General features: G+C 40.9%; 1 protein-coding gene and 1 long non-coding RNA gene across 19 annotated transcripts; both read left to right on the top strand.

Annotated features, from left to right (window-relative positions):
* The first annotated feature begins 14397 nt into the window (after window positions 1-14397).
* LOC104917182 (maestro heat-like repeat-containing protein family member 2B) lies at window positions 14398-34897 on the top strand. The gene is made up of 31 exons (XM_085224493.1): window positions 14398-14422; window positions 14710-14831; window positions 14972-15094; window positions 15229-15394; window positions 15550-15648; window positions 15797-15948; window positions 16287-16430; window positions 16960-17052; window positions 17338-17407; window positions 17523-17636; window positions 17722-17795; window positions 18128-18247; window positions 18393-18500; window positions 18685-18844; window positions 18972-19012; window positions 19189-19330; window positions 19735-19787; window positions 20119-20226; window positions 20507-20626; window positions 20787-20909; window positions 21023-21178; window positions 21400-21522; window positions 21831-21910; window positions 22318-22453; window positions 22568-22660; window positions 23052-23147; window positions 23322-23445; window positions 23635-23744; window positions 24198-24350; window positions 24597-24751; window positions 34852-34897. The coding sequence occupies exons 1-31, from the start codon at window positions 14398-14400 to the stop codon at window positions 34895-34897; spliced, it is 3429 nt and encodes a 1142-aa protein (XP_085080619.1).
* A 27851-nt stretch (window positions 34898-62748) lies between these two features.
* On the top strand, window positions 62749-122629 carry LOC104915444 (uncharacterized). 18 transcript variants are annotated; one of them, XR_014880172.1, is made up of 9 exons: window positions 62749-62916; window positions 85435-85540; window positions 85862-85909; window positions 90853-90895; window positions 92333-92422; window positions 101042-104426; window positions 104704-104890; window positions 118946-119089; window positions 120468-122629. It is a non-coding gene; the product is annotated as an uncharacterized LOC104915444 (long non-coding RNA). The 18 variants fall into 18 exon arrangements; XR_014880171.1 differs by lacking the exon at window positions 120468-122629 and adding an exon at window positions 119636-120457 and having other exon boundaries at window positions 118999-119089; XR_014880169.1 differs by lacking the exon at window positions 120468-122629 and adding an exon at window positions 119636-120457.
* The last annotated feature ends 18241 nt before the right edge of the window (window positions 122630-140870 follow it).

The raw sequence follows: 140870 nt of genomic DNA, 5'->3' as shown, positions 1-140870 counted from the left end.
GGGCCTATAACTGAAGGACAAGGGGAAATGGTTTTAAGTTGAGGGAGGGGAGATTCATATTGGATGTCAGGGGGAAGTTCTTTACAGAGAGAGTGGTGAGGTGCTGGAACAGGCTGCCCAGGGAGGTTGTGGATGCCCTGTCCCTGGAGTTGTTCAAGGCCAGATTGGACAGGGCCCTGAGCAGCCTGATCTAGTATTAAATGTGCAGGTTGGTGGCCCTGCCTGTGGCAGGGGGGTTGGAGATTCATGATCCTTGAGATCCCTTCCAACCCTGCCATTCTGTGATTCTGTGTAATGCTGTGATGTATGGTTTAAAGCTAGTCACCCTTAGAAAAAAAGCCAGTATCCCTTAGAAGGACTGATGTGGAGATCAAAGATTTAGAATATATGGAAATTCTTTTTTGCCCTGAACTCCAGAGGCTTAATGCTCTGCACATAACTCTGTATACAGTGAACAGATGGTGCTTTGGGATGCAAGATTCTCATACGAACGTGCCAGACATAGGAAAGAAATTTGAAAGCATAATATTACTAATGCCAGTGTGTGAGTAATATCCATGACTCTGCAAAGTAACACAAGGAAATAATCTGTTTGTAAAAAAGCTAAGGTAGTCCATAAAAGTGAATGCAGTCCTAGTCAACCAACTTCTCCAGTTTTCTAAATATCAGATTCAAATTCTTCTTAAGGAGATTAATGATCTTGAGGGAAATAAAAATGGCTCTAAAGCCTGGATGCATGTCTTCATGGCAACCATTGGGATTACTGATAGAAAAGTTTCAAAGCCCTCTGGTAACACAGATATATGACTGCACACCTAGATCATATGAAACACACATCTGATAGCAAAAAGAGTATGTGACCAAAGAAAAAATGTCCAGCATCTGCAGAAGTATATTTACTTTTTCTATTCACTCAGTGGAATGTGTGTGTATTTATGCATATTTATATATTAAAAAAACCCTCTCATCTTAAACTGCTTCTTTACTAAAATATCTTGGAATGAATAATGCAGTTTTGACTTCTTAAGTTTAAACAATCAACCTAGGGTGATTCAGCTGGAAAAATACACATAGCTCTTTTGATCTAAAATATAGTGAGACACCAATCACAGACTGCTTGCTGCAATGTATGTCATCACAGTAGGTTCACTCCTTCAACTGTAAAAAGGCTTTTTTTTTTTTTTCTTTTTTTTTTTCAAGAAAAGCATCTGGTTGTGGAAATGGTTATTGGTTTTAGTGAAAACCTAAAAACCTAAAGCCTTTTCACAGAAAGTCTTTCAGCAGCTGATTTCGTTGTATACCAAACATAATGCTATGTTCCTTTGCACCTTTCTATACTGATGACAGTCAGAAGAAGTCATACTTACTATACAGACATTTCAAGTGGCCCTGAAATTTATTTTGGGCTAAGAAATGCAGGTGCAGCTCTCCACATCAGCTCCCTGAAACCAAGAAGAACCACTGAACCTGGTGGCCATTGATATGTCTGTACCAAAATCAGTGGTGGCTTATTGGCGTTGCCCATCACATGCGGTGAACTGGGAAAATGCTCAGTAAGAGGTATATGTCCAATTAAGAAGTAAAGCCTCCAGAAGCCATGGATTTGGGGAGAAAAGCTATGTGATTTGCACTGTTCTTGAGTACTGCAAAGGGAGCTGAGTCAATGTGCAGTGTCTATTAACAGTGAAAAAGGAACATATTCCAACAAGAGTGCTGTGAGAGCTATAGAAGAAGGCATCTTGCATCCAGCAGCTACTGCTTTTAAAGTTTTAATTTTAATATTATTTCATGTAATGACATATGCTATTAAGTTATTTTAGGATATAGGTTGTGACTGCAGCTGGCATTGTATGTCACATTATATCACATCAAGTGGTAACATAAGGTAAATTCTTGGTTTGAGCTTTTGTTTTTCATTTCAGCCATTAGGGCTATTCAGGTAAATGAAGTGAAAAGGGTAAGAAATGAACAAACCACAAAGTGCCTATCAAAAACACAGCAAACAGCCTTTGAGGGTTAGATGTCTCCCCAGGGCCTCCTGGCAATGTCTCAGCACTTTCACCACATTCCCTCGGAGCTCTTGGCTTTGTTCCAGTTGAATATAATTCTAACTGTCTCACAAAATCAAACCAATTTTTCTCTCTTCTGGGAAGCTTTTCTGGACATTGGAGCTTTTCTGCTTTGGAGAAGAAAAGTCAGGTTGTGCTTTGAGCTTTAAAGGCTGAAAACTCAGGATAGCCCTTTCCTCTCCCCTACTTCTGGGCAGTGCATCTCACTTGGATGGGGTCAGCAATTTTTGGCACCCATGTCTGCAAGTGTGAGCTTGCTCGGAAGCCTGGGACAGAACGAGAAAGACATCCCTTCCTTACTCATATTCTGGTTAGAGAATGGCAAAAGAGTGAACTTGGGCTTATAATCTTTGATACCAAAGTATTATTGTAGAATCACAAAATGGCTTAGGTGGGACTTCAAAGCCCATCCAGCCCCAACCCCTGCCATGGGCAGGGCTGTCCCCACCAGCTCAGGCTGCCCAGGGGCCCATCCAACCTGGCACTTCCAGGGATGAAACATCACAGCTTCTCTGGGTAGCTGTGCCAATGCTTCACTGCCCTCTGAGTAAAGAATTACCACATAACATCTAACCTAAATCTCCCCTCCTTTAGTTTAGAACAGTTCGCCCTCGTCTATTTCACCATCTGCTCATGTAAAAAGTTGGTCTCCCTGGTGTTTATATAAGCTCCCCTCAAGTACTGGAAGGCCATAATGAGGTCTCCACAGAGCCTTCTCTTCTCTAGGCTGAACAAGCGCAGCTCCCTCAGCCTTTCTTCATAGGAGAGGTGTTCCAGCCCTTTGACCATTTTTGTGGCCCTCCTCTGGACCCACTCCAACAGCTCCAGGTCTTCCTTGTGCTGGGGATGCCAGAGATGATCTAATGACTAAACAGGCACAAAGTGGGAAGTAGATTTGGGACTGCAGTTTAGCCTCTTCACAGGTCAGGTTCTTACTTGTCTTGAATAATTTGTTGCTCCTGACTTTTGCATTCCTGTCTGCACAGTTGCCTTCTTCCAGAGACTGGGTGAGCAACTACTTACCTTTTTTGCTTTCCTTCCTGATCAGGCACTGACAGCCTGACTACAAAGGTACTTTTCTGGAATAATTGCTTAAGCTCAAACCATGCTTGACATAACTTAAATTTAAAAAATAAAAAATTCATTCCCTTTGTGGCCAAATGCTCTAGGCTCTATCCTGTCATGCAGGAGTGACAAAAACTCCACCTTTTTGATAAAAAACAGCCTCAAAGCTATTCAGCTGGTTTAATCTTTAAGAGGTACAGGAATTTTGCTTCTCTCATTGGGTTCCTATACCCTTTACCAAGAGGAGCAGACTATCACTTGAGTAGCCTGAGTTACCTTCTGTAGGTCTTCACAGGCACCTAAAGCTCTTTGTTGCCTTTAAAGGAAGCTAAGTATTTGTTATGGTTTTTTTTCCCCATGTTTTTTATTTATTAAATAATCCTTTAACTGCTTGAAATGCCTAATTTGAATGCAGTAGATGAGAAGGTTTTGAATGGATAGGTAGTGAAACAGTGGTAGGAGGTGAAGTATCTCTCTTTTTCCAGGTCATCAGCTGAGTAAGAAATAGATCCTTCTTTCTCACTGCCTTCTCAGTTTCCTAACTTGCCTTCTCCGCAGCACTTGGTGACTTGTATTAATCAGAACATGCCATTCTTGCCTATCTATCAGATAACCCATGTATATTTCAGTCAACCATATAGAAGAAATGATATTCAGATCAAATGAGTGACAATTAGACAACTAATCCACCAGCACTAGCTGAGAGACAAAACTGGAACCTCTGCAATCCCTCGGTTTCTGCAGCCTCCTGCATTTTTCCAATTCTGTAATCCTTATGTGCCAGGCCAGCTGAAGTGAGAATTGTCACACTGTTGTGCAGGCAGATGAATTTCTGATAATGCAAAAGAGCTGAAGGAGAGACAGCGCCTGAGCAAGTGATCAGATTTATTAAATCTGTGAGAAAATATGCTCTGGATTTCAGCTGCAGTTAAACGCTTCTACCAAGACTCCTCAGCTCATGCACTTTTCAGTTTATATCTCTATGCAGTTCTCTAGAGATCAGGCACAAGGTGTATCACTGACATCACCATCGATGCTATATGTGAAATGTTTGGCTTGCAGATGATGATGTGGATCTGCCAATGGCTCCCCAGATAGAAGCAAAAGACCTTTTGTTTCCAAGCTGCTAGCAGTCACAACTCTCTCTGCTGACATTTTCATTCCTGTGTATACAGGACCTATGAGTAAATGTAGGCTTGAAATTAGACAGCAATCAGAGGTAGAGGCCCTATAACAGCATTGCAGTAAGAAAGATGGGAGTGAGTGAGCTAATTGCTTTTCAGATGGATCGCAGCAGAAAAAGGGTTTGGTTACTGTGATCCACACGTTTCCTTCTAGTGCTGTTTCCTGCTCTGAGGGGGAAAGAGATTCTCTCCAGTTCCATTTTTCAAACTATTAGCGTCTCATGAGCTCTCAGTGCAATGTTTAAGTAATAGACTGTCAAAATCCTGCCATCATTAGCTTTCACCTAAGCGTGCTGATGCTTCATATTTAGTTTAATCTGCCCAGTTGAGCTCAGATGCCACTTTCATTTATATTGGCTAAGTTGCTCTCAAGAGCAAATGGTCCACTAATGCCATCCTATAATTTCCTCTGTGAGTCCAGAAAGACAAATGAGGTCCCAAACTGTCCTGACTGAAAGATCAGAGTAGCTCAGCATAATATGGCATTAAGAACTACAGGAGCTGTCCACAGATCTAGAAAGATACATGAACAAGCAGAGTACCAGAAAAGATCCATTAAATTAATTGTGACTTTGTAGTGTGATTAAAATCTCTTGGACAAGGATAATCCATCTGTGCTGATGCAAGATAACTATTCCTGTGAGTTAATGGTGTGTTAAAGAACATGTAGCATTTTCCTCTACTAAGAACATAAGAACATTTCGTTAAGACAAAAAGGCTGTCTGGTTCTGTACGTTGCCTTTGACAGCAACCAGCAGTGGTTATTTAGGGCGGGGTTAGAGAAGGATCATGGGCTTGCCCCAGGGGTAAGAATTTTAGCTGTTGTAATAGCAAGTGTGGACATCTCTGGTGAACCAAAGATAGAAAGAGCTGAGATGAGTTCCAGTATTCAAGTTAATGGGGAAAGCAGATTTCTGTGGGGCTGGGATTTCAAAATAAATTTTCACCCTTTGAATTTTTCACAGCATACATGTCTGTTTCTATTAGTTCTCTGAGAATCAAAAGCTACTTATTTTCATCCTGCTAGGCTCTGCTCTCCTATTAAGAAAAGCACTAGTGCCAGTAGTGCCAAGACTGTACAGATTTATGGGCTCAATTTGTCAGTATATAAAAACAGCCTGAAGCTATTAGTACCATTGTGGTGCACTGACCTGCTGATCACCAACTGCTCACTGAGTTGCTCTCTCTCTACCCCTACTCAGAAGTAGAAATACTGTGAGAAAGCTCATGAGTTAACATAAGGACAGACAGATTGCTCACCATCACAGGAAAAACAGACTTAGCATAAGGGAGATAATAACATTTATTGCCTATTGATAGCAGAATAGGGCAGTGAGAATTAAAAGTAAACTAAAACCACCTTCCTCTCCCATCTGCTTTCTTCTATGACTTCCCCATGAGCAGCACAGGGAAATGGGCAATGAGGGATGTGGTCAGTCCATAATACTCTGTCTCTGGTGACAGAGTGGCTTGTCTATGGACACTCTCAGCCCCCACTCCACGTGGGTTCATCCCTTAAAGCCATCCTTCCCTAACTGATCCCCGTGGGCTTCCCCACTGGGAGGCTGCAGCTCTCCCAGCACCACCCCAAAATGGCTCTGTACCACGGGGCCCACCTTTCAGGCACTGCCCCACACGGTCCTCACAGGTGCAGCTCCTCTCCCCAGCCCTCCTACCCCACCGCTGCCCTTCTCCATGGTCTGCAGCTCCGGCCTGGGCTGCAGGGGTACCCACAGGCTGTGCTCGTACACTGCTGCCCCGTGGGCTTTTCTGTGGCCAAATCTGTGTCCATTTAGACCTGAAGACAGCGAGTGTTCAGCGATGCCCGCTTGTGTACCTTGTGCCCAGGTATTGGTGCACTGTACGAAGCCTAGCTCTTAGGAAAAACTGGAGAATCTGGCTCTCTGGTAGGCAGGAACCAGGAGGGGCTGGTAAGCCTGCAAGAGAATGTACCATTCTACTGCAGCAACTAAAATGCAAAGAAGGATGAACAATGCTGGAGCCTACTGTTCTTTACTTCCTTATTTTAAATGGATTTAACTGGGACTTGTGGTCTGAAATGCCTATCAAGTGTTTCAAGATGTAGCTGGGTTAACATTTGTAATCATGTCTGTGGCTTCAGTTCCTTCTGAAATGAGTGACAGCCTTCACTACCAAACTAGCCCTAGGTCATAATCAGGCTTTTGACCTGATTCTGCAGTGGCTGACACATATGTTTATGGTTGAAACATACATCAGTCTTTACATATCAAAATGCAATAGGGTGGTGATGGGCTGCATTCACAGCACATGGAACAGTTTATTTATTTATTTTATTTAACAAAATATTTTATTAATTTTATTAATAAAACTGTTTTGTATAAGGTGTGTTCACATGATGGATAGGCAGTTCAACCATGCTATACCTTTTGCAGACAGTAATAGCGTAAGTTACAGGTAAAGATGAGAAATGAATGAGTACATCTAAGAGACAATATACCTAACTCAGCTGACAAATGGAACGATTCTGTAGCTCTGCAGCACAACACGTGCTGAGTGAAGGAACAGAAAAAATGTATGTTCTGTAATCCGTACTTCGTGCCCAGTACCTGTAAGATCAACACTGCAGAAGGGTGAAATATGAACAAAGATGGTTGTGTTTTTTCTGTACCACTGAATACAAACTTTGTCTTTTACCATCTGTATGCCAACGTATTAGCTACTCATGTAAAGAGTGACTCAGAAGCAGATTTTAAGGATTTTTCCCCGTTTCATATTTAGAGGAGGGATATTTAGACCTAGCAGAGGAGGAGGCAGTCTTTTATCGAGCTGTGAAAAAGATCTTTGGATCCATATCTTTTTCTTTGGGCACATCAGAACTATTGGTGATTGATGCAGGTCATGCTTTCAGATCATGTCTTTAATAGAATTTCCTACCAGAGAGATCTTCAAGCAAGAAAGAAGAAGAGGGTGGTTCATTACAGGTTGTTACACAAGTGTTCCTGGGGAAGGGAGTTTGTACTGACTTTCCAGCACAGAGGCAGTCACAGAGCTCTCATTATAAGTTCTAAAATTGTCAAGGTCTTTCCAGACTTCCTGCATTGCTTATAACTAGCATAAACAAGAAACAAGCTGAGGGTTGTTGTAATGTATGATGTGATAAGATCTTGCTGGCATAGGCTGAGACCATCAGTCTCCGGTATTTCTTAAATAGTAAAACAAAACAAAATCTAGTCTGTGAAGGAGAAGAGGAATGCTTTGAGTTGGAAAGGCAGCTTTTTGCCTTGGTTTGTCTTCCATGGCTTCATCAATAAATACAGCTTGTTAATTTGGGCAACAATGTAGTTAAAACACTTGAATTGAAAAGCGAGATCTGAAATGCAACCACTGGGCGCACGCTGAACCATTCTGAAACTAGCAAGTTTTTCCAAACAAAGAGCTGCATGTATGCAGCAGAATTTAAATTCTGGAATCACCTGAACCTGCACTTTGGGGCCTGAGAGAGATCCTGAGACACCTGCGTGTCCAAGGTGACAACAACAAAAGCAGTAGGCAAGAGAAACAGAGTTTGAGAAGTGGCAGCCAGAGTGGAAATGTCGAATGGAAGAAAATGGTTGTGTTTTTGAGGACCAACCTTCAGGTTAAATGCAGAGCAACTGCCTTTAGGTTGAAGAAGACAAGTTGGATTTTGTTCTCTGTAGCGTAAGATCTTTTAGAACCGTGGGTTACACTTGTACCTTCTGAAGAGCAGTGGGCCAATCCAGCCCTGGTGAGACAGAATACACAACTCTGACTTGGGTGGTAGTTTCATTCTTGTTCCCCAACAAATATTTGAAACTGTTTCATATGTCTTCCGACGTTTTAGACTCTTCTGTCCTGTAGGAGCAAGAGGATCCACACATGGGAGAGCGTTCCCAGCCCTGGCATACCCCAGTGATCTCTTTATACTAAGTTCACTCAGTGGTATCTGGGGAACAGTCTGTCTTTGTGGAGTAGGCAGATGTAATTTTCCAAGATAAAACCTTACAGGTTCAGATGTGGGAAGAAATAAAGTGGCATTTATTATTGATGCCTTTTTGAAAAGACTGATGAAGAGTCCTAACTTTGGCTGGTAGAGTAAGTATAGTACTCAGAGATTTAATTATCTTTCCCCTCTTTTGGAGTATTAACAAGATGTACTTTCGTGGGCTTTGAGTTAGCTGTCTTCGCTCCACGCTAGCATCAATTGCATTCCTCCAGAGAAGGCTTTGGGGCTAGATTCAGCTGGACATTTCTATCATTTTGTAGCACGATGCGTTGTTCTGGTGAGATCCAGTGAGCCTCTGGGTATTACACATTTCCAACTGGTCTAGGTCAAGGCTTCCCAAAGATACAGTTCCCCTTTGCCAAACAAACGTAATGGGAATACCAAGTAATAAAAGGCAATGCAGTAGAGTTTCAAATCCTGTTAAGCAGTCTCCTTTATTCCACTGTCCCCATTGGCCTGTACAAGCAGTGCAGTCTGTGGAGTCCGTGAGATATTTAGCTATCCAGAGACAGGAGGAGCTGAACTACTCTTCAGGCTCCAGCTGTTTCGATTACGTCTCTGCAGACCGTAACGGGGGCTTAGCTCACGTATAGAAAGTATACATTGCAAGCCAAGCCCCACTCCAAATGTTCAGTGTTATCTTTCAGAACTGGATTGGGTACTCACACATAGGTGTCAGGTCTGATGTGCAGTTTGACATAAGCCACATCACGGTATAGAGGAACAGCAGCCATTCCAGAAAGGTGAAATACTTGTAGAGATCCTGTTCTGTATCATTCAGCCATGGGTTTTATGGCATTGTATTCCTGTACTCAGATAGATGAATTCTGCTTTCAAACTCTATGCTGATTATGCAGCTCTGGCAGCACATCTCCATGAAGCAGATGCGGCTCTTCAATTACTCAGCACAGAATAAATATGTACCTTATATTTGGCAGCACTTGCTTAATAAATACCTTCCTGCTGAAGCATATCTGATTTGTCATCGTTTTTCTTCTTGGTCATTTAATAATGTATTCCCTTTGAACCTGTTGCTGCCTTGTTTGTTTGGTGTTTTCCTTCACTTTATGTATGTTGCAGCTATTTGTTTTGTAACTAGTAACAGGAGCTCATTTCTAAAAGCAGTCACAAGGTATGTTCATTTCATTTTATTTTTTATGAACATTTATCCTTGGACTGTGTTTGGGTTTTGTGCCAGTCTTATCATAGCTGTTTACTTAGCATGATGCATTTCATTCCAGTAATAACCACTCTCTAACAAGATGAACTAATGTTGCATAAATGAGTGTGTAATTATGGATTCTTGTCAAAAGTAGTGAAAATCCCTTCTCTCTTAGAAAAGTTATTAAACTCGGTTGATTGCTTACATTGTATGCATAAGAGCGACTCTGAACACTGGATTCCCATCTGCTTTGGACCTTTCCAACTGGCTCCGCCCAAGACCAAATCTCTGTAGGCGCTGGCAGTGTGGCTGTGAGCTATCCACTGCTATTTGCTGTTGGTGGCTGCAATTGCTCCTCAACCTTTTCTCCTGGCAGCAGGGACATGGTTAGTTTGCCTAGCTGGAACTCAGGCTTACCAACAGAGAAATAGAATTTTCACGCCAGTAGCATGTTCTTGCTTCACTGTCATAGCAGTGTAAGTAAAGGGCAACAGTGGCTTTTTGAGTAACGAGCTTTAGGGCTAAACTTATAGTCTGTGTATGCAGATCTGCTCAGTCATTGCTGGGAACTTGCTGATGTTTCTAGTTTCATTGGCCTAAAGGCTGTTTGCCTATTATTATGTAATATATGATATATATGATATATAATATATGATATATAATATATAATATATAATAATTTTTAAGAGGAATGCATGTTACTCTATGTTGGTGATTTTCTAGACTTTAAATGCATTGTTTTCTATTTTTCCCTTAAGCTTTGTGTAAAAAATCCTCTAGAATTAGCCTTTAGAAGGAAGCTTGTATTGTACTGCATTGAAGGGCTCTGAAAGGCAACTACTGTATTCCTTTCTGAAGTGTACAAACAGCTTTTATTTTCTGTAATTCCTGCAAGACAAGCTGTCTATAATGACTCAAGTAATCTTATTTAGGCAGCCAAAGAATCATGCTTTGAATAACTGTATTGCAAGAGAAATCTAATCTGTTCCTGATGATGAATGCTAGTAAATTTTCCACCATTTATTTGTACGTGTGTCAAGTGCCTTCTTTTGTCGGGCTTTCCACTTCAGCTCTTATCTGTGGCTTTATAGGTCCCTGATGGTTTTACACCTTTGATCAAGTCTTTCCTACATCCATTTCAGTTCAGCTGCAAAAATCTCAAGCAAACTTCCAATGCAATATTTTTTCTCGTAACTTACTCAGAAACCTGTTCAGCCACTGTTTGGATAACAGAACCTTCACATTTTTTGTTGCAGTGCTACAGCCAAGGTTAGACCAATGACTTGGTAATTATACAACTGAATTTTTAAGATTATACTTCGTTGGATCAGTTTGGTAAGCTCACCTTAGCAGAAGCAAAACAAAGTGGTTGTGTCAGTGAACAAGAGAGAACTTACTTTTTTCACAGTTTTTACACCAATAGTGACAAACCGTAGCCTACTGAAGCCTCTTGTTATTCCTGTTGTTACTGTAAGCTCCAAGAACTCACGTGCACGACTGCAATGCCAGTTACAAAATAGGCGAGGCAGATGCCCGCCTCTTCATTTCTTTTTGAGATGTGAAATCTAGTTAGGTTTCTTTGTTAGCGGTTTTTGGGAAATTAGTGCAATTTAAAGTCAGATGGTCAGTATTATTTGTCAGACATCTGGAGTTTCCGCTTAAAGAAATGAAAAAAACAACCTCACAAAACAAGGCCTAGCATTCAAAACGCGTGTGCTGTGGTTTCTACAGTGAGACAGTAAATTTCGACAGTAACCGTGGTATCCATTAGGATGGTGCCAATCTGCTGGTGCACCAATACTGCTAAGCTGCTGGTGTTTGGTGACTGAGGGCTGGTTCCTCCTTCATGTCTTGTGAAGTGCCAAATATACTCTTTTTATCCTTACAGGGACTGCAATCCCTTTGCATTTTTTGACTTGCTCTTCTTCATTGTACCGGTCTCCTTTTTCCTGTTTGCCACCAGCCTGTGCCACTGTGCCACACAGCGTGCCACCGTGTGACAACGAACTCAGTCAAAGACGTGGCCTCGTTCTCAAAGAGTGTTTCATTTTACATTTCAACTTCACATTTTAAGCTCCTTCTGAGACTTCTGCCTTAAAATTAAGCCCTCGTGAAGTATTTAACAGCTCAGGTCCCATTTATTAACCCAATACAATGTCTACAATGACTACAACTTCATAAAATGAAGACTGCAATGACAGTTAACTCTGGGACCACATATTGTTACTGTGCTATGATTCAAACAACAACTCCTCTTAGAACTTCAGAGGTGTCTCAAACACGGACATGAGTACACATGAGATTGAATTAGAGACAAAGTTGTTATCAGAAGACTGAACATTCCTTTCTTAATGTTAAATAGCTTCTTGATGCCCTGTGTTTGAAGTTATAGGGCCACATTCTGGAACCCAAGGTAATAAATATAGTTGCCCTCCTCGTGAACAGAGGCAATGCAAATGAAGTGTAAACTAAACAAATAAAGAAATAGGGGAAGAGATAACAGAGAAAGATGTCAAATTTTTTATGCCTTTCTGCACTGAAATTACTTCACATGTTGCTCCTGCCATGCTGATGCTGTTATTGTCCTTACAATACAAAGCATGTAGAAAGCAGTTTGCCTTGTCCACAAAAATCTATTGCTATAGGATGTGCATGCCTTGGAGCATACAGTGTGTGGGCATGAACTGTGGCAGGAAAGAGATTTTTCTCTTTTTGTTCCCTCAACAATATGAGGAATGTGAAATGCTCCAGGGGATGCTGTACTCAGTCAAGTGTTTGTCTTTCAGTTGTATATAAATCTCTTTTCAGCTATCTATCACAGAACTCTGAAGCAACTTATTCAGCCCTTCCTCCAGCTCTTTCACCCAGAAAATACAATAAAAAAACAACTCATAACCTTTTAACATTACAAAACAGCCCACCTCTAGCACTGTTCTACTGCCCTCTCTACAAAAAAATGTGAGGAGTTCACAAGCTTACATGGGAAAATAGATCCTATATACTTGTACGAAAAGGCAGGTAAGGTGGTTTGTGTGAAGGGCATAGCCAAGGAGCAGCACCAGTGAGAGATCTGATCCCAGGTAGAGGAGAGCAGGGTGATGGGAATCTGCATGGGCACAGGAGACTGACCTGGTTGCCCAGCAGGAGCTACTGGGGATACTATCTGGAGCTAGGTGGTCAGCCCTGAGCCCAGCTAGCCTAGGAAAACTCAGACTCAGTCAGGTTTGTAGTACTCTTATAGCAAGCATATTCCTTTATCTTGTTCTATAGAAGTTTACCCACGAAGTCCAAAATAGATTGAAAAAGATCTTCATTTCCTTTCTGCAGCTTTTTATATCCCTAGCCTTCTCAACCTTATCCCAAAATGTATTTTCCTATCATGCCCTGAATGGCTTGATGTGAGGAATCAAAGTCTACAACCACAGAGCAGTCATAAAGCAGGCATGTTCACTCAGCGCTGCGCACCTATGCTGGATGCAGGGGGGTATTCCCTCCTAGCCTGCTTACCGGAGGTCAAGAAAGGCACGTGCTTAAAGAGCAAGCTGCTTACATATGCACTGGATGTCCAAGAAAAGGTTGTTTTATTACAGTGAGTCCCCAGAACGATTGACATTTTTCCCAGCCCCGAGTCTCAGTTCATTTACGCATGTGTGGCATTTCTCCCTGGTCATATGGTGGTCTTTCTGATGAAGGAGCTGTCATCTTCCTGGCTGTGTACTCTTTGACCTGGGTCAAGTTGGAGGATGTTTGCCTGGCTCTGGTCGGTCCTCTTATCAGCATCAACTCTGTCCACCAATCCGCTGCTTCTTTGTTAATTTGTGGCCCAGCCTGCTGTCTTGGATTCCAGAGATAAGATAACTAACAATGTTATTTGGAGAAACAGGAGACTCACTGTCTGTATTAACTCTCTAGGTCTGTAGAAAAGCATCTGTTACCAGGACTGAAAACCTGGCTTAGAAAGGTCAGAACCATAGCTGCCAATTCAGCACCTCATGAAGGCATATAGCTTTTAACCTAAATTATTTTCCTCATTTCACAAGGAACTCCTTGCCCTTCTTCCATCAAATCTGGTTTAACACTCTGGTAATCAATCCAGCCAGCTTGCTCCCCAGAACACTTTGGCCACAACTGCACAGTTGCATTCCATCTCATGCCCACACACCTGTTCTCTCAAATGCGTGCCCAAGATCCAGGTACACAAAACCTCAATCCCAACACCGTCCCAGTAATCAGCCAGTAATTTACAACCTCTACTCTCCCTTCTTCCTTTTGGGACCCAGCCTCCAGTCAGAAAGACAGAGGAGAACACTCCTGGTGCTCCCGATCCCTTTAGCGTCTTTCCAAGGGATGCAAAGTCCCTTTCTGACGTTCTGCCGTTTCCTTGTGGCAGCCTCCCATAACCCTACTTGAATGACAGCAAGCAGATGGTGATGTTCTTGTTTGATCAGCTGCAGTGGAGTCTCCTTAACATCTCTGACACGTGCCCCCAGAAGACAGCAAAGCTCTCTGGAGAGGTTGTCTGGGCAGCAGATGGGGGCCTCAGTGCCTCCCAGCATGGAGTCCCCAGCACTAAGACAATGCCGGGCAACGGTGCCCAGCAGCTGCTCCCTGGCAGGGGCTCTCCCTCACCCACTGAGGTGATTCCGTGCGTCAGCATGGAACTGGAACTTCAAAGCCAATTGCGTCACAAAATGTGCTGCGTTTTGTGGCCTGCGAGGTTGCCCTGCATGCTGCCTGGTCCCCAGCCCGGGGCGCGTCATTCTCTGTGAGGTGACACTGCGGTGTGATGTCACAGTGGTACCTCATACACCCTTGTGGCAGCGGTGGGAGCGGTGGCTCAGTCCGCTTGTGGGACCTGCAGGAAGTGGAACCAGAGAGAGCGTTGTGTCTGTCTGGAGATATCCTGCTGTGATGGAGCGTCTGAGAGCCCTTCGAGGTGAGGTCCCTCCACCTCTCTGGACACCGTGACGCTGCCCGAGCACATGTGTGCCTCCAGTGTCTGTTTAGGACGTGCCAGCAGCACTGTCCTTGCTCTGCTGAGTGCAGCTGCCCACCATGGTTTCCCCAGTACCCCAGCAAAGGGAAAGCTCCCTCCCCTGTCCCCGCCAACCACATGCAGGCCCGTGCTGTGGGGCTGGAGGAGCGTTCCTCCCAGAGCTGGCCAGATGCTCGGCCCTGGCTCCAAGCAACACCAGCAGCAGCTGCTCTGCTCTTTCCTTCCAGGTCTCTTTGCTTGTGTGGGCTGCATGCCCAGGCGTACGCGTCGCAGGGAGAGAAGCAGGGTGTCAAGCCCTGTCCCTACCTGCGCCGTGACTTTGCTGCTGCAGTGCCTGCAAGATCGGGAGGTGAGTTGGGGACATCCAACCATCAATCCTTGCCCTCCTGGCCCAGTGCCACGGTCCCGTGGGTGCCAGGCCCCGGCAGCACATCCACACAGCGATGGGTGGCAGAGGGCAAAGCGAGCGTGACTGATCCTTGTCCCCAGGGTGACCGAGCGCAGGCGTACTGTGAGCTGGAGAGCGCCCTGTGGGAAGACGACAGCCGCCTGCCGTGCGGAGTGGTGAACCGGCTGCTGGCAGAGGTGTCCCAGGACCTGACGGCAGCCCAGGTGAGGGTCACTGCCAAAGGCAAAAGGAGCCGCCTGCCCACGCTAGTGTTCTACTGGTGGATGGTGGTGGCTTAGCCCTTCCAAGGGCCTCAGGCAATCTCCTGTGCCGCGTGTCACCAGAGACTCTTTTTCAGGGCGTAACCAGCAATGTGAGGACAGCTGCCAGCAATGTCCTGGTGGCTCTGGCCCGGACACACTTCACCTTGGTGATGGCCGAGCTCCAGAGCCACCTGAAGGCCACGGGGGACATGTCCAAGGAGTTTGTTCTCATCACCCTGAGCAAACTCTTCAGCACCTATGGTAGAGTGCCCTCAGCCTCCTGACATCTCTAACAACTGGGAAAGGGGTCTCTCCCCTCCACGCGTGATCTGCGTTGAGCTGGGGGATGCAGGGCTGTAGCCCCTCCTCCCTCACTGCCGGGACTCTGACTGTGGCCCTCTGCTTCCTCTCTGCAGCTCCACAGTGCATCCCCTTTGTGTGGCTGACGCTGGCCGGCCTGCGCAGTGTGGTGGGCCAGGTGAGGAGTGGCCAGATCCTGCGCATCGCTTGTGCTGGTGAGTGCCGGCCCCAGAGCAGGGGGCCTCGGGACAGCCCTTGCACCTCGCCCTGCTGCAGACTCTCACAGGCTCCCTTTTCTCTCACTCTCTTTTATTTAAAAAATATATATATATTATTTTTTTATTATTATTTTGTTTTTTTCAGTTGTGAAACAGTGGCTGGACGGAGTCAAGATGAACTTGTCCACTGGAACCCAGTGCCCCTGGCCTGCCATGGAGAAAGAGCGAATTTATGAGAACATTCACGAGCTGCTCTTCTGTGTGGTGTGGAACTGGCAGGACTGCCAGGAGGAGGAGGTGAGCATTGCTGCACTCCCAGCCCAAGATGGCAGCAGGGGCACCCATGTCGGCAGCTCTGTCTGTGCCCAGCAGGCTGAGAGCCGAGGGGTGATGAGAGGGAGTGGGCTGGCCCTGCAAAGGGCCCTGAACTGGCTCTGTGCCGGGAAGCAGCCGCATGTCGCAGCACTGTGGCAGGAAGAGCTGGGGATGAGGCTATGGGGAAAACCTGCCTGCCCTCCAGAGCGAGCCCATCTCCTGCTGAGCGTGAGGGTGTGGGGAAGGGAAAGAGAAAGCCCTCTCTGTAGAAAGGGCAGACCTTCAGTCTTTGATGCCCGGTCTCTGCCATTCCTTTCCAGGACAAACAGGCCATCCTTGGGGCTATGGCTGCCATGCTGGATGTTCTCCTGCAAGAGGAGCTGCACCGAGAGCACGTCTGGGAGCAGCTCCTCTGGCTTGTGCACCCATGTCAGGAGATCCAAGACACCTGCAGGGTGGCCAAGGTGAGACGTTGTGCATGGCTCAGGGTGGACATGGGGCCTGTGCAAGTGCCACGAGGGGTCAGGGGGATGCAGGGAGGAAGTGGGGAGCTCTTGGAGAAAGATGAAACAGGTGTTCAAGGGAGGTCTGAGGCTTCCTGAGCTCTTCAGTCAAAGAAGGAAAAACCCGGACAGGAGCCAGAGGGGAGCCAAGAGTCACTGGGGCTCATCTCCTGGGGATGGGAGGCCCCAGCACTACCACTGTGGGGCTCTGAGTGCCTGAGGAGCTCTGTGCTAACAACTGGGAGGACCACATCCAGTTGCATCTGATGGGGGAGAAGTGGGCTGCTGGGTGGGAAATGCCTGCAAATGGTGCCCAAACACGGCTCGATTGAGAGCAGAGACTCTCTTGGTGCTGCTGGGAGGTGGGGGGATAAACAAGAATGCCTAGCAGGAGCTTTTCCCTGCAGAGAAACAATTGGGAAACAGTTTCTCCACTCCCAAGTGGCTAGATGTGGCTTCATCCCTTTCTTCCTCTCCTGGTCTCTCACAGAGCCTCACTCTCTTCCTGGAGGCCTTAGAGGGCACTGAGTCTGTCATCCCAAGGGACAAGTTTCTGGACATCACCAGTGCTGTGTTCTACCAGGTAGGGGAGCCTATCCTTGTGCCCACAGCAGTTTCCCTCTTGGCTAAGTCTCAGAAGGACTGCAAAGCTCTGAGCCCCTAGATAAGGCAGCTCAGCCTTAGTTCCTTGCATGCTCAAGGCTGCTCCAGAACTGTGCGTGTACCCCCGGGGATGCTGCAGGGTGGGCTGGGTTTTGTCTGCCTGTCCTCTTCCTGAGATTGCCCAGGGAGATGAGAGCAGGCAGCACAGTGTCTTTTCTGTCCTCAGTGCTGATGTGATTTTCTCAAATGGACCTTGTTCCCACAGCTCTATGACGACAGCAAGCAGCACAGCGAGGCTGATCGTGCACAGCTGACCCACTGCATCATGCTGCAGGGTAAGGAGAGGAGCTTTGGCAATGCTTGGCGGTGCCCTGGCCAAAACCTCTCTCACAAACCTCAGGAATGGGCGTGAGTTTCTTGCTAACACAGCGTGGGATTTCCTCCCTGCAGCCCGGATCTGCCCAGAAGAAATGATCCTGTTTTTGCAGTCACAGCTGGGAGATGACTGGGAGGCTGGATGCGTGGCAGCCCTGGGTCTGCTGGGTACTCTGGCTCGCTCTGATGGTCAGTACCACTGGTTGGGACTTCCAGGGATCCCTTCTGCCATCTGGGTTGTGGCTCCGCTCATGTTTCTGCGCATCTCTTGCAGAGCCCATGATGACAGAGAAGCTGCCCCAAGTTGTCAAGGCTGTGCAGCGTCTGTGCAGCGACCCCAGGATCCGGGTGAGCTGGTTTGGGAAAAGAAAGCGTTGTCGGGGTGGTGATGCTGCTGTCAGCGTGGGCAGGGCTGAGGTGATCAGGGAGGTGCTGGGGCATTGACCACACGGTCACGATGTCTCCTGTGGGGAGAGCAGGCAGAGTGGAGTGGGCAGGTCCCTGTGTTGTGCATGGAAAGCGCACAGTCTGGTGCTAAGGCCTGGCCCTCACCTCAGGAGCCAGGGCTCCTCCTCTGCCCTTGTTGTCTCTGCTCGTGCCCAAAAGGCTGCCCCAACAAGCAGGTGGCTTTCCTTTGCCTTCTGACCAGGAAAATCACACCCACAATTGACCCCTTGCAGGTGAGGATGGCTATTCTGTACTTCATCAAGGATCTGCTCAGTTCCAACACCCGGAGCTGCTCAGCTTGGGATGTGGTGGGGCACATCTTCAGTGAGTTCAGCCGCACCACGGAAAGAAGGGTAAGGACAGTGGGCAACATCTTCTTTGGGAAGACCTGTGCTGCTCAGAGGGTGGCACAGAAGCACCACTGGGGCCACACCTGAGCCTCCCGAGAGGCTCCTGAGAACTGAGCGTAACCAGCGTTTCCACACCACTGTTGTGCAGGCAGCCGGAGACCTTTCTGCTGAGGAAGCCCAGGAAGAAGGAGCTCTCCAGGCACTGTGCATGGACATCCTGGGGTCACTGGACTTCTCTGTGAGAGGGATGTCCAAAGTAAGTCACACTCTGCCCTGCTGCTGCTCCTTGCCTTCGCACCCGGTGTTCCTCGTCCCACCACCCCAGGTCTCTCCTCCAACGTGCTCTGAAGCACACAAGACTCGGGGAAGTTCACAGAATCCTCTTCATCTCTGAGCGGAGGCAGGAATGCTGACATGCTCAACTGCCTCGTTCCCTACAGCTCCTGTGGCCACGGCTGCTGTTGTTCGTGGTGCCAGCCCAATACACCGGCATGCTGATCCCGGTCTCCCGCTGTGTCCGAGCCCTGTCCCAGAGAGAGGATCTGACAGGACGGCAAATAGAAGATCTGGATCCCCATTTTGTCAGCACCATGTTTCAAGGTAGGAGCACGAAGTCCCCCAGTGAGCTTTGTTGACCTGTGGTAGCACCCAGAAGGGACAGTGGAGGTGCGTGTGGCTGGGCACAGAGTGTCTTGGAGTCTTACTCAGCACTTTTGTCTCCTCGCAGGCCCACTGCTGACTCCCCAGACACTGCTGGTGCGCTTATTGGTGAGTAGATGCTCCAGAGACCAGTGTCACAAGCCCTCAGGAGGAAGCAGCATGGCCATGGGCAAAGCTGTTGGCTGCTCCTTGACTGCTAGGGCAGAGCCAAGCTGCTTCCATCCTGGGGAGAAGCCGCTGCTCTTGCTGCAGAAGTGACCCTGCTTCTCCTTGCTCTCCTTCAGGTGGTGGCAGGCAGCCCTGTTGCAGGCAGCGAACTCCAAGCCGCTGCCTTACTGCTGATGCAAAACCTGCACAGCAGGTTCCACAGAGCTGTGGGGGCCATGTGGGCTACTGAGATCCCCCTGCTGCTGCAGTGTCTTGAAGGTAAAGTGCTGGCGGGTAGGGAGAGGCGGAGGCAGGGAAGGGGGGAAGCGAAAATGCATCTCTGCAGTGTGGCAGAGGGAAAGCATTTCCTGCAGCCCAGTGCTTGCTCTGCTGCTGTTCCCATTCCAGGGAGACAGCACTGAGGCATGGGGACCTTTTCCCCTGGGGATCTGCCCATTCCAGGACACAGATGGGCCCTTCACGTGCCCTCAGAAAGCAGTCTTGGAGCAGTTAGTTCCGTGTTCCTGCAGGGACAGTGTTTGTGGGGAGGGACAGGTCATTGTGGAGGGGGTGTGGGTCCCAGCTTGGCAGTGTCAAGTGCCAAGGCCAAGCCAGGTTTGCAGCAGCTGTTCTTCTGTGCCTTGATCCCAAGTAAGGGTCTTTTTCTTCCTGTTGCTGTGCAGGGAAAGGGGAGAGCTTCCTGGACTCTGCAGAGTTTGAGTGCCGTCTGCTAAAGGTACAGCATTGCCAAGAGGCGCGGTGCAGAGAAGTGCTTGCCTGCCCCAAGTAGCCCCGCTCCCATATGAGCCACCGCGGGACAGAAACAGCTTCTCAAACGCTGCTGTGGAGTGGCTGCACGCCTTTATGGCGCTGCCTCTTCCGCTCTGTCCCAAGTCCAAGGGGTGCCTTAGGAGAAGAGCGGCAGGCGGCTTTAATGGAGGGAATGCTGGGGGAGCTGGGAGAGGGACTGTTCTTCCAGGCACCACTCCCCAGAAGGCTGCAGCAACTTGCGAGTGAGGGAACAGGCAAAGGGCAAGGGAACATTGTCTTCTCCTGTTCTCCAACAGTTCCTGAGGGCGTCAGTAGACACCACAGAGGATGAGGCCTGGACCGAGGCCCTGAGCTGCGAGCTGAGCCGGTGGCTGAGCAGCTCTGCCAGCAGCTCTGGAGAAAAAGTGAGTTCCCCCGGCTCTACCCAGCGGTGCAGCTGCAGGTGTCCAACTGGGGCTGGGCTGCGGCTGGTGCTCTGCCCACGCGGGATGCTGATGCTGCTTCCCCAGTCTGTGCCCCCCAGAGGACCTTTCCCTGCAATCTGCTCAGGGATGGCTAAAGCTTGGCCCTGCAGCTGCTCTCAGAGACTCCCAGGGAGCGTGAGTCCTTCCCTCCTGGCCCTTCACCAGCAGGTCAGGCTGCTGCCACATCTCAGCTTCTTCCTTTCCTTCCTTTCCCATGCAGTCTTTCCTGTACAAGGCTCTGGGGACAGTGCTGGGAGCCTGTAGGAGAGTCCTCCACATCCAGGAGAAGCTGCTGCAGCACCTGGAGGAAGCAAATGCAGAGGAGCCATGTGAGGCCCAGGTGAGCTCTCCTCTCCTCCAGCTCTCCGCTCTGTCCCTGGGGCAGAGGGCTTCTCTTGGCCCTGCTCCGGGCCTTTCCATCTCCTCACTGCTGCCATTTTCCTCAGGAGAGGACCTGTAGGTTCAGGCCTGTGCCAACTGCGCCTTGTTCTTTTGTGCAGGGAATCATCTCTCTTCTCAGCCATGCTGCTGAGAGCAACTTCCAGACAGTCCTGGCCACGCTCACCATGTTTGCGTCCAGGCTGTGCAAAGGCCATAATGCAAGGATTTCCAGGCGCAAGAAGGTAAAGCGTTATGGGTTTCCATCTTGGCATTCTTCTGCCTTATTTTCACAGCAGCTCCTGCCTTGGGAGCTCAGGTGCATCACGAGTGTCTCAAGGCATTTCTTCCCACACAGATGGAGCTGGACAGCACGAGAGCTCACGCCACACGCAGCGCTCTCATGCTTGCCCACGGCAGCTTGGCACTGCGTGCCTCCAAGGAACAGCTGCTCGCCCACCTGGAGGGAGACATCGTGGGCAACATCCTGATGCTCTACAGCTGCAGCTGCCGGGTGAGAGCTCAAAGCGTGCCAGGGTGTCTGAGCGCCCAGATGCAGCCCCTCCACATGGGGGGATGCTGAGATGGGCCTTCCCTTTCCAAAGGTCCCTTGGGGAATGCTTTGTGCCCAGATGCAGATCCAAGCCCTTCCCTTAGCATTGCTGCCACATGTCCCCCTTGCAGCCCTTGGCCCTTCCCACAGTTCAAAGACTGTTCTTCTCTCTTGGGCCTCAGGACTTGCAGAACAACCTTGCGCTGGTGCAGAGCATCACCGACATCAGTTCTGCCTTCCAAGGTGCGGGTGATTCTGCGTGCTTTAACCCCACCTTGAAGGGAAAGCTTCTGGAGATCCTGATGGTGAGTGTCTAGAGACAGGACTGTGTGCAGATGAGTTCTGAGCTGTGCCACGAGGCTCACTTCCCTCGGGGCATACAGGTCTCCATCAGCCACACGTCTCCAGCTGGAGGGGACCTTGGGTGCTGGCAGGCAGTGGCTGGGCAGTGGGCTAGGTGCCATCTCAACCAGCTGTTGAGCTGCTGCATCCTGCAGCACTTCCATGGGAATTGTGGGAGTGATGGTACCGGTGTGGCAGTTGTGTCTGCCTCCGGGTCAGGCGGAACAGCTCTCATGTACCCACCTTGACAGTGTCTCTCTGGGATTTGCAGGACCTGCTGAAGAAGTATTATTCGGGCATCCCTGTCTCTCCAGTGCCTCTCAAGGTGGTTCTGGCCCTGGAGCAGTTGAGGTAAGGACTGAGGTTACAAGGCAGGATGGTGGTCCCCATTTTGGGTAGCTCCTGAAGGCCTGGAGGGGGCAGGGGGTGAGGAGCCTCATCTACAGCAGAGATGACTGGGCTGTTGTGCCTGGCAAAGCTGAGGTTCTGGGCAGGGAGAAAGGCCTTGGTGCTATTGTATCCTGGCAGGGAAGAGAAGGGAGAGTTGATGTCTCCTTCCTTTCAGAGCGGGAGGTGGTTCACTGCTGCCAGGGAGGAGGTGGGCACTGCTGGAACTGAAGACAGTGCTCAGCAGTATGAGCTGGGGGTATTGGCTTTGTAGCTGTCAATTAGGAGAAACTCACTTGTTGTCTGAACCCGTCTGGAGAGTACTGGTAAAGGCCCTTTCTGATTTCTCTTCCTTTTTTTCCTCCTGTCAGCAAGCTGAAGCCCTCTTTTGAAAGCAAGGACATGGATGAGATGTTGGTCCTGTGCTGCAAAAACATTGTGACACACCCTTCAGCAGAGGTGATGCTGAAGATCAGGAAGTCACAGCAAGCAGCTCAGTACCTGCAGGTAACCTGCCGTAACTTTCCCGGCCTCCTCTCGGTCAAACCCTACCTCAGCACACACAACCTATGCTCTGGCAGCAGCCGTCATGCTATACCTCACTTCCCTCTTCTGTTTCAGCTTCAGCAAACATCACTGAAAGCTCTGGGCCGGCTCATGGCAGTTCTGCTGGAGACAGAGCCCACCGGCGGCTTCTTTCAGAACATAGTCCATGTGAGTATGTGTGGGGCAAGGGAGAAAGCATGGTGCCTGTCAGTAGTGGAGGCAGAGATCTGGGGACTGAGAGGATGACCAGAGGGGGAGAAATCTCCTGCTAACGTGCCAGCTCACTGCGAGCTCAGAAATGGGCAGAGAAATGGGCCCTGCAGGGGGAAAGGCAAGAGGCAGCCCCTGGCAGGCCACAGCCGAGGAAAGGCTCCTGGGTTAGGAGGCAGGAGTGACTGCAGAGAGTGGGAGCAGCAGTGCCGGTGCTCAAGGAGGGGGGAGGCCACATGGAGCAACAGGACAGACCTTGAGGGAAAGTGCTGGGAAAGGAGGAATAGGAAGAGGGGTGGCAGGAAGGGAAAGAAAAGATGTCCTCATTGAGACAGATGCTCTCCCCCAGGTCCTGCGGAGATCAATGATATCTAAGAATGTGTGGGAGCGCAAGAGGGCCCTGCAGACCTGCTCCCAGCTTCTATCTGTTTGTGAAGAGCTTCAAGTGAGTAAAGAGCCCCACCGCATGCCCCCTGCTCCCTCCCCAGTGCCCCTGAGCTGGAAGGCAAGCTCCACCCAGCTGTGCATGCTGTGTCATGGCATGGGGAAGGCACAGGCAGGAAAAGCTAGGGAGAGCTGGGGCCGTCTACAGCTTTGTTCCTGCCTCTCACCCCTGCAGAGAGGAGATGTCTGCGAGCACTTTGGCTCCTTGGTGGGATTGCTTGCGCCTCTGACGTGCGACCCCATGCCTGCATCCCGCCAGTTGGCTGTCACCTGTCTGAGCTCCCTTCTCCGAATCCAAGGTGAGTAGAGCAGGTGTGCTCCTGCCCTCTTCCCTCCTTTATAGCACTACCATGGGCCCTGTTTACAGGAGGGAGAGGCACCGTGCACAGCTCTCTTCTTGTCCCCACCCTGTCCTCTGTCTCTCCCCCGTGGAAAGCAGTTCCATTTCCAGAAGCATGACTTCCCTTTTCTCTCTGTGCTCTTTCCAGACAAAGCAGCCAACAGAGTCATTGAGACAAGAGACCTTGGGAGCCTGTGTGAGGGGCTGCATGCCTGCAGCACTGTCTCTCAGCTCCAGACCACATCCAAAATGGCAAGAGTAAGTGGACCCAAAAATGGGTGGTGAGATCTCACTGTGTAGGCTTCTGCACGACCCTATACTGCTCTCAGCCTTTCACACTTCTTCCAAAATGAGCTGTCACCCTGAGACTGCTTTTCTCAGCAAGTAGCAGGAGGCTCTGAGCTATGTCTGGCCTTCAGTGCAAGGAGCTGACGCCATGATGTGCATTTGTGTGTGTGTGTGTGTGCATGTGTGACTGTGGCTGCTGGGAGGTAAGCTTTGCATGTAAGCAAACACCATGGATGCAGAAGCTGAGAGAAGGCTCAACCGCCTTCCATATAAATAGCAGGGTACAGACAGCAGGAGCGTTGTGATTGCCGCCTGGATGACCAGCAAGCCACTGAACTAAGAATGCCCTCAAGACTGCTTTCTGTTTTGAAGAGCTGCCGCAGAGCAGTGATGGGATCTCTCCTGCTTCTCATTTCTCTGCAGATCGTGTGCAGAAACTTCCCCGTCGAACGCATCGTCGACTTCATGATGGCCATCAAGGAGACCATCCGGACAGCCAAAGGAGTGCGCGTGCGTGCTGCTGGGAAGTGGATGACCACCTTTCTGCAGATGATCAGGAAGGACATCTGTTGGAACGTAAGAGACTTTCTTCTACGTGTCTTGTTTTTTTTCCTGGCTGTTGCACTATGCCTTGTGCCGTTTGCCTCTTGTGCTAAAGAAGCACAGCCTGAGCGCAGAGCCAGGGCTTGGACAGGATGGCTGGTTTGAAATTTAGGCTTAGGCCTTGGCAGCATGTCAAGGGAGCAGGCAGTGAATGGCCATGGTTAGGCCCTGCAGAGTCCAGGATGCAGCAAGTCGTTCTTTCTCCCCTTCTTCTTTCAGGTGCCACCGATCCTCTACATCCTGCGCAGCTGCACGTCATCCCCGCAGCAGAGCATGTTCATGCCCTTCCTGTGCCAGGCGGTGGCCATCCTCACCCGCTGTCAGAAGGAGTTTGTGATTGACAACATCTCCCGGCGGCTTGAGCCCACAGACAGGTACTGGCACTCCTGCCTTTGCTGTTGCTGAGGTCACAGTTGTAGCTTGCCTCTGCCAGAGGGATCCAGGGAGGAGGCAGCTTTTGTTTTCCTCTCAAAGTCTGTTGGAGGTGAAAATTACTCAGTCACAACTTGAGACTCTCCTTTTTCTAGTGAGACATGGAGGAGAATAAGAGAGTTTTGCCTTCAACGGTGGAGCCAGTAGAAGAAAAGAAAGGGAAAGAAAGGAAAAGACAAGACAAGACAAGACAAGACGAGAGCAGAAGGAAGAGAAGAGAAGAGAAGAGAAGAGAAGAGAAGAGAAGAGAAGAGAAGAGAAGAGAAGAGAAGAGAAGAGAAGAGAAGAGAAGAGAAGAGAAGAGAAGAGAAGGAGGAAAAGAGAAGAGAAAGAGAAAGAGAAGAGAAGAGAAAGAGAAAGAGAAAGAGAAAGAGAAAGAGAAAGAGAAAGAGAAAGAGAAAGAGAAAGAGAAAGAGAAAGAGAAGAGAAAGGAAAGAGGAAGAGAAAGGAAAGAGGAAGAGAAAGGAAAGAGGAAGAGAAAGGAGAGGAGAAAGAAGGAGAGGAGAGAAGAGGAGAAGAGGAGAGGAGAGGAGAGGAAGAGAAGGAAGAGGAGAGGAGAGGAGAGGAGAGGAGAGGAGAGGAGAGGAGAGGAGAGGAGAGGGAGGAGGGGAAGGAGAAGAGGGGAAGGGGAAGGAAAAGGGGAAGGGGAAGGAAAAGGGGAAGGGGAAGGGGAAGAGAAATGATGAGCTAAAAAGAAATTGTAATATTTATTAAAAATAAATAAAAGAGTGTTTTTTTACCACGGCTTCCATTTTTATAGCTGCTGTCTCTTCTCCATACAAATTACAGAATCCCAGAATCACCGAATGACAGGGATTGGAAGGAACCTGGGAAGCTCATCTAGTCCAATACCTTGCCTTAGCAGGAACTCCTAGATTAGGCCACATGGGAACACATCCAGGCAGGTTTTGAATAATGTCTCCAGAGAAGGAGACCTCACAACCTCTCTGGGCAACCTGTTCCAGTGCTCCATCACCCTTACCATAAACAAGTTCTTCTGCATGTTAGTATGAAACTTCCTATTTACAAGTTCTAGGCCATTACTCCTTGTGCTATTGCTACACACCATCAAGAAGAGCCTGGCCTCACCCATTTGCCTCCCACCTTCCTTTAGATATTTATAAGTATTTACCAGATCCCCTCTCAGTCTCCTTTTCCCCAGGCTGAGCAGAGCGCGGTTACTCAGCCTTTCCTCACATGGGAGGCCCCCAAGCATCCTTGTGGTCGTCCTCTGCTGGACTCCTTCTAGGAGGTCCCTGTCTTTTAACTTAATTGAGGTGCCCAGAACTGGACACAGTAGTGTAAATGTGGCCTCACCAGTGCAGAGTAGAGCGGGAGGATCACCTCCCTCGACGTGCTGGCCATGCTGTTTTGATGCCAACATGCAGTTGGGCGATCCCACATGGGCCATTTTAACTTTCTGTCAGTTTACAAGAAAACTGTTTCAGAGACTGAGATTTTCAGGAACTGCTATATGCTTGCATCCTGTGCAAGAAGGTGGCATTAGTGCCTAATTCACCTAAGTGCGATTTTGGCTTCCTTGAGTATCTTGCTACTACTGCTTTTTAGTTGTTTAGAATAATCTTAGTGTTTGAGGAGATAATGGGTTTTTGGTTGTTATTGTTGTTTAGGAGTTTATTGTTCCCGTGCATCTTATGGCATTTTATGGTATTTCTCAAAGCTTTTAGTCATTATTTTACCATTTTATTTATCGTCATTTATTAATCACTTTGTCATAATTTGATCATACCTATAACTTTTGCTTTTTTATATTATTCTGTAATTGTGAACGTAGTCAGTTTTTCAAGAGAGAAGCAAATTCCTGATGCAGTACACAAAAATGTCCTCTCCCTATCTATCACACATGGCAAGGAAATAATAAATGAGTGAATCAGAACATAGAAGCTGAAGGTTATACTATGACAGGCCTCACATCAAAGTCTAGATTCTGACCACCTGCTTTAGTCACCAAAGTCACGGTTAGTGACTTCACTCCAGAGGTGTCAACAGAGTTTGGGCATCCAAGTTAAGCACCAGCATTCCCTATACAGCCAGTAGAAAGCAGGAGAGTCAGAAAATCAGTTTTGGAAGATTTGAAGTGCTTGAAGAAGTTGCCAGCTTTGCTATTGTCTGTGTACAGAGTGAACAGCAGCAAATTAAATGTATTGCCTCCTTTGTGACATGAAAAATGACGTTTCCATCTGCAAACTGCCTCCTGCCAGTGGCTCCTGCAACACTGTGACTCCTAAGATCTGCCTGGGAATCACTTGAGAGATCTGGGCCATGACAAAGTATGTCTGTGGAGCTGCTCAGCACTCCTGCTCACTATTTGGGCTGTGGGAGAAGCACCATCTTTGCATGGAAGTAAAGAGAAGCATACGAAGAAGAAAGAATGAAATGATATTTTAAGGGTGGGTTAGGGAAATGTTATTTCCTTTAACACGCACCAGTATTTCCATGGGCATCACCAATATTTTCTGGCTGTTAATTTTCCATAAATATATTTTGTGCATTTCTTTGCATCCAGTACAAGCAGATTTATATTTCTATCCAAAACATTCAAGCAATTACAAATTAAATATGAGTGATAGTCACTGAAAGTATCTCTCCGCTATCTTCATCTTTATGATCTTAAAGATTGCAGTGGGGAATTCTTATTTAACGAATGAAAACAACGTCTGAGAGCTGCAGAATGTGAAGTTCTTCTCAATTGCAAGCAGTAAGATAATCGTTGTGCATGAACATGCCTTGGCCCTTCCATACATTCAGGGTTGACAAAATGAATCATCTCCTTTAATTCTTTTGGCTGTTGAAGAAAAGGGATTGAAACATTTTGTTATGTAACATTCAGGAGTAAATGATCACATTTGTAGAGTAGTTTTTGAAGGATGTAGTGTAGGTTAAGGAAATCAGCTAGGTTTTTTTCCTACTAACCTGCAGGCAGAGGGCTACATCCAAATTCTAACATCAGATTCAGGATCAGCAAAAGATACCACCAGTGTTTGCTGCTGCACTAGTGGGATTTTTATGAATGTCGATAATGCGATGCATTCTGTTGCTTCTGCAGAAGCCATCTTCAAATTCATTCACAGAAAAAAAAGTTTCAGTTTTGCTTTTCAGATTTTGTGCTAGAATTATTATCTGCTGTAATGCAAGCTAGCTTGTGTCTGACAAACCATTGCTTTACAGCAGTTAGTGCAGACTTCATTCATTCATGCAAATTGTTTTCTAGCTTTCTAGTAGTTCCATGAAATGCAGATTCTTTTTATATCTTTTCTTCTGGGTGGAATGCAGTTGTGACAGTTATAATTCATACTAACCAACAGCAAATAAATGTTGGCTCATCTGGCTCCATATCATTGTGTTTGCTTTCTATTCTTTGTGTATTGAAGAAATAGTCTCAAGATATTATGCTTACACAGGCAGATTTTATCCCAAAGCAAATGTGGAGGATGAAACCATTTTTACATGCCAAAGAACTGCACACGTAAGAAATACCTAGCTGCGCTGTTTTGTTTTTTCAGTTAGATTTTGTTTGCTCTAAATACATATTTAAGTGTATTGCTTGTGCAATGGTTCTCATGTTTGTACAGAAGCACAGAATTATTTGACTTTAGGGGCACTGTGCACATATAAACTATTGCAGGTTGAAGCGAGATGCAGAATTTGATTTTAATAAAAGAGACCTTTAATCTTCTCAGTTTCAGGCATCCTGGTATGCTTGAAGTACGGATGTCACGTATTCTCAGAAGAGATCACAAGGGAGAAAACGGTCTTTTGTCCACGCTTCAGTCGTTCAGCTTCTTTTCAGAACAAGTAGAACCTGGATTCCAGACCCTCCTTACATCCATATGAATATACATGTATGTGCATAGGCATGTGTGGCAGAGAGTGGCAAGATATCAGCTTCTACTTTGTGGGAGAAGAGTCTGCTTCCTTCTTCATTCCTGGGGACGGTGGGCAGCCTGTATCCATGTTGCTGAAGTCTGAAGAACATGAAGGGACTTGCAAAAAAGATATATATTTCTTGATTGTGTAAGAATGAGCCTTACTGTGAGGCCACTAAACCATCCTGTCTGCTGGAAAATGAAAATGGTTACTGTGTGCAGTAAAGAAGGTCTGTAAGCTTCCTCCTAATATCTAAACTAAATCTCCTTTGTCTTAGTTGAAAACTATCCCCCCTTGTCCTATCACTATCCACCCATGTGAACAGTCCTTCCCCCTCCTTTTTATATGCTCCCTTCTGGAAGAAATGGAAGGGCACAGTGAGGTCTCCTCAGAGCCTTCTCTTCTCCAGCTAAACAATCCCATAGGATTTTCCTCATAGGAGAGGTGTTTGAGCGCTCTGATTGTCTTAGCAGCCCTCCTCTGGACCCAATCCAAGAGCTCTGCATCTTTCTTGTGCTGGGGGCCCCAGGCCTGGATGCAGTACTCCAGATGGGGCCTCAGAAGAGCTGAGTAGGAGGACTACCACCTCTCTTCCCTTGCTGACCTCCCCTTTTGTAATGCAGCCCAGGATATAGTTGGCCTTCCGGGCTGCAAGCGCACGCTGCTGGCTCATGTCCAGCTTCTCATCCACCAGGATCTCCAGAATATTCATAAACATTTATGTGATCCCCCCTCAGCCCTCTTTTCCCCAGGATCACCAGACTCAGGTCCCACCATGTCTCATGTGTGATTGCAATGACATCACACTCCTTTAAGCACACACAGATCCCTAGTTCTCCCTGTTTATTCCCCACATGGCGTGCATTGCTATACAGGCACCGTAGGGAAGCAGAGGGTGCAGGATTCTCTAGAGGGATGTGGGAAGGTTTAAGCCAGGCTTTTGGCAATGTCGTCTTCTCTGAGGAGTCCTCACAAGATCCTACTGGACAACTGGGAGGTTTCTCTCTGCAGTTGACTAAGCAGACAGCATTCCCAGGCCCTTCTCTGTCGCAAGTGACATGCGGAATCAAAGTCTACAACCACAGAGCAGTCAGAAAGCAGGCATGTTCACTCAGTGCTGCGCACCTATGCTGGATGCAGGGGCACATTCCCTCCTAGCCTGCTTACCAGAGGTCAAGAAAGGCACGTGCTTAAAGAGCAAGCTGCTCACACGTGCACTGGATGTCCAAGAAAAGGTTGTTTTATTACAATGAGTCCCCAGAATGATTGACATTTTTCCCCGCCCTGAGTCTCAGTTCTTTTATGCATGCGTGGCATTTCTCCTTGGTCATCTGGTGGTCTTTCTGATGAAGGCTGTCATCTTCCTGGCTGTGTACTCTTTGACCTGGGTCAAGTTGGAGGACGCTTGCCTGGCTCTGGCCAGTCCTCTTATCAGCATCAACTCTGTCCACCAATCCGCTGCTTCTTTGTTAATTCTGTTAACAGAAATACTGTTCTAGCCTGCTGCCTTACATTCCAGAAATAGGGTAGAAACAGGAGACTCGCTGTCCGTACTAACTCTCTAGGTCTGTAGAAAAGCATCTGTTTTTAGCAGTGAAAACCTGGCTTAGCAAAGACAGATCTGTTTTAACCTAACTTATTTACCTCATTTCAGACTGTAAGCCCAAATGACCCCTAACTGATGAATCCCATGCGTTAGGTTTGATGGGTGGAATGGTTAACCTCCTATGGCCATTTCTGAAATGCCACAAATGGCAGAAATCCACAAACTCAAGGTGACTGTACGAGTAATGCTGCCCATGTGGACAGAGAACTAGTGCTAACGTAAAAGAGGTCACCAGAGAGACAGCTCAATCTTATTCTGTACTTTGTTTTAAGAAATGTGCAGTGTGCACTTAAAATGAACGTTGTGGAGACAAAAGTTGGGATCAAAATAGTTGGACATACAATGGGATAAAAATAAAGCACAGATCTTTTGCTGGGTTTGGTTCTCAACTTCCCAAAAAATAAGAATCACATTGCAGAGTCACTAGATCCTCAGAAACTACATAGTTCATTTCAGACCTGCAAAGGTCCTTGGGCTTACCCCAGTAGGCTGCACTGGTTGTTGTTCATCTACAGGAAGAGTGGTATCCAGCTCCTGTGGTTTTAGGGTCCTTTTGTTCCCTTCTTATCTTTGCTTGAATTACTGTGGGTTGACTAGAACTGAGGTCCATAACTGATTTCAAAACAACGAGTTAGTTCTCTTTTTTCAAAAAATGCTATTACACAGCTGCTAAATTATTACAAGAATGTTGACAAAAGTGTTTGAACAGTATTTGTTTTTCCTAGTTACGTAGCGTAGATCAATAGGAGAAGAGATTAATAAAATCATTGATAAATTATTTCACTTACGTAGCAATCAATGTTAATTCTCTTATGGCTGTGTGATACTTGCATCTAAACGAGTGCCAGTGGCCAGACATATCCTTGTCAAGCCATGCCATTCAACTATCATTGGAGTTTCCAAAATTTTCACCACCTTCCTGGCACCTTTATGAGCTTGTCTTCTCCATTACCTGCCAGTATTAGCATTCATTGCATTAAAACATCATTTTATCCCTCCATAAGCAACAGTAGGCAGAAGTATCATTTCTATTACTGATGGTAGTTGACAATCTGCTAGAGCCCTGAAATCACATCAGTTTTGGTTTTTACTGTCTAACTGAAGTAACATGATTTCTTTTTTATTCTCAACCGGAGGAGAAAGTACACCATCAAATGCTGTCTTTCAACAACAAAAAATAAGAGCTCTGCGCATTTTAATTTCTACCCTTAAAGCCTGAGAGTTTGAAATTATCTTTTAGCAGAAGTCAGGTTCTCATTTAGCCAATTACACTTTGAATCAGACTTTTCCTGGGACAAGATCTGGAATATAAAAAGGGATGGCATTGTTTCAGGCTCAGCTGTTTCTGGAATATCCATTTTATGGCAATCCATTCTTTTTCTTGAGCAGTTCTGTGCCTATGGAAGTTAGTTGCTTGTGGCCAGATTGTGAAACCTAGTTCAGTGAAGAGTATTACTAATCTTTTTGACCACTACACAACATGATGAATTTCCTGAAAAATGAAAAAGTTTCTCCAGGAACCACTGAGTAGCTCATAGACTGGGCTGGCTTGCTGCTGTACAATCAGAATTTGTCCTTTATAAATTATAAATTCTCAAACTCTTCACTCACTGCATAAATTGACCATAATTTTTATTTGACTTACAAAGATGTATTATCCAAACTTCTCAAGTATATCATATTTATCAACTCTTTCAGGTGATTTGATTTTTACCAGATAAACAACAATAGGCCATTCTTGTCTTTAAAGGTGTACTGACTTTTTTTTCCTCAGCATGACGCTGACTTTTACAGGATAGAAGTTAATTACCTTCTTGATAAACAGAATTAGTGAAATCACACTCAGACAAGCACAGAATTACCATGCTGAATATGTGGTCTACAAGTGGAGATGCAAATGCCTTTGTTGTCAGGAAAGTCTTTGCTTTGCTGGCTCAGCTTGCAAATGAAATCTCACATCACAAAGTAGTGTTTAGAGTGATTTCTTCTAGCATCTGCTGGGACTTTGTCAGCCACGGTACACACTTGTGAATTTCTTCTAACTTTCCACAGGAAAATGCTCAGTTTGAACAGGAGTTGTTTAGAAATGGCAGTCACACAAGCAGAGGTAGAAAGGTAGGTGCCAATATCAATTCCATTATTTTTGCAACTGGAATGGCATGTCAGTGGCACTTGTAAATCTCTCATATTCAGAGACTGTAGATGAGTTTGAATGGCTGAGTCAAGGAACACGGTTTTCACAGTTCATGCCATCAGTTGAAAAAAGCAGCACTTCTTTTATCAGCTTTCAAAATCTTGTTTTTTAATGTGTGCTGCCAACAAGAAGTGAATACTCTTCAATTTTTCTTCCAACAACTGTCTCTTTTACAAATATACATATACATATATATTTTACAAATATACCATATACAAATTCTCCAGAATTTGTATATGGTGGAATACATTTTGTAGGTTATACAGTCAGTAGACAAGTGAGCATGTCCACCCCTTTTAATTCTCCTTGGTCACCTAGCAGAGAACAATCTTTACAAACCAGTCTTCTGTGTTTTATTGTCAGCAGTTGTGCTGTTACTAAAAATGTATACACACTGCTTTTCAGATCTGTAATTTGGGAGTTCATGCAGTGTGAAGTGTTAACTACAGTGAGTGAGATCTTCATTTTCTAACCCCGTACACAGCCAAGTTAGATTCTATTGCGTAGACAATAGGAAGGATGTTAGGTCTTAATGGTCAAAATAATGCAGATTTTATTTTCCTAGTCGATAGAATTACACAAGAAATAGCCTCACCCGATGCTTTTGGCGGTCCCAGTGGCTTTATATAGGGGTATTTTTACCTATGTTCAGAAGCGTAGATGTGTATGGAGGACTCACAGCATTATGTATGTGAGGGCCTGGACCTGTTTCCAAGCTAGTGCTTGGCAGATCCATGAGATAACAAGAAAGCTGTAGCATGTAGTTCTTATCTGGGGAATATATGGTAGTGGATGTATGTGGATGGCAAGTCTTAAGGCAAAAGTCATTATCTGACCCCTGCATGTCTCTGATCAACATTGGTACTGAAAAAATTGGTACATGTGCTCCTTGCACTTGTAGAGCAGAGAAGTCTGATAATGAGTGAGCGGGAAAACAGCGCAGGCAGAGGGAAAGGGGTGTCTCTAATAAAGGATGAAACTTGCTGGAGGCAGTTTTGGAAACCAGGAATATATCTAATAGTATTCTGGAGGGGGTTAGGATTACTTCCAGCTCATCTGTGACTACAGCTAAGGAGATTATGGAAGCTACCTGTTTTCTACTTTCCGAGTTAATCCCTTTCAGTCAGTCCTGGTATTTCAGTTGGATGTTTACATTGCTGCTGCTTCAACCCTACTTTGTATGTGGGAAAAGTTTCTATATCTACTCTGGATCTAATATATGAATGGCAGGACCTCTCCAAATGACAGTGCACCCCGAGGACAGGGAGGAGCTCAGTGGCTCTGTTTATACTGATAAATAAAGGAAACAGAGACCAACCATGATGTCATAAAATAACTTGCATTCACACTGCTTAGAGTTTGTTCCTCATGAATGAAGTGGCTGTAAACATGCACACCCCGGGTTTCCTTTGGGAAACAGTAAATGCCTATGAGATATTATAAATGTTCTGTATCTGGAGAGGTGGGTTTCAGTTCAAAATGTCTGAAATAGCCTGAAGTCTGGGTTGCAGTTGGATAGAATGGTAATTTTTCAGCATGAAACTGAGGATGTGTCCGGCATGATTTGAAGTATGGCATAAGCTGTGTATTGCAAGGTGAAGGACTTGCTGAAAAAATATTGGAGGATCGTGGAGGAGCCCACACATGGAAAGACTGGAAGAAGGTTCAGGAGTGACAGAGATAAATGACCCCTCAATACTCTCATACCCTCCTCTTGATTTTCCAGACCGTGATTGTCCTTCGTTATGTCCCTTCCCTTTCCCACTGCTAGAGGCATCTTGTACATCCAGTACACATTCATAGGTATTATTCAATTTCTTCTACAGAAGAATTTGAGCTCCATCTGAATTTTCAGCTATGTACTTTTTTTTTTTTTAAAGCCTTTCCTCCAAAGCCCTTGGTAGAGAAGATTGCATCAAAACATTTGTCTTTCTTCCTTCAGCTTTCAAACACTGGCTGTGAATTGATGATAGCAGGATAAGAGGTAGTTGCACTGAATGCTGAACTGACTCACATTCAACACAGTTCCTATTAAAGACCTCAAAGTCAAATGTTTGAATGACCTTTCATCTTCACAAAATGCGAAAATGCGTATAAAGTGTGATCCCCTCCATTAGTGAGCACTGATGAGAACTGTGTTTTCTTTTTTCCCTCTGGGTGTTACTGACATAAAAGCCACACAATTCTAACAAAAAAAAAAAAAAAAAAAAAAAAAAAAAGTTAAAATTGCTTTGGAGACAATGTGACCCCTGGGTTAATCTCAGATGCAAGCAAAACAAATGGGTAAAACTTGCCAGTTTAAAGAAAAGCATTTTGGCTTTCCTCAAATTTGTTATTTTTCTTTTTTCCTGCAGAGGAGTGTTTGCCAAGTTTACTGTGCTCAGATACACCCAGATCTGAAACACTGATCCTAGTCACACATTCATGTAAATTTTAAAACACTTAGATGAGGAGGGAGAGTGAGTGCACTTTTAATCCCAGTACAATCAGCTCTCAGCTGTAAAATTAAGCAGGAAAGAGAGTTATTGGAAGTATATCTTACTTTTAGTACAAGCGTTCTTTTCAATCCAGGACACTTCTAAACAGATTTTAATAGATTTCTTATCAAAATTGTGACAACATTTTAATTAAGCAACATTTGTTTAATCAGTCTCTGAGATTTTTAAACAGATAAAAACCTCTTCAATGAGTATTTTTTTTCTGTCTCAGAAGATCCTTGTTGGTTTCTTTCAAAGATGCAGACCTGACCAGTATGAAGGTAGGAGGCCAGACCTCCCAGCATCTGCAGAGGTGCAGCTTCTTACAGCTGGGGCAGGTCCTGAACCTGCTGTGGGGAACTGCCTGTCACAGCCACATCTCCTCTTTCTATCTCCCTCTGTCTGCTACGGTATTTATGTGTGCAGCATGCTCTCACCTTGAATTTCATACCTATGTAAAGAAAGTCGAAGGAAGCTGCTACCATCCATGGCAGCATTAACACTTGAGACTTTTGATGTGGTGGCAGAGCACCTCGTTTTATACCATTCAGAGAGATGCCCAGTGACTCTAAGAACTACTTCGTAAGCAGAAGAGATACAGCACTGCTATTCCTCCCATATGCAGCCACAGAGAAAAGAAATCATCCAGTTGATAACCAACTAACCCCAGGTACTTCTGCAGTAACGTAAAGCAGTGATGGTGTTGGAAATGGATATATTCACATTAAATACCGGTTCTGGTCTGTTCTCTTTACTTCTCTCTTTTACGGGGAGAAGTGACATTTGATTGTAACATGGTGACACGCTTTGGCTGAAATATCCTGGTTAGTGATTGCTGAAAAAGGGCTGCATGCATTATATTTATCCAGGGACTTTGCTACCCGATACACATAATTAAGAGTTGCAGCGCCAGGCCTTTGGGAGGAAAGTTGGGAGACAAGATGGGAATGCATTTAATAAAGAAGATAAGCTACCAGAAATAGGTTTTTCATCTTGCATAGTACATGAGATTTTTTCCAGAGCGGGCAGTGAAGGACATCATCTCACAGCTCCCTTAGTATTTTTCCCATGTATTGCTTTATATTACACTGAAATAGATTACATTATTTTACATTCTTGTAGGAAATGACATGTTGGATTTCATTTGGCATGGTCCACTGAAAACTGTATCTGATGGATAGCAGATTGCACATTTTCAAAAGGCCTCGAGGTTTTAAGAGGACTGTCGGTATATTCAGATTCAGAAAACAAACTTCTCTTAGTATAATTACAAACACATTAGGATGTCCTGGATCACCTGTTTCCCTTCAATTCTTTGTTTATGTACCATACCTTCTTATTATCATGTTAAAGTTTATATTCCTGCCATGTTTGAAAGGGCTTTAAAGAGATACCATACCAATTAGGACAGTCCAAGATTTCAGCTACCTGGAGTTCTGCTTCAAAGCCCGTCTCCAGACATCATATAACTGGGTTAATAAAACATATTTTCTTCAGCTGCTTGCGTATTTCTTCACAACTAAATCTATGCTATTGCATAGAAAAAGGATTTTTAGACTTTCTTTCCATTTTCCCAGGAAACGCTAGACAAAATCAGATGCAGCTCTTATAAAGTTCTGAAAGAAGAGAAGCACTACAGAACAATTAACGTTCAAACATTGATTACTGGTGTAACAAATCACAGAAAGCAAAGGATTCTTTTCTAAGTTACCTTACGAAAAAAGAAAGCAGAGGTATTGTTTTGAGAACTCTTTCCACAGTGATACAGTGTTTGGATGAACCATACAGAAATAACAACACCTGCATGGCTAATGCGACTTTTCAGTGGGATTTTTCACTTCCTTTATTGTGTCTCTAATTTCTCAAGTGATCATTCCTTGGGTGTGAGCTGACCTAATGGACAATATAAATCACATGATTCTTTGAAAGTAACAACGTGATGCCTTGCAGCCTGTACCAAGTTTTGCCATACGAATATCTATCTGCACACCTGACTCCTGTTACCCAGATGATCTGAATCTACCTCCTCCTCGTGGCTTGCTTTCCTCCTCTCATCTTTTCTTCTGCTTCTGTTTTCTCTCATGAAGCAAAACCCAACGGGAACTTCCATCTTGACCACAGACAGACTACAAACCGGCAGCCTACAGGACAAAAGATTTACAGGAAGACTATGATTACCCATCTATTTTCAGATTAAATTAAGCTAATTCTGAAAAACAGCTGACTTTAAGCTTGACTTCTGAAGGAAATAAAGCCTTTAAGGTTACATGCCATACCTACACATGTACATATATTCATGTGCCTGTCAGTACCCCTATTAGCTTCTGAACGACATTTCGCCAACTTCAACCAGATTGAAAAAGAAATGGAAAACGCAACGTACTGAATTACTGCAAGTGCCATACAATTCTGTAATGTCTAGAAGGGTACAGACCCTCTCAGTATTATTGCAGAGATAGAGCCACTCATCTTTCATTAGACAGTAGAGAACCACAGAGTGGCTTCATTGTAAGGTGCAAATCAGTTAGAAACCAGACAGACTGATCCAGTCTACTGCTTCTGCTGCCTGAAAAAGCATTTTTTTCTTACTTCCCCCCCCCTTATATATCAATGGGCTTGTTGGAAATTATTTAGGTAGATTAATCTGCAGTCTTTTGTTTATTTAAGATGTCATTCTACAGCTCATCCTGGAGGAAACCAGCTGGAGGAGAGTGCAGCATTTGGCTGCAACTCCTGGTTACTACTATGAACAGCATGAGTATGCTCTCCTTCTCTAGTAATTTCCCCTTGTTTTTTTTGTTATGTATATAACATTTTTTTTTTTTTTATGTTTCTAATTGGATGTTATTGGCTCTCAGGTTAATTAATCATCAAAAATTTTCTTTGTTTAGCATAGGCTGAAGGCAAATTCGTTGGTACCTTCTGAGAACTGCCTTCTCTAAGGTATCTGCCACCTCTTCTACTCAGAGATTTTGATACACTCCTTGTTTAAAAAAAAAAAAAAAAAAAAAAAGGATGAAAATGACATTTTTTAAAATGGAAAGTATCCTTGCAGTTCTGGAAATTGTCGTGTTGTTCATTGACCTCAACTGTAAAAGACACTTTGTGCTATGTGGCATAATATAATGGGCAAAAATACATGCAGCCATAGAGGCAGGTGACCTCAGAACGCTCTGACCTCAGAGAAAGGACAGGTAACCAAGGGGGTAGGAGTCTGCTCCTGCTTGAAAGCAGTCAACTCTGTGGAAACCAGCAGAGAAATACTAGGGAAATAATCCCTTTGTGAAAAGCAAATTACTTTGTGGACTGTTGTGATAAAATCCTACATCTGCTGCATTATCAGGAAGAAAATCTTGAGAGACTGTATAAAACTGTTAAAATAAGAGAAAACTTTACTGCTTCTGAATAGGCTCAGTTGCCACTACTATGGTCCTCAAGGATTCAGTTTGGCGTTTTAGCTGGAAATGAGTAGTAAAGCAGGTGGAAAGGTAGGAACATTATCTTCTCTACACCACACAGAAGGGATGTAACTTTTCTTTTGATTTTTTTTTTCTTCTCTCCCTTTGATTGGATTAGTGATTCTTTTCTTACATTAAATAATGATGAAAGTAGCAGGCCATCCCAGGGACAGAAAGCAGACAAGGACTTAAGTAGCTTTGAGACATTCTCAATATTCAAATTAAACCAGAACACGTTAGGCAACTGTCTAATTCTGTGCCTTTGAATCAACGTTGCTCAGGTGTTACTTCTCTTCCCACACAAGGCTTAGCAAACCAAAATATGGCTCCCTCTCCCTCAGTCCCCCATTGCTAAAATGGAGGAAACTCTGTCCCTGGATGCAGGCAACCCCCATTGGTTTCAGTAAGAACTGCCTACGTGTGTTTCTGGGAAGTATCTGGCTCCTAATGAGAACACAGCGAAACAGATCATGTCTGTTCTTCTCTTTGACTCAGTGGCTAAAATACAGAGTATTCTAATTTGCTATGCATCTTACCAAGTGATTTTCTCAGAATATGAACCAGAAACTCTCAAAAATAATCGTGTCTGCTTCTGTGAGCTGTTGCAATGAATGGATGAAGGTATTTCGGTCATCGTGAGTGGAGAAGTACTTGCCATTATTTCCAAATCTGATTGGGTGGAAAATCCACAGAGCAAATTGACGTACATTTAATTCTAACGTGAGTTTATCAAAGAAGAAACAGTCTGTGTGTGTTGGAAGAATGCAAACGACCATTTGCCATGTCTGACTTTTTGCTTAATCACATCCAGTTTTACTGCTGCCGATGCTCAAGCAGTGCCATCTGTCAGAGCAGCGATGAGGCATGTGTTTATATCACAACAGAGATCTCATTATAGTTTTTCTTTCTTAAACAAAATGGAGAGAAAAAAATAGCTTACCATTTGGCTTATCATCATGTCTAAGCCATACAGTGGCCTATCATTTCTGCCTAACTGTCCCTTCCCAGGTGCCAGACCTTGGTTTGGGGATTCTGTCCTAAAGCATCATCATTTCCACCTGTTTCTCCAGAAATTATGGAACTCAAAGAAAACTTTGCAGCTTCATTATCATCCTCCAGAACAAGCAGGTGTCCTAAACAGTCACTATTTTGAGTAACAACTTCTGAGCTCTCCTTTCCTTTGTGTGATGAGAGCTCGGATCTGATGCGTGCAGTGGGACCAGCCTTCCCGGTAGCTTCTGCCACTGCTTGGGATGTGGTGGGCAATCAAATTATGATATATAACACTGAGATCTCAGAGCTGTAACTGAAGTAATTTCTGCATTTTTTGCATCCCTGTTATTTGGACCTAAGATTACTTCCCACTTGACTCGCATAGTTTGAGTTTAATTTAATTATTTGTTTCCAAATATATATTTTCTATATCTGTCACGATATTTTCCTTCTTCCCCCTTTAGCCTTCTGGAAAAAGATTGTTTATGCCATAAGAAGCTGAAAAATTTTCTTCCCAAGGGTTTTCCCTGGCAGATAAGGAGTTCTAAGTTAGAGCTGGACGAATACAATTTGTTAAATTCATCACTAGGCTCACACTCTGGAAATAATAGAACTGTATGTTGCAGTATCTTGTTAGGATCATAAGCTTACAAAAGCATTTTATTGCCTAGCCTTCAAGACCTTTTCCATGGCTGCTTCTAAAACTAGATTGCTGCAGAACAAAAGGATAGCTGCCTCTGCTCATATGCAGAGAAATGGCTCCTGCAGAGTGGCTGGAGGAATGAGGCATGTGTAAGGGCACTGAAATAAGTAAGATATTACATTGTATTTAGAATCATGGGGTCTTTCTGTGTCTGTGAATTTGCAGCTGAGGTAAGAACATTTTCACATCTTATTATTCAGTGAAATGCTACAAAGTATTTTGGAGAATGGTGAAGCACAAATGTTTTCTGCAAGGAAATGATCATCAATTAAACATCAAATCCTACAGTAAATCCTTTTGGCTACACTGAAACTGTTCAGTTAAAATGTCTTTTAGCTCATAATGTACAATATGAAAAGCTTGTCCGGGGCACGTGAGACAGCTGCCCATGACACAGTGTGCCAGACAGAGCATCGTCTTCTCCCTGGTCCTTTGCTTCCCTCTGGTCTTTGCCTTCAGTGAGTCCAACCGGCTGATGTAGAGGCAGATAGCGTGGCTCTTTCCCCCGACAGCAATGGGTCACTGCAGCTGTGCCCAAGGTCACCACAGAGCTGGTGGAGACCCCCCCTCTCCCAAGTACCTCCTGCAACCATCTGTACAATCACCGCCCCGTGGGAACAACGGAGTGTTCAGCAGGCCTCTAGTGCTCCCAGGAGGGTCACCAGTAACTGTGGAATGACTGTGTCAAATGGACTGCGAAATGACACCAGTTAGCAGCCTTCTCTGTGATAACGCTGAGCACACAGGCTAATCACCCCCCCAAGACTCCCTGCTTCTGCAACTGCTCCTGTTTCCCTTTAACAACATGGTTCCTACTCACTCCAGCAGGCAACTTCCTTCTCAAGCCTTTTGAAGACGTTTTATGTTTCACTTGCATTGCTTTGTAAAAAGCAGATTGGACAAGCTAGCCTTTAACAACATTTTATCAACCTGTGTTCTTTCATAATTACATAAGCCAGGCACATTCCAGCTACAGATTTTGAGTCACCTCTTAACATCGTAGTAAGGAACTATTGAGACCTACAGCCCTTTAAAATTGCAGAAACATTTTGCAAAACTATTTTCTGTGTTGACCGAGTTGTGGCTACCTTGGGAAAAATCTCTGAGACCTTGAAAAGAAACAATTTCTTGTCAGCTCAACAGGACACTATGAAAAGACTGAGTATTAGGAAATTATTTCATTGATCTTTCACTTAGCAGAAATGAGGTAAATGAAAACATAAATCTCATATTAGGTAAGAAACTAAACTGATAGAGTGAGTTTGATGAGTCAAAGGACCCACTGGGAAAAGAAGAACATCTTTTCAATGGGCTGAAGAAATGAAGAACATTCTTCAAATGGATGTTTTACCAGAATGTTAAAAGGCTGGGCCTTTATTCTGCTGTAATTTATGGATATCTCCTGTTAGTAGGACAAAGTCACATAGAAAAACTTAGTTATGTTTTGCTGGAGGAATAGAAGACTCAGCCTCTTATGTGTAAGAACTCAAACTAATTTTACCCTGACTGCCTACTGAAATGTTACCAAATATGAATAAGTAAACAGAGGTGCACAGTTTAGATTTGGAAGCATCCTTACCAAATAGCAATAGCAGTAGAAACTCAAAAATCCCATCTAAAATTAGCACATGGCCTTGTGTTTTTCAGCATTCTATAAAGCGAAAAGCTAAGTCTGAAATTTTGAAGATCTTCCCTCCTGTGGAGGATCTGAAGTAATTTGAATCTAGTCTCTTCAGCTTTTCTTTCCATTTTGGTTATCATGCACGTAGTTTCATCATGATTAATGAAGACATCATCATGCACTAGAAATGTTATATTTGACAAGTGCTCCAATTAATGCATCAAATGCTATGCTCAGTTCAAATTCCCTGAACCTACCAAGTTTACTTGAAAGCAAAATCCTTCTTCTGAGTAATACTCCCAGCTTTCATAGGATTCTCATGCTTGCTTCAATGGAGAGGAGAATTAATCACTCCACAGCTGCCATTTATGGAAATAAAAAAACATACTTCCAGATTTACTGAGCAATACTGGTGACTTCTGATTGGTGTCTAATCTAATCCTAAACTGTTTAAAGGCCATACTCAAAATTTTCTTGGAGGACCAAGTTGCTGTTGGGCTGCAGTACAAGTTCAGCTTTCCTGTTGGTACTGAGTTTTAAACAATGACTCCATGTGTTAGAAATAGAAACTGTGACTACTTTTGATTGCAAAGCACCGGTGTGAAACTTAAAGCACATAATCTTGTCATTTGCTTTATTGCTTTTTACTAGGTTTTGAAATATGTAGGAAAAGATGAAGGATGAGCTTGGGCAATGTTAGCGTTCAGCCAAAACTTTTACAATCTTTTTTCTTCTGTATTCTTATAAATGTGTGCCGATTTTGTCCTTAGCTTACTGCCAGCTACTCACACAGCTGCTCTCTCATAACCTCCCTCAACAGGACAGGGAGAGAAAAAGCCTGTGGTCAAGGTAGGGACGAGGAGATTGCTCACCAGTTACCACAAAGGGCAAAACAGTCTTAAATTGGGGAAGATTACTTAAATTTATTGCTGGTTAAAAAAAATAATAGAGTAGGATGGTGAGAAACAAAAACTAAAAATACCCTCTTCCTACCCCTTCACCAACTTCTTCCCAGGATCAACTTAATTCACGCAGTTCTACATTTGCTATCTCTTCCCCTCTGTGTGGCTTGAGGAATGGGGAATGATGGTTGGGGTCAGTTCATAATACTTTGTCTCTTCTGCTCCTTCCTCATTCTTCCTCATACTTCAGTTTAGGACTGCTCCCATGACATACAGCTCTTCATGAGCAGTTCCAAGATGCGTCTTTCTCCATAGGCTTCATTTCTTCAGGAGTGAGCCCTCTCCATGAGGCCCACTCTACTGGCACTGCTCCATACGGGTCTCCTCCAGCCCTCTTACACCACTGTGGGCCTCCCTTCATGGGCTGCAGCTCCAGCCCAGGGCCACTCCTGTGTGGGGATCCACGGCTGCCTCATGGGCTCCTCTATTGCCTCAAGGGGAGATCTGTTCCATGCAGTGCCTGTGGGCTGCAGGGGGATGGCCAGCTCCTCCATGGGCCTCTGCTGGGCTGCAGGGAGCTGCTGCTCTGTGCCTGGAGCACCTCCTGTACTGACTTTAATGACTGCACGGCTGCTTCTCTCTCATTTTTTCTCACTTTTTTCCTTAAAAGTTTTCCCAGTGATGTCACAGTCAACTTAATTGTCTTTTGTGATTGGTCCCTTTTGGAGCCAGCTAGAACTGGCTCTGTCCAACACAAGGGTAGCCCCGTTTCTTCTCACAGAGACTATCCATGCAGATACTTCTTTGCTGCTAACAAAACCTTGACACAGAAACCCAATACAACATGTAAAATGTCACGGAAGGGGTCTGAAAATCTTACTGGATGTGCTATATTGAAAACATGATGATGTCAATCCAAGCTTCTCCTTAATGTTAGTAGAACACGTGGCTAATTTTCCCTTCACTTATTCAAATTCTTTATGTATTGTTTTGTTATTAAGAACCATATTATTGTCTCCGTGTTCTTAATGCATGCAGTCACTTTTGTTTTGAATCATACCTCAAACCATGCTTAATTACAATCCCATCAGTAGTAACAGTGGGGAGCTGGAATATGCCTCCTTCTAGGAGATACCTACAGCTAATAATGGCGATAAATGTAAGCACATTTGTGCCTGTGGCCTGTGATGATTTGTGGTCTTTTTTCCTGAAGATTCTGGCAATTTAGATAGGCCTTGCTCAGTTGTATCTGGATGTAGGTCAGAAAAATGTATTCTGGTTCTGATGGTTATTGAGAGTGTTTAATTCTGGAGATTCTCAATGTTATGGTGCTCTTCAAGTCTGTGTTGGCTATCATCTGCCAAAAGGGCTCTCTCCTGACGCATGACTATGAACATTCCTAGCTCCAAACAGGGCTTAGTAAAGGAATATGAAAAGCATGCTCCAATTCTCCAGGCTTTCCCAGCGCTCTCTGTTCAACTCACTGCTTACAAAAATGTAGGACCTTTTTGCCTCTCATCTCATTCAGAGAGGGTTTTTTAACAGATGATATGTAGGGATACAAGGAATCACTTGGCTTTACTCTGTTGAAGTGAAAAGATTTTGCAATTCTGAAAACAAAACACAGGACAATGAAATTAATTATTAATAGTGCTCTTGTATTTTGACTCATACTTCAGTCAAGTTCTGGAGACGTAATTTGCTGGTTGCTCTGAAGTGAACTTCTTTGCATCCTGTCTATTTGTGTAAGCCTTTGAAAATCTTTTTATTTAGTCTATAATCTTTGTTTATTTCTTCATTTCCTTATTGGATTTTTATTCCTATCCCTTCTCTCCTACCCCAATGTTTAATCAATAGGAATACTTTTTTTTTTCTTCTTTTTTTCTTTTTTTTTTCTTTTAATAAAAACTGGGATGTAGGGAATCCATCCCTTGGTACCTAAACTCAGCTGCTCTGCCTGGCTCATTCTGAACATATAAACTAAAACATAGAAACTAAAACTGATGAGTCTGTGGATGAGTTTCAGTGATTAAACTTTCCCATTCTCTTCTCAAACGAATGCATTTATCCATTCCATCATACCAGCCTCACTGTGAGCTAGTGCAATGTGTTTTTGCTGCCCAGCTAGTCAGAGTCACTTCTGCTCAATCCAGGTAGCATGCTAAGCCATGTGCTAACGCAGCAAGGCTTTCTGTTGCCTAGCTGCACTAATATTATGCTTTACAATCCTTTCTGAATAATAGAAATAATAAGAAAAATAACTACACAGTGACATCTGTACACTGTCCTCCATATTTTCACTTAGCATACACAACAACACAGAACAATTTGTCAGAAGGATTGATTTCAATCCCTTATTTTTCCGTACTAGAAGTGGCAGGCTAGATATTTTTGCTATTAGACTGCAAGCCTCCGATTAGAAATAACATTTATTTATTTTCCAATTATGATCAAAGAAGCACAGCAGAGTCTCCTCCAGTGTTGCTTCTAACATAGCTGTATAGATTGTCACTAAAGACAGCATTTCAGCAGTTATCAGACAAATTACTTCATATTCTTATGAATTTGTTTTACAAGTAAAAATTATGTGAAAATAGAATTGCATATGCTGAGGAGAGCAGTAGACATGCTCTGCTTGAGAATAAATTGGGTTCAGGTCTAACTTCTGTGTGTTTTCAGCAGCCATGAAGTAGTGAGTGAGGGTGGAGGTCAAGATGTTTCTGTTGCTTCTCTATCTGATGCAGGGCTCACATTCTATATAGACACTGACGGTTCTTGTGTCTACAGTAAGAAATGTAAGGGGGCTTGGCTTCCCTTAGCCTCTGGGGCCAATGGCTGAGCTTGTGCTCATGTGCTAAAGTCTCCACCAAAATGCAGTCGCCTCACCCATATGATTTGCTAGCTACGATGTGAATATGAGCTCTCTTATGTCCTTGCTTTCCTATGGAAAGTGCTTGGGTACTTTATGTGGGTGGGAGATAGCTGATGCAGGCCAAATCTTTGTCAGCACATGACTGTGCTGATAATTAAGTGGGATGCATTTTCAAGGTCCTTCAGTGGGCAGAGCCCCCAGGACTTGCAATGACTCTGAGACTTTTTGTGGATGTTGGCAAGGGAGGAAGGACGGGGAGCACCAGCTACTCCAAGAATAGCCTGGCAAGCATGGAGGTCTTTGTACTGTATGTGCTGGATAAGCAGCACTGAATGAATTACCATGGCCCTCTCTTGAATACAGGTTGAAGATGATTGAAAAGCTTTCCTTGCCCAATTCAATTAATTTTGAATATTCTCTTACCAGAGAGAACACTAAGAAATACAAGCATTGCAGGAAACCTCAACAATTCGTGTATGCACTGGCCAAGCCAGGATGCAGCAATGTAGCCTCACAGTGAGGGTGCAAAGGGTAATGAAGTAGTTGGCCATGAGAAGACAGGCTACACTTTGCCACTTAATCAGTCTTTTTCCTTCCTGTTGTTCTGACTGGCACCAGGCTGTGGGCCTCGTTTGTTTACTCTGGGGAGATGGCTCATTTAATGCAGAAAGATCAGCAGAGCCTGTTCTCTAGCAGAGCTGTGTGAGCAAATGTTTAATTTTCTTTGTTTCGAAATATGAATTTGTATCCCCAGCCACCTTGGTGGTTAGCTTCCTCTATAATTAACAAGTGTTTATATTTTCCCCATGGGGTATAAGTACAAGTCAATCTTGACTGCCTTTCCAGTACATGGAGTATATTTTTGCCGAGGCTGAAATGTTTTCTAATGCAGTACATTCCATCTCTTTCCTAAAATCAATGTTTCAAAACACAATTAGCAGTACTGTAATAGATCACAGAATATCACAAAGGAGCTGTGAGCTAGAGGGCTCCAAGAAACCACTAATAGCTTAGATAAGAATATGTCAGCTCTACCGTTGGAGAAAGAAGATGAATTCTGAGCTTTTCCTCATTCAGGCAGATAGTCTCAAATACTATATACTATATGAATTATTTACTAGTAATTACTACCACCATGGACCTAAGCTGCTTTTTCACACTGTTGAAAGAAAATATATTGACCTTGAAGATATAAAATCATTTTTCTTTCCCTTCTAAAAGGAATATTTGTCTGTTTTATTTGAATGCAAGTAATTTAAAATATTTCAGAAATCTTAGTTCTATCTTCTAAACTTTTATGACCTTTAGTAAGTAAAAGAGCCACACAAAAATAGGTACTACTGATTGCAGAAAAGGTTTCTGTCATCTGTCAAAAAGATTCTAGTACACTTAATCTGATGACATTATAGGCTATCTGCTTTCCAGTTTCTTCCATGAGCCCTACATCACAGGTTTGGCAATAAGTCTAATAAAACGTTAGTACAATCGAGATGGCAAGGGAACTGCAAGTCTCCTCCTGTGTCCTGTGGAAATGCCTATCATCCGTCACTTATTTCTTACACAAAGGGGTGTAGAGCTTCTTAGGAGTCACATAGTGAAGGACCTATCCAGGTTCATGAGCTGCTGAAAAGAGGACTGGAACTCTGCAGTTTTAAATGGCAGATGTGTATGCTGTTAATGAAACAAGTCTGCCTTCTTCTGCTAATCTCTTTAGCTCCTAAATCCATATTCCTGATAATAGGCTACCTTGACTTAAAAAAAAAAATTGAACAGAAATGAAACCCCAAAATACTTAGTACCTCTCTATTTATTTCACAGTAGTTGCAGCATATGCAGTCCTTTCATTAACAATGTTATGCATCACGATATGGCTGTAAGAGCAGAAATATGGCATCCATTTGAAAAAAAAATAGAAAAAAAATGTGATGTGAAAGCTTTGTGCATATTTTTGCTAGATTTGCTAAACAATCCTGCCAATGTAATAAAACACCAAAATAATCCTGACAATTCACTGAAGAGGCCAAGAGTCTAAGTCACTATTGATTTTCTCCTTTAAATAACATTCATAAAAATATTTCTAATTTGCTGTGAGCAATGAAATGGAATCACCACACTGCAAAAGCAGAAACCTCTCTTCTAAAGCTGGGGTACTGCTGAAAGCAAAAGAAGAATTGCAATCCATTGATTTCAGGGAGCTGTTAGAAAAACTTGTGAATGCTATGGTCAGATAAATTAATGCCAGACGGTTCATACATTTTCTCACCTTCCCTGCATCTATACCTTAAATGTAAGCCTCTGTCCTTGTGCTGAAAGAATCATGAAGTTAACTAATTCAGGAACTTGCACATGCGTGTGTAAATATTTGCAAATTCAATTTAGGAACATTGTATGTAATTTGTACATGTGAGAAGGAAAGACCCTATAGTAATAGCTTACAGCTCAGAAGCTGAGCTTTCAATAACAGCTATGGAATTAAATGTATGGCTTTCCCTTTGTGCTTGATAAGCTTGTATATTTTAGTCTTGTTCAATACATATGATAAGGAGTTCTGATCTGGCTAAGAAGCCCCCGTGTGCTGCTGTCATCCAAATGAATCACTGTAACTTGGTTTACATCTGCAGTCAGCCATAGGAAAAGCAAGTGAGTAGTTCAAAAGTCACACATCAGTCACATCAAGTAGTGATGCGAATAAAGCATACTCAGTTCCAACAAATGTCCCTGTAAGGTTCCCCAGATACTGCTGTAGACTTCTAAAAGATGTGTCCTTTTCTGAGCATTAGGCCATTTTCTTCTTCCTGAACGATTTAAACTGCTGTGGATTTCCTCAGTGCCTGAACCTTTGCAGTGCTTAGGGGCTTCGCTTTGCAACTCTGCAGCCCTTCTTTCATACTACTGCTGGCTGCCTTTCACTTGTTGCTGTGTGAGCTGTTGTGCCAAGGCTGTGACAACAGTGCTTTTCCTGCTCTCTTCTCGAGCTAATATTTGTCATCTTGGACCTGAAGATCCTGAAGTGCTGTTATGTGAAAGTAACTTTAACCACTGCAGGACTCTACACACATCATCTGCTATGCAAATGAATCTTTAAGTCCGTTTTTTAAACAACATAAATCAAATCAAAATTGATATTTTCCTGAGCCAGCAGTGTGCTCTTGCAGCTCGAAAAGCAAATGGTATCCTGGGCTCCATCAGAAGAGGGGTGGCCAGCAGGGACAGGGAGGTGATTGTCTCCCTCTACTCTGCTCTTGTGAGGCCCCATCCGCAGTACTGAGTCCAGGTCTGGAACCTCCCAGTACCAGAAAGACAGAGAGCTGTTGGAGAGGGTCCAGAGGATGATCAGGGGACTGGAGCACCTCCCCTATGAAGACAGGCTGAAGGAGCTGGGCTTGTTCAGCCTGGAGAAAAGAAGGCTGGGGCGGGGTGATCTAATTGCAGCCTTTCAGTACCTAAAGGGAGCCTACAAACAGGAGGGGGATCGACTTTTTGAAAGGGTAGATACCAGCAGGACAAGGGAAATGGTTTTAATTTGAGGGAGGGAAGAGTTATATTGGGTGTCAGGGGGAAGTTCTCTACTATAAGAATGGTGAGGTGGTGCTGGAACAGGCTGCCCAGAGAGGTGGTGGATGCCCTGCCCCTAGAGGTGCTCAAGGTTAAATTGTATTAGGCCATATGCAGCCTGGTCTTGTATTAAATGTGGAGGTTGGTGGCCCTGCATGTGGCAGGGAGGTTGGAGATTCATGATCCTTGAGGTCCCTTCCAACCCTGGCCGTTCTGTGATTCTGTGAATTAACTGATGGAGTTTTTAGACAAAGTGTTGTTTGGGTCAAGTGTTTGAAAGTCTATACAGAAGATAGATGAAAAATAACGCTGTCCACACAGCTTCAAAACAAGATTTCTGAAAGAGAATGAAAGAGAACATGAATATGAACATGAAACAATAATTACCAGTATTGGCTTAGACAGTGGTTTCCTTTGCAGTTTTGAGGTTGGTGATGCACTGCAACAGGTTGCCCAGAGAAGTTGTGGATGCCCCATCCCTGGAGGCATTCAAGGTCAGGCTGGATGTGTCTCTGGGCAGACTGGTCTCATGGTTGTTGACCCTGCACATAGCAGGGGAATTGAAACTAGATGATCATTGTGGCTGTTTTCAACCCAGGCCATTCTATGATTCTATTATTCTATGATTTTTTTTATTATTGTTCATTATGGAGTTTCTCTGAAGATTTTGCTCCTGGCAAGTACATGAAAGAAAATACCAAAGCATTAATTTCATAGAGAATATTTCTATAGAAAACAATAATGAGAGTGAATTGCAAAATTCAAAATGGGATCAAAACTTGGAGAACATAGCTGTTTATGTGGTCTTCATTAAACAGTAATTGCATTTACCCTAATAGCAGAGGTGAATGTTCTAATAAGCAAGTGAAGTTGTCATGGTCTCTTGGATCCAAAGAATCTTGAAGCACTTTTACAGAGAGAATTAACTTTGCCAGTTGTCAAGAGAAAACTCCTTCGTAACAGCAATTAAAAGAAGCCATTTATAAACCTTTATAAGTAATGTGAGACTGATTTAAAATCTCTGCTCCAGGAGGGCCTTTAACCTGGGCCTCACACTGATAGGCAAAGTGTTGACAGTATAATGAGAATTATAAGGGTATAATTGGATATTAAAACATCAAGGAAGGAGGGATGCTTCTCACTTGTTTTTGACTGGACTGGGTCCTACAATGCTGAAAGTTCTTGTTATAGATTCCCACTACAAAGTAACTGAGCTTATTTATGAGCTTATTTATGACATAGCCACCTCCTTCTGTTTTGAAGTCTTCCAAGTGAACATAGTCCGGAAGGCTTCTGTGATTTATGGAATGTTTTCAATTACCCATGACTTTAGTAGGGCTTGATAGTATTGAACATCTCACAGGAGCTGTTTCTATTGCATCAGTTCTCAAATTTACATAGTGCAGAAAGTGGTAACAGAGCACCACAAAATTCTGACAACTGGGTCAATCATATACCTGTGTTTGAGTGTGCAATAGATTATGCCCGCTTGTTTTCACTAAATTTTTAAAAAAGAACTATATAAAAAGCACTGCTTCTACAAAGTGACTCGTTTATTTTTCAAGGACAAGTTGCCTCGCTTTGGGTTAATTAATATACATTTATGTAGCATTTTGCATACCAACAAAAGCAGAATAGTTATGAGTGGTATTCTGTAAAGCCTGTGGGAATCCAGAATAAGAGGTATAAACAAACAAACAAAAAAATCTATTCATGGTTGAAATATAAAAGCAATTAGATGAGCAAAATGTAAACCAAAGTTGAATTTTAAACAGACAAGTTGGAATTTGTCACATTACTAGGGTGAAAATAGCATAGCCAATTATTTCTGAAGAAGTTATATCTTCAGTGGTTATAATAGTTAATAAAAGGTAATTTGGCTCCATCACACTGTGAAGCTTTAACAGTAATGTGGGCTTTCCAGTAATAAAGCACAGCCGATAATAAGCATTGGTTTACAGCTGTGGTCATTCATTTCTATCCAATTCTTCTGTCTTAGTGCCTGAAGCTGTTCAGCTACACCAAGAGACACATTAGCCTCTTTATTATTTATAACTTTTTTTCTTTTCTGATAACACCACAATACTGTAAATGCTGTTTCCATGGAAACTCAAACAGGAACTAATTACCATGGGTATTTGTGATTTATACCCCTAGGAATATAGGTATCTAAAGTTTCAACCTGTCTCTGATAACAAGAAAATACAGGAGTGAATGATATTTTTAATTACTGGATAATATTGGCTAAGTTGGAGAATTTCTTGACTTGTAGTATAGCGTGTCATAATCATGCTATCCGATTGAATGTCATGCTTTTCATTGAATTCATTTCCTCTGAAAACTGTTCTTTAGAAAATATTTAGAAAATTAAAAGGAGTTCCTTTTTTCTCTAGACTTTGGTAATGCTAAATTTGCATTACATTTATGTGCTGTAGAGTAATAGCCTTTAAGGACTCAGTAAGTAAAAAGGTCTGTCGGTTTTGTAACGCAGATGGATAAACCTGAGGCTGTATGAGAAATAGAAAAAAAAAAGAAGTGATGTGAGCTGTAGAAGTCATCCACTGGTTACCTAAGGCATAACTGAAAAGGAAAATATTTCCTTTGAGTTAATAGCTGGCTGGAAGTGTGAAGAACTTTATAGGAATTTTGACATCCCTTTGCTCCTTTTTTTAATTACTTGATCAAACCATGGGGTCTATAATTCTATAGTCTAATATACAAATATAAAAAAGACCAAAAGAACAGTTGTGGCAATACCAGAGAGTAGTAGTAAAGACTTCTGCTCTTATTTCATGAAGTATATCTGTGATAAGGTCAAAAAATCTATGTATGATAGATAAAAACTGCACCACTTCTAAGTTTTGGGAATAAGCGCTAGAAATACATATGTAATCCTCATACTGGAATTGCTCTATTGCTACTAAACAAATATGCCCAGGACTCTCCTCCAGCACTGGGGCTAACCAATGTGTAAAAATTCCTGTTCAAGCTGATGAAGGCATTCAGTTGCCTGCAAAAGGTAGCCACACACCAAATGTTCATTGACAATGTGTACAGGTGCGTGCTGTCTTCCCAGATGAACAGAACAAAAAACTCTCCCAAGCCTTTCTGCTTCCTTCCTGTATCCTTTTTTTTCTTCCTTTTTTTTTTTTTTTTTTTTTTTAGCTTGTGGCCATTTGCATTGCATACCTTTGGCATTTTTTCATGGCTTCTCAGGCATGGGGAGAGAAATTTGCTAAATTTTCTTAGTCTGGGAAAGAAATAACCTGAAACAAATAACGTGACAAACTAGTGAAGGAGAGTGGATGGAAGTCTCTCTTTTTTTCATACTACAGCCACGTTAAGGAGAGCAGTCTTGAGATCTACCATTTTGTGGTTAGCTGACAAGTTGTGGCAGGTTATTCCAGCAAGCCTTAAATTCTTCGTTTTTTAATTCTCATTTTTAATCATGGGTGCTTTAATGTCATCTTGCTACCTAATCATGAGCTGCATACCACAAAAGAGGATTTCTTCCCTTACCTTCTGTGAAAACATGACATTTCAAGTCATTACTTCCTTAACAAATGTCAGCTTGGCTTCAGTTATTTCTTATAGAGGAAGAAATTTCATAAACACGACGTGCAATAAGCTGGACTGCACTGTTTCCAGCAAACAGAGACAGAAGATTTTAATCACTTACTCATTTAATTACATTAGAAAAAAGACTAACAAAGGAGATCTCAGTCCAGCCTTATCATTTCAGCTTCTTATCCTTCATACTTATCATCCATCCCTGAATCAGCAGCCCCACGAAGGCCCCAGGAGTGGCAGGGAGGAGGCCATGTTGAAGTGGAGCCAGGCATGGGGCCTGGATCCGGTCATGACTCTGGACTTGGGCAGGACCCAGGCTCAGGAAAGCGCCAGAACACGTTCCTTGGTGGTGGCAGGGGAATCCTGAAGTGGCTGTCCCCACAGTGCTGCTCCAGCCTTGCGGCCCTGGGCAGACCCCACAGTGCCATTGGGCCTTGTGTGGCCTTGGAGTGCAGCTGTTTATGTGCTGCCTTCTCTGGTGCTCTCCGTTCTCTGCCCTAGGTCTCCTCACAAGCGCACGTAGTACCAACTCCCCTCCAAAAAAGCAGCAATGTTCACAGAAACAAACAAACAAAAAAGAATAACTCTGACACAAAAAATGTGCATTTGTGAAAGAGCAGTTTGCCTTTACTTTCTTCGGAATGCATCACGTTCTCACTCTTTAAGATTTTCTTTTAGTACAAGCAGTGGTTTCTTTGGTTTCATGTTAACGTGGTTTAAAATATCTCTGTGGAAATGATTTAAATACTTTTCCATCTATAAAGAAGGTCAAAGAGTAGCTTCACTGCCTGTTTTTTTTTTGTTTGTTTGTTTTTGTTTTTGTTTTGTTTTGTTTTGTTTTGTTTCATTTTTAGGCTGCTCAGTAAAGCTTTATGTTACAAAATTAAATCATACTGGAGATTATGATACCTCATTGGGTTAGCCTTCATTATTCATATTAAATAAAATATTATGTGACTAGGGATTGCTATGTTTTCCACAAATTGATTTTCATTTATACTGTGTATCCTCTAGCTTGTTGTATTTCAGTACTTTTGTATTTATATATGGTGAATAATGTGTTATGTCCTAAGGGAGAATGGAGTTGGAGGTGGGAAAGTAAAAACTTTTAAATAATATTTTGAGATATTCAAAGTTATAATCACAGGAAAAAAAAAAAAAAAGTTCTTTCTCATAACATAACTTAAAATTTGAAATCCTCAAAATTTTATGGAATTTTGGGACAATTATGACCAATCATTTTGATATACAAATTATCATTTTCTTATTGTCATCATGTTCCCTTATTACAGACAAAACAAGACACAATTTTCAATGAAAAGGCACCTGATGGATATAGTACACATCTTAAGAATGTTACATATAGTATTATTTCATTGAAGTCACTAAATTTTTTCATAGCTTTCATAACCTTTTCAGAATCGACAACTATAAATATTCCTGAATAGATAGCATGGCTCTTCCAAAAAGTTATAATTCAACTGTCAAATATTTAAAGAATCAGAGATCTGGTCGAAATTACGGTATGTCTTCCACATAAAGATTGTCTTAGCGTTCTAGATCTTTCCAGCAAGCAAAGTAGGTTATTGTTCTATGTTTTTAATTGCAAAACATAGAAGGCCTCAAGTCAAGGTAGGAGAAACATTATCCAAAATAAATCAAGTAAGGTGTCTCTTTGGTCAACAGATAAGACTTGGAGAACTCCTTGCCAAGGCATTCTACAATTTTGAACAGTTTGCAAAGGAAACTGAGGATAAATGAATGAATACATAGCTAAGGAAATGCCAGGGATGAACATATTTGCAAGCTGATACATTAGGAGGAATTCTGGTACATACTTGACCTTACTCTCCGGGTTCTTACTCTCCAACAGCTACTTGTTAGACCTACTGCAGAAGACAGTATTTACAGTCAGATAAATCTTGGGTCTATTCAGTACAGGCATTTTTATCTTCTCAGTTACAGATCTTACAAAAAATTGTTCATTTTTTATTTTCTCAAGTGTCCTTGTATGGCAGTATGAATGACAGGGCTACTTTGTACACAATATCTCAAGATTACTAAATACACAGTTCTATTGATTTCTGCACATAATTGAAAATTATATTTTCTTTACCCTGACTAAATTTTGTCACACTTGTCTTTTGCCTCTTCTACTGGTACGTTTATGAGACTTGGAATTAATTTTTGAAATGCTTTTTCTGTGACAAAGAAGGAAGCTTTATAATCTGGGCAGCATTACTGACAGGAAAAAGCTGTCATGATATTTTTTTCCATAATTGCCTTTTTCCTTGTTGTTTTTACACGGCTTTCCTCCCAGCTCCTCCTTATTCAGGATTCTCAAGGTGTATAAAAGTCATTTAATAACGTGCACAGAGTGCACCCCTCTTTATTCCATCCTACTGCACTGTGAATACTTTGAGTCTTTGAAGGTCATCCTAGCTGCCTTGCATGGAATTGTGCATGCTGCTACAGTAGACTTGTATGTTCAGTGTGAGATGATTCAGAGGCTGAGCAGTGCTGCCACTGCTGCTGTATAGGTTCTAGATAGTTAGCATGCATGATGAATGGGAAGTCTTCCTGTTTCAGTGACCTCTAATACACATAGGGCAAAAATAGGCCTCATATGAGCTGTGTAAAAGGCAGTGATTTTTCCACCTGTGATCTGTGGGTCCCTGGAGGTGAGTGAAAAATTGCAGAAGTGTGAATTCATAGCACAGAATAATACCCCTTCCAGAAAAAACAAGGCTACACAATTTCCAGACAAGTTGAGAATCACTGTAATGGTCAGACTTTAGTTGGAAGAGTTTCCCACAGCCCTTCCAGGCAGTTGCACTTCTAGGTCTCTTTCACAGCAGTTCATTGTCCTTTCATAGCCTCTGAGAACTACTGTGCAGGAAAATGAGAAAAGGACCAGAAAAAAATGAAAAAAATTAGTGTACATTAAAGAAATAGCAGAAGCAGAGATCTTTGTTAAAATGTGAAATATACATCTTGTTGATTCAGATTATGTTTAATGACATCTGGTTATTCAAAATTCAAGAGAGTAGAATTTTGAATAAAATATGTTCTATATTCATTATCATGACATCTGTCCTCCCCTCTCTGCTCCCCCTTTGAGGCTGTATGCACTTTGTTTAATAATAGAAATTTTGATAAGTTTTCCAGGAGAGCAAAACCACTGAGAGCACAGTTCATTCATAGCTATAACTGTTTTCTGAGTGCAGTGCTTTTTATTAATTCTTTGAAGCAGCAATCAATTATTGAGTCTTCATATGTCTTTCCTCTTTGTCAAAGGGCCACTGGAAGGCAGTGTATAAAGCATGCCCTCTAACAATAAAGATATCTGAGTCGCTCTGTCAGAAGGGTTCTGTATCCAATTATTTGCAACCTCCTTGCAGATATGATTCTATGGAGTAAATGGAAACATACTTCACTCATTCTCTGCACTGATAGTAATTTAATAAAAATAAAAAGCGATTGATTTTTTTGTTAACTCTGCTAAAAAGCCACTGTAATATTGGCTTCACTCTGCTGTTGGCAGAGCATACACCTAGTAGATTTTTTACTTTTCCTGGAGCACCATATATTAAATGCTGTCTTAATGTGTACAGATGATTAGTTTAGCTGAAGCAGGCTAAGATTTATAATACCTTTCTGTTATTTAACTTCTCTTAGTCAATTCAGATATTTCAGCATATTCAGCATTTGCAGACATTTATCTCCCGTACTTTGCAATTATTTTCTTCCGTTTCTTAAGCCAAATGATTCACTGAGATTCTTCAGCCAGGACTTTGGGAGCAGTATCTACTTTTGACATAAAAAATAGTATCCTACTTGTTGACTATTACTGTAGTAACCACCCTGGGATGCTAATATCTATCTTAGGTGAAAGAGGAATATCACTTAGACTATATTTTAAATTTCAATGTGAATAAGAGGTTAAATCAGTAAAGATGGACTCAGGTAAAATGATTTGTTTAAATGTGTGGCTGTACTACCCAAGTAACTACTACCAGTACAGAGACACATCTTCTATAATTACTTGAAAGATTTTGAGCTCAAGATCAGAGGGTCCATCTTTATTTCCATCCAAGATTTATTTTCCAAAGATAAAATTAGAGAGGAAGTCCATGGGTGATCTAGGTGTCTAGTCAGCTGCTAAAATCAGTGGAGAGCAAATCTGAAACTGTTTACTTCAGAGTGGGTTAAATTCTTCTTCAGGCTCCACTGACTAGACCTGCATGACTATACTGAAAACTTAGATACACAACTCTCTTTTAAGTAGATGCAGTGTGATTCTGTTCTGTATCTAGCAATCTTTAACACGTTACTCACACTCACATGGAGATGGCAGAAAACACAGAACATGCATTATTTATGCAGAACACAGAATCGCAGAATCACTAGGATGAAAAAAAAAAAGACCTCCATGATCCAGTCCAACTGCTCACCTGTCACCAACACTGCCCACCAAACATGTCCACAAACACCACATCCACCCATTCCTTAAACACCTCCAGGGATGGTGACTACACCACTTTCCTGAGCAGCCTGTTCCAGTGCCTAGCCACTTCTTCTGAGAAGAAATTCCTCCCAATATCCAGCCTGAACCTCCCCTGGCACAACCTGAGGCCACTCCCTCCTATCCTATAGCTGTTACTTGGGAGAAGAGGCTGACCCCCACCTCATCACAACCTCCTTTCAGGGAATTGCAGAGAGCAGTAAGGTCTCCTTGTGCAGGACCATGCACTCTGTCCCACCAGAATTCATCCCACTAGCCTCAGCCCATTGACCCAGATCATTCAGATCCCTCTGCTGGACCTTCCACCCTCAAGCAGATTGACATTCCCCAAGCTTGGTGTCATCTGCAAATTTTCTAAGGGTACACTCAATTCCCTCATCCAAATCTTCAATAAAGATATTAAACAGGATGGGCCCCAATACTGACTCCTTGTGGACACAACTCACGACCAGTCACCAGCTGGACTTAAGTCAGTTCACCACCACACTGGGCCTGGCCCTCCAGCCAGTTCTTTACCCAGAAAAGAGTGTGTATCGTTCCAGGCCATGGGCTGCCAGCTTCTCCAGGGGAATACTAAGGGAGATAGAGTCAAAGGCTTTGCTGAAGTCTAGGCAGCCTTTCCCTTATCTTCCAGGCAGGTCACGCAATCATAGAAGGAGATGAGGTTGGTCAGGCAGGACCATGTGAAACCTTGCTGGCTGGGCATGATCCCCCAGTTGTCCCACACATGCCATGTGATTGCACTCAAGATGATCTGTACCACAACTTTCCCCAGCACCAAGGTCACGTTTACAGGCCTGCGATTCCCCAGATCCTCCTTACAACTCTTCACAGAGATTCGTGTCACATTAGCAAGTCTCCAGTCATCTAGGACCCCTCTGACTGACCAGGACCACTGTTGCACTGTGGAAAGCTGCTTGGCAACCACCTCCGCCAGCTCTCTCAGTACCCTGAGGTGGATCCTGTCTGGCCCTATCTGTTTCTGTAGCCTTTCAAAATTTCTACCTGCATATGCTAGCAAATTCCGGGTACTTTTCCCCAGTTTCCCATTCCTTTTTGCACAGGAGGTAAACTCTTTTTCTCCTGGAGTCTCAGAAGAAATTCACTGTTCAGCTATGCCCTTCTTCACTGTGACACTGCCTACCTCATGGTACGTGGAGACAGCCTACTCTTATGCCTCTAAGGCTTCCTTCTTGAGGAATGTCCAGCCTTCTTGGACCCCTTTGTCCTTCAAGACTGACTCCCAAGGGACCCTTCTCACCAGTGTCCTGAATAATTCAAAGTCCACCCTCTAAAAATCCAAAATAGCAGTTTTGCTGACTCCCCTCCTGACTTCACCAGGAATTAAGACTGTGCCATTTTGCGGTCACTCTGTCCAAGACAACTCCAAACACATCTCCCACCAGTCCTTCTCTATTCACAAACAGCAGGTTAGATGGGGCACCTCCCTGCTAGACTCACTTATCAGCTGTGCCAGGAATTTATCTTCCATGCACTCCAGGAACCTCCTATCCTGCTTCCTCTGCCAGTTGCTCATAGAATGCCTTGTCTGTCTCTTCATCCCGATTTGGTGATCTATATCAGACTGCCACCAGGATGTCTGACTTGTTGGCCTTCCAACCATTTTGTTAAATGCAGTAGGAGAGCAGGTGGATGTCCCAGGGTACCACAAACAACATCTATGTATGGTTAGGCAGCTGAGCTGTGCCTACATTACAACTCTTAAACTGAACAATTTTCAGGCCAGAGCTGAATCAAACTCCTGATTGTCTTGAAAGAAAGGAATTTTTCAATGGGTATATGATTAAGTTATATAAACATAGCTGTGCACTCATATGGGAGATTGATATCCAAAGAATATCATTCTTTGTTTTTTTCTGCATTCTGTACCTGCAGAAGGTACAGGTCTGTCAGCCTGTAAGGTAAGTGTCCAAAGTGGCTTTGGACATCTTAAATGCCATGACAATGTTCATGTAACTGAATAATATTCTGAATTGAGATGGATTTAAGTAGAAAAAAATATTCAAATTAGGAAATATCTTGTTTATGTATTTTGAGAACTACTAGTTTGTGTGGTTTTACTGGCAGTGATTGATCCAAAGTTTTCTGAGCCACCAGTACACTAGAAATTTAGTGTATTTAGAAATAAAAAACTTGTTACCAAAGCAACACAGTAAGGCAGATTATAATTATCTGATGCACTTTGCTGGTCCTTATCAGATGAATTTTGGCTGTGAAGATCTGGTGGCAAAGGTAGAGACATTTGGAGTAAACTCTTGGCTTCCAAATGCCCATCTATTTCAGCGGAACTAGAAATGTAGCTTTTTCTGCAAGGGAAGTAGATGATATAATCTGGTGTCTTAGTGAGATCCTGTCCAGGGGTATGGTAAAATAATGCAGATGCAATAAATATGCAGAAGTGATAGTAAAACTAGATCACACCTAAAGATTAAGAGAATAACAGTCCTACTATAAATGAGGAAGTAAGGAAGATGATAAGAGCATGTAACTGAATTTCTTGATACACAAAATTGGGAATAGTGACTACTCTGCACAGCTCCTACAGAGGTAGGATACATAGTTGCTTTTGCTGCTCAGAAAGTGAAGAAATAGCTCTAGTTATAATAGCTGATTCACAGTTGACATTTCTATCTGTCTTCTTGCACATGTTTAAGGAAGTATATATACTAAGTTGACGGGAAACTGCATTGTTCACTGAGGCAGAAAGAAGTCTCTCAACTGTGACTAAAAATGTGCCAGTAAATCCTGGAGTAGCTATAAAATTATTTTGTGTGGATACTGAAGCCAGCAGCAAATGGCAAGCCAGCAGTGAATGGCAAAGGTCACATCTAGAGTGTCACATGACAGATCTGAAGCCAGACCTTCCAAATTGAGTCTACTTCAGTGCAGCCACTGCCCTCACAGGGGAGTCTGACACATCTCATCACTCAGTGGTCCATAGAGTTTCAGAAAAGGGAGAGGTACATCTAGTAAGATTAATGTAAGATACCCGTCATCCTATCATATCAGGAAGCATCTGGTCATCTCTGTATGGAAGCTGGCTCCACTGTTTCTTTGTCCAGCTGTGGCATAGCAGTTTGGTACTAAAAAGCCTACTGTGATAACTGCTGTGATGAGTTATGCAAATTCCTACATATTGCTAGACCTGAACTGACTCCACCAATGTGGCCACTCGTATGTTCCTCTTTCCAGAAATGTGACGTGCCCAACATCATATGGTCATCAAAAACTCCATCCAGTGTTCTCTGAAAGAAGCCAAGACTATTGTAATCATAAAGAGTACCTTTGTGTCTGCCTTTGGGACATCAGCATTCACAACAGAATTTATGCACACAGAAAACGGACTTGCATATCATGTCTGTACATTTTGGAAGCTGGACATTTTCCTCCAGAAATTTATGAGCACCCATTTCCAACCACATTATTGATATATTTGGAGCAAAGTTGTACATAAATTTCTGCCAGGGCACACATATCCTATGATGACTGCATCCCCAACAAAAAGTTCAGTTATAGCTCAGTTCCAGGCAGTTATCCATAAGTACATCCCATGAGTTCACCCCTCTTACACAAATGAGGATACTGTTACGACACATGGAAAGCAGTCCAAGGGCTAGTTGCTATGGGTGTTGCTAGAGAACAGTAGGATCTGATGGACAGTCAAAAAGATCAAAACAGATGAGAATCATTTGATCTGACAGTAAAATGATAAGAACACCATTCTCAATGTTTCTGGAGAAAAACAAAACCAAAAAAACCATCAGCACACCGGACGAATTTTGTACCAGAAAGAGAGATAGTACAATATTTTGCAGATATGGTGATTCAATATCAAATTTTGTTCTGCCCCTTCTACTGTCATATAGATATAAGTATGGATCACAATTGCTATTTTTTACTTCCTCTAACATTGTTGGTTTGAAGGAAGAAAAACAGTGAAGGTTTTCATAAATAATATGCCAGTGGTAAAATTATGAACTTTATACTTACTTCAGTCAAAAACCTAACAGCTTTTGTAAAAAGCTGCATTCATCCCTAAAAGTACAGTAAAAAGAAGTAAGAAGTGGTTAGAACCTTTCTGTAGGTATTTTAAATAGAAAGCAGAATTTTCTTTAACTCATCTATTTCTGCTGGCTGTTTACTTCATTGAGGCAGAGTACAGTTTTTATGAATGACGTATAAACAAGTGTCTGTGATCACTACTGATCAGTAGAAATGATGTGACAGCCTTTTTTTGCCTTCTTACTGTGAGAGAAGCTGTGAGAACCGCTGCGCTGATAATGAATGATGTACTTTTCAGCAGCCTGTAACTGTGAAAAGAAAGCCTTTCCAATTACTGCTCAAATTCACTGCTTTCCTTTGCTTTAACTTAATTTTCTTATTACTTTAGTCCCTGTTACTCTGGTTCTTGTTGCACAGTGCATTTTTATAGCCTAGCTGGGAGAGAGTGCTTGTGTCTTACCCTGACCCTCCTTATTGTTCAATGTTTTTCTCAGCAATTTTCCTTTGATTGCATCCAGTAATCTGCCAGCAGCACTCTGCTTTGGTCTATTCTCCTTTCATTGCGTACACCTATTATGTAGCCAGAGGGCTTTTAAAATAAAAAAGTTAGTTATTGTTCAAACTTAGGCCAAGTTCTACTTAGTAGCTTTTAGCTGTCAGTAAGATAGATCACTTCTGCAATACTTCTGACCCAAAAGCAAATGCTGTATTTTGGTAACCAGTCACTGAAGGCAAGTCATGCCCCTTTAAAGAATGTATTAAGAATGTTTGCTTTGTTTAGAGGATCTCATTTATATTTAAAAATGTATCATGTGGAGAACATTATTTTTTCACTATTATTGAAACAGTTTATGCTACTTTCACAGCCTTCTTCCCAGAATGAGAAGGCAGCACTATAGACACATCTGACAAGATTCAGCTCACCTAACTATACCTCAGAAATGCAATTAACTAAATCAAAAGTATTCCCCTTCATCTCCCATCAAACTCTATGGTGAGAAAGGGGCATGACTCATCTGACTTATTTTAGACTTCCCCTTTGGGATGAAGTGAATCACACCGAAGCGGCTCTTTCTCCACGTCGGTTACAAAAGATACTTTGGGTGACTTGCTCAGTCAAGTTCTATTTTCCTGCCACCCTTCCTTCCTGCTTTATGGGTGGTCGGCATAATTACACTTTACCACTAACTCAACATCTGAACTTGACATTTGACTGCCAGTGTCCAAAATAGAAGAGTGGAGGAAAGTTTAGCTTTTTTTTTATTATTATTATTTTTATTTCCGAATACACAGACAAGATGATTAGGCTAATTATATCTTTAAACATAAATTATATGTTCTTTTGGATGCACTAGGCAGTTATACATCCTTCAGAAATCACAGAGGCAAATGCCTTGATCGCCGAGCTTCGCTGCTTCGGAGCTGTTCCAGCCAGAAGCGTAGCGATTGACCGCGACGTGCAGCGGGGTTTCGGTCGCTTCCCTCATTCAGGGATCCCCGAGATAACGGAGCGGCCAGGCAGCTCTCAGCCGGGCAGTTCTCGCGAGAGCGGCTGACGCGGCGGGGCGTTGCCAGGGCAACGGCTCTGCATCCACCCCCTCGCCTAGAAAAAGCCTCGGGGACGGAGAGGAGGAGTCAGGGTGTGAGAATTTATCGAAGAGAAACTGTAAGCCACTCATACACGGGACTGCACAGCGAGGAGGGTTGTTAACACTGTCAAGTGAGTGTTAAGCGCGCGGGTCCTGTTAACGACCCGGCAACGGGGCGAGGGCAGAGCCAGCACTACCGGCAGCAGGGCGGGGCTGATCAGTCACACCTCATTAAGGCTTCCAGAAGTATTAGTGTGCCTGTTGGTTGGCGGTGGCTGCACCCCGGCGGAAGGCTATCGCCACAAAAACTGTGGAGACCCAGATGCTGCCTAGGCGCTGACATACTGTCCAGTTTATTTAGAAACTCATTGCTAAACACAGGCGGGTTATAGACATGGAAAATTAATTTGGGATTGTGACAGTGAAAGTGCCTGCAGTTGTCACACACAGGCATAATTTGTTGTTCAGTCGTTGCCATGCTCAGTGGCCACTGTATGAAATGGCAACGCTTCATGTGAACCTAATTTCTGTTTCAGTTAGTTGTGTTTCTTTTGTGGATAGTTCTACTTGGAAAATTATTATACTAAGGGTTCATCTCTATAGGGTGACTGTTCTCCTGCTTTCATATTGCTTCTCCTGCTTCCACATCCCTTTCTACACAGAGTTTTAGTTGTTTCTTTGAGAAGAAGTCTGGATGAAGAACTGTTTGCAGGATTGTGTCCAGAGGTTGGTGGTCACTGGCTCAATGTCTTACTGGAGATCAGAGACAAGTGGTGTCACATATTGCTGGGACTGATATTCTTCTTTATGAATGAATGAAATTGACAGTGGGGTTGAATGTGCCCTCAGGAAGTTTGTAGATGACACCAAGCTGTGGGATGTGGTCAACACACTGGAGGGATGGGGTGTCACCAAAATGGACCTAGACAGGCTTGAACACTCAACCTGGGAGAGCCTCATGAGCTTTAACAAATTCAAGCCCAAGGTCTTGCACCTGGGTTGAGGCAACATCCACTATCAATACAGACTGAGGGATGAAAGGATTGAGCACAGCCCTGCTGAAAAAGACCTGGGAGTACTGGTGGATGGGAAGCTGAACATGAGTCAACCCAGAAAGCCAAGTGTATGCTGGGCTGCATCAAAAGCAGTGTGGCCAGCAGGGTGAGGGAGGTGATCCTTCCTGTCTACTCTGTACTGGTGAGACCTTACCTGGAGTAGTCCAGATGCGGTGTTGTCAGTATAGGAGAGACATAGACCCGTTGGATTGTATTCAGTGGAGGGCCATAAAAATTATCCAAGGGGTGAAACACTTCTCCTATGAGTACAGATGAAAGAGCTGGGACTGCTAAACCTGGAGAAGAGAAGGCTCTGAGGTGACCCGATAGCGGCATTTCAGTATCTAAATGGGAGCTACAGGAACAAAGGTGATAGACTCTTTATTAGGGCCTATTGTGATAAGACAAGGGGAAATGGTTTCAAGCTTAAAAAGGATGGATTTAGTTAGATATAAGGAAGAAGTTTTTTACAGTAAAGGTGGTAAGGCAATGGAACAGATTGCCCAGAGATGTGATGGATGCCCTGTCCCTAGTGACTTTCAAGGCAATGTGCTGAATCAAGCCCTGGGGAACCTGATGTAGATGTAGATGTCCCTGTTCATTGCAGAGGAGTTGTACTAGATGATTTTTAAAGATCTGTTCCAACTCTAAGGATTCTATGATTCTATGATAAAAGACACTATACACACTCTCTTGGCTTTGATTTCTATCTCTTGCCACTAATCCTTCCTTTCCTCCTGTCACTAATATAAACATCTCCTTTGCTTTTCTCTATTTTGTTTCCATGTAATCTTCTAGTGTCTTCGGATGCCTTTCTAGCACTCAGTTTCTAGCACTTTGTTTCCTACGCATAGGAAACCCACCCATGACCTCTCCCTCCCCCCACCCTTCTAACTTCTTTCAAGGTATTCCATTCCTAAACTTATTGGTATTCTAAACTCTCCTCTGATTTCATCATGGCTACAATCCATCCTCCAACCTTGACATATCTCTAAAATTTCTCTCACTAAAGCCTTTGATGACTGCAGCTGAATCTCAGATCCACATCAGTAAGCTTATCTTTTTCAAATTATCAGACACCTGCCTCACATTTAACCAGGCTTTTCTTACTGAATTCTTGCCTTTCCTTAGGGACTTTATCCTCTCTGAGCTTCTCTCATTATTCTCTTTTTTTTTCTTCAGTTTTTTTGGGGGGGAGTGGGGTAAGAGCAAGACAATTCCTTTAACTGGGAATCCTATGGGTTTGGAGTAAATATTTTATGTCTATCTCCGCACACACTGTCTTTGGGTAATTTTGTCAGAAAACAAAGTCAGTTCCAAATTCTAAGACAGAGAAGCAGATTAAAAACTGGTGTTCTCTCTTTGCGCTCTCTTCCAAACATTCAGCAATCCACTCTATTTAGCTGTAACTAAAGGTAAACTCATTTTCTCTTGGCCACCTGGCAGCTTTGTGTCCTGTTTGTTCAGTCCTTAGTCACTGAGGTTATGGCCTGTGACTAGAGTGCTGCAGCAGTGTGCCAGCTAGAATAACAAATAGCCACAGATTGAATTAGATAGAAACAAGTCAGTTTTGAAATGAATGTCACATTACCTTGAAGAACACTTACATGAAGATTTATTGTCATTAAAAACTAAGTGTTTGACTCAGTTGTTCAACATTTGCGTGCATGGTGCATGGTCTGAATTCAGCGCTCTACAAAAGTTTCTGCTCTTTGGCATAAAAGAGGTCTGGATCCTGTACTTTGCTACCCTAGTAATTCCTGGTTCTGCTGGTACATCTCTTGTGCCTGGAGCTGGCTCTCCACCTAGCTGAGACATCATCTTTAACTCTTAAAAAAAAAAGCTTAAGAAGAAAAGGTTTTGATGATGTGACATGAAGATAAATGGCACAAATATAGACCAGCAGTAACAGAAGATATACATGCTAGGTGTTGAATATAATTTGGAAACCAAACCACAGAGGAGAATTCTTATTTTATTTGGTTTATTTTTGCTAATCTCCTGGAGAATCAGAAAGTCAGTAGATGTAAACTAGAGATGCATCACAGGGGGGATATTCAATCAAGGTGATGCAACATGTATCTAATTGTTTTTTCATAATTACAATGATTAATAGATATTTATGTGATAATGACTCTCTTCATAGCTTAATATATGTTAACTCTAAATTTGAAAATGGCATACTAATAAATAAGGCTTCTAAGAGAGGCGTGTTGGTAAAACCACGCTTCTATCTACTTGTTTTTCATTGTAATATCAGTATATTGAAAACATTTGCACAGGGTCAAGTAATTGTGAGGGGATAAAACAGCATATGAGGTTATAATTACTATGTTAGGTAAAACAGAGCATTATCAGTCTTCATGGCTATTGCTGTTTTTTTCCTTCCAATTACTTGATAGTCCAGGAAATTTTTCACAGCTGAGCCATTGTGTTTTCTTCAGACGTTAGAAATAAGATTGGCAGATTTATGTCCGTATTCAGCCATGCAGCAAAGTACTGGAAGAACGGCATTATTTCATCCTACTCTTCTGTGAGTTTCTGTTATTTACCATGTAAGAACAACTTCTTTGTAATGTCTCCTCTGTAGAAAAATGACATGTTTATCTTCATTGCCAACCCTTGATTTCCAGTGTATGTTCAAAATAGTTGATGGGTGGAGGAATGCTGGCTGGTTTTATGCTAAGAAAAAAAGCCTCCACAAGTTCACATTTAGTAAAGTACACGTTTCTTAAGTTTTCTGTAACATGAGGGAATATTTTGTTGTTTGAATTTCTATAACAGCCTATTTTCTGTATTCAGAGGAACAGATTCCCTTACATATGGAGTATTTTTAACTCATGGGATAATGTAACTCAGTGTAATAACATATAAAAACAATCTTCTGTGTTTGTTGTTTGAATTAAAATTGTTTATTCATTACAAATATTAGAAACGTAATAATCCCTTTTGGTAGTTAGTTTTTCATCAGAATATTAAATTCTGAGTAGAAAAGACAATAGCACTTAAGTTTACTTGCATGTTTTAAACAAGTTTTAATAACATATACACCTTTTTAAATATCCCTCAATAATGTATGCTATTATTGTCCTTACAATCATGGATGTCCTTGTTTTAATGGTTCAAAGCATGTGAAAAATCTTTATCTGGAAGAATATACCAACTGAGATTTTTTATTTGTACATGATAACACATTAAATTCTATCACCTTGAATTAACTTGATGCCATAATTCACTGCTGAGATCTTAATATAAAGATTGCTGGGGCAATGCTTTCAGGGCCAAAACTTCAGCTAGACTGTTATGTGTTTTGAAGGAATTATGCAGATACTTACTATTTGAGGGTCTAGCTTTTGGCTGTCATCTTATGAAATCATTGCTTTCTGTGGACTTCCTGGCATTCACCTTAATCAAGAGTTGGTGAGGGATAAAAGCCCTTGGCTGATCTCATATCTGCACTTTTCGCATAATCTCTGTACTAAGTATCATCTTTAATCTAACATTGTGAAATAGTTTAATTTATAATGATTAAAAAGATGCAAAAAGATGTCAACCTTTACATACCTTTGGAAGATCACAGAATCATATAATGGCTTAGATTGGAAAGGGCCTTACAGGCCCCCCAGCAGCTCAGCTGCCCAGGGCCCCATCCAACCTGGCCTTGAGCGCCTCCAGGGATGGGGCACCACAGCTTGGCCTTCTTGTTGTAGCTCATTAGATTTGGATGGGCTTGCTTTCTGGGCATGTCCAGTCCCTCTGGATAGCATCCTTCTCTTCTTCTGTATCAACTGCACCACTCAGTTTCGTGTCATCAGAAAACCTGCTGAGGGTACACCTGATCCCAATGCCTATGGCATTGACAAAGATGTTGAAGAACACTAATCCCAATATGGACCCCGGGGGATGTCACTTGATCTTTAGATGATGTTGCTCACATTGTCCTCACTAATGTTAAAGAACTGTGTCCTATCAGAAGAGGCGAATAATATTAAAGATATTAAAAAAAAAAAAAAAAAAAAAGGAATCTGCTACAAATAACAATTCTGAGCATCACCATTTTTGTGTTCCAATCAGTTTTTCAGAGAGTAACATAACAAAACAAAGCTGCAAAGCACAGAGGAAATGTTCTTTCAATGTTTTTCTGTTGACTTATACCACACTTTAGCTCCCATTGATCTAAATCTAGAATGATTTTTTTTTATTTTATTTTATTTCTTTTTTTTTGTGATATCAGCCAAGAATCAGGTAGAATTGGGTAGTATCATCAGACCTCATGTGTTTTTGTTTTGTTTTGTTTTTTTTATTTCTCGTTTTTAATCTGGTAGAAGTATTTTGAAGAGCTCGTAGCCATAGCAACCAAAGTTGTTTTAAAGGCTGCAAAAGGTTAAGCTGTCTGTAGAACTGATAAAATGGCACACTACAGACAGCGGCAAAATGAATTGTATGCCTTTTGGGGCTACTACATGGAAGGACAGACTGTTTTTGTTTGAGCCACTTTTCAGCATAAATATGGGAATATTTTCTTCTTCCAGATGTGAGTATGAAATAAAGGGTCTCTAATAGTAAAAATAAATGACTGCTGCTGCGAATTACATTGTAGACGGTATTGTGAGCCTTAGTTTTGTGTTACTGCAATCTTTACTGTGGTTGTGTTTGAGCCGTGAGGGAAAGTGAGCCCAAGTAGGGTGCGGAGGGGACCCTGAAGACAGCTTTCTCTCCCTCTAGTAACACTGCAGTTGAGTCTCAAAGGTTGTACAGGTGAGTTCAGTCCATGAATGCACACAGTGCTCCTTGCACTCACTGATTGTACCCAGCTCCTCCAGTAGCAGCCAGTATAAATTGTCTTTCTTTTTGTTCTACTTACAACATACTTAGATATGTTATGAATGTAAGTGATCAGTAGGCCCTAGCTCCTTGAGTGATTGTGATCTTGAGAGTTTCTGGTCTGCAAATTTCTGTGATTGCTTTTTTTTTTACTTGAATGGGAGTATTTCAGGGAGAGTCTGAAGTCTCATTAGGCTTCTTTCCCTTTTCCTGCTAATATTTATATTTTTTTCTAATCTCCTAACTAAAATCCAGTATTTCCACCATATTTTTCCTTTTCTTTATAAAGTTGGATTAACTCCCTCTTTCTGATTCTAGTTCACCAATGAAAATTGTCCTGGAAGCACAGAGGAGGGTTTAAGTGCTGGACCACCGAGTCCACTTTGTTTCCAGAGAAATAGTATGTGGTAAATGTAGTGTTGCAATCAAAAGATGCTCAGTAAAAATCTGTTTGGTCATTGTTTTCTTGCCCACAGGGAATTTCATCCTCATTTTATTTTATTTTATTTTATTGTGTATCTTGGCATAAAGATCAAATCCTCTTCTTGCTAGCAGAAACTATAAGGGGAGTGGAGGTGCAAGAAAATTAATATTATACCTACATTGTCAATTAATCCTCCTTAGCTTTTTCTGAAGTCCACTCTTACCCCCAAGTAACAATGTGTATAGGGTAATATGTTCTCAAGTGTGAGATGTTGAGCGTCCCACTAGATTTGTGTTTATATGCTGTGTGTAGATGGGACTTGGTGAGGGTTGAACATGCAGCAATTTAGGTTCCCAGCAGCATTCTGAGCTCAGCCCTTCTCTAGACTGTTAGGGTTGCAGTGATGCAGTGACCCGAGTTCAGGTTGGATAAAACCCAGCTCCTGGCTGAGAAGTGTCCAGGCCATGAAAGCAGTGTGCTTACATGTATTTCTGAAGCTGTAGTTTGATTTTTATGGTATATATAACTAAGATTTTCCAGCACATGTTTACTGTATTTGGGAATTATCTGGGGCAAACATGAAAGCCTGGGAAACTAATATTGTGGAATAAAGAGAAATCCTGCAGTAGAACAACTTGAAAGCAGAGGCATCTAGGCAAATAACTGATCACTTTATTGTACTTTTCTATCATTTGTTTTCTTGAAAATAAGAAGGAAGAACTGAAGACAAAAAGTAAGAATGAACGCCATTAAAATATCACTAAGAATTTCTGTTCTAAAAGTAAGCTAGAGAAGGAGTCTATAAATACTTACGATTAGAGGACTTGGTGCTCATCTGAAAAAAAATGTAAGCTGGAATATTGACTTAAGACCCAAGCTAACATAACATAGTAGGTCCAGCAAATACAGTCTATGCAAATACATTCCCCCTGTATTCTCAGAATTGTTAGTCTTTTATTCTTGTCTACTTTTGCTTCAATCCTGTCTGCAAAGGCTTTGTACCAGCTATTTGCCAATCAACCGGCTCTTTGCAAAACACTTTAGTGTCCTGATTGTGCTGATGAAATTAAGACTGTTCTCGGAAGATAGATCAATTGCCTGCCTCCCATTCATAATATTCTTGAGACCACAACAACTGCCTGCAAGTATAAGGAGAGCACAAGTGGACATTTAAAGAAGCGGATTTTAAAGGCCAAAGCCAGAGCAATACATTTCTCTGCTCTGGTGTCAACAGATGGGTCATTCATTACAAGATGAAGAAAATCCTGCAAAACTGTGTGGAGCAAACTGAGGGCACAGCAAAAATAAATGGATAGTACCAGTTGGATGTATGTATTTCTCACAATTCCCATCTTTTTATATAGCAATATAGATGGCTTTACTTATCTTGTCCTTAGTACACTTCAAATAATTTGATTCCAACCTGTTCTGACTTACTTGTCAGTACCAACTGGAAATACAAATCACCTCACTTGACATCAAACTCGTAACAGTTAGGTGTGAAGTTAAGCTGGCTGAAGATCAGATTTGGCTGCTATGGACATTCTAAGTGCATCTACAGAGGAAGCTTAATCTTTCCCATCCCAGATAGCTGTCTTAAAAAGCAACGGATTGCTATCCTTAATCACTCCTTTCCCTTTGCTGAATATATAGGGAATCTAAATATTGATTTAAGATGATATGTCTAATTTTTAGATGGCTGATTGTAGAGAGCAGAAATTCTATTTTAAGGAGGCACGCAAATCCTTCCGTGCAGTACTGTTCTCATAGATAGCTTGTAGTTAACAGAGTGTAGCTCTTATAGGCCTGGCATGTAGGTATCCTATGTATTTTGAGGAAGATAACGATTTAGCTGCTGTGTCCTGTACTCTTGGTGTATTTGTTTGGTGCTGGGGGAGTACTGGTCCATTAGGATCCCAGTATGAAAGGCACTCAGTGTCTGTAAGATATCATTTGAACTGCTGTTTATTAGATCTAATGCTATAAAGACAGAATTAAAAATAACTAATATCCCTTTAGGTGCTAAGAACCCCAAGTTATGCAGCACCGAAGAAGCATCTGATCCATACACAACACTGTGCAGACCCCTATATTTGAAGGGGTACTCCCATTTTGGTAATTTCCCAACGTGCCAGCTTCCAGCTTTTTGCTGTACTTCTAGACAAAAGCAAGGTAGCCCAAGTGGCATAATCACTGGTACTAAATGGGAGCTGCCAGCAGGTGCAGTGAGGCAGCTGAGCTCATCCTATGGCCAAGGATTTGCGCAGAACAACACAGACTGAAGGCCAGGGGGGATATGCACTGCAGGAATGTCCTGTGTAAGTTAACTGTTGAGTAAATCACTAACTGCTCATGCGTAATGATCTTCCAGTCAGGATTGTGACTGTATCTTCAGAGCATTTTTTTTAACAGATAGCCCCATCTGCTTTTTGTGGAAGCTCTGCAGAGTTCATTAGCTACAAACATGCATTATTCAAGAGCACTTCTGTACCTCATTCATCTGCTGTATGTCCTAGGTTCCTTACTTAACAGTTGCTTTCCTGCAGCAAGTGAGTGCACGCTAAACTGAGACATTAAAGAAGCTCCGCAAATGGAGTTTTTGTGAAGGAAACTTAAAGCATTGCAGTACTGAATCAACAGGTGAGAACGATGCATAGAGCAGAGAGCCACAACAGTTCTAGCCTAGCGTAGTAAAGTTGTGTTCACTTGTAACCTTTAAGGTCAGGAAAGGAGTTCAGTGCTGAGCTGTGTATGCTCTGTTTTTCTGAGAGTCTCAGCGTGACTTATTGAGTCAAACTGACATCTCTTCCTGGAAGGCAGGTTCCATTTAAGACTCTTTTGTGGCTCACACACTTCAGATTACACACGTGCACATTTAAAGGTTGTGAATGAATGGCTCTGGGTCTCTTGAAATGCTCTTTTCCCACCTATCTACTTCAACAAGTAAATAGTTTTGTGTCAAGTTAAGGACCAGAGTGCATTATTCAACATGATCGTATTTGTGGCTTGGAGACAATCATTATGGCAGATTTCCTGCTCTGAAGAGTACTGCTATGGCATTTAGCTAGGACACAGAAATTCTATTGAAAAGACAGACCTCTTTTGTTACTGAGGCTTACTGTCTAGAAGTGCTTTTTTGGGAGAGCAATTTGAAGGAAATCATCCTGAGAGCTTGAGACATTTCTAACTGTAGACAGAGCTGTTTAGATCTGTTTCTGACCACCACAGAGCCAACAAGAAAGCTACTCCAACTCCTCTGAAGGGGTCTTATTGACTGATGATGGGGCAAGGCTGGGAGCCTCCTCCTGTTACCTATCCCCCTGTCAAGGAAGAAGCATTGCTGCACTTGTGTTTTCCGGAAGAGGTGACAGGCCTTGACAGTGTGACGTCTGGGATGCCAGCAAGGAAGACAGGCTGGCCCTAAGTAAAAGTGAAAAAAATCATCTGGATGTAAACATTGCTTTCATAACCTGGGGTTCCCTTATTGCATCTGTTTACAGAGGGACTGGGCTTTTTCTGGACTAGAATGGACTGAATTAATGAAGAAGATTCAGTATGGATCAGATAGATAGAATTGGAGCTGAAGGTCTCAGCAGCAGTGTGACAGGCCTAAACAGTGTCATCCTATGAACTCAGAAGGCTCAGGGTACATTACAGTCATACATGAATTCATGGAGTTCTGTAAAAGACTCACAGTAGCGGTTGCATGGTCAAGGCATTTGGCTTTTGATCTGAAGTGTTTAACATTTTTAACATTTAGCTAAACATAAATGTTTAGCATTTAACACACTACTCAAACTTATGGTATGGGGCCAGAGCAATGGAAATCAGTGCCCTAATATGCAATTAAGTCATATTATGTGTCTTGCAGACAAATTTAATGTCAACGGAAAGATCAGAATTTCCCTTCTCCTATTAGAAGCTTTTAGTAGAAAAGAAAATAAGGCTTAAAATCATACTTTCTTCTTAATTATTATTATTTGGAAGAGAATATCAGCATGCAGCATGGCAAACACAGCTGAATGAAAGGATTTTAATTTGTAATTGGTTTGAAGCTAATTTCTTTTCTATTAGGATCTCCTCTACCAAGATTTAATAGTAATCAGGGGGCTGAGGAGCTAAGGAGGCTGCCCATGCTTTTTAGTTGCAGTAGCATCTGCAGCGTCAATTTACTAGATCTGTAGGTGAAGTCTGTGCCCTGTATCTCAAATCCCTGGGCACTGCCTGCCTTTTAACTAAATTTCTGGCTTTTCATCTGATATTCCTACTCTTGTTTACGGATTCTTGATTTTACCTTGGTAATCTGTTTTGGCTTGAAACATTATTCTGGACTATGAACTTTGATCTTTTACTAGGTTAACAAGAAAGAAAGCATGATTTTAGGTTTGCTCAAAGAAAGCTTGGCAGTGATTATGTGGGAACATTTTAGAACTCAAAGTTCTAGTTTCGTTTGATTCTGTTTTCTGTATAGTTTACCATTCTCTATCGTAATGTTTGGTGGCATAGCTAACTTCATCTTCCCAGAGTCACTTATTTATTCATAAATTTATTGCTTGAATGAATCTCAGCTGTATTCACTCCTCTCTATGCCTTATTCTCAGATTTGGTCGTTTCCTCTTTTTTTTTTTCTTTTTCTTTTTTTTCCCCCATGCATTTATTAAAGTGCAAACTTTTCTACGTAGTACTTTTTTTCCTTTGGTGTCCAGACAGTACTACCTCTCTTCATACTGAGCTGATGAGATTTATTGCCACCCTGATTCAATCTGATCAGGCAGTCAAGAACTTTCTTGTTGTTTTTTAAAACTTTCCCAGCTATGCTTTGTAAGCGTTTCCAGTCTCTTGAGTTTACTTTTGCAAGATCAAGGTTCTCAGAATTCTTTTATGCCTGTTCATTATGAATAAGAAATAGTATTTTTCATCTGTAAACTGAATACATGCTCAGATTGCTAAGTAAACATACTACAACAAACGGCAAGAAGGCTAAGCCTTTAAAATTCCCTTCATTTGCTGTGATTTGTGACATTTGTCTTTTATTTTTTGAGTTCTGTAGGACTTGTATCTATCCCATTTTATGTCATTCATTCAGATGTTGTACAGGTCAGAGCAGAAGTCTGCATTTGTACATTTGAGATTTGCTGTAGTTTGAGTCTAGTTTTAATATATTGATTCATTGTATGAAGTACTGATTCAACCTCGACGTGACTGTTAAACTCTGGTAGATAGAGACCTTGACTACAGCTTGCCCAGCCTTGAACTTGGCCGTCATGATCACTTAGGCATTACTCCGGGAAAGGTGCTGAATATAAACTTAGCCTGGGAAGATGAATCTGTTAAATTATCTAATTTTTAACAGATGGACTTGCTTAAACCCAGAAGTCTTTGTTATTCTATGGAAAATGCCTTTCAAAATTGAGGAAGAATGTACGAAAGGGAAATATATGTAAAATTTGCGTTTTCTTTGGCTATGGGATACTCAGAACAATTTAGCAATTACAGTTGGTATGTAAGTAATGTGAAATAAGATGAATTTTCTTTGTGAATCTGACGTTTCCAAAACTTCAGAGATGACACAGATGCTGTTGGAAAATAGCATAGTGGTTACAAGTGACATGCTTTTTTACCCATATAAGAAGCAGAAAAAATTCTTTATTATTTAGAATATTTCGAATAGAATTAGAAAAAAATGCTTTATGTAAGCAAGAATGAATTTGGTATTCCAAGCACTATCATTATGGAAAATTCTTGGTACTCATGTACCATAGATATCTACTAAGGTACTTACAAATACATGCACTTAGCTACAAGACATAATATTTGCAAACTAATGAAGATCATTTAGTTCAGACACTGAAACCTAGCAAAAAGCTATTAAATAAACCTTAATAAAATAAAATAACCCCACAATTATCAACTGTTAGGATTCTAATAGGCTTTTATAACAAGTCTTTGTCTTGGATACTAAAAATACCTTTGGAAAAGACAGACGAGAGGCTATCTGACTGATTTTGTGAGAACAGTCAAAATGTGCTATGAAAAGGAATTTCCTCCTGTATGACCTGATGTATGGATGTCCAAGCTGCAGCTCATTTCAGAAGTGTTGCTGAGCTTCTTAATGGTGCTTTGAGACAGCTTTTCCTTATCTGAAACCACTCACTAATGATACAGAGAGTTTAAATAACTTTCATTGCTTTCAAATACCTGTGTACTGAACAAACTCAATTACATAAATTCGATTTCTCTTCATCCTTTAGAGATAATTTGATCAGAAAATCTTCAAGTTAGCTAAAATGATCCCATTCACCCCTGCTAGTGTAGATGTTGCTATCCACATTTCTTAGATAATCACAGATTTGTGTAAATTGGATGATTATTCAGAATAAGACAGCTATTACATTCCCAAACTGGCTCATATCGCATTGTATACCTCAGTGTTCTTGAAACACTGCGTATACCTCTGCTGACAGCACTTTCGTATCTTCAAGATTAACTTTCTATTGAGTACAGTGATACCATGGTTTTCATATTGCTTTACCTCAGTCTATGCACATCTGATTGCTATTGTGGGTCCTTCCTTGTATAGGTTTGATTTCACACATCTGTATCTACCTGTATTAAACTGTATAAAACTTTTTGCTTGGAAAGTAATAAATGACTTACCTTGGAAAGAACAGAAATATTCCTTCCTTCCTTCCTCCCTCCCTCCCTTCCTCCCTCACTTACTGCTTTGGCTTATTAGGAAATGCAAAACTGCTAGAGATCTTATTTCAAGTGTTTCAAATATTCTCTACAATACTTGTCATTAATTTATGTTATTACTTTTTTGCCCACATTCTATTTATTATATGGAGCTGGCCTCAGTATGAACCTTGAGAGATTGCCATCCAGAAGCATTAAAGAGATTTAAATCCCTTAATGTTCAATGCTTTAAAAACTATTTTATGATATGGCAATTAAAAATGCCATGCTGCGGAAAGTAACAGGATCCCACAGAGTATGTTACAGGTATGGCTCAGCAGAAAATGAGCAGTATGTCCAATTTCTTCCCTTGGCCTCTCCTTATCCCATAAAAACTGTAACTTTCAACAAATAAAGGAAACAATACAGATCTCTGCTGGGTTGAAGGATGATGTTTTGTTGCAGGATGGAAAGTTACAAGTTATTAGAAAACAATGACCATTGAAAGTGGTCAATTTATGGTACAGGAAATCTGATTTCTGGAACTGTGTGTGCATGTATGTTCTCACTTCATAACTGTTTCCAGATACTGGGACTATGAACTCAGGCAGTAATGGTAGAGCTGTCATCATTAGTCTCAAACTTCAGATCTTCTTTCTTTTTATAGTTCATTCGAGATGTTTCTAGCAATGGTCATGGCATTCTCTGGCTACAAGTCTGACTAAATGGAATAGAATTATGAAGGAAAATATAAAACCTGATGTTGTCTGGGCAAACCTGCATGCCAAATCCCCCTTTAGCAGAAAAAGATGTAATTTTTCAGAACTCTGGAAAGGTGTACCCACACATACTACAGGCATGTTTGATGAGCTTGCATTCCCCTTCTGTTTGATCAAAAACCTGGGCTAAGAAGGAACTTTACGTGTAGGAAAAAGAAGAGGATAGAACATGTTCCTTTCAAGGCTCAATTGAGAAATGTTAGGTCTTTTTAAGGGCACCATTCAGCCACGGGCCTTTTTTGCCAAAAAAAAAATAACAAGACAGCACTGCAGAACTGAGTATACTCCATGTATTTATTCATAGCCTGAAATAGACTATGGCAATTTTCTTTAAGATCATCAATATACAGTTAAGAAGTGAGCAGCTGACAAAGGTAAGGGCATACCAATGAGTCTTTCCATTTTGAAAGATTTTCATATATTCCTTGCTCATCTCTAAGTGTTAAAGATTTATCACAGTCACAAATTCCATCTGTCTTTCATCATCATTGTGGGATATTATTCCAAAAGCTATTAAGCTATTGCAAATTGACCTTATCTGAGCCTTGTTCTTTTTTCTTTTTTAACTTGAACTGCTTATTATGTATTCATTTTATGTATCTCTTATTTTTGCCTTGCCTCAAGCTGGAAGTCACTTTAAGAAAGCCATCTAAAAAACTCTCTGTATCTCTATTTAGTATGTACGTACATCTCAGTGTGAATTGTAGTGTATGTGTATCTTTGGTTCATCTCCTGTACTACATAATGTGGCAGTATGGCTTTACTCTTTCCAAAACAGTATGCCTTTTCAGAAAGCACCTCACTGACAGCTGAAGTTGTTCCTGTTTTTTTGAAATGTAAGGGGGATAAGAAATGCCACGTGGAAGAAGCAGCCGTGCTGGCTGCATCTCCTCTGTTGTTTGGTGGAACATCTGATAAGGTGCCCATCTTGCACCTTATCTGTGGCTCCAGTGGAATGTGTAGCAAGGCAGAAGCAAAAGACTTGAACTTTGCAGCTGGGAAAAAAACCTACAAAATAAGACAATTACTAACAGATTGAGATAAAAGTGACAGATGTGAATAATAAAGAAATCCACGTAAGATCTAACCTTCTTCCTCAAAGCAGAGATTCACTGTCAGACAGGCTGCTTCAAGCACTGATCTCATCACATAACTGAAGCAATGACAATGTTTGCTTACTGCTTAAAGGGAGACCTCTAGGGCAAACGCATACACAAGTGTACAAGAAGAGTTAGCAGTTGTCACTCTTCCCAAATGCACTGTGATATGGGATGTGTTCAAGGTAACAGACTTGCTGGAGGGGCAGATTTATTTGCAGCTTTTTTGGAAATCTGAGATCTCAGTGCAGAACTCTATGATAAAACACCTTGAGTAAAATCTATTTAAGAGGTGAATCCTCCTAGTTTCTGATTTCCATGAAGTTTGTGACTCCCTAAAAATGAAATTAAAATTTGTATTATTGAAAATCATATGTTTGGTTATTTTGATCCAACTGGACTTTAGTTTTAATATTTGCCTTCCTGCCTATTGGGGTACTTGAGTAATTTTAATCTGCTACAATATTATGCAGCTCCTCCCTTTAACAGAGTGATGTAGGCTGTTATCAGCTTGGCTGAGGGAGCTGGGATTGTTCAATCTGCTGAAGAGGAGGCTCAGGGGAGACCTTGTAGCTCTCTCTAACTACCTGAAAGGAAGTTGTAGTGAGCTGGTCTCCACCTCTTCTCCCATGTAACTAGTGACACGACTAGAGGAAATGGCCTCAAGTTGCACCAGGGCAGATTCACGTTGGAAGTTAGGAAATACTACTTCTCTGAAAGAGTGGACAGGCACTGGAATGGGCTGCCCAGGGTAGGTGGTGGAGTCACCAACCCTGGAGGCATTCAAGGAATGTTTAGATATTGTGTTGAGGGATGTGGTTTAGTGAGAACTATTGGTGATAGGCAGAGGGTTGGAATGGAAGATCTTGCAGGTCTTTTCCAACATCGGTGAATCTATGATAGCAGGAGAAATAGTCACTGCATATACTTTTTTTTCTATTCTACGTCACTTCATATTTGGGCTGCTGCTTGGGATCTGCTGAGGAACACAGATTATCTTAGATACTTTTGATCTATAGAGATGAAAATAAGAATGAAGATGGGGTGGATTTTAATATTAGCTATTGGGTGAATACCAAGGATGTAAAAAGGGATTTGAAATATTTCGATGAAGAGTGATAAAAAAGACCTAGTGGCGGTTGTAGTGATTGAATTGTCTTCCCTTCTTCATGCATCAAATTTGTTAATAGAGAAAGTGCTCTTTAATATCAAGCAAAGGTGACAACTTTTAATTAAATCATATCCTTACAGATTTTTTTTCTGTTCTCATGAAGTCGTCTAAAAATGTTATACAGAAGACTGCAACATTTAAGAGGAAGAGTGAGATTCAATTTCCAGTTAATTACTTTCCTGAACATAGGTGTCCTTAAGTAGGTGTCCACATGGGAGCTAGGAACTTGACTCAGTTCCCCACATAAAGGCACCTGATAACAGTTGAGGTTCTCTAGGGTGCTCCTTGCTTCCTGCTGCTGGTACAGACGAGTCTGGGTGTCTCTGAAGCTGCCTGTCACGTTCAGCAGTCCTGTATGTCTTGAACTGCAGCACAGTTCTATGCCATGCTGTTGGATAAGGTGATTAGAGCACTTGACCACTATAGGACAATACAGGAATTCAGTACTGTCTTGAGACTTTGGAGAGCAGAAATAAAATTCAGCTACAAATAGGCCCAGAACTGGGAAAGGGTCTTCCATCCCAGACAGATCCTGCTGATGAACTGCTCAGCACAGAGTTGTCTCATGCTCACCAGTGAGGAAACATCAACAGGAGCAAAGCTGAAAGCCTCATGGTCAGGGACTTTGCCTGAAAGAGAGTTAAATGTGGCTCTAATTCTTAGTCTGAAAACCATATCAACAATTTATTCAATTATTATTTATAGTAGAAGTAGCTACACAGGCTTACAATCCATACAGGCTCCAGGAATGCCTTCTATTTATGTGCATTTTTTTGTTTGTTTGTTTGTTTTCCCCTTGATCTCCAGATGGGTTCTTCATTTGCTCACATAAGAAAAAAATAAACAGAAGTAGAGAGTGTGACTTGAGTGTGTGTATATTCTTTTACATCCCTTTCTTCCCAATATCAAAGCCCTGTGCTTTGCATGCTCTATAGGAATGTAGGTGACCTGGATGCAAAGGCTATGGGGGAAACTTAAATATATCCCTGCTCCCTGGGAACTACTCTATCTGTAGATTTTGCAGTAAGAATGAGAATCATAAACATTGTCTTCAGGAATACTAGTTCAAATATTTCTTAACATTGTTCTGTTTCCTGGTTGTAAGTGAGACTGGGAAAAAGAAGTCTTTTTTTGGTAAAACGTAAATGCAATGATTTGAATGAAATCAAATGAAAGAGCTTTCTGCATTGGAATAATGCTCTATGAATCTTTTTGCTAAAGACTGTTTAAAATACCTTGAGCTGGCAATATTCTTTTATCTGCTTAGTTTTACACAAATTAATTTGCTCCAAGTCCCCAGACAATGCAAGATCCTGGCCAAAATGGAGTGCAAGGAACAGCTATGCACTGCAGTAGATCCTATTTGATAATAAATCTGGATTTCTCACCTATAAGACTAGAACAGACAGATGCTCATAAAAGAAAGCACTTCAGAAATGTTTAGAATGTATATATCATGAATGTGAAGTCAGAGAGCCCCATGACAACCAATTCTCCAAATTTAATATTTGCATAATTAGTTTCTAGACTAATGTTACTAGAATGCCAACGATAATAATTACAGATCTGTTCTAATACCAATGAGGCAACTAGGTGTATCAATTCATCAGCTACTCTTCTGTCAGAGGTGGATTGTATCCTGTCTACAAGAAAAGAATATTTATTAAGCTGGCTAGTTTAATCAGAATATCAGTGATTAAACAGATGCTCTTCAAAGTTTTTTTGAATAGATCTATGAATGGGAGATATATATGAACACAGAAATCTTTAAGGATACAAAGAATATACTAAAATTCCACATGTACAAAGCTAAGGATAACTAAATTGTTGCATCTAGTATTTTCTGTTCTCATATCAGGAGAAACTGAAAGTAGAGCTCAGTATTTCACTGCTAACTGTAATATCAGAACCTTGAGAAACGTATAAGGACTCAACAAATCGATCAACAGAATTATGCTCTCCTTTTAATATAGTTGTCCCTCCTCCTTGACGATAGCAGAGAAGGGACAGTTTGTATTAGTGTTTAATCAGTAGGTTCTCTGACTTGGTCTTGAAATGTCAGTTCTTAATCTCCCTTGCCTTGAAAAACGAAGATATTGGAATTTGATGCAATACCTTTGTATGAGAGGTATAGTCCTCCTCTCAGTGTTCACCTCATGGAAGGGCTTGCTCATAAACCATAGTGTAGTGTATTTACATTATCCTGACAGAAGAATCAATGGTAAATTCAGAAGTTTTGTCTGCTTATTTTCTTCAACTTTAAACACATTAAGTTTTAGTCATTTAACTTAAACCTTGGTTTCAAGAAAATGTAACCAACAAAACCTAGTTAGGAAAAACGCATGATTAAATTATTCACGATGTCTCCTAAAAGTTTTCAAATTATAAAAGTGAATGAAATCTCTTATTTTTGAAGTTCCATTAGAAATACCCAACCATTTTCCTTCCTACCCCAATATACCTTAACTTAGAGGTGGCAATTAAATATTTGGTATCATACAAAAAGAGGTTGTATATGAACTGAGAGATCTGTCAATTTCTAATGACATTTCTGTAAGCCTTGTGGTGAAAGTGGTGAAGACAGATGAAAGGCAAGTAGGTTGGTATATTAAATGATCATTCTTCACATTGAATAGCAATTTCATACACTTTGGATCCAAGTATTAGAGCCTCTTGTTGTTTCGTAACTTGATCACAGCACAGTAACTCCTAAGCTAATTTCTTAAAGGCTCATCTGTAGTCTTAGCTGATTATCCTCCTACAGTGAAATGTTTGGGATGGAAAACAGCAGCAAATATAGATCTCTGATTTATTTTATTGCAGCCATTATGTCTACCCTAGGAGGACTTACAAGCAAATTCTGTTTTCCATGTATTCAAGGTAGAGTAAACCTTTGCTCCAACTGTACTAAATGTAACTAACTGAAATGTTTTTTAGTGTATCAGTAGTTAAGAGTGAGCGCTCTATTCAGAGCCACTGAAGTCAAAGACTTACAGGTAGTTGTCAGACTTCAAGACGAGTGGCTCTGTGGGCATGTTGAATAGCCACGGCCCCTCATGCATCCATACTGGTGGACTGCCAAAATGCCCTGTGGTTCCCTTTCAGCCTCTGCATTTCACTTTCCTTCTCAGGGAATCAGAGTAAGAGATCAAAGGCAGAGATAAGATGCACAGTGTTTTGCCCACCTTTATTTTCTGGAGAAGTGCTTTCATATCTCTTGGCACAAATTTTTCCCTAATGATTTTGTAGGGCTTTGCATATGGCTACAGACTAGCACTGTAGGCCAAGTTTGAACACACAACATAAAGTTAATGTAGGTGCCCTACTCATAAAGAAGCAAAATTGTCCTGATAGATTCTTGAAGAGGCCAGGCAAAGTATTCACAAGTAGACCAGTAATCATAGAAAGAAAAATTGTACTCACCCAACTGGTGAAGGGGCTCTATGGCTACACAGCATTCCTTCACAGGAAGCAGCCTAGGTCCAAGAAATACTCTCTTGTTGTGGTTTTATGATTTTTGGTCAGTATTCCACATCATACCATCACGCAATTAAAGGGTTAGTACTGCAGTTCTGTGGCTTGTCAATATTTCTAGTTTCCTGGTCTCAGAAGAAAAGAGTGAACTACAACTCCCAGAAGACTTCATTGTTCCATTTCCATTCCAACAAAAAGATAAAACTGTCGGAGTCTCAAGTCTGCCTCTCTTTGCTCTCTGTGCTCCTGGCTGTCTCACCTATAGCATTAGAGTAAGGAATGCAGTTTTGTAAACTCTCTCCTATTTTATTTGAGTTATTAGCTTCAAATCCCATCATATTCCATTATCTCACATTCCGCTATTATATTTTGTAAATTAAGTTTTTCCCTTAGTTCACTGCTGCTGGTTTTCTTGCCTAGGCCTATCTCCTCCACCTTTTTCTCTTCCCAGTCCATAGATCCCTTAGCTCCCTATGACCAAACCTGGCCAAACTATGGCAACTTCCTTCAGTGACTGGCCCTTACATAAGCCCAGGCTAACAGAAGTGGTCTTATTTTCTGGAGAACATTTTTGTTCTTTTGTTCTTCTTTTAAGAACTGTGCAAGCTTTGGGTAGCAGTATCATGGTGGTGAAAGGAGAACATGTGAACTTATCAACAGGTAGGACATATTGCCACCTGCAAAGCCTGAGTTGACTTCAGACAGACCATAGAGGGCACCTGAAGAATGGGGGATAGGGCTGAATGGATATACCTCATCTTGCTATAGGATCATTAGATGAGGTAACTGGAGGTAAAAGGTAAAGGAGTTTACACTAGGCAGCAGGGATTTATCTGAGCATCAGCTTAGTAAGGGCTGTGCAGAATATCTCATCATGCCAAACTAGCTTCTCTCCATCTCACTTTTGAGCATTGCACAGACTTTTTGATATGCTGTACATTCTGACATGGTGGGACTCAGTAGTCAGGAACCAGAGGGGACAGACCATACCCTCTCAGCCCACCCGGAGAGTTTGGTTTGGAAATGTCTTGGGCTGATGCAAGTGAACAAATCAGGAAGTAATTTTTGCTGCTGTATCTTCAGCTTCAGTGAGCAGGTGTAGCTTGTGAGCTCTCAGGGCCAAATCAGATAGTTTTCAGGAAAAGCAGCATTACCTTTGAAGTGAGGGTGGAACCACTCACATGATTAAATTCTGAAGTGTGGTCTAAACTACTTAAAGTAAACTCCAAATTGAATGAATATAGCTTCACATAAAAAATGAAAATGTGTAATTGCTTACAATATGACTATCTTGAAGAATACAGCTCTCTAGGTGTTAGATTCTTATATACTATTAAAGAAAGAAATTGTGTGATTCCTAATGATTTGATCTGGAAGCATCCAAAGGTACAAAAAGAGTAATTTCAGAGAATTTCAATTGGAATCACAGAATCACTGATTCTGGAAGGGCACCTTTGGAAATTTTCTAGCCCACTGCTTGCTCAGGTAGGCTATTGCTCACAGATGTGTCCAATTTGGCTTGAGCATCTCCAGAAATTCCATCACCTCTCTGGGCAATCTGTTCCAGTGTTTGACTACTCCTGAAGTAAAACTGTGTTGTTGTTGTTTTTTTGTTTGTTTGTTTTGTTTTTCCTGTTTATATAGACTTTTACAGGTGTTCACTTTGTGTTCATCACTTCTTATCCTGTCACTGGACAGAATCTGGTTCCCTCTTCTTCATTCCTTCCTATCAGGAATTTATATAATCAACAAGGTCCCCCTAAGCCTCTTCTTTTCCAGGCTGAACAGTCTCAGTTCTTTCAGCTTCTCTTCATGTCAGATTATCCTCTTCCTTTGTTATTTTTGTGCCCCTTTACTGCACCTGTTGCAGTAGCTCCCTGTCTCATACCAGTAAGCCCAGAGCTCCAGATGTGTCACACCAGAACTGAGTGCAGGAGAAGGAATTCCTCTGCTGACCTGATGTCAGTGCCTTGCCTAACACAACTCTGGAGGTCATTGACCTTCTTTGCTGTGAAGGCACAGTGCTGGCTTGTGGTCAGCTTTCTGTCCTTCAGAACCCACAGATTCCTTTCTGTAGTGCTACTTCCCATCCTGTTGTTCTCATTATGTATTTGGGAGTCATTCCTTGACAGACACAGGACTTTGCATTTCTTCTTGTTGAATATCACGTGATTCTTTTCAGCCTAACACTGCAGCCAATCCAGCTCCCTTTGAATGGCAGCACACTCAACCAGTGCATCAGCAGCAATGTTGTACCATCTACAAAATTCATGAAAGTGTGCTTTCTCCAAACATTCAGGTCATTAATGAAGATGGACAATACTGGCCCTGATATTGTTCCCTGGCATACTTGTCGTGGTTTCAAGATTTCTGTTATTGGTATTCCACATCATAACATCATGTAATGTGCAGGGAGTTAAGAGTTAAGGCTCCAGTTCCATGGTTTGTTTATAGTTTCATGTACGTTTCACAGAAGAGAAAGAATGAACTATATCTCCCAGAGTACTTCACAGTTCCAATTCCATTTTCTGGTTAGAGGGAAAGAGAAAACTGGGAGTCATGAGACTTCTTTTCCTGCTTAGCTCTGCAGTGTATGCTCCCTAGCTGTCTCACTGTTGCTGTCGCTGTCTCACCTTCAACATTAGAGTAAGGCCTTCGGTTTTGGACAATCTCTCTCTTGTTTATTTGATTTATTAGATACAATTCCAATTGTATTGTATTATATTGCATTCTCTCACATTGTGCTATAATATTTAGTAAATTAATTTTCTCCCTTAGATTGTCACCACTGTTTTGTTTTTAGACCCATCACAGGGCGTGGGTTCATGGGTCCCTCTGTGCCATTTTAGTAGAGGAACCAGGTCGAATCAGGCCAAAACTGTGACAATGCTCTATCTGAATAACTATGTAAAAGGCACTAAGTGCACTGAGTAGGACTTCTGCTCCACTATACGTTTTTGTTGAGTTTGTAAGATAGAGCTGGTTGTATTGAAACGGAGCTTAATTACAACTTTCCTACAATCAGAATGCTGCAATGTCATAATTCCAAAGATGTTCACTGTTGTAATGTTTCCCATTTACAAGTATGTATTGCTGACCTACTATTACTGAATCCTCGCTAATTTTGTATTTATTTTTATTCCTTAAAAGATATCTCTGTTAGGTGAGAAGATGAAAAATTCATTGTACTCTGCAGAGAAGAAAGACAATTTTCTTTGTATGAATGGCAGAACAGCCCCATGGCAAGATTTGTAGAGTGAGTTAATACCTTTTTCTGGACTAACTGAAAAAACATAGAGAAGACATGAAAGCTGCTTGCAATTCTGGAATGGGGGATGTATGGCAGAATAATTAATATTGATCTTCAAAGGTAAATACAGACTGAGAACAGCTGTAATGACTGCAACTGCACAATGTTGCTCAGTTAAGGAAAAATTAAATGTAATGCAGTGGAGAAAAGGGGAAAGAAATGAAGAGTTTAGTGTTCAGATCACATACACTGAGCCAAAAATTTCCATATATCATGTGTGAGATGCTTCTGCCAAGTGAAAAAGTATCATTGATTTCACCCCTACAGACTAATGGCAAAAGTGAGAGGAAGCACCATAAATTTCTACCAAACACTGTAAGTATGCTCACTTCATCACATTTTTTTCCACTCTCTGTCAAAGCTAGTGGGGTAAGAATTCTCAACAAGGGAAAAACTGGGGCAAAAGTACTAAGAGAATCTGCTGGGAGAAGGTGAAAAGGAGTTGGGCAGTGTTGTCTATAAGATGGATGTGATGATGCCCCAAATTGCAGGTGTATTTTGTGTCGGATGTTGGTAGCAGTATTTTCTTTGTGTCACTCTGCTGCATGGTATGAGTGGTGAGAGGCAGTCAGAAAGCTCACCTGGCTGTCTGCTCAACAGGGATCACATTGAACTTCTATTTCAATGGTGAAATAAATGGTGAATATATGATGTTTGCGAGCAGTCAGTTTGGGTATGCAATTTTTGTGGGAAGAATGATGGAACTGAGGAGACATCTGGTCTTTAGAGAATCTGGCCTTCTAGTTGTCCCTGAAAAGCAGCTTATGCCACCATGGCATAGAATCATAGAAGGGGCCTCAAGGATCATGAAGCTCCAACCCCCCTGCCACAGGCAGGGCCACCAACCTCCAAATTTAGTACTAGACCAGGCTGCCCAGGGCCCCATCCAACCTGGCCTTGAACACCTCCAGGGACGGGGCATCCACAACCAGACCTTCCTGGAAGATCTGGGCATTCACTGTACGGACTACCTGAGTTCAGTAACTCCTCTGCTACCCATAGAAGTACATGAAAATTGTGAACAAATGATACTACAGCATATCAACCAATATTAGTACTGCTGCTAATGCTAATGGAGGTAAATGAATAGATGTAAGAAAAAATGGGAAGTTAGAAGACACAAACATTTGCTGAGAAAGAGTTTTACTCACATAAGTGTTTCCATGTATTAAAGTGGGATTGTTCACATGAATACATCTTTGAAGGATTCAGTCTTTAGCAATGTCATCTTTTTGACTTTAGAAGATTTTAATGTGACTGTTGTACTTTCTTTAAAATACAAACAGATATTTTACTGTAATATTCTTCTACATCTTTTTAGTTAAGTTTTATATAAACTGCTTTACATATGTGATTTTTTGAGACCTTTTATGCTTCTCTTACTGTATGATTGTCAATTTCTATATTTGATTCAAATTAATGACTTTTTAAATTGTAATACATTCTATTGGTTATGTTGCAGTGAGTCACAAATATGTCTCATGCTCAATTTCCTCTCATTCCCTTTGATCATTCTATATGACTGATTTCTCAATATTGTTGTACTGTCTTTCATGTTTTTTGTCTTTTCCTTTTGCAGAAATTGCTGACCTTCACACAACCATTCATCCATACTCTGTTCTCATAAAAGTTAATATAACCACAAGCTTTAGGCTTCTTTTTAGTTTTACTCTTTCTCATCTATCATAGATGAGCTGCATTTAAGCTACAGCCAACAGTACCTCCTTGCAGGTCCACACACTGGAGATAATGGAGGTCCTTGCTGTGAAAAAAGGGGAACAGAAATGCAAGGGAATGATGGAGCTGAAAAGAAGTACAATAAGAGAGTTTGGCAAACTTTTTTCACAGGACAATGATTGATCAGTTTGCTCTCTTCTATTTATGAATCATCTGGAAGTGGGCTTTGCTACAGTGTATGCTCCATCTCTGAGTTGCTTTTGAATTAATTACTAAGACTATCAGCCTTTCTATTAATTTGTAACGTGTAATAATCCAAATCACCTGTGTGATATCTTTTCCTTGGTTCAAAGACTCATTAATCCCACAAATGGCTTTCAATATAAATGTGAATACGTTGCTATAACTTTCTGTTCACAAATTTATGTTCAGATAATAGAAGTAGTCCTATCTTTAATTTTTTTTTCTGCTTACAAATTCCCATAGAGTGTGCTTTCAAATTTAGATGAAAAGAACATGAACAATTTATTGAAAGAGAATCTACAGATATACAGATATCATTGTGCATTATTTGCCCACATTTAAAGTGTTCATATAAGTATCATACATGAGGAAGAATCGAAACTCATTAACAGAATTTTATGTACATTTAATGTAAACATTATCTACTAAAGACTCCAATTAGGAAAGCATAACATGGTTAATGTATGCGACTCAGCTGAATCCCAGTGTTAAACTTGCTGTGATTAAGTAATGGATGGCTTTTGGGAAATGAATTGATGGTCTCAGGCTTGTTCCTGCTGGACAGTTATCACCATCATACAAATGAAATTATCCTATTGCTTTACGAGCTAAGGAGAAAGATAAAGAATAGATAAAGTACCAGAACTATTCCTTGTCCTTAAAACACAGTGACATTTAATCATCCGAATGATATGGTTGTAACTTATATTCCCACTGGCCTCACTGAAATCTTTGGGGCAAAAAATATAACTTCCTAGGTCTCTAAATCTTTCTTATCAGTGACATCTCAGATATAAATGTTCACACAGGTTCCTACATCAGGTTGCTCTTTTTATTGTCAGAATTTTACGCAGAAAGTTTTCTAAAAGCTTTACTACTTATTAGGAAATGAGTCCTCACTTAGAAGGAACCTGACCCTTGACAACCAAAATGTTGGTTAAAATAAAGCAAAATAACAATATGCGATAATGCAACATTAATTAAATAACTTTTCTTGGGGAAAGAGTTCATAAAGTATTTTTCATCAGCTCACAAATGTTTAAGAGGAGTCCATTCTGTTAAAAAGAGCTCAGATACTTTCAGTACTTAAAGCTGAAGATACAAATTATGAAACATGAAATGTCAGGAGATGCCTTAAGATACTGTCTACTCCATCAGCGCCTAGCAAGACAGGATCAAACATAGGTGTATCATTGTTGCTTAGAATCGTATGGCCCCTATGGGTTTTGGATCAGCTGTATCCTTGAGAAGTCTCCTCTAGGGGCATTCGAAGCAGATACTCATGCAAAGAATAGGAGTGCTGGAGATGGAATATCACACGTGCTTCAGAGTTTACACACTGCATAGTACTACGGGCAAAGAGGCATAAAGGAGGAAATATGCAGAGCAAATGTGGAAGTTTCATGTGAGATTTGGAGGTGGCGAGGATGAGCCTGTCTGTAGACAGACTCAGGTGTTACTTCAGGCCTTTCGGTGAATACATATTGACTGACAGTCATGTGTTCCTGCAGAGCAAAAATGTCAGGCTGTGAGATTTGTCTGTGCATGTAGAAGCCTGGCCAGAAGTAGAAATGAGGATCCTGAAGCGAATTTAAGATAAAACCCCTGTAATTATCTTTTCCTCTTTTACCAGACCACCACTAGATTAATTCTGATGTCTTTTGCTGACAGGTTTACAAATTATCTCATTAGTTCCTGTGAGCCTACATTCTTCCACTCAGCATGTGAGAACAAATAAGCAACGACAAAAGTAAAACCAAAAATTACAGCAGGCTGGAATTCCTACACTAAGTACATGTCAGGCAACACAGCAATGTGATAAAAGGAATTCACAGAACAAAACTGAACCAAAACCAAACCAAACAAAAAACACCTTGGTGAAGGCTTTTAGTCAGCCACAGAAAGTGGTGTCTGGTTCAGCTTGTTATTGGAGTAATATATTGATCAGCCTTATCGTCACATTTTCCTGGAACTCAGCACTTAAACTTTACCCACAGGCATTCTGCATTGCCACTAGTTGCTACTGAAATATTTCCTATTTTTCTGTAATTTTCTTTCAGAATTATGTTCCTACTAAAAAAATCCAGTTTTATACAAGCACCATTGTTAAGTACTATATATTAAAAATATATGTACATAATATATTTAAAATTTAAAACAAAGGGTATAATTATACGTGTGTTTTCAAAGTGATAAAATTAACCCTTTTCATTTACAGAAATATTTGAATACTATTTATTGACTACTTACAAATCATTTCTAGGTGAGCAAAAACTATTTTTGGAAAGTGATGTTGCATGTGTCCTTTTTAAAAGCTAAAAACTATACAACGCTTCATAAAGTCTTACAACTCTTGCAATCCATGCTTGCAGTATTTAGTTTTGAGGCATATGGTTTTTAAAGCTCATTTCCTTAATGCCATTTGTGTGCCAAGTTTATAGCTTGGCTTGCAGACTGGGATTCTCTTCTTTGTTCTGACAAATATGAATGCCTAAAGCCCTAGCAAAGTGTCTGAAGAATTTGTTTTCAATAGCACAGTCAGCTGCTCATATGGAAATTAGAGAGCTATTTTGATACTTGTGAAATACACAGACCACTTTTTAGAGCTTAAACATGACTTTTTTTTTTTTTTTTTTTTTTTCTTTTTTTGAGGGTATAGACTTGAACTGGAATAAGATAAAGTGGGTTAAAGATTAAAAAAAACTGTGGACAGCTTAGAAAGTAGGTGGAAGGGAAATTTTCAGGACTCTACTGACAGTGCACAAATCACATAGGAATGACAGAGAACAGAGGCTCATGGAACAGAGGCTGAATAAATTACAGAAAATATCAAATATTGTAACTAAAATAAGATGCCTATAGGTGGAAATTCCACAGCTAAGTAGTTAAGCAGAGCGTGGAAGCCATGTGACTGCCTGCCTCTCTTTATCCAAGTGATGCCAGTGACTGTGGAGAGCCAATGTCCATGAGATGTTGCTACCACACAGTAATCTGATTGGAAAGGGGCTTCAGGAGGTCTCTGTCCCTCCAGCTTTGGGGTCAGGCCAAGTCCAGGACCAGCTTTGAGTTCAGGCCAAGCTGCTCAGAGCTTTGTTCATTTGAGTGTCTAAAGCCATCATAGCCATATTATTTGCATAGTGACGCCAGAACGTCAGGGTAACCTGCTCCACTTTTCCAGGATAATTAAGAGGCCTTACCATGAGCAGCTCCCTTCACTAGCTGTATCCCATTCAAGTTCCTTTGGCTCATGTCCTGTTTTATTCAAATGCATCCTAACCTGATTGTCCTCTACTAAGGATAGGTCTTTTGTTGGTTTCTGACTTTCCCTCTGTTCTCAGGGTCAGGAATTCCTAAAGACCAGTCTTACCAGGAAGGACTGAGGTAAGAAAGGCACTGAATATCTCAGTCTTTTCAGTGTTCTTCAAAGGGTTCCTTCTTCATTCAGCATTGGGCTCATATTTTCCCTAGTTTTCATATTCCTGCCTGTATACCTGGAGAAGTCTTTCCTGTTGCCTTTTATGTCCCTCACCAGATTCACCTCCAGATGGACTTTGATTTGAATAATGACTCTGTGTTTGTCCTGGGTCATCTGTTGCTGTTTATATTTGAGTTTAGTCAGGATATCTACACTTGATCTTTTGATCACCTGTGTCAGGATCATCAATGCTCTCCAGAAATCTGGATTGTTTGTGCTGGATTACATTGTCTCTTTTGCAGATATTAGAGTGTGCAAACAAGAGGTTTCTTCCAGTTATCTAATAGGCTCTAATTATGTGAGCTATCCCACTGCATTCTGATGAAGTCATAGCCCTTTTACTGCATACAGGCCTCCATTTCATCCTTTTGTTCCCATGACATGGGCATTAGCGTAAGAGCACTTCAGTGAGTCACAGAGATGTGCTGATTTTCCAGAAAGAATATGAAAGCCTTCCCCACATGCTGAGAAGACCTTTTCAGTAGGCTGAGGCAAAGAAGAAAACAGATGAATAATGTCAGATATTTGTAAATTCACTAGTCCACTTCTGATTCAGAAAAGTAATATTACTATGATGTACTTGTTACGTATTCAAATAACATTACCTCTGCTCCTTAGAGCACATTGTCCTGCAGGCAAAAAACAGCTCATGATTTAATTATAGAATCAGAGAATTGTTTGAGTTGGAAGAAACCCTTAAAGGGTCCAACACCCCTGCAATGATCTGGTGCTCAGTGCCCCTTCCAGCCTGACTTTGAATGTCTACAGGGATGGGGCAGCCACCTCCTCTCTGGACAACATGTTCCAGTGACTCACTACCCTTATTGTAAAAATCTTTTTCCTTATATGTAATCTAAATCTCTCCTTTTAGTTTAAAACTCTGCATGTCCTATCACAACAGATACTGCTAAAGAGTCTGTCCTCTTTTTTCTTATAGTCCTCATTTAGATACTGATAAGAATGGCAGTAAGTCCCATTATCAGTTTCGTCACGCTAATTATTCACCTAGATAATTTATCTCAAAGTAAATTGAAAGATGACTCAGACTGAGCATTACAAATCTTCCTGTGTTCCCTACCTGCCTTGTGTTAGCACTTTTACTCAGTGGAGCAGTGTGGAAATCAACCAAGCAAAGAATATTTTCTTTCTTTCCAGTATCTACAACTAAAAGATCAATCAATTTGTTTTGCTTAGATATGTATACATATTCTTGGAATATCTGTTCCCAAATTAGATGATTGTTATCTGGATCTATGTTTAATTTTTATTTGGGTTGTTTCTTTTTTTTCCCTCTGAAAGCATCAGATTGTGAGCTCTTATCTGCGAATTTTCCCTTCTTGTAGCAAGCTGGGGAGAATTTTCTTGCCCTTCTCAAAACTCACTGGCCCTGAAGTGTGATACCTGTGGGCTGGACTATCATCTGGTCTACTTGGGTTAGTATACATTCTACTTTGCTGAGCATAAATGTTAGCATCCTTGATAAAGCAAGAAGGCGCCTGCCTGGAGCCATATATTGATACAAATAGGAAAAAACCACTCTTGCAAAACCTTTGACATCACTGATAACCTGAAAATGGCTTTCACTGCTAACTGAGAGCAGCATACAAAAAAACTTGATGACTTGATGTTCATGGAGAATGAAAAAATCAGGTACAGTTGCTTTTCATAATGCACAAACCTTCCCGAGTCTTTTCCTCTAGCAGCAACAAAATTGGTTTAGCTTATTCACTTCAGCAGTAAGTTTCACTGGATAAGTTTAATAATTTTAATAATGTTATGGCATAATATTATTAAACTGTATTTCACATAGCAGAGTCTTTCAATCAAAATACAATAAACTATTTCTTTTGTAAGTTCCAGCACCACCTCACCATTCTTATAGTAGAGAACTTCCCCTGACACCCAATATAACTCTTCCCTCCCTCAAATTAAAATCATTTCCCCTTGTCCTGCTGGTATCTACCCTTTCAAAAAGTCGATTCCCCTCCTGTTTGTAGGCTCCCTTTAGGTACTGAAAGGCTGCAATTAGATCACCCCGCCCCAGCCTTCTTTTCTCCAGGCTGAACAAGCCCAGCTCCCTCAGCCTGTCTTCGTAGGGGAGGTGCTCCAGTCCCCTGATCATCCTCTGGACCCTCTCCAACAGCTCTCTGTCTTTCTGGTATTGGGGGCTTCAGGCCTGGACACAGTACTCCAGATGGGGCCTCACAAGAGCAGAGTAGAGGGGGATCTCACAGATGGAAAAAATTCTGCCAATTTATTTAAATAATAGACATAGTTCACTACATCTTTATTCCAGGACACCAAACTTTATGTGATATTCAGCTTTCAAAAACACTAAAATTATATTTCAGCTATTATTTATGTTACCAGTTGTGTGGACTTCTTATTTACTGTCTCTTTTGAGACTATTAGGAAGGAACCAGCCTTTATCTCTTGGGTGTCCTGGACTTTGAGCTGAACGGAGCCGGGGCAGTACCTTCTTGATTTGTATATACACATACCAGTCCATGGTTGAATGCTCTGTAACAGTCAGAACAATTACTAAAGGGAACAGAAGTGATTTCTGTCACAGAGAATGCAGTCTGACATTGCTGACTTAGTGTTTTTCAGAAGTGTTGTCCATAGAGTCTTTCCTGACCAGTGACTAGGATCCCTGCCTCATTTGTAATTTTATCCTTGCTTCTTATATGCCAGTACTGTGGGGATTTGGAGATGCAGAAATGTTATTTAGTCATGCATCACCAGATTAAACTGAAGTCACCACAAAGTGACCCAACCCAGATCCATAGAGTGGTATCTAAATTTGTCACTGAATAGCAGATGTTTGGATATGGTAGGAGTAATAAGGGTATCTTTGACAATCTGGGCAGTTTTGGTAGGATTTCCTTCTCCAGAGAGACTTCTCCTATCTTTTTGTATTTTCTCTGGGAATGGGCTCTGCATGAGCCTAAATGAAGTTAGTCTGGTTCCAAAGGGGAAATAGAAAAATGTTGCCTTTTGTACATAGTCTAGCTCTTAATACATGTAAGAATACAGGAAGAATTTCTAAATATTTCAAGAATCCATGAAGGAAAGGGAAGCAATCCAAATTTACCTGCTGTCAGAATATCAGCAAGTAACAGGAAGTCTCCATGCCTACATTTTCCTACCTCTGAGTCTCTAACCTATTGAAAAGAGCAGCGATACAACTTGAAGCATCACCTTAGGAACAAGGCCTAACTGGAGATTAAACTCAGGAGGTTATAAGATGAAACTGAGCAACAGCAAGAACTCTAAAATGAGGCTCTTTGAGGAAACAATTTTAAAGATTAATTTGTAAAATGATGGCATTATTTCTGAAGCTCCCACTAAAACATCCCAAAATAAAACAGAACAAAAAAAGCAACAACCAAACAAAAGCAATAAAAAAACTCCCAAAACCACCTAGAGAAGATTCTAAAAATAAAAATAGAAGAGTTTTGAGATTAATGTTTCCAGCTGAGTGAGTACCTGGGGAGAAACATTTGAAAGTTGTTGCCTGAAACATACGCAGTTATTTGTGCAGATTTAAAATTGAGGGTCTGTGGTAGGCTATGGATTTCACCACTCAGAGAGCTTATTTGTAACGCAAATTCTGAATGCCCTATTTGCAATGCTGAGGAAATGATCTTCATTATCTTTAACTTGATGTAGTGCCTGATGCAGTGGTTGGAAACTCTGATTATGGCATGGGGGTTGGAGCCAGATGATCTCTGAGGTCCCTTCCAAGCCAGCCATTCTGTGATACTGTGATTCTATGATTATGAAAACAGGACATTCAGGATTCTTCTGAACTAGTGAATAAGATTGGATTAGGGAACTAGCTAAGAAGAAGAATCACTGTACTTTGAGGGTCCAGTTTTCTCCTGACTTAAAACTGTTCAGAGCTAGAAAAAAAATCTTTTGCCTTAAATGGGATTTAAGTGGTGTGAAGGAAGTCATTGTTTCACTTAAAGTAAAACTAGACATGCAGTAGTTGAAATGATCTTATGAATGGTACTAAGTCCTAGCGTCGTCTCAAAGAGATACACCAATACTTTTGTGTCTGTCAAGCATTACAATAAGTCGCAATCAAAACCTGGTGTCCACACACGTGGACTTCTGTATTTGCATGTCACGTGTCTAGGTGTCCAGTGGGATCACAGCTGTCACACAGAATGAGAGCATCAGAGATGATTTAGGTTTAGGTTGGATTTGTTTTACTCCCACTCCCACTGTGGTATACTTTGGGAGTGATATCCTAGTGAAGTCCCTGTAAGTTGTAAGAAAACACAAATTCCTTTTCTCAGTTGACTTGGATGAAGATCTACTTGGGCATGATATTATTCAGTAGGAGCAACTGAGGCAGAATCTGTCCCTGAAGTGTTTTAAGGACTCTGTGCCCTCCTCACCTCTTTTTTTTTTTTTTTTTCCTCCTTTTGAGAAGTGCAACAGAACCAGGGAAATTAGGAGGCTGATAATTATCGGCCTGGTGAGTGATTGAGACATCAGCTCACTAATTAGAACTCCTTACACTTGTTTTGTGTTTTGTTCTTGTGCTCACAGTGTTTGATATATTCTGTAGAATGGAAGAATGAAATGGTGTAGTGACTGTGATTGCCATTAAGAGTAATTAAATTACACTCTGAGACCTCCAGCAGTAATCATCTCCTCAAAAATCCGCTTTCCTGATAATTAGGGGCCCACTGGAGTCAGTGTCATTACTCTTAGTGATATATATAGGAACAGAACAGGCATTTGTTTTCTTTTCTAGGAGGTTCCCTTTCCCACCAGATCTATGTAGATGCAGCAAACTGTGGAGAGCAGTCTAAGGAAAATATAAAGCTAAGAAATTGGTTGTTCCTCCCTGATTCAGAGCTGATAAGTTAATTAGTCTGGCAGAGCGGCCTACAGAGAACTGTATTTTATAACATAGGAAGAAATAATCTTACAAAATTTACGTCTTGAGTAGCAGAGGCATATCTCAGTTCCCCTTTCTTTCATCCACGTATTGCCTACAGGATTCCCAGGGCTGGTATTTCAGGCTGGTATTTCAGGCATATGGAAGGAGATAAAACACTTCTCACAAGGTCTTGCCAGTGTTGCATTTTTCTAGGCAGAAACCTGCATTAAAGTTCTCTGGATGCTCTGAGACTATATTGCATCAGTTATATGTACAAGAGATAGAAGAATATCAACAGATTTATAAATCCAGGAAATTAAGGCTTTTACCACAATCTTTTTTCAAGATTTTGTTTTATCCTTTCTCTGTTTAAACAAGGATATTTGATAGATTTTTTTTTTTAAATAAGTTTCAGTGGACAAAAGTACAAGTGGCAGATCGTGTCCTGATTGTGAGCAGCTATGAGAGGTGATGAGTGCTTCACATTACTCTATCAACTCTGGGATTTTTCTCTCCCATTCCTGTGTCTCACTTCAGTGCTGCTTTAGTTTTTCCATTTTGAGCTTCTCAGAGTGGTCAGCAGTCGCTTAAATAAAAATGCTCGAGGTATGATTCACTGAGCCATCACCAACAAATGGCATCAAAAGATGCTTTTTCCTCACAATGGATACTTCAGTCTCAATCTTTCTGTCCATCCCACAGCCTCTCTGGCCCCATGCCTTCCTACAGTGCAGCAACCATCCTCTTCTGGCAATCAGATACTCGTTTCACCGTGTTGCTCATCTCTCCAAGCTGGTTACCCTACTGGTCTCATTCACTTTGCACCTGCCCTCTTCCTCAGCTCTTGATTGCCTTTTCTGCTTCTGCAGCTTGTGCTGAGGTGTTGCCATGTGGAGAAAACGCATGCCTCGAGGCTGTTTCTGCCCCCTGTTCTTGGTTGGAACTGTGCTGTTACAAGTGGTACCTGAGGCTGCTAAGGTGGTTATCCAGGGACATAAAGGAAAACAGGGCTGTGGCAGAAGTGTCTGATCGCAGAGAAGCCGTGGTGTCCCATCCCTGGAGGCACTGAGGCCAGATTTGATGGGGCCCTGGGCAGCCTGAGTTGGTGGGGGGCAGCCCTGCCCATGGCAGGGGTTGGGGCTGGGTAGGCTTTGAGGTCTCCTCCAACCCAAACCGTTCAGTGATTCTATGATTCCAGCTCCCAGTTTCCAACATCTCTACTATTCAGGGATTTCCAGTAGTGGAAGAGTAACAGCAGAACTTCTTTCTTCTTTTCTGCAATTATAAGCTCTTGTCACATGTGCCCCTCTCCTGCAACCATGGGACTGGGAGACTGGATTTGGCAGGGCACCGCAGCAAAATTCCTGTCTGTATAGCAGCAGCGATGGGAACAAAGGATATAGCTGTTATAGCTGCATAAGATAAAACAGGCAACAACAACAAAAACAGCAACAAAGCTATTTCTGTGCCAGATAAATGTCACAGAGGTCACGTTGGTGTTTTTTTTTTACTGCTTTATGACTTACTATCCCGCTATAGTATAAAATAAATATCCCTGTGGACCTGTGAATCAACCTTGCCCTTATTTTAATATAGGGGTTTGTATTTATGTTTGTGAGTATAATAACTTGTCCTTGACTGAAGGAGCTCTGTGATTTTTCTTGCTCTTTGTTAAATTTATTTTTGTGTGACACACTTGCTGCTATTTTGATATTTAAATTTTTTTTATGCATTGTGCTGAATTCAGCCTGATAGCAGTGAAAGCCCTAGGCAGAAAATACCAATTTTATGATTGTATGGTAGGCTTATGACACCTGAGTAAAATTTCCTAATTTGCTATTGCTAGTGTCATACACTGCTACACCTGAGCAAAAGTACTTTAGATATTCATTGTGAGTTCTTATTAATAAGACCTTCTTGCATCTGAGCCCTTGCAAATCAAAAGGTTATCAGTAGGAGATAAAAGGAAATATCAGAAAGGGATATTCTTAAGCAAGTTCTATGAGATTATAGGAATTTTTCTCACTAAGAAAACAGACCATGCAATTGGCAAATTATTAGGTTTTTTTCCCTGTGTTCAAAAGTTTTTATTAAAAATAATCAAAATAAGCCTGAAGACAAACAGCAAGGTGAGTACTCTTTTTTTCCAGTGGAGATAATTCAGCTTTTGATTATCACTTTTCAAATACTGTTAGCCACGAGAAAGCTATGGAAAAAACAGAGTCTGATGACTACGTGCAGTGATTAATGTAATTGCCTGCAGAACTAGGCTTCAGATATGTCTCCTATTTTCATCTTGTGGGCACTGTTGGTTTAGAAAGCTATCAGATGTGTGGGTGTCTCCTCCAGGTGTGTACTAGAACTACAAAATTATGTAGGATGTATTAAAGGACCTCTGGAGGTCATTTAATCTAATGTCCTTTTCAAAATCAGGTACAGGCTAGATCTGGTAGCTGAAGGCTTAACCAGTCAAGCTCTGAGTATCTTCAGGGTTGGAGGTCTCACAACCTTTATGAAAGAACCTGTTCTAGATTTTGATTGCAATCTTTGTTACAAGATTCTTTTTCTAACACCCAATCAGAATTCCTCTTCTTGCAAGCAGTGTCTCTTGTCCTTTGTCTTTTTCTCTATGAATCTTCAAGAAGTGATGAGTCTTGTTCTTCTAGCCTCCCACTAGCCAATTGAAGATATGGTCTGGCCCCCTTCTACCTTTTTAGTCTCTCATCCCAACACTAAACAAACACAGTTCTGTCAACCTCTCCTACATGTTTCTGTAGACAATGGCATAAAAATAAAAGAAAGGGATTTCGGAAATATGTGGTAGAAGGGAGACAGGTCATTGATGGGCTGCCCAATATTAGATCAGATATATTAACTTAACATATATCTTTGACACTAAAAATATCAATATGTGTTGAGTGCAGGTTTAATTTTTCATTTGTTAAAAGTCTGTAGAAAAGAGAAGGACTCTTCAGCCACAGTGCAGGCCGATGGAATACAGATTTTCATGTCTCCTAGTATGTGTTCATATCTTCCAGGTGCAAAGACAGGGGAGAATTAATAAATCAGATGAATAGTATTCTGCTCTCAACAGCTTTTCACCTAATGGAACCATCAAATAAGCTTCTCTTATTTTGTCTTCCCAAAAATCCTTCATAGACATCTTTCTTCTGCAGAAATGTTTGGATATGTGGATGCAATTTGGTAGCTGATTTTTGTCATTATGATATACAGAAGATTTGAATTCCTTAATGTGTGATGAGGCTATCAGTTCCCACAATCACAGTGTTTTATGTCTCAATATTGCACTGCAAGCAGATAGCTATTTTGATCTTCAGGCACAAATTGGAATATTTTTACCCTAGATATTTTAAAATATTCCAAACAAATGAATATTTATGTTTTGAATTATTCTCCCCACAGACATCAGTCTACATATTTAAAATCTAACTTCTTTTTTTTTTTTTTTTCCCATTTCTCAATCTTCTGGATTCCCTTTCCCTCTATTTCCTTAGTGACTACAGTCTTTTCTATTTGAATAGAACTTGCAGCACATTATTGACTCTTTCATCAAGTTATGGAAGAAGTCAATTGGGCAGTCTTTCTTGTACTCAACAAGAATATCCCTCGGCATTGTGCTGGTCTATAATGGCATCCTGCCAATATTGCTCCTCTCTGCTTATAACCCTTCACTGAGTTCACTGTTGCTCTAACCTGCCATTCCATGCAAAACAAACCATTTCACTCTTCAAATAAACTATTAACCTTTATTCTTACAGAGAGAAACTTTTAGAGCTGTGTCCTACAGGAAACAATATAGATTGAGAATATCAGTAGAAATGAGCTCATAAAAGCGTAAGGAAATATTACCAAGAAGTTAGGAATTAATGTTAAAGCATTACATTTCCTCTCCAGATTGATGCAGTTATATCCCACTTAAAATGTCAGTACATATGCAGACACCATCTTCAAAGAACTTCTAATATATACATACATGTATATATAAAATTATGTTAATAAGATCAGCCATTTCTGCCTTTGCTCTGAATACTTTTGAGAAAGTATAGGTAATTTTCTGTAGTATGATGAATACCTTTTCAAATTAAGAGACTTTGCAACTAAGAGAAAAAGTAGATTCACCAAAGAAGGGCCATCAAATGATATCCAGACAAAACAGTGAATAACTGCATTTCTGTGTGCATGGTTACTTCTTTTCCCTTTTTTTCAAGATACCTTGCTGTTTGTTTAAAAATCCCACTAAAAGAGTTTTTCTATTAAACAGGCAGAAACAGCCATACTGGATTGGACAGAAGATGCCTTAGGGTTAAGTCTTCATTGTCTTTCGAGATAAGCTTTAAAGCTACCTTACAGCCAATGTGCTATGCCACATGGACTCACTCATGCTCAGCCACAGGCACATCACACATCAGTCTTCCTGGGACATGCAGGCAAACTATGAGCATGCCTCTGGGTCCTGCACTACTCACTAATTTAGAACAGTCTTTGGGATCTAAAGATGTGTAAAACAGTTGGTATCCCATCTCTTATGCAGTTGGTTGTTAGATGCTTCAAAGGAAGATTCCTGACTATACTAATGATGAAGAATTTTGAAATCAATTAGAATCATAGAATCATTGAATAATTTAGGTTGAATGAGACCTTTGGATGTCATCTAATCCTATCTGTTGCTCAGAGAGGGTCTAATTATATCATTTTGCTCAGGGAGGTTTCTAATCAAGTATTCAACAACTCCAAGGGTGGAGATCCCAAAAGCTGTCTGAACACGTGTTCCAGTGCTTGACTATCCTTATAATGAAAATATTTTCCTTATATCTAATTGGAATTTCCTGTGTTCCAAACTGTGCCCACAACCTTTTTTCCCCCTACTGTTCTGCATATCTGTTAAGAATTTTGCTCAGCCTGGCTCCACCTGCTCTGAATCTTCTGTTCGAGTACCAACTTGGTTGTTCCTCCTAATCTAATGTTGTGTGCTGACTTGCTGAGAACGCATATTGTCCTGCCACTGGAGTTAATAATGAGGACATTAAACAGTATGAACTTAAGTGTCAGCCCCTGAGGAGTGCTGTAGTTTCTGGCTGCCAGTTGGACTTTGCACCACTGATCACAACATTTTGCTCTGTTGTCTTCCCAGGGACTGAACTGAGACTGACTCGCCTTTAAGTCCTGGATCCTTAAGCCTGCAATTCCTGAAGCTGGATGAAGACCTGCTACAAATGTTCTTGCCCTGTAGGCTCCAGTGCTTAATAATTATTTTATTCCTTACACATAAGAACTTGCAAACCTCATAAATAGTATATCTAGACTTCCATTAAATAAAAAAAAGCTGCAGATTTCTTGGCTCTAAGAGTAAATTGGGTTAGCAGATTCATGGGGCTGAAACAGTTCCTTTCGATTGTTGTTCCTGAATATCAGCCAGTACCAATTTTTAGATGTTCTACTTCTCACTAACGCATCTTTATTAGGTAGCTTCAGAATCCCTTGCAGTCCTCTCTCATCTTGCCAAATGAAATAATTTTCAACCATCTGCAAAATTAATTGACTGACTCACTGTTCACATTTTTTTTTCTCAGTGATTATATTCATACAAAACACATGGGGTTCTATCAGACGTTGGTCCTATCATGTTCCTTGAGATGCTTTAAAAGACTATTAAATTTTTACAAGATTAACTTATATTAAAATAAAACTCTATGATCTGCATTTCTCCAGTTCCCTACCTTTTCTTTTTTCTTTCTTTTTTTTTTAATAGCTGGAACAGTTGTTACCCTGCAGGTCTCCAGTGTGGCTGCTGATTTTAACCAGAGATTGCATATTTGATAACTGTTAAATCCTTTCTGTCTTCAGCACCTGCGGAGCTTTGGATAGGTACCAGTTAGTTCTAGTGAGTTGTTGTTTGCCAGTTTGTTCCAGCCTTTTCCTGTACTTTTCATCTGAAGTCTCTATTCGAGGCCTATCTTCATTACTTGAAATTACTGATTCTGGATTGGTGAATGAATACTTTTGTTGTGACATGGTGGGAAGGGATTATTCAAAGAATTCTTTATTTACATTTTTGTTGTCTTTTAGTTTGTGGTCGTCTTGGGCTTGGGGATAACTAATTCACTTCTGACTTCCTGCTTCTGTAATACCTAGAAAGTTTCACTGGGTTTGTTGTATCCCTTGCAGTTATTCTCCAAATTCCTGCTTTGCTCTTCTATCTTCTTTTCTGCGCACTGTCACTAATGATTTTCCCTTTTCCTGTTGACTTCTTTTGGGTCAGATTTCTTTCTTCTCAATGAGACTAAGTGCACTTCAGTAGATTTTTAACTTTTTTTTACTTATCTAGCTAATTTCCTCAGTTACTGGCCTATATTTTATATTAGTCTTTCTTATATATATTTTTATATATATAATTCATTGTATCATTTTTCCCATGAGGTAAAACTTCTGGAAAAATACTTCTGTTACTGCACAAAAAAATCCAGCTTTAAATAATGTATTGTGGAAAACCCAGCTAATCATGAAATCTTTAGCCGTCAAGAAACCATGTTGCTCAGTCCAATAAAGCTACTTCCATTAATTAAGGATCAGCATTCACTTCATCAATGGAGACCACAGTGGAAATGTCAAGAGATGAGGAAGTGAGAGATTTTCAAGCAAGAAACGTTTAAAGCAGTAACCCTGAAGTCATCTTTAACAATAACTAGAGACAGCAAAAATTTCAAAGCTCTTGACAATGGCCTTTACGGTGAAGGATGAATACTGAGGGAGGAAAAAAGAAACCACACTCGTGTAAAAACAGGTTTTGGATTTATAGGTTGCTGCAGGCTACTAAAGGTGCTTATGTTCTTCAGTTCCTATAAATCTGTATGAACTTGTTTATCCAGATGGAGACTCAGTAATGGTACTGATGCTGCAACCTGCAGAGTAGAGTTGTAGATTACTTTCCTAAAGATTACTCGTGAACTTTTGTTATAATTTCACAGAGATCCACATATATTCATGATAGGAGTGAAGAAACCTTTTATTTATACCTAGAAGATAATACTTTCTCAGCACCAACCCTCACGCAGCAGATTTATTTTTCTAGCTTTGTTATTCTTGGCAGCAACTGAAACCCAAAAGGACTTCCTCTTCATAATCTGCAGGTTTCACTACCCTACAACATTCTGAGTACTTAACAAGTACGTTTCTAAGTCAAACGTAGGAAGGAGATGTATTTACGATAAAATGAAATTGCCAATGGAATTCTGAAAGCTAAACAAGCTATCACTTTCTTTCTTTCCCCAGTTCCATCACAGTACGATGAATCATAGATCAAGTTATCTTTTATTCTCTTGGAAAAGCTTTTGTAGCAACAAAAGCTAGTGGCTATAACACAAAGACAGTTCGTCCCTCCTACTAGCCTTTAATTCAGTTGACACCTATGCCACTGGGTCTCACATAAAAATTAAAGCTTGGTGGTGAAAATCACAGAGATCTCGGTCATTTGTAAGTTAGCAATAAAAAGTTAACTTTTTGCATGAATAATCATAAGCATATGAGCTTTTTGTTCATTTGCTTTCTTTTTAGTAAGTCAGAATTCTGAAATGCCAAAGATTTATAACAATCAGCTTCACTCATTAAATGCTTTGAACGTGCCACAAACCACAGCCTGGGCCTCAGCGGTTTCCCCAGCTGTGTTCTGGTGCTCAGTTACCCCAACATACCCATACTACACTGACACTGCTAAATGTTGGCCTGTGATGCCCTTGTCTGCAAAAGTGAGTAGTGTGGGAGCTAAATCCTTTCATGGGCAGTCAGAGAACGGTTGTTGCTCAGAAAGAATAAACACTCCAATATTCATCAGGTGGTATCCTGAGTCCTCTTCATATTTGTACAAGATGCCCTCCATACTCATGAGAATATGGAGACTCAATGTGTAGCCAGCCACTCTTCATGATTCACAATCTGGGAGTCTGCTTTTCACACTGGGTCCCTTGGATACATCCCTTCCTTCTGGAAAGTGGCATTTACAAATGATTTTTTGCTGATTCTAGAGCAAATAGAAATAGAGACACTATCTAAAAGAGAGTCCAGGTAGTGTTTTTTATCCAAATAAAACTGAAAAATTTCCTGTATAACTCTTTTCACCAGTTTTCTTACTGATATTTCAAGAATGATACTGGCCACAAGAGTGAGCTGATTTGGAAGAAGTGTTTCAGAAAAAGTATATAAGAAATAGCAGTCTTTCTGCTTTTTCATTTCAAAGTGAAAAATTACCCTATTCATTTTGCAGTAGTAGTAGCTTATGCACAAACATTAAAAACACAATCTGAATGACAGTCCTCACAGTTTGGTGTTTTTTCCCCCCCAAAATTACTGGCTCATAGAAATTACATATTTTGAGCTTTTCTTATTTCCAATCAAGAAGTGACTTATGTTTCTTTCCAGCTATCTTATTCTCCTTTACAGGTGGAATCACACAGCTCTCTTTTCCAACCTCTGCAGTCTGATATGTGCATGAGAGGACAAGCAGAACATTTTCTGTGCTTCAGGTAAAATTATTGAGATAGCTGAAATGAATGATGATTACTAGGATTTTCACTGTGAAGTCAAGTGAGCAGAAAATACTACAGTAGAAAGAATTCTTCAAGCTAACCTAAGTGCTGGGACCATAGCTTTTAAAGGTGTCTCTTTTATTTTCCAATTAGGCAACTACAGCAGTAATATTTTTGTGGATTTAATGGTCTAAGGCTGTGAAATACTAAAAGGTACCTATGAAAAATCTTTTAGCATGTATTAAGTATCTAATTCAGAACCATGTTTCTGCAGAAACAGCATGGTGTTTCCATGCAGTGTAACATCACTGGAGACCTGAAGTGACTGTAGTCAAGTGGAAGAGCAGTCAGCTGTGATTACTGTGGAAAGAAGAAAAGATGAAGAAATGAGACTGCTAGAGCACACACGCAGATGCCGCATCCTTCTACAAGCTTTGGTTGAATGAGCATATGTTTTGTCAGTAAGGCCTTCCAGACTCTGAATGTTTTTAAGCAGACACATTCTGTCTATTTCTTTAATTACTTAATATTTTAAAAAATATTTTGATAAAGTATTTCAAATCAGCTTGTTTTTGTGTCTATGACTTAGTAAGGGCTATGTGCCTGCCAGTTTTGAATATAAAATGAAGGCTTTCATACCATTCTTAAAGGGGACAATCAAAAAAGAAGAGAAATATTTTAAAGTACTCTCAGTGTTACATAGCTTTAATTTTGAAAAGGAACTTCTCAAAGCTCCTAGTATGAAGGACTATATAATTTTTAATTTAAAAAATAATTTTTTATTAATTTTTAATTTGGAAAATTTGTTAACTGGAGATGTGCAAGGTCAAGATCCTCCTCTCCTAACACATTTCCCCCATGGCATTTAGTGGCAGGCGTTTCTACTGTAAACTTGTTCCGACAACTTGTCTTCTGAGTGACCAAAATCAGCAGGCTAGTTCACACTACCATCTGTCATTTAAGATGCTGTGTCCACCCCTCCTAAGAAATAGGGTAGCTTGTACAGCCTGTGAGAGGAATTCCCCAGACTCTTACATACTTCTTGAAAATTGATTATTTTATTGATTCATTGTTCCCTGAATGTGAAACATTTTCTGCAAAGGGAAAAAGCAGAATATACTATTACCTCTTGGAAGTTAGAAGGAATTTCCTGCCATTTAATATTTACTCAATTCACCCCAAATTATTTGCAAACCTCTAACTGAAAACATTTACGAGATGTAAATCTTTATGACACATAGAATTACAGTGCATCACATGAGCTAGAAATGTTTCTGTTGTTTTATCAACTTTTATTTTTTATTTTATTACTTTCCATCTTTTTAGTCCAGAGGTTTTGAATTTAGATACTGAAATAGCTTGTACAAGAGGTTTACTGAGGGCACAATTTCAAGGTTTACTTCAACTCCCACTACTTTTTAATCCTGATGAAATAGTTCATGAGAGTCTACAATGGACCAATGCAATAATTCATCTACAAACTTGTCCAATAGAAAAAGACAGCCTTTAGTTTCATGCCTTTCAGACATCTGCCTGATTTCCAGAAGTAGAATCATAGAATCATAAAGGTTGAAAAAGACCTCTAAGACCATCTAGTCCAACCTCCATCTCATCAAACCATGTTCCTCAGTGCTATGTCCATATGTTTCTTGAACACCTTCAGGAACAGTGACTCGACCACCTCTTTGTGCAGCCTGTGCCACTGCCTCACTGCTCTTTTGGAGAAGAAATGTTTCCCAATAGCCAACCTGAACCTCCCCTGGACCAACTTGAGGCCATTCTCTCTCATCCTATCACTGTTACCTGGGAGAAAGGGCCAACCCCACCTCACCACAGCCTCCTTTCAGGTGTGATATAGATAAGAAATCTGCAAGTAAAAGATTTCAGTAGTGATTTCTCAGCCTGCCTTATATTTTCATTGATGTAACTTAACAAAAATCTCATCTTGACTTACGGTGGATTCTGAATAATATTAGAAAAAAAAACAACAAACAACCTTAGAAAAGGGCAAATCTTAAGAAAAATGGAAGGAATGGGCTGAGGTGGTATTATTTGCTGAATCTACTTTTCAGAGAAATTGATGCTAGCCAAAGGGAAGCTGACACAGTTGCAAGTTATTTGCTTTTTCTACAAAATGGATCAACCTGCACATGCAGAAATGAAGCCAAAATAACTAACAAACCTGCACTGAGCCATTCTACCCAATTCAGATTCCAAATGTTTTCCTATTTAATAAAAATCATCACAGAGAGCATGCTATTAAAAATCAAGTCAAAATTAATGCTGATAAATGTGTGATCAGAGAAAGACAGAGTCCCCAGGTAAAAAATTAATAATGGCTGAATGCTCTTAACATATTTCCTTTGATTCATGGGAGCATGGCAATAGCACAGGGAAATGCCATTGCTTTCAGATGAAACAAATGGCTCTGTATTGACTATTGAAAGCAACAGATGTTCTGCAAACCAGTACTTCCACAAAGGGACAGTCTTGGAACTATTTTGTAAACAACCTCGCTTAAATTTTAATACATGCACTTTGAGGATGGCTGTGTGACAGAAGCTTGTACAGATGGGTCCGGGAAGCTGTGCAATGCAAAGGGCATCTAACTGAATTTGGAAAGCCTCAAGCAGCCTCGTTTGTTGCTTGAGAAAGAAAGTCTGAGTGCACTTGGCTATGCTCATATACTTGCATATGTGTGTAATTCTTTCTAGCTCGCTCTCTTTCTCCACATGAGAAAATGATTTTTTTTCTTCAAAACATTTGAAAATGGCAATTATTGATTAGTTTGTATATATAAATCCACATATATATATATGCTATATACTTTCTGAAACATTTTTTCTCCATTTGACTGTGCTTACTTACAGTAAGAGATGCATTTTTGAATGCATATTCAAAGAAAACATGGTTGAAAAACAGCTGGAAAACTCCAGTGGTACTGTGAAGCCATTTGTATCAGTATCCTCAGAGTCTGTCACTCAGCTGTACTTCCCACTCTGTGCAGCTTGCTAAGATGCATCAGAGCATCACAAGATCCTTTCCAACTGAGCATTTTCTGATAGTTCATACTGAGAACTGGTGAAAGACAGGTGCCATTTCAGAGAAAATAGCTTTGAAGGATGGACGTCCAGTATGCAGCAAACACATGTACATCTGAGGCATCTATTTCTTGCCAGCTCTGCTTGCTTACTTTCAGAGTACAGAGAGGATTGTCTGACTCCTGAGGAATGGGAGCTGAGGAGGCAAATGCTCTCACTGGTAGGGGACAGCCCTACAAGATCTACAGAAGGTTAGGCAGAGCCAGGTGCTGATAACAGGGTCATTGAGAACCCCATGCGGAACTAGTAACGAGCAAGCCATTGGCTTCACTAGGAGATGGGATCAGAGACAAAGATGGAAGCTGGCACTGCAGTGACATCATGGGAGCAGGGATGGACAGCCCCAGGCTGGGGTGAAAAGGGAGCCTGTTGGTGTGGTGGCTGTGATGGAGAACAGGTACTAAGGCCCTGCTGGTGTCTGCAGGGCCCTGACACTTGCAGTACCACCATTTGCTTTTGGAGAGTTGTAACAGGATGATCACTGACTAACAGAAATCAGTATCATTGCACATATTTCTAATATGTCCTCTTAGAATTTACACATTTTAAGACTGTGAACAGAACCACAAATAAATTTTTAGTGAAGTTTCTACGTTTTTTTCTTTCTCTGTTCCCTCACCTGCGAAGAGTGGAGAAGGCCCCAACCCAGGCTGCAGCAAGACACACTATTCTGGAGTACACTGTCCCTTAGGCTGTTGAGTTAGTAGGACACATTGGCATGTCCCCAGGAGAGCTGGCAACTTTATATTTTAAGGATCTTAGTGACTACTTATCATCTGTATCATAAGTTATCATTCAGAATTTTCATCCGGCATAGGGTATCAAGAGGGAAAATGCTTAAACCCTCTTAAAATACCTTTTTTTTTCCCCTACAAATATCCCTATGAAGAATAGAATAAATCTCTTCTGGAAAAGGCAATTCTCTACTTTTTGTGTACTTTTCAGATTTTCTTTTGACTTTTCATTTGCAAGGGCAAAGACTGAATGTTCTGAAGTTTTGCAAAGATTATTTCTCCTTTTGTGAAATAGAAAAAAATATATAGACATTTGAAGACAGTGGTCTTTGAATTTGCTTATTTCATCAGTTAGCATCATGGAGTCATAGTTTCAGGCAATATTTGCTCTTCTGGCACACATATGACCCTGGTCAAAATTTAGCAGTGGTTTTAGACAAGTTTTAAACAGGAGAAATAGTTTGTTAATTGAGTCTGTATACAAGCATGCACAGTTATCTAGACTTAGAGTTAATGCTTTCTTTAATAGCATAAATAATATTTTTAATCTCATTGAATAAGTGGGCTTTTAGAAGGTACCTATCTGTTTTTCCAGATCATCCTAGAGCAAGAGCCATTAAGAATTAATGTTACTGACGTAGAGCCCCAGGAAAAAGCAAAGTCTTATTTATCTGTCACTTTGGAGGCAGGTAGATGACAAACACCTGGCTGTTTTGGGGAACAATTAAATCTCCCTAGTGAAAGTAGGATGTATGAAAAATGGATTGTTTACCCATTAGAAAAAGGGTTGATGTGAACTTGGTTATGATCTCATACAACATTGATTGAATGCCAGTGAAGTAATGCACAGGTTAAAAAAAACACACACAACAAAAAAGAGAAAGTTAGACTAATGCCCAAAAGTATTTTTTGCATTTCCAAATAATTTTTTGAAGTATATTTGTGTGGACCAAGAAAGCTACTACTCTGGGCCCTAGGTAACACATGCAGTAGTGGCACATGACCTGCAGGGACAGGTCTAACAACTTCTTTGCTAGAGACCTTCTCTTTCAAAGACAGTAGTTTGCATTGGATTCAGATAAGGTTGCATCCTGAATTCAAATATGATCATAATTAATAATAATCATAATAATAAGGAAGGGACAGGCATGACAGTGCACTAGTATGGCTACATTGTAAAATTCATTATGTTTAGAGGGAGGTCCTGACATAAATAGTTGCCTTCTTAAATAGCACTAATGACAAAAAAGAGGACAAAATGTAATTGATAAACTGTTGCCACTACAATGCCCTTGCAATACGTTACCCAAATTAGCACATTGACAGTATATAAACCTGTGCAGTTACAATGGGGAAACATGAAGGATATAAAAGCATGCATATCCAAGGGCATTTCCATTATGCAGCACACTACTGCAAGTCAGTAGACATGATACATTATGCCACTGTCTGATAATTAAAAGGGAAGGGTTACTGAGGATTTTTGACTTTATTGATTTATCAAGGAGTCAATGGAAACATTAGCATGTTAAGAGTTCTGAGACACAGAATTACCCATCGTACCAGAGCAATGGTTCAGTTTTGGCAAGAAATGCAGACTGTCCCAGATGCTGTTGAAGTCAATGGCAAAATTCCTGCAGATTCTGTAGTGAACTTTCATGGGATGACACTATGGGATGACGTGATTACCTATTTGTTTCCTCTGATAAGGACAAATGACCTTAATTCTGGGCTTGGAATTTTAGCACTCATCCAAACAATGCTTCTAGCCACTGCCCTAAATCTTGCCCAATAGCCTCAAAAAGAGACTCTAGTTTTAAGTTGAGGGTGGGAAGATTTAGGTTGGATGGCAGGGAGAAGTTCTTTAGAGAGTGGTGAGGTGCTGGAACAGGCTGCCCAGAGAGGTTGTGGATGCCCCGTCCCTGGAGGTGTTCAAGGCCAGGTTGGACGGGGCCCTGGGCAGCCTGGTCTAGTATTGAATGTGAAGGTTGGTGGCCCTGCATGTGGCAGGGGGGTTGGAGCTTCGTGATCCTTGAGGTCCCTTCCAACCCTGGCCATTCTGTGATTCTGTGCGACTCTTTGTAGTGTCTACCAATATTATCATCACCCAGCCTGGGGATACTTGCTGGATCTGCTCTGAACTCGCTGATCAGTACGAATCCAAATCTTAATTCTGTGAGTGAGAAGTTTGAACCAGGACTTATGCTATCCACAGCCACTTAAGGAAAGCACTGCTGTCACCAAAGCTGCTTCTGATGGCCTGGCCTGCTTTACTGACTTCTGCAGAGGGCATGGGCCTGAGGTCTTGGAGCAAGCATGAGTGCTCTAGATTTGGCTGTGGTTGCTGCCAGCCCTTTGAACTAAACAGAGAGCGAACAGATTGTGGAGGCACTGCTATCAGCTGAAAGGCAGGCCTTGGTGCCAGGCTGACGTGCGGCTTTGGCATGAGAAATCTGAGAGATTGGTATGAGTAGGAAATTAACTTCTGGCCCTTAGCAGATAGCATGACTTTATTAATAACAGTTAAAATTAGTACCGGTAAATATAGCAGCTCTAGTGTTTGATGTTTTAAATTTTAAACTAAAATGAATTTTGGTTTAAAATAAAATCCTACAGAAGCTGATAAGCTTTTATGCAACTAATTAAGTCATTCTGTAAGAACAAGGGCTTACAACTGCAGCCTCAAGAGCATACTTAATTCAATGCTTTCTAAGTGTTATTTGTTTTCCCTCTGGGCAGATGTAATTAGTGATTCTGTAACCCCCAGAATCTGATTTTCCTAATTTAATAATTACTAATTTTTTATTTTTTAGTTGCCATGTGTCTATAACTCACTGTATAGCTCTGATCAAGAACATACTGCATGGGATGAGCTATGCTAGTAGGCAAATGCTGAGGCTGACTTTGTTTGTCATTTATGGCTCTGTTGTTTTTGTTTTTCCTTTCGTAACAGAAGGCCCGTTCTGGCACATCCCGATAGTTTGGGCAGCATCCCAGTGGAATTTCACTAGTTGCGTAACCAAAGTGGACACCATTTGGTCCAGTCAAATGCATGTGTGCACTCAACATTAAATCTAAAGATTCACCATTTCAGTATATGCCTGACCTTAAAAGTTCTGGGAACTGAGACAATGAGCTCTCCTGCCTATTCTGTGTTTTGCAACAGCTTGCAATCACAAGTCTGCTAGTTCTGAGTAAGGAAAGATCATGAAATAGTACCAACTTTAGAGACAGCATTTGCTTTCCTTGTTCTTCCTTTGGACTGGCTTGTTCTGACAACAGGAATAAAATAACCTAGCTGTTCCCTGACACATATAACAGACAGTCTCCTGAGTGCTTTATTGGTGATGCTCACAAATAAATGCAGAGCAATCAAGCCAGACGGACATTCTAAAATTCACCGAATGCCACGCTGTCACTGTGCATAAGTGAGCTATACAGAATGCATGCTGAAAAACAAAAGGCCAATCCTACTGATTCACACAAAAGCTAATTTAAGAAAGTTTGAAATCATCCCTATTCAGAGACAGTGAAATTGTCAACTTGTTTGTATGAAGGCGCCTGAATTCTTTTCAGTTCTTAATTGTACCATACCTTTTCTCTGCTGAGGCTGTATCTCATTTTCATATCAGTATTTCACTTTACTATGTGTCCCTCCTCCTCCATCAGCACTCTTGCTTTTCTCATGCTTTATGGACATAGCTTTACTCTTCTTGTTCTACTTTTCATTTCTTGCCCTCAGTACACACTATGATTGCTATGACTTCAGAGAATGTGGCCAGAAGTCATTCAGAGCTGTGAGACAGAACTGTAAAGACTTCATTGTCCATAGTGCTGTATGTTGCAGCAGGAGGTCTCAAACAGTTTTTCTGATACCTGTCCCTATGAGAGATTGATAATTGTTACTTCAGTGTGCTCTTAGCCTCTTTAAAATGTGGTCAAGGAGAAAGGAGAGGCAGATATTCCCCAGTTTCAGAACTGTTAAGTATGACCAATTCAGTCTATCTCCAGGAAGGTGGACTTCTGCTTCTTTTTCTACAACACGTCCCAAACAAATAAAGCATTATTCTATTTACTGATAATGCTGTATCCAACACTATTCTGTGTTGCATTTCAACTTCCAGATGAGTTGATCACCTTGTGGCAGAAGCTGCCATTGTTGGATGTTTTCTAGTAGACTGAACACCACTAGCCGTTATGGAAAGCATTTACATGTGATTTCTGAATGAGGGATTGAACATATGACCTTAAATTAAATGGGCATGGCGATCTGTGGATGTCTTCAAGGAGAAGAGGAGGCCTGGAAGTGGAAAGCTGAGTTCCAGAAGCGGGTTTGGGGAAAGACTGACAGGGAGATGTAGGCTATGTTGCAGGTTTCAAACTGGAGATCAACATGAGTTTTGCCATTCAAGTGAAGAGTCAAGACATGATAGGAGAGAAGCCATTGCGGGAAGGAAGGCACCCAGAAATATACTTTTGCCACAGCACAGGAGTAAGGGGACGCACATACAACCAGCTCTCTGAAGAGCTAGGTTTCTAAACAGTGACCTTCATGATCTGTGCAAGATTTGAGTTGTCTGGCTTCTTTCAGAAAATGGAAAGAGGACCAGTAAAGATGAAAGGTGGAGAAAAATAGGGTCTATTAATATGTGACAGACTAGTAGAGCTGAAGAATTGTTTTGCAAAGGAGCAGCATAAGAGCTCAGCAAGACTAAGCCCTCTGGCCCTCAGGGCATGGTATCTTTACTATAGTTATGCACAGATGCTTTCCCTGGCACTCAGGCTGGAAAAGTCAGACAGCAGGCCTGGCATATGTACAGACACCCGTGCTTTGTTTATTTAAATATATAGTTAGAGATGTTTTGTGTACTGAAGGATGCAAACCAACTCTGTGCTACCACCGTGTTTGGAGTAGAAGAAAAATCATCTTGTGGAGATCCCAGTGTACTCACAGGCTGGCTCTGCCCCGGGGAGCTCTGCAGATGGTCCTTCTCATCTGTGAGGAGACAAACCAGCTCCCAAGCACAAACGTGATGTTAGCTCTGTCTGTTCCCCAGGACTCTGAGTCCTTGACGTGGAACAGGTTCAGGATGCTTCAGTTGCCATGAGATTCTGCAGCTCATTTAAACCAAGAGGCTGCATGTATGTACAAGGGGCTGGAAGTTGTGCTTCTCTTCTTTTTAGCTCTCCAATCTGTCTGAAACAGAGGGACCTCTATGCCTTTATGCTTTACATTTACATTTACAATATTTCATAAAGAAACCTCATAGATCTCAGTTTCTCCTTCATCTCTCAAAATATTGTACATGTAAATCGTCTGCTTGAGATACGTGTGATCCAGCTTGTGGTTGAACTTGTTTCTTACCTTGTCAGTTGCAGTATGGACAGATTCCAGAGAAATAAATATATTCCAAAGTGGAAATTCCACACATAAGGCAAACTCTGATGTGCTGAAATTTGACACAGGACATTATTTCTACTGTTTATACGAATAAGCACAGAAAGAGCATATTCTATATATGTCAGTCAGACACTGTTTCCTGAATGACTAAGTCTTCTTTGATGTATCTCATAAAAATGTTTCATTTGAAATGATGTGTTGCACAATTTGAGCAAACAGACAGACTAAGTTTTTCTTTTGGAAAAGTTCAATTTTCAGCCCTGACATTGGGATTAGAATTTCAAACCAAGACTTTATGTGATTTTGCAGAACTCCTCCTTGATTGAGGCTTAGAGACTACGACATTGCATGCGTCCTCTTGCCAACATAAAAAACTACTCTGTGGTCAGAAAGATGTTAACTATGTTGAGAATGTAGCAGAAACTATATTACTTAGAAAGCATCTGCTATATCCTACTGCCAGTCCTTATAAATTGAGCATTTGGGATCAAGCTGAAAAGCATGAGGGTAATCAAAATAAATGCCGAGATGCTGAATTTCTGTGAAGATCATCTTCTTTCTTGCATTTCAAAGTATAGGTGCTTGAGAAATGTATGATCACAAACACATGTTGGAGGGTTGGGGAGGGGAGAAAAGGTAGATCTTTCCTAACCCTGTACCTACTCGAGTATATGCATACTTCTTTGCATAAGTTATATTTGGGACTACCACTTGTAGAGAACATCAGCTGCAGGTAGTGTAGTATGTCTTTCTTGGCAAATAATCTGAGAAAATCCATCAGTATTGTAGGATCCTGGGAATGTGACTCCTTTATGAGAGTTTCTGTTTGTTTTTCAGAAATATGCAAAAGGATTACCAAGACTATGAAAGAGAACAAAGGTCATCTTTCATTTATGCAAATTGATTTCAATTAATCCAATTAATTTCTATATCTTGTTGTTCTTGGCGATAATGAATACAGAATAATTCCAAGAGGGTACTGTGAATCTGATGCAAAAAGATTTGGCAGCTTCACATTCAGTAATTCACAGCAACATGCTGAACCCTAAGAACTACTCCTTCTGTGATGTTGTGGTGTAAATTAAAAAGATAAACTGGCATTTAACTGGGCTGGATAAATGAGCCCATTACCAAGGGTTTAGGTCGCTGTCATTTTGAGATGGCAATTAGACAAAAGATCTGTACTTTATTTGATATTAGGAACAACTCGTCATTACAGAACTTTACAAGCAGATTTGCCTTTTAAATGAATAATTTACTCATTCCCATTGTCTTAGAGAAACACTTTACAAACTGTTATCAACAGAGACACAAAGAAGATGCCCGTGCTGTGGAAGGAGTCCATCACACTCCTAGTTTCTGTGCTTGAATCATTGCCTGTCTTCAATTTATTTCTTTATTTGCCGGGGAGGATTATTTGGGCAGAATCCACAGAATTAATAATAGATTATATTTAAGCTCCTGTCCAACCCAAACATGTGACATTCAACAAATTGTATAAGGATGGTTTTCAAAAATGGATGTGCCACTATGCCATCTTCACATTGTTACGTATCAGAAAAATCTAGAAAATTCTACTCATTTCCTTCATTTTCTTCATGTCAGCAACTGCTATTCAGGTGGTCTGTGACCAAACATGAAAGGTCCATGCTTCATGGGAATCCTCTGTGGAAACTTTGTTATTTGGGATTAAAAGAAATGTCTGAATTTCTCCTCTGGAGGGAGCCTAAGCCCTGAGTCATGGGTTTTTGTTTTTTGTTGTTGTTGTTTTTTTGTTTGTTTGTTTCAGTGGAACAGAGGCCAGTATCTCTAATGAATTACCCAATTCCCAGCATAATGTCTAGAATCAAAAAGGAAAAACTACTTTTAAACTGACCAAGGTAGTGTTGGCTGACTTAAATGCATCGGATATTTCACTTCCAAGCCAGCTCTCAATTCTTCAAATGGAAGAAACTATCAACAAATGCAGCCATATAACATATAGAGTCCCTGGCATCCACTGTAAAATCTCTCAGTACTTATCACAGTGAAGACTTCCTCACCTTTCATGTAGCTTTACATAGTTTATCATCAAACTTGGATGGTGCAATTGCATCTCATCTTTTTTTTAATTACTGGTATTGAAAATTTTCCAAAGGATAATTAAATTTTAACTACTCATTTTTTCCCAGGTCTCATGGGTTCATGGATGTTTCCCAGAATGCTCATTAAATCTTTTAACCCTGAACCATCTTTCTAAAACCCAAAAGGTAGCCAGGACTACACCTGAGTTGCAGGCACTGTCACTGAACCTTTAATCCATGCATTATTCCACAGCTAACGTAGAGTTCAAGAGCACACTTGAAATTCACCTCCAATGTGCTCTCATGACTCTCCATAAACAAATCAATCACCTGCTTACCTTTCCCTTGAAATTGCAGTCACTACTGAAAGAAAAGAAGTGTGCATAGATTAGATGTTTTTTGGAGCTTGCTTTTATTATCCTGACAAGAACATACTGTTTCAGGCTGTCATTTCTTGCACATTCAGCTGTAAATGTATTTCCTAAAGGTCAACTTATCTCATCCCAAACAATATCAGAATGGATTGAAAAACATATAATAGTGTAACTGGTACAGTTCTCAAGTGAGACAACGTGGCTGACTGAAGCAGAATTCAGAGGTCATTTTCTTCTGGTTACAAAAATATATCAAAGAAGAAACCTGCAAAGCAATGACACGATTAGCAAGGCACTAATCCTTCTGTAATGTTATGCACTGAAATTAGATACTGGATAAGTTGATGAGTTCAGAAAGAAATACAGCAGTGCTCAGCAGAAATCATGCAGGATCCTTGTCTCATTTCTGTGAATATCTCTAGCAGAACATATGCTCAAGTGTACCTGCAAGTATGGTTCTTCAAAGCTCTGTAGTCTCTGCATCCATCTATTCCTGCTTTTTGCAAAACAGCAAAGAAACAAGATTTTGCTGCTCATCTGTCATCTATATCCTTACACAAGAGCAAATGAGGTTAAAGGCACATGTTCAGCCACTAGCGACAGAAATTTTTGCAAACCTTCCGATAGTGCTGTAGTCCCTGCAAAATAAGCATCCTAATGACGCTAGAAAATGGAAGTTTGTTCTTCATAGATGCTTCTAGTATGGACTTGCTATCACTGATACCATACAAGAAAGCTATGTGAAATCACCATACATTGCTACTATCTCTGGGATTTGAAAGCTCTCTTTGACAGATCAAGATATATTGATCTAAGAATCATTAAGAGTCAAGCTCTATTCTCAGATCAGTTCAGATCAGCTCAATTCTCTATGTCCAAGCTCTAAATGAGAAGCTTTGTCTAGTTGAAAACTGAGCAACAACAGAAATATTACACTAATTGTGCAGCTCCAATCAGTGGAAACAGCTGCTGAGAGAGGTCTTTGATATTCACAAATGTGAATACAGAGCAATGACGATGAAGGAAAGTATGTAAAGAAATATTTGCCCCAGAATTTAACCATTCTTGCTGCTTTTTTTGCTCTGTCAATACAAAAAACAACTCCCACAGGTAATACATTCACTGTATTATGCTCTCTGTCGATCTCTGTGCTGTCTTTGGCCTAAGAACATGGCAGATAATGGGCTGAAGGAAGATGCTACTGGGCTGCCAACTGTTGTGGCTGCTGTTATCTGTGAAGAAAACTACAGGAAGGTGTCAGGCAGCCAAGTTGATGACATTCACAGATGTCAGTCTTCTGTCCATGTTAGTTCAGGAAGCATATCTTCTAATTTTTCTCTAAGACTAAAGGATAGCAAACAATCCTGTGTTTTCCACGGGAAACCTCTGAGCACCCCGTGTTGACCATCCAACACACAACAGGATGTAAGACAAATTCAAAGTTTCTGAAAATCTTGGAAGAATCTGGTATTTAAAAAGAGCATGGAACCTGCCTGATCATTCTTCCATATATAGGTCTCAATAATGATGTGTTGAAGATTATTTTAGATATGAATTCTGTGTAGCAATGACTACATTCTTCCTCTTAGGGAATTGACCATCACGAGTCATTTCCCATTAAGTCTCCATCCATGAATCTATTTTGTTTATGGATGATTCCCTAATAATTCTATGAAATTCTGTGTAAGACCATAAATATGTAATTTCTCTCATATAATGTTGTACAATGTAGTATTTACCCTTTACACTTTTTTTGTTTTGTTGTTTGTTTTTATTCCACACAACAGTTTAAAGCCATGAATCAGGACATCCTTGCTTTCTTCTTTAAGGAGTTCAGCAGTGATTCAGTGGTGGATTAGAAGGCCGAAAAAAGGGAGATTATGTCCCCTGAGCAAAGGATAACAAGTTGTCACTGTATGTGGTACAACAGCAATTGTGCTGCAAAGCAAAATCCAAGACAGTTTTCAAAGTGGGAAAGGCTGCATACAAATGAAAATAATTTCTTTTTCAAAACGTTTTGAAATGATATGTTAGAAAATTTATACTTTAAGTAAAGATCAAAAACAAGAAATTTAGTAATTATTATGTTATTGTAAGGAGTCAGGATCACACAAAACACAAATGCTCATTTTATCAAAGGCTGTACAGAAATCTTGTCTGGAGGAAAACCTCTCAGAGTAGCAGCTGGTGTCTAGACTGCCTCTGCTCTCTCATGCCTTTCTTTGAATGTTGGAAACTTATCGATATAATTCCTAAGCCTGATTTATTTAGGAGAGATGAAAAGGGAATCGTGGCAAGTTCAGCTTTTTACAGATATCTGTGGCCCAGACATTGGTTGGCCTTAAGCTAAGCATGTGTTACCATATGTTTTTTTTCTGAACTAAGGCTGATGAAGCCACAGACTATGGTTAGTTTCCAACTTCTGGCATTTTTAACTGCATTTTTAAATCTAAAATATAGTTTGTAACAACTTCCCGTAAACACCAGATAGCTGCCAGGCTTGATCATGTTATGCAACTTTCTGTTTGCAAACAAGCACAGAATATGGTTTTATTTGTGTATCATTTGGGAAATGTTTCATACAGATTTAATGTGAAGCTGCCTATTTGTCCACAGACAACAGATTCGCTATTTTTTTCTCAACATTCTTTAGCTTAAAATATGGGAATAAGAACAGTATCTTATGAATCAGGTTCTCTGCCAGATGACAGGATTTGTCAATCATGTTAGAACACCATCTGAAAGGTCTGAGTTCTAAGTTCTGTGAAAGTCTGGCTTAAATAAGCAAATCTTTAACACCAAAGGGATCTGTCCTGTTTTCATGCTTTTTGTGTTTCTTAAAGGCTGTTCTACTCCATGATTTCATGTAAAGCTCAAACAATCTTAACCTCCTCAGACACTGCATTGCTGAAAAAGAGCACAGAGAGCCAAGTTGCTTGCAGTACGTTGAGAAATTCTGCCCTATTCCTGCAGGATCATCCAACATGGTACGTATTCTATGAGACTGATTAGACAAATGGCTAAGGAGTTCTTCAACATTTTTTTAAGTCTCTCCTTTATGATAATGATCTTGGATGTGAAGGGATCTTTAGAATGAAGGCAGATTGCTTTTGCACTCCCTTTAAAGCATCTTTAAAGAAAATTAAACCCTACAACAAGTTGGGAGTGTTTAGTACTCCCCAAAGTTAGCTTCCCTGCCATGATCTTTTTCCTGTTTCTCATTGTCACTTCAGACTTAAGACAACAAATTTGTGCAGTTCCATGTACAATTCATTTTATAGATTTAGAAATCCATAAAGGAAATTTCAGAGAGACCAGAAACTTCAGAGATGAGTAAAATAACAGCAGCACTCTTGTATAACTTACGGTGTAGCACAGCAGGGGGTGCAGTCACATGCAATCCAACTTCTTTGGAAGGATGATGGCAGACAGGTTTTATCATATGCATTCTTCTCAAATGCAAATACAGATCTCCATAATTCATAGCTTAGTGTTCTTTTAAGATTTATTTTTCACTCTCTCTCTCTGTACAGTTGTGCAGACATGCTGTCTGAGTAATTGCAACAGTGGAGCCTGTGTTTGGGAAAGAGATCTACATTATGCTATCAGGCTTCTAATAAGCGTTGCACACTGTGAGCATCTCAACTATTTCCATTTCCAATCACCACATGGAGAACTTTCATAAACAACTTATTTCCCAAACTCAGACACCTTAGATAGCTGTTGTATTTTTTTATTCACACCAAGGATGGGCAAATCTGTTCAGGCAAAAGTAAGATCTGGAAGAAGTGTGTGTCAGACAATCTCTGTCAGCTCTACATATAGCCAGCTGAGAGGTAGAAGAATATCATCCAGTTCTTCCATTAAAGTTGTTTATGAACACCTCCTAAATCAAATGCAGATCAGAGCTGTGGCCCCTGAATAGGATCAGCATGTTTTAACCACAGACTGGGACAAGAAATGCGAAGAAAGAAATACTGACGGATAAGTGCTCTCAGAAAAATGCTGGTGCCCTCAGAAAATGAAGTCAATAGGAAAATCAAACAAAATCTCTTCTTGAGACACTGTCCATGGGAATTCTGAGGAAAAAACAAACAAACAAACAAACAAACAAAAACCTTTTGAAAGCACATAAAATTGAAGAATTATATTGCAAATGTGTGGGAGGGTTTTTTCTTACAATAAAATAAAGATCTCTTTCTTGCCTTTGTTAGTAGCCTGGAAAAAATCAGCTGGAGATTCATTTTCTTTCATTAGAGCTACTATTCTCTTACAGCCTCAATAATCTATCTTTCTGTGTATAAGTAATGTGAGGAGGTTTAATGTGTATCTCTTGAGTGATAAATAAATCCACCTTCTCTGTAGGATCGTGTACACTTCCTTGTAATGAAAGTCTTTTCTTCAGAAAGGAGGATGCTGTTTGTCGAAGAAATGCCTCTCAGAAGTAGTGATGTGAAATAAAAACTGACCTTGAAACTAACAAGAACATTACAGTTTCCAATGATGAGGCAATATGTGAAAGATGAAGAAGATGCCTGGAAAAATGTCAAGAAGTTATGGAATGGCTCATACATCCTCTCTGGAAAGCAGTTGTTGAGGGTCAGCAGCTCACTTGAGTTTTGGAGAGAAGGGAGGTATGGAGTTGTTCAAAAGCCTCCTGAGACATTCACTGTGGTTGAATGGAAACCATTTTCTATTTCTGTGTGGCCCCTGACTCACACTTGGCTATGACACACGGATTAGTCCATTATGAAGAAGACATCAAGACTTCTTTGACTTGCATCCCAGCTTTTTCTAACCCTCAGGGTTACCATCATCACAGACTTGATGTTGTTATACCTTCTACTTTTTTCCCCTTTCAGGTACACTTTTTCGTGAACAATTCATTTACTCTGCGTGTTCTACTACTGATTTCAATGGCAGGCATGGAGGGCAGTGGAATCCATTTCATCTACCTTGCAAGAGTGCAGCTTCAGCATGATAGGAGGGCAACCACAGTGATTTGGTCTGTCCAAGAAAGCCTTGGTGGTCTTCAGAGGCAGATTATGCCCCTGCCAAGGGTCCTGTGCCTCAGACTTCACTACCTTGGTGTCTTAGTACTGGGAGAATACTAAATAACAGGTATCCCACTGAGTTGTCAGCGCACACACTTAAGATATCTGATGATTTGCAATGCTGTGGAGAAGCAGAACCTCATTATCTTTTTGAAACACTTAAGCTGGCTATGATTGCATGTCCCTTCTAAAAATCTTGCTACAGTTTGAGGGGGACCGATGACTATCTCTGCCCATGTCCCTGTCAGATAGACCCCTGATCTGAGCTGATGTGGGAAAAACACTCACCATGAGCTCAGCTGTCATTTGACTCCACATCCTATTACCATTTCCAGCATTATCTGCTATCTTCTTTCCCAATGCCTCACGTATTAAAGAGAATAACTTGGCACCACCGGAATAAATATAGCATGCAGCACTCCTGTCAGGGTGCTTACTTCATTAGTCAAAGTAAAAATTGCTTCTTATAGTTTTGCTCCTTGTAATTTTCCTGGGAGTTTTTCTGCTGGAGGCCTTGTGTATGTAGTCAGCCATAACACAATTGTCTAAAGCAATTTTTGAGCTTTCAGTAAGTAGCCCTTTCAGCCACACTACTTATTTCAAGAGGAGAAAGGAATGATACCATTCTCTACAACTGCGTGCAAGGAGTTTGTGGCCAAGTGACAATCAGGCTCTTCTCCCAGGTAACAGCAAAAAGAAATGGCCTCAAATTGCACCAGGAGAGATTCGGGTTGGATATAGGATTTGGGATGAGATTTATTCTCAGAAAGAGTGGTGAGGAATCGGAATGCCCGGGGAGGTGGTGGAGTTACCATCCCTGGAGATAGATGTTTTAGAGCCATGAAGATGTGGCACTGAGGGACGTGGTTAGTAGGCATGTTGTGATGGGTTACTAGTTGGACTAGATGGCCTTAGTGGTCTTTTACAACCTTCCCGATTCTGTGATATTAAAAGGGTTGACAGACAAATGGTGCGTGGCCCTTCCACAAAACATTCAGGTGGGAGAATATTCAGTAAGATTTTGAGTTAGCAAACTGAAGTTTCGGGTGATGCAGAAGTGATGCTTTGCAGTCAGGCAACATCCTTTCTTTCTTCCTTTGTTCCTTTGTTCTTTTCTTCCTTTCATCCTTCCTTCCTGTTCCATTTCCTTTCCCACTAGAAATATGGACATTGCCTAGTCTCCTTTTCCCAGAGAATTCTACAAATGACTAAAGAAATAACAAGTGTATATCATCAGAAACATAGGAGCAGTGAAAAGTGAGAAATAAAGAGGACAAGGCTTCTGGGTAGGTTGCATATAACTCTTTCTCTCATCTGTTTTTGTCGGCTCTTAATTAAGCACCTTCCAGACAAGGCATGAGAAAACTCTAAAAGCTCCACAAGCTGCTTTCATAGTAATCTAAGAAGACAGTGAAAAGAAAAGAAAAAACACTGGAGAAGGCAACAGATTATATTTCAGAAATAAGGAATGAATATTAAAAAAATAATTCATGTTCTCCATTTCCTTATGCAGAGTTAAGTGGAAAGGAAGCAAGCAGCGCCTATTCCTTTTCCTCTTCCTTCTCCTTTTCCTTTTCCTCTTCCTCTTCCCTTCACTTTCACTTTCTCTTTTTTTTTTTTTTCTTTTGCATGGGATTGAACTGTAATTTCTGATCTGTGTCCTACATATCATGCTTAAATAGCTGTGCCCTCTCTTCTAAATAAATATTCAAGTGACCTTTCTTTATCCTATTCTGAAAGGGTCTGGCCTGTCTCTGTTTGGATGGCTGATTCCTGAGCCAAAACAAGGAAATTTTCTTAATGCTAATGCAAGAGGGCAGAAGACAGTATGTGAATCCAATTTTGACGATAATGAGTCTGCTCTCCTCTTCCCAGAGCTGGCAGGCTGTTTCCAAATAGAGTATACACTTTGCCAAATGGTGCAGATTGCAAGAAGTCTGGGAAATATCCAGTGTGTTGGAGTAGGTGTCAGGTGATTTTTTCCCTCACAGATGAGGCACTGGAATAACTTGCTCAGAGAAGTCATGTATGCCCCATACCTGGAAGCATTTATCTGGTTTACTGCCAGTTCACATTCTGTCACAACTGTATCCCCCATGTAGAAATCAAGTTCTATTTTTATTCAGTTTCTAGCATCTCTTTCAGAGATTAGTCTAGCAAATTGCTGGCTATCCAAGGATGTAATGGATGTACTTGATTAACTTCTTATGTGAAAAACTAGATGCTCACATTACATACTGCTGACATACAATTGGTTTTGTGTATTACTTACCCTAAGATGTCACACTTGCTGTGCTAAATAATTAGTTATGCCTTTTATTCAGCTACACCTAACTGAGCTGTGAGAACATGTAGCAGAGACTGCTGGTAAAAGGAGAATATGTAGATTAAGAAAATGCTGAGACTTGAAAACATATTTAAACAGTGATGGTTAGAAAAGCCCTCAGAAGCCCTGAGTTAAACAGGCAACTTGTTTGAAAACTCAGGAAACACTGACTTCTCCCTTGAGGAGTAACAATTTGAAAACACTAATAAAAAGGCAAAAATAAAGAAAGCTTAGTTTTTTGAGGAGACTCAGGATAGCTTTTTCTGTCAGTGTGATTATGACTGTGATAAGAGCTCTGTGCTTTGGTTTCTCACTTCACAGAGGGGAAATACCTGTCTTCATGGCAGATGTGATCTGTGATCTAAGGAGGAGCTGATAGGCTTGTTAGAGTTGGGCCGAAGGATGAAGGAGACAACTTGTGTCTCCTCATGAGGTAATGCAAAATGCTCTGCAAACCTTTGCTAGTGCCAGTTCTGTGATAACTATACTTGTGTAAATGGACATTTTGTGGAGAGCCATAGACATCTGTTCTTTGCTGCAGGACTAGAAATGATGAGAGACTGAGAAGCATCTTCACATCTGTGCTTCCAGCAGGGCCGGTTACCAAAATCCATTCTCTCTTTGGTTAGAAAGCATTTTCTTACATGGAGGAACTTCAGAGGAAGTTGCTTAAAGCTGAGTTCTCCTGATATGAAATGTTCTGTCACTCCCATTTGAGTCACGTCAACATCCTAGTGGAAAAGTCACAAATGGGCTTAAATCAGAAACTCAGAGTAGCTGTGTATGCAGGGAGTTGTGCTCTAACTCAGGCACTGAAGGTCTTTGAAGTTAGACAATGGCAACAGCCCTTTTACTCTTCTGCTAAGGAGGAATTTCTTCTGTCTATATATGCTTCTGTAGCAATATTATTCTAAAGCATTATACTACTGCTAAATATAACACTTGAATGATGTGAACACATAGAATCATTGAATCGTGGAATTATCAAGGTTGGAAAAGACCTACAAGATCATCCAGTCCAACCATCCACCTATCACCAGTATTTCCCACTAAACCTCAACACAATATCTAAACATTCCTTGAACACCTCCAGGGTCTGTGACTCCACCACCTTCCTGGGCAACCTGTTCCAGCACCTAACCTCTCTTTCAGAGAAGTTTTCCTAACTTCCAACCCGAATCTCCCCTGGTGCAACTTGAGGCCATTCTCTCTAGTCCTATCGCTAGTTATATCGGAGAAGAGGCCAACCCCCATTTCACCACAACTTCCTTTCAGGCAGTTATAGAGGGCAATAACTAGACTCTCCTGAGTCTCCTCCAGACTAAATAATCCCAGTTCCCTCATCCGCTCTTCATAAGGCTTGTGCTCCAGATCCCTCATCAGTTTCACTGCCTTTTTCTGAACACACAACAGGGTTTCAATGTCTTTCAATAGTGAGGGCCCAAAACTGAACAAAGTACTTGAGGTGCGGCATACCCAAGGTCTGAGAACAGAGGGACGATCACTTCTTTGCTCCTGCTGGCAGCGCTATTTCTGATACAAGCTAGGATGTCATTGGCCTTCTTAACCACCTGGACACACTACTGGCTCATATTCTACTGAGCATTGACCAAAACCTCCAGGTCTATTTCTTCCACACAGTCTTCTGTGTGGAAGCCACTCTGCCCCAAGCCTGTAGCATTGCCTGGGGTTGTGGACAAAGTGTGGGACCTGGCTGTTGGTCTTGTTGAACTTCCTCCCATTGGCCTCAGCCCAGCTATCCAGCCTGTCCTATCTGTATGACCTTCCTATTCCCAGGCAGATTGACACTTCCTGCCAACTTGGTGTCATCTGCAAATTTACTGAGGATGTGTTCAATGCCCTCATCCAGCTCCTCAGTAAAGATACTGAATAGGACAGGCCCCAGTACTGACCACTGGGGAAACCACTCATGACTGATCATCAGCTGGATTTTATTCCATTCACCACCACTCTCTAGGCCTGTCCATCCAGCCAGTTCTTTACACAACAAAGAGTGTTCCTGTCCAAGCCACAGGCTGCCTGCTTCTCCAGGAGAATGTCAAAGGCTTTGCTGAAATCTGACAGGCCTGTAGTTCCCCAGATCCTCCTTATGACACGTCATGTACATGGGAGTCACACTGGCAAGTCTCCAGTCTCCTGGGATCTCTCCAAGTTGACCAGGAATTCTGATAGATGATGGAAAGTGCCTTGGCTATTACCTCTGCCAGTTCCCTCAGCACTCTCAGATGGATCTCATCCAGCCCCATGGACTTGTGGTAGTCCAGCTGGAATAGTATGTCTCCGACTGTTTCCTCCTGAATCATGGGGAGTTTATTCTACTCCCCACCTAAGACTTCCAGGTCAGGGGTTAGAGTACCCCAAGGATAACTGATCTGACTTGTAAAGGCAGATGTAAAGAAGGCATTGAGAACCTCAGCCTTTTCCTCAGTGGTGATGTTCCCAGCTGCATTCACTAAAGGTTAGAGATTCTCCTTGGTCTTCCTCTTACTGTTAATAAATTTGTAGAAAAGTTTTTTGTTCTCTTTTACCCCGAGGTCAAGTTGAGTTCAAGCTGGGTTTTTGCCCTTCTAACTTTCTCCCTGCATATCCAAACAACTTCTCTGTACTCTCCCTGAATTTCCCATCTCTCTTCCACAGGAATAAGGTTCTTTTTTTCTCTTGGAGCCTCAGGAAAAGCTCCCTGTTCATCCACGCCAGTATTCTTCCCCACAGGCTCATCTTGCAGCTCAGGGGGATAGCCTGCTTTTGCACCTTTAAGACTTCCTTCTTGAGGAGGGACCAGCTTTTCTGGACCCCATTACCTTTCAGGAAATAATGAAGGTATATATGGAGAGACCTCTCAAACTATAAGAAAGACAGTTTGATTTCATTGCAAAGGAAAGTGCGCAGCATGCTTCACAGCTGGAAAGATCACATTTCCTTCCTCAGTGAGTGAAGCATACAAAATTAGATGTGGTGCCAAGGACAGCATCCGGATAGGGAAAGCTAGGGTGAGGAGTCTTACAAAATGCATGCAGTGTTGCTTGTAACTGATGCTAAGTTTGGCCTGTGGTATAGCTCAAAATGGTGCCTGCAAAAAATGTGAGGCAAATTAATGGGGAATTTAAGCAAGAATTATCAAATCAGAAATGGATAATTCCAGACAGCTGATGAAAGAAGGTTTCACACAAACAGTTCACCTCATCTCATGCTTAATGGTTGGGCTTTGACATTAGTGTAATTTTTCCTCCTTTGCCTAACAATTATTTGTATTAATACTGAGATGATATTGCAGTCATGTTTCTGAATCTTCCAACCAAATCCTTGTTTAATATCATAGGCAGGGTTTCAGCCAGGTTTTCTCAAGAGAGTAGCTCTATTTCATGAAACAATTAAATTTAAATTTCCTTGGTGACCTAAAAGTCCTCAACTGGATTTCAAGCTTATAAACACAGTGGGAAGAAAATGATTCCTGAGAAATGAGAACAGAGTCAAGTTGGGGATAAATACTCTAAATAGTAATCTCAGCCACAAATCCTGTTTCAGAAGCAGAGAGAATGCAGGCAAGGCGGTGATTCAGATTGGCAAGAAATGAAACTGGCAGTACTGGTTTATTAAGTCTAGCACAAGCATATTAATCAAAGTCTATGAAAGAAAAAAGGAATTGCTGGACTGAAGTGATAAAATCAGATAACAAAATCTGATTTGCTAAAACAATCTGCAAGAGGCAAAATTTCATTGTAGGGAACAAGGTCACGAAAAGGTAGAGTCCTGTGCTCACTTACACTGAAACAAAAAGCTGTGTAACAGTGAGGGATAAAATCAATATTATATAGGAATAAACAAAAAGAATATGTGCCAGCAGTAAGTCCTTTCATTCTGTTTGAACTCTAGAAAACTGTGGGGACTGCATTGGGATTTGAATGCTAACTGCATTGCAACTCTTTTCAGATTAAAGATAAGGATCACCTCCAGACTCTGTCTGATTTTCCCACTACATTCACATCAGTGCATATAAAAGCAATTATGCAAAGTAAAAGCTATGCCTGAATCATAGAAACATATAATCATTAAAAGGTTGGAAAAGACCACTAAGATCATCTAGTCCAACCATTCACCTACCACCAGTTAAACTATTTTTGGATATTCTATTTTAGGAGAACCTTAGTCAATGTCTTGCTAGTTCATACTTGCCTTCTGCAACACTTCTTAAACAATCAGTTTAATAATAAATTCTGATGGGGAGTCTGGTCTTTGGCACCATGTCTGACATCTTTCTTAACTTGCTAGCAATACCTTACTCCCCTCCCTTATACTTAATTTACCAAGCTTTCTCCCTGCTCTGATCCAACAGACCACTGCATTTTCTGTTGTACATGGCCCGAATCTTGGTCTTCAGCAAAACATGTAATTCTGTGTAGATGTTCCCTGTTCTAATTGGCCAGTTCCATGGAAAGTATGACTAGGTTCAACTGAAAACAGATTTTTGTAAAGTTTTTTTTCTATGCCACATTTTGGCCCATGGAAAGGATGGAATAATGCTGCTCCACTGCCATACTTCTGCTGTTTTTGAGTTGTGTCAGGGAAGATATGCTGCACTGAGACCAGGTGTGAAGGGCTCTTGCCAATGCAGTGTCTGTTTCCTGAATGCAGTCCATGTAAAGATGGGAAAAGATCTGACTGTGAATTCTTTTCCTATTATTTTTTAACTGCTGGAATTTTTATTTTTGGATGCAAATGCTCTTACTAAAACCTCTGTCAGTTGCCATCTTTAGGGAAGCAGTAATACATGGCTGAGAGTAGAAAAGGGAAACCTCAGTTAGAGAAAGCGAGAAGCCTGGGGCAGGGAGGAGGGGGAGAACCCACCATAGATTTTCCTGCTGGAACTAGCAGGGAAGGGCTTCACACACTTCTCTTTCTGCTCCCTCTTTGTTGAGTGAGAGGGAGAACACTTATCCCCAGACATCCCTTAGTGCCTTCTGACGTGTCCTGTGCATCACCTCTGAAGCACACAGCAGTCCCTGCAGATGGAAAGAGCTGTCCTTCCGTGCTTTCCTGGGGACATTCGAGCAGATTGCATTCTTCAAGGTGGTTAGTTTTTGTCCTCAATTACCAACAACAGCTTTACAAGGTTACTCAAACAGTGGTCTATCCAGAGGAAATCATGTGTAACTTGTGACCTGATGGCATTGTGACTGACTCAAATGGGTTTTGAACGTTCACATATGGTGTTACTGAATCTGGCTTTTGTTGTCCAATACAGTTTCTTTTCAACACAGGCAGAGTGTTGAAATATTTCTTCAGTACGCTGCATCTTTAACATCACACAGGCAAACAAGAACCTTATAGCTCCTCCCTTCAAATTCATGACAATTATTTAAATATCACAAGAAACATCACAAGAAGGATTGTTTTTTTGTTTGTCTGTTTGTTTTGTTTTTTGTTTTTTTGTTTTTTTTAATATATATTTTTTCTCTGTTTAAATTTATGGCTATGGTGGGTTGACTCCAGCTAAGTCCCCACTCAGTTTCTCATTTCTTACCTGCAGTACATGGGAGAAAAAATTGAAAGAGCAAGAGTAAGAAAAGATTGTGGTTCAAGACAAAGACAGTGTTTGTATCCCCAGCTTTTATGGTTGAGCATGACATCATATGATATGGAATATCTTTTTGGTTAGCTGGAGTCAGCTGTCCCCTCCCAGCTTCTTTTGCAGCCACAGCATCCTCACTGGCAGGGCAGTATGGGAAATTAAAAGTCCATGACTTGGTGAATGCACTGCTCAGTAGCAATCAAAACATTGATGTACTATCAACATTATTTTCATCCCAAATGCAAAAGACAGAACCACCCCAACTGCTATGAAGAATATTAACTCTGTGCTACCTGAAACCAGGACACCTCCCAACCCCTTACCGTCTCTCCAGCCTACTTTTAGTGGGACCAGAAAGAGAAAAAAGACAAGGCCTATATACTGTGCAAGCGCTGCTCAGCAAAAGCTAAAACACTAGTTTGTTATCACCACTCTCTTGGCCACCAATCTAAAGTAGAGCCCCAAAGGAGCTATTACAAACTCCATCCTAGCTGGACTCAGTTCAATCTCTGCCCCTTTTTCCATGCCATTTACATCATGGTCAATAATGCCCCACTATCTAATGCCTCTTTGTCAGCCATACCTTTCAACCTCACCTTCAGTACATCTACCCATTCCTTGTGTAACATATGTAAAATGTGCAACAAATGTCCACTTAGTTCATTCAGCTCTGCCTGTCTGTGTCCATCCCTGGGCCTTCCCTTGCCCAAGCCCAGGCCCCCACACCATCCTGGGGCTGCTCGTCCCTTTCCCAGCAAGACAACAGCAGGCTGAGCTTCATGATCTTTGCCCAGCTGAGCCCACCTGTGGGCCCAAACCCATCCCAATTTGTGGACCTGTCCCCATCCCCAAGAGGCTTCACATCCAAGGTCTGCACCACTGTCCCTGACTGCCTTCTTGTGGAACATAGGATGGGATCAGTTTGCCAGGGCCTGCCCTGAGCTTCCCCTGAGGAGCCCCCGACACTCTTGTCTCACCCATCTTCCCATGCTCTGTCACTGTGTGGCAGAGAACTCTTTCATCCTTTTTTAAAAATTATTATTGTTTTCAGCTTTTGTTTGTTTTCTACTTTCTACATCCAAGCTGTGTTTCTTGCCCAAGCTTGAACCTTAGAGATGAATCTTTCAAAACACCAGAAAATAAAACCATATTTCACAGCGAAATTGTGTTTACACTTATGAATATGTTGACAAGAAGGCCAGGTTTCAAGAAAGAAAGAAATTCAAGGGAACACAAAAGGCAAGGAATAGTCTGTAGACAGAAATATGGACTACATTTATGTATGAATGGGAAAATACTTTTTCTAATATAACATGTAAATAATTATAGATGATGACCCCTAAGAAATATCTTAAAAGCAGTTGCTTTTTCCAACATCTTCTATTTTGTTTGGTTAAGGTTGTTGTTTTTTATTCAGTTTTTATGTCTCCTAGACTGGATCTCTTGCCTTCTCTGGGCCGAACATTTGAAAGATATCATTAAACTATTCCTTTTGCAGATCTTTGAGAGTGAACACTCAACCTCTGCAAATCCCATTAGTTCTACTATTTTAAGTTCTCGACATCTTGTTGCTGTGGTGAGTTTGTTCTGCTGTGTCACATGCACAGTTTGTAAAGTGCCATTATGAAGGGTCAGGCTACGTCAAGTAGAATTCCCAGTCCAAACTGAATGCTGCTCAATTTTCAAAATGCCCGGAAGCATTTTGAGAAATGACCTTTCATTCATGCTTTTAAGCAGGAATCTTCAGACTGTCTAATTTGATCCACCTGCCCTCACAACATGGATATATAAAATTTGGGGCTAGGACTTTATTCCAAATTACAAGATATTTTAGTACTGCTCATCAAAGTCCCTGGTAACTCTAACCAGTGTAATATACACCATATTCTTAGAGAACATAATTCTAAGCAACTAAGCTAACCATTTCAGGTAACAAACAAGAAACATGTTCTGTTTCTCATTTGAGTTAATCATTAATGAAGGGGCTGAACAAAGGGCATTCTTTTCCTACAGATGGCAAACAAATCCAAAGAGAATGATACAATAGAATCATACAAAGCAGTATGAAATAGGAAGAAAGAGAGCTCTGACACTGATGACTCAAAACCAGGAAATACTCCACATTTCAAAGCTAACGTTATTTCAAAACTGTGATGAAATCATAGGAGTATGTTTGCACATTTAGCAAAAAATACTGTGATTAGCTCTTTCTTGACAATCTGCTGCTTCAATGGATACTTGATTAATATTACGTGCATTCATAGCAGTACATAGTTTGAGAAAATGAATTTCAAAGTACAAAGCTAAATGTTTTCATAATTAAGTATTTTAGGATGAACATAGTGCAAATGAGACCTAGAAAATTAGTTCTCTAGAAACATAGTCCATTAATTTTCTTACATTTTGGCTTGTTGAAGGATACAGGTAAGATTGCATGTTGAGCACATATTTTATATAAAATGTCTATTTAACTTCAAAAAATATTTTACTTTTATTTTTTTCAGTATTGAAAAGATATTATGCTGTTTTGTGAATTCTAGGGTATCATTTATTCACACTTTTATGTACCACTGATTATAATTCCTGCAGATACTAATTCTCTCTTTAGCAGCTTCATCTGCAGGAAAAAAATTGCAGCACAAGAGTTGTCCTATCTGCAAATTTTGCAGGGAGTAAAATTTGTAGTGCAAATTCTGAAAAACATTTTAATATAGTTTTCCTTGTGAAACATCTAATATTGCCAAAAGCAGTGTTTTGTTCCCATTTCTAGAGATTTATTTACAGTATCAGGGAAACATCATCTGCCCTTCCTATCTCTTGTAATTTTTATTCCTTAATTGAAGTTGCTGTTACATGGCTTTGCTTCTCCTGAAAGCTGTTAGCACTGTCTCTGGTCTCTACCAGCGTAATGATTTGGAAGGTACGACATTTTTGGCTTAATGGAAAGAAAATACATGTAGGATGCTTCCATATTCTGACAGCATTTGGTTACAGGATGGCAGCCCTTTGGCACAATGCAGCTGGGTGTGATTTGGAAAGAAGTATGCCGAGGCATCTCCAGACAGTGTGGGAAATGCAGTTCACAAAGGGCTTAGAAATGAAGGATGTATATTACTGTTCCCTTTTTCTGTTGCTTTGCTTTTTCTTGGCAATGTGAAAGTAGGAAACAGTAATGGAAGGAACAAAAACCTGCAGATGATGTTCTTGCAAACAAAGTACGCTCATGTTACTCTTGAGATTTTCACCTTGCAGATCACTGAATAGAATTCAGATGCTTATGCATGAATGTCTAGTACTATTTTAGATGCCTTGGGGCACCTGAAACATTCAAAAGCCTGCAAACAAGCCATGGATCCTACGGAAGATCTGTATCCTTTTGGAGAGAAAGTTATAGGCCAAGAGAAAAGCTAGGGAGGCTTAACTGGTGTTAGACGTCCTATGTTTATTTGAAAGATTCCTGTCTACATTGCTTCTCAGGTGAGCGCTCTGTGTCTGAAAGGAAAGGGCAAAGAGTAGAGAAGGGAGGTTCATATATATGTATTGGTAGAACACGTTCTGTAGATTGTAGGTAAGTTGGCTCTTATCTTCACCATCACTGTGAATAAGAAAACTATTTTGCATTGTATAGCATCGTATGAGTGCGCCTTTCAGTGCATGGATTGTTCTTACCATGTTTGCTCTGAAAACTTGCCCCTTGCTCTACATGGCTGGTGACATGAAAGAGGAGAAGATTGAGCTCATCACAGCACCAGTACTTATTGTGAGAGCACTTACATAGTATATGTTAGCCTTCAGAACTGCTGGATGTTCTTTCCCCAGGTCAACAGGTACTGCTTAAAATAGAGATTGCTTATGTTACCTGAAAGCAAGTAAATTGTGTTACAAATACTGATGAAATGATTTAATCTTATTTATTCATACAAATACAATTAAGCCATTTTTCTCTACTCTTCCCTCTAATCCTCACACTGACACAGGGTCAGTGGGACACTGGTTATTCTGGGATTTGCTATCTGATAGAACAAAAAATAAAGAAATTATTCATTACAGAATGGTTTATGGTCAGTGAAGCTTTGATTACCTGTTCTCTTCTAGCTGTACTGTATTCTCATGTCAGGTATGAGAAAATAGAAATTTGTCCATTTAATTTCTCTTTTGGGAACAAAAAATGTTGTTGCAATTTTTGTTTGGACACATGCTAATTTTTCTTCCTGATCTAGGACAACATGGTTTGGAAATGGCTTTGACAGAGTGCTTTGGAAACTGTTCCCAGGTAATGAATGCTATTAAGTAGCCAGATCTAGCTCAAGGAGGATGGCTTTGGTAATTCTGTGTAGAACAACATGCTGGTTTTGCTTTGCAGTATAATTAGTCTCCAGATGAGGCACCCTGCTTTTATTTTAAATGTAAAATATATGTGTGGTTTATGAAAACCAAACATCTGCCACAGAGACACTAAAATATGTACCTTAAAACATCTTCTGCTAATTAGCCTGTTCCTCTGTTAAATAAGCTTAAACTTAATGTAATATAAACTATCCCCTGCTAAGTACATTAAAACAAATTGACAACAATGCAAACTGACATTTTAACACTGAAATTACGGTTACCTGTCACTTAACTCACATCTCTTCTCGTTAACTATACTACTGATATACAGAACTTACTTGCTTTAAAAATCTTCTATATTTCTGAATCACCTTTTCGTCTACTGACCACAAGACTTGCTTCACTCCCAGAATGAGCAGATCTCATACATTTCTCTTCTTAATTGTACTAGGATTGATTCCTCTTTATCACTGCTTAGTGATGTTTACCCTAGAAAAACGTAAGACCAGTTTATCACCTGTCAAATGCTAACAGAATAAGAGACATTGATTGATGGAACGATGACTTAAATCTCCCCACATATGCCAAAACTACCTCAAATATTCTTTTGGCAGTGGTATTTACAAGAAAAAATGCTGAAATATACCAATAAAGGAAGTGAATATGAAGGGCAGACCGACTTTTCTACTGGTGGTTTTCACTATACAAAAAACTCCCCAGGTGGTGATACCTTTTCCTAATGAGAAGCACCGTTGTCCAGTGTCTTTCTTAACAGCTAAGTATTAAGCTTACTTGAAGTTTTAGCTCTCTCTCTCCTACTAATTGAAACTAGAAAACACAACTAATGCATTTGATAATTAAATTGCCAAGTTACTTCTTGGGAAACCACTTATACTACTTCAGCTTGTGTTAAAATCAGCAACCTGCTGGAGAAACTTGGTGTATTTTCGTCATTCTGTTGTAAAAGGGCAAACTTGGAAAACCAGCTAAAACACGCATGCTGGCTTTCTGTCACTGAATAGGCAGTAGCCAAAAACAGAATGCTTACACAGACTTAAAGGTAGGAAGAGCAGAAAGATTTGAGATCTTGACAGTGAGGGAGGCAAGTTTTCCTAAGTTTTCATTAGAACTCTCTGGTAAGGCTGCACTGCCAGACTCTGAAGTTGTTGAAAACAGAAATAATTTCTTTTGAGAGTCAGAGCTGCAGTACATGAGAGGAACTACTTTTAAAATCACCTCTTGCCTGAATGGAGTTTGGATTGCTGGATACGTTAATGGTGTAAATTAAGCTTCTGCCTGTACATTCACTTTTATTTATTTGTTTATTTATTTAGTATGCTTTTCAGGGAGGAAGAGGCAGTAGGACGAGACTAGCTATTTTAACATCAGACTGTGAAAAATAGCCACCAAATTATTGCAATAAATTATTCATCTTGTCCAGTGAGCAGCACTATGGAACCATCTTCAATGAGAAAATAAAGATTCTCAAATACAGAACATTTCACAAGGATTATATTAAGAAATCTTTGAAAATAAATTTGTTTCAACTTCATTTAGAATAAAAAATGTGTGCATTTTTTGTGCTGCATGTTAATGGTAAACTTGAGATACACACAAAATTAACATACTTATACATGTATAATAAGCCATTATGCAAATGAATAATCTTTTTTTAAAAGAAATAGATTATCTTTCACTGAGGGCATTCTGAGTCTTCATTCTGGAAAACTATGGCTCTCATTTCAGTACAATTTTAATTGTGAAGTCTCTTTCAGAAGAAAAACAATGAACTGTTTGACATGTAGATGAAGTTATGTGATTAGTGGAGTTGTTACCTAGAAAGGGAAATATTCTACAACATTAGAAGTTTAGCCTGTTTCTGTTTGCATATTTGGCAGCCTTAAAAAAAGACATTAACTAGTACTGTTATGTCAGTGGGGTTAACTCGGGATGCCAGTGGTTCTTCCCCATATAATATTCTAAGGTTAAAAAGAAGAGGAAGAGAAAAAAAAGATAAATCAAAACCAAGTTGTTCATTTTGCTGTCCTAGTGTTTCTTTTAGTGCATAAATTAAAACATAGTTTTATTTTATCTTATCCATTTGTCAAGGAAAAGGAAAAGTTTAAACTTCTGCTTCTTGTTCTTGAAAAAGCAACAAGCAACTAGTGCATGATGTAGTAACGTTTTCATCTAAGCAGCATTTCAGTGCTTGTGTATGTTTGCAGAAAATAACACTTTTTTTTCCTAGCGTCTGTCTGTAATGCCATCTGCTACTATGCTTCAGGCAGCTTTGACTGTGTAAACTTAGCTTTCCAAACAGTTTGCCAAATGTAGAGCTTCTGAAGATGTATCCTCATTCATCCCCTACTAAGACTCAGTGAAAACATTTCTTGCTTCCTCAGTTCTGCTTATGACTTCACACATCTGAGACAGCAGGATGAGCACTGGGGACAGAAAACAGTATTCTTCCTGTCACTCCAGATTTGAATTAAACACACACTCATAATCTCTTTTAATTCCGTTATTGAGTATAGCACCTGGTTCTACAATTTAACATCTTTTCCTTATGACTTTATTTTCTCATCACTACTGAAAGACAAGTTAGTCCCATAATAACAACAGCCACAGTTGCCAATAACCGTACATCCTTCTGTGTTATACTGATCTCAGAAAAAATAGTATTGCCTTTTTCTGAACTAATGTGTAACCACTTGTTAAGCTGTATTTGTATTTTTGTTAGCCTGTTCCTCTGTTAAATAACCTTAAACTTAATGTAATATAAACTATCCCCTGCCTGTTGCCCTTGCTTCTTACACTATGTATGGGGTCAACCTATCCGTACCCATGTCATTACTTTATTAACATGTACCACATTTCAATATGCTTGTACCACTCCTAATGTCATTATTCCATCACAAGACATCTTGTTATGGCAATTGCAGTGTAGTAGAGACTTTCTTCTGACATGATAAAGAAAAAAGAAGATTTAGTATATTCCTGTTTCAGGGAGAGCCTGATTTATACACTTTTAATTGCTACTATGAAAAATAAGGGAGAAAATGTGGAAGTGAGAAAAGATCTAGGAGCTGATGGAATCAATACATAGATTGGAGTGTAGAAAAGCTCATTAAACTCTGATGAGTGAACATGATTTTAAACATAGATGTTTTGAATCTATATAGAGTACCATATTTCAATGTTTGAGAGAGAGCAAAATAAATATGTATATGCATATTGATATAAAATGGATATTTTAAGAGGCTGTAATGCATTCTATGGAACAAGGAAGTTATCAAAAATTTGCCATTTGAAAAAGATAGCTGAAGTGTAAAAAGAAGGAGCACTAGAATTCTTGTTAGCAGTAAGAACAATGGTAGCTGATGTTAGAGTTTCCTTGGACCAGTTGCTGCTGGGAACAATTGCACTGGATGTCTCAGAGGAAAAATCACAAGTTCTGATCAAATGAAGCTGGATGTTCTTCAGAGGTGACTGTACAGCATGGACAGCTGAGTGAAAGGAATGGTAATCTCACACATCCAAAGAATTAAATTCCTTTCAAATCTGATGACAGTGCTATTACTCTAAACATCGATAGGAGGAATTGCCACTTTTCATCATGGAGAATCCTAATCTTGCTCTGCATTAAGAATGTAAAATGAAGTATTATGGCATAGTTAGACATTAATGCTCTAATTTTAGTAAGCCCACCCAACAGGCTGTTAAATGACTACATTTGTTTGAGTCTTTACAATGGCATATAGAAGTAATTTTGTATTTCTGATCCTGTGAAGAAAGGATCTGTTACCATACATGCTGAATATTAGTAACACATCTGAACTTTTAATGAATATAATTAACATGGAGAAAAATACCCACATCCATATACATATATGAAGAACATGCCTGAGGCTGCAGTGCATGGCTGAGAAGACAAGATAGCAGCAATTCGTTTCCTGGATCAAAATGAATGGGTTCTAAGTATAAAACAGAAATGCACTCTTAGACTTACAACAACAGCTGTTAATAAGAGCCATGAGAGACTTTAGATTGGAAGGTGTACATTGATTCAGCTCAATTTGGCTCTAAATGTGAAGAAAATTTCCTGGAGTTGTGGAGCAAAACTTGTCTTTTCTGGTAGAGAAGCAGAAACATAGAAGGACTTCTGAGACTAAGCAAGCCTCTAATGGTTCTCATACCTCCATGGAAATCTGTCTCCTGGGAGCTTCAGTTTCTCTGGGGATTGTTCTTAGCAAGTGCACACTTCATTTAATGTCCCTGAATAAACAGTCCTCTGCTACTTTTAGAAATGAACTTTATCTTCGAATTTTAGAAGAGCCCAGACACACGAGGCAGGAATTCAGTGATTTTCTGTGATTCCAGATAATGATGCCATACTGACTTGGAGTCTTTTATGCTGGACTGGGAGGTGAGGGAACTAGCGCAAATTTTCTTATATTTTTCCCATGGTAATTGAAGATTCTACTTGGAAATTTGCAGATTGAACAGTAGAGTGTGAAATAGCCAGACGTACAACTGGCCCTGAGATACAGTCTCGTACCATAAAGTAAAAGGAACAGACTTCACATTAGCTTAAAAGCATAAATAGTGCTCTTTTCTCAAAGGGATTAAGTAGCATTTCCATAAATAGGAAAGTAAGTCATCTGGCTATGAACTTATTGCATTCATCTTCTCCGGAAATTGAAAGAGCAGCAGTTGGAAGAACCTAGGACTATAGATATTCGAAATCAAAGCCACCATTTAGCCAACATCATTGGAATAATCCAACTTCTGCTTGATCTTGCCAGAATGACACAAAGCATTCTGAATTATCCTGGAGGTGGAAGCAGCAGATGGTGCCACGCACAGAACTGGCAGTTGGACTTCTGCTCCTTCTGTAACGGTTGGGAGCTGGACTTGCTTCTCATTCCCAAAGGCATTTACTATCTCAGTTGTGAACTTGGACTTTTTAAAATGGAAAATCAAAATATTTTCTTCTCAAACTTACTGGCTTCTTTCTTCTGCAATCGATCCTATTCTTATGCTTTTAACTACTCTGTTACTGTGATATAACATCTCCTCAGAATTACACATTTTAGAAGCTAAGGAGTATGAAGGCTTATAGATTAATACAAACTGGTAGAGGTGTTTTATCAGTAAGGAATTAGTGAGCAGATGTTCTGTGATACCTTTTGTACTTAATGGTGTTGATACTTACAGAACTGTCCTTGCTGTTGATGATCACATCAGCCCTTCTTGTGCTGAGTTCCTTTGAGTGTAACTGGGATGTAGCTCACGACAACAGAGCAAGTAACTTTTATAAACAAATATTTTAATCCCCATTATCTGTGATGCCTTATACTATTCCTTTCTCCTCCATAGCAGAATTCCTACATCAACTTTATATAAACGTGTAAATTTTTTATTTGATGTGATCAGAGTTAATAACATCCTAAGCCAGTGTCACATTTACTGATGCTACTTAACCATATTTCCTTCAGTTTTGGTAATAACTTAGAACAAACGTGTCTCACTGTTTTTCAGAGTGAAATATTCTTCAGAATCTCCTGTGTCGTTGGTTGTAAGATTGAATGATAATGAATTGTCATTATGCTAAATTCTCCCACTCGTATTTATTTAAAACTCACTCTCTTATTCCAACACAGAACAACTTAAATGATTTCCCTTGGTATCAAACCCAGATTAGTCAGATGTGAGAACAAAGAAGAGATCTTCTAGATAACTGCAAGAAGAAGCTATGTCCTGTCTTCAGCATTTACCAGGAACATAAAAGCTATGTCAAGTGAGTGCTAGCTCACTGCCTAATGTCATGGCAATTGACACAAATCACTGTATTAAAGGAAACTAGCTGGATACCTCTTTGGTCAGCATGGTCTACATCTTATTTTAGAAGATGTCTGCAGTCAGTATAGAGGAGTCTAAAGCTTACTGGATTTAAAGATTATCTCTAGATTGAAGATAGGTATGTGCTTGGCAGAATTGGACAAGAAAGAGTGAGGTAACTTTAGTAGCTGCTACATTTTCTGTAAAATGCTGAGCAAAAAGTGACTGAATTTATTCAGTTCAGAGAAAATTGGTTCATGCAACTCTTTGCACCTTATTCTTCTGGCTTTGGACCCTTCCCTGCTCAGGAAATCTCTGTACATAATATTATTTATGTTTTGTTTACCTCAGAGGATCTCTTCCAGTACTGATTTATCTTGTTCATTCCTATCCCCTTGAGTCTCTTTAAAATTTTAGACTTCTCAGTTTTTGATGAAAATCTCCTCATCTGAACTACCATTTGTGTGAAGATTAACCATTTACTCTCTCCATGCCATGACTGTGCATATTCCACTCAGCCATTACTATGCTTAAGAAATCTAACTTACAAGATCTTTCTTCATGTAGAAACTATTGCATATTTTTGATCACTCTTCTCAAAAGACATCCCTTTAGGTGATGGACCTGAGAAGGACCAGGACTGTGCACCAAGGAAATCATGTATATACAAAGAGGCATGCTAATGTCTCCCTCCCCCTCTCCCCCCCTTCCCCTTTCCCTTTCCCTTCCCCCTCTCCCCTCTTCCCTCCCTTCCTCCCTTCCCCCCTTTCCTCTCCCCTCCTTCCCTCCTTCTCTTCTTCCCTCCTCCCTTCTCCCTTCCCTCCTTCCTCCTTCCTCCTTTCCTCCCTTCCATCCTTCCATCGTCCCTCCCTCCCTTCCTCACTCCCTCCCTGCCTTTCTTCCCTACATGCATCTCTTGAATATAGAATTTAATACACTGAATTTCATTTACCATTTTATTTGCCACCACTTAATGTTATAAGATTCTTCTGCCATTCTTGATAGTTAATGCAGATCTTTGGTGATACTGATCAGTCTTTGCAAAGGTTTTGTTGCAGCTGCTTAGTATGTGTTAATGCATGCCCATGTTTGGGGTCAAATAGTGGTAGCTAAGTAGTAAGTGCCCAGTAGGCATTTCACAGTGGATGAAAGTATGTGGCAGAGCAGTGCCAAATTTTCTCCCATGCTTGGTTGGGCGCTGTCACTTTTTGTATGATAACCTGTCAGTTCTTCTGCCTGTGATGGTGAAAGCTGGGTTGGAGCTGAAAGATCTGGTGAACTTCTGTTGTCTCACTGTACTCAGGAAATATTGGCTATTGCAGGAAAAGTATCTCTACACGTTTACAGAGACCTGAAATTATTTCTTCTGTTTGCTTATTTTCATCATCATGTGTAGGCTCAGGAATGGGGCTCCAAGTGAATTTAAGGGCCACTGATTTCAATACATCTAGGAATCAATAGGTCCTCAAACATTGAGTGATTTCTTTGCGTTTTTTCAAGAACAAATTTTAATGCCCATTATTGTAACTATCAGAGAGAAGATAAGAAGGAAACATAACCTTCCAAATGGCAAATCAACATGCTCACTTTTCAGCCTTAAATATTCATGAATATTATCCCCCTTGCTT

This window comes from Meleagris gallopavo, chromosome 1 (assembly GCF_905368555.1).
Source record: "Meleagris gallopavo chromosome 1, MGAL_WU_HG_1.1, whole genome shotgun sequence".
Classification (NCBI taxonomy): domain Eukaryota; kingdom Metazoa; phylum Chordata; class Aves; order Galliformes; family Phasianidae; genus Meleagris; species Meleagris gallopavo.
The sequence above is the reverse complement of the archived record's forward strand: the minus strand, read 5'-3'. Positions and strand labels throughout refer to the sequence as shown.

What these genes read in the sequence shown, in the direction of transcription:
- LOC104917182 (XM_085224493.1), top strand. Translation starts at nt 14,398, where the DNA reads ATGGAGCGTCTGAGAGCCCTTCGAG. An exon ending in GCGTCTGAGAGCCCTTCGAG is followed by an intron (nt 14,423 to 14,709) that starts GTGAGGTCCCTC and finishes CTTTCCTTCCAG; the next exon opens with GTCTCTTTGCTTGTGTGGGC. An exon ending in AGGACTGCCAGGAGGAGGAG is followed by an intron (nt 15,949 to 16,286) that starts GTGAGCATTGCT and finishes ATTCCTTTCCAG; the next exon opens with GACAAACAGGCCATCCTTGG.